Consider the following 121,896-nt stretch of genomic DNA (forward strand, 5'->3'; position numbering starts at 1 on the left):
AGAATTTTTAAATAATGAAAATTTGCTTATCTGTAAATGTCTCTTTTACCTGCACGTCATCAGGATGACTAGCAAAAACACCTGCATGATTGAAAATCCACTGCTTACCAACAGGATGATAAATCTTAAGGTATTTTTCCAGAGTCTTCAATAGCTCTTCTGGAAATTCAAATTTAAAAAAATAGTAACTAATTTTCAATTAATTTGCATAATTATTAAAGAACTACAATCAATTATTTCCATATATGCGCGCCATTAATTGATTATAAAATAAATCTTATCTTGTTTACTGTTATGACTTTTAATACAAGTATTACAGTACAATTATTTGAATTTTTGCGTTATAATTTTTTACTAATGTATACTTAAATAAAGTGAGAATTGAAAATAAAAATATATAATAATCAAAAATAATAAATATCATTACATAAAAAATAAAAGTAAATCTAATTGAATATTATAACTTCTAAAAATACCTAATGTATATATTATTACACTTGATAATTTTATGATTATCGTTATATGTACATGTTATCGACAAAATTTTCTGCAATCAAACCGTCTATATTGTTGATATCTTTGTATCTTACTAAGAAACATTTTTTACACAATACTTATATGCTATTCATTAATCTGTAAATGTACATAATTTTACTTGCCAACTGGACAGGTGCACCAAAAAAGAGCATTGCCGATTATTAAAAGCGGCGGTGGTCCTGGTATTTGATCAATAAGTTTCCAAAATCTTCCATGATGAATAAGATAATGGCACAACAATATGAGAAAGATGCATAATAGCAATAAAGTGATAACCATTTTTATTGAATAAATTACAATTTTGAAAATTTTTCTTTTATTTCTTCTTTGGGTTTTTTAATTGGTTCTGAATGTCAATACGAGTTACGTAATATCTAAAAAAGGTAAGTAATTTAGTACTTTCTTAATATAAAAAAGAACATTTACTAAATTACATAAAAAGTATATTTAAAATTAGATATAGTTACATATTTATAAAAATTTCTAACAAGGGAAGTGCACAAAATATTAATCAGGAATGGATATTATTGTTAAAATATATATAACTATAAATATATATATAACTATATATATATAACTATAAATATTTTTTAACAGTCTCAATGTAGCGATTTTGACACTGTCACTGATATTAAATTTCTGTTGGATGTCAATACAAGACAGTCTCTTATATATAGTATAACAGAGTCGTGCACGGAGCGCACACGGATACGGTTTTCGCTTGTGTGTGCGTCTCTTCTGGTGACCTAGGTGCTAGTAGCGGACTCGAACTGGCATCACTGATGCGTAGCAATTGATACATTAAATAAAAAAAGTTATTGTGAATACATATTGAATATGACGTTATTAGTGTACATAGTGAACAATGCACATTGTGCATATAATTTTTAATGCTGTACATATAATAAGCATATAATTTAATTAATTTTTTCCTTATATACTGACATATTTAATGTATGATAATGTATGCAGATTATTTATATTTTATTAAGTATCTAGTAAGTCTAATAGTTTCACTCTTCCACCTCGTTCCTTCTGCGTGGATGAGTTTACTCTCTACATATAATTATCATAATCCTAACTTTTTTAATGTACCGAACAACATTTTGGTTAAAATAGATTGAACACTTCTTCCACATTATATTATCTATGTCAGTGCTCGGAATTAGTCTGAACATTTCAGCCGATTTCCGTGGTATACGCCTCCTTTCCTCTCCTTACCGCGCGCGCCGCAACCGCTAGGGCCAGCGCCGCCGAGCGTTAGGAGCGGCACTATCCGATTATGAGTGGGTTCTTCTCCCTATTTATTAAAATTTAAAAAAATTTATTAAAATTTATTAAAAATAAATTTTTTATTTTTAAATTTATTAAGTGGAAATCTATTGAAATATTTCCACTTAATAAATTTAAAAATAAAAAATTTATTTTTAATAAATTTTAATAAATTTTTTAAAATTTTAATAAATAGAGAGAAGAACCCACTCATAATCAGATAGTGCCGCTCCTAATGCTCGGCGGCGCTGGCCCTAGCGGTTGCGGCGCGCGCGGTAAGAAGAGAAAAGGAGGCGTATACCACGGAAATCGGCTAAAATGTTCAGACTAATTCCGAGCACTGATCTATGTAATCACTGCGTGCGATTCTTTTGTTTAGTATTGTACACTGAAGAAGTTTGATGTCAGGCAGAAACGTTTGTAAATTTAAATAATTTTAAATGAATATACTGTAACCTTCGCACGAATAACCTGCATTGTGGCTCTATACGTTTCTATTGAATTTTATTTGATTTTGTCAATCACTAGAGCCTTGTACATTAATTATTTTATATTTTATATTATACATTTATTTGTTATGAATAATATATACATTTTAAAGATTTGTTTAACATAATATTTTTATACATACAATATGTATTTCATTTATAACAGTGCTGTCAGCTATTTGCAACTTTCGGCCGGATTTCTCGATGCACGCCTACTGCTCCCCCTCCTACTGCTCGCGCGTTGACAACGCGCCGCCGGACACTCGTAACTAAGGAGCGCGACGCTTTGTCTCAGGACCGTGCATAATATAAAAATTGTAGGATCATAAGACACAATCTAATTGTCTAACAATACTGCAAAAGTTATTGACATTTTTTCTTGGTATTTTAATAATTGCATAAATTATTTTATTATTATATATATATATATATATATATATATATATATATATAATAATTATTACTTTACTATATTATTACATATAATTACTACGTACGTGTATTACACAATTAAAAATTACTGTAATTTATTTAAAGTTTTTAATGTGCTTTTTTAATTATATTGATTTATTTAAAATCATTATATGTATATAAAATAATAATTATAATAGAATTAAACAAAATAGATTTCCACATCACCCATGAGGTACTATTAATGATGCGTTTTTTTTAAAGTGGTTTCTCCAGTAGGCCTATTCCACTAACAGTTAGTACGAAAAATAACAACGCATATCACTCCTGCTCTCGCAACGTGTTATTTTTTGTTGCCATGCGATCCTCGTTGTTGTCACGTTTAGAGTGTACAGCCCACGATCGGGAGGGTCTCAACTGCCTACATTCCCATTTGCCAACAGCTTCGTTTGCCCACAACATTTTGCCGACAGCTTCAATTGCCGACATTCCCGATTGCCTACAGAGCGATTGCCTACAAGCATTATTGCGCACATTTAAAAATTAAAAATACAAACGTACGTTTGCACACAAGACATTATTGCACACATACACATTGCACACATGATATTATTGCGCACATACACATTGCACACATGACATTATTGCGCACATACACATTGCACACATAATATTATTGCGCACATACACATTGCACACATAATATTATTGCGCACATTTAAAAATTAAAAATGATTCCGTGTTTCCAGGTATTCGATTGATATGTATATTGTCCGAATTTTCCATAATGATGAAAATAATTGTACAGTAATAGAAGAACAAAGCATAATATCAATAAAGTGATGATTATAGTTGTTTGTTAGGTAAATAAACTCTTCTTAAATTTTCTTTTATTTCTTTTATTGATTCTTGAATATCAGTACGCACAAGAAATAAGTATACCTATAATATCCATATTATGCCGTAAGTTGTCATTTTAATAATTTATCAATGTAGAAAGCCTTATGAAAACTGCATAAAAAGTTATTTAAAAGCTAGTTATATTTATTTATTCATAAACATCTCTACATAAAATAATATTACCATATATTTATGATATATTAAAAAAAATATTGACTAACTTTTTTATTTCTAAGATTAGTTTTGGTATAAATAAATACTGTTAGATACGATAGAAATACTGTTAAAAAATGATATTTATTTCAATAAGATAAAATATACCTTTCAAACAATTAAATATTTCTTCCGAAAGTCACAATAAACTCTGTTAGAAGATACACTTTCGAAATACACTACAAGATACAGTTCAAGATACACTCACCTATTTATGGCTCTAAATAAGACGCTTGTCGTCAAATGCAGTCTGGTGTCTTTTCCTGGATCTGAATAGATCCAGGCATCATTCGAGGAAGATCAAAAAATATATTCTAAACACGTTTGTAGAAATTTCCACTTAAAATATTATATCTTTATTTATAAAACAAAATCTTGTAAATCTTTGAACGCTACATGAAAATTTTTTGACGCTCGAACATAAATGATTTCGAATTATTATACAGCAGTTTTATATAGCACATTCACTGTTATCATATTTCTGCAATGATGGCATGAACAACAACTTACAATTAGTAGGAAAAAAAGCACTTATGCGTTTAGATAACATGTGTACTTTAGAATGTATCTGTTATGTAAAATGTTTTTATCATATAATGGAAATTTTATTTACGTATATTAAGCAATACAAGCGCACGCTACGCACGTGTCATTTTTTATTGTTATAATAATTTACATTTTTATTTTTTTCAAAACACTTCTGCTTTTTGTATAATAACAAAGGTTACAAGCTCTTAAACAGTGTCAGCTGTACAAATTATCAAACGCAAACGCAATCGTTTCGATAACAATCGCTCGATGACATGCCCAACGCGAATCAACGGAGCAACGTGGAAAAGAGGCCTCAAAAGTAAATAACAAAATTTAAAAACTATCAAAATATAACATTTATTTCATCTCTTTACAATATACAAAAAAGTTATTTTTACATTATAGCTACGCTCTTCTCGTTATTGCTCTAACGTGCGACACCAAATGCTGAAGCACGCTAATTTTTTATATTTGGGTTCAAACAGACACATATATCATTCAGCGTCGATTGACAATACATTTATTATTGATTTGAATTTATAATCAGTACGTCTTATCAAATTAAGAAGTGTTTTCAAGTTATAACTATGAAAAAGCAAGTAATATATTGTACCAAATAAAATATAAAATATTTATTTTATCCATAACAATAAATGTTTAAAATACATATGACAACTATGTTAATATTCTTTTTATGATATAATAAATTATTTGTTTACCTTTTTAAAATTTTAATTAGCTTCAAATGGCTGCATTTGTTCGATTGGAATAAATTTTACACGAATTGGATGTATAACTCGATTTATTAAATCTAACCGGAATTGAAAATCTTTTAAACAATCAATGGATTCCAAATACAAGCTGTGCACCAAAGTAGCTATTACAGCCTTTATCTCCAACATGGCAAATCGCTGACCTATAAACAAGCATTTCTAAAAATATTAGAAATAATTTATACATATACATATAGGTGTACACCCAATGAGGTGACTCTTCGACGACGTATATCAACGTATATAAGCATCGTTCGCAGCAAAAAAATTAAACGGACAATAGAATGTATAAATTTGTCAAAGGAAAAACATAAATTATGTACTGGCGAAAATAACCAACCAATGTATGATCCTTAGGGATTTTTTTATAGTATTTGATGTGATAAGTAAGCGATAAACTTGTAATTTGCTTGCACTTTTTAAGTGACATACATGTCTTAAGTTAGATATACAGGGTGTCCCAAAAATTTTGACACAGCGGCCGTATGCCGGTAGAGCAGACCAAACTGAACCGAAAAGTCCTCTACCATTTTACAATTTTCACAAGGGTTAAAGAGATATTAATTATTAAAGATTACCGAATGCGAACGCACGGCTGAGATACGACCGCCTACAGACTACGGTCGCTAGGCGCGCGGCGTGCGGTAAGCGGCGAGCGACAAGCGGCGAGCGGGGAGCGACGAGCGTGTCGCTTGTGCGTTGCTTTGCTCTACCGGCATACGGCCGCTGTGTCAAAATTTTTGGGACACCCTGTATATCATACATTCTCTTTCAAAAAATTCTGTACAGTGTTATAAACTATGATGCAATTTTATTAAGACCCAATATTTTTTAGTCAATCCTTAATTGATCCTTAAGTATAATTATATTAAAAATTTTTTAAATACCATATTGTTAAAATATGACAGGTTAAATGCGACAGGTTTTGATATAATGATTGCTCGACAACTATTCCCATGCTGGGACGAGATAGCACTTAATTCCACATTTAAAATTTCTACCATGCATCATAAAAACTACACAGCTTTATTAAATATGCCTATACAAACAACAGAAAATGACAAACGTGACATGATGTGGACACAATTTGAGAAATCACCTACAATGTTCATTTAACATATAAAAGTTGTAATAACTACATTCGTTAACATTTCTACTTCGGTTGCAAATGTTACATTTTGGGATAGAAGAAATGTAACAAACCGTTTGAAATTAGCGAAATGTATTGCCCAACAAGTTCTATACTTTTTGAAACGTGAAAATACTATAGACAAATTACCAAAAATAGACTATGTTGTATTCTGGGATACTCAACATAATAACAGTGTAACATGGGGACTGATTTTACAAAGGTAATATTCAGAACTAAAATGAATTAATAAAAAATGTAAAATTATTGCATAATTTAATTTTAAAACTGAAAGATATACATATTTTTATGTCACAATGTATAAATTAAAAAATAGCTGAAATCTATATAGAATTTTACTTGCGTCACATTAAGAAGACATCATTATCTTCAGTTTAGATCAAAATTTGAAATAATCATTCTTTATGTCAAATCGGATTATAATTTAGCTTTAGTTTTAAAAGTATGCAAAATAATTGTGCGTTTTAAGTTACACAAATAAGGCAACTGTTACAAAATTATTTTATTACATAAATTATTTCTTCAAAACTCATCAAAATTCTTGTCTTCCAAATTTTAATACTTTTTTTCTATGCCTGAAATTATTTATCAAAAATGTGCAAAATTTCTTTTTTTAGCCTTTTAAAATTTAGTGTGTATATGATTGTGTAAGTAAACAGTTAATATCACATCGTTTCATAGACAAAATAAATTTTATTCTTAAATAAAAATACATAATAAACCGAAAATGTCAAAAGTCACATTATTTCTATTTGTTATAAAACTAAAAAAACCTTAAATATATATACATTTTTTTACAAAAAACAGTTATAAAAAAATTTGTTTGTGGTGTAATAATTTGTTATATCTACAATGTAAAGACTTAATCAATTGTTTAATTACAGCAAACATTGTCCATGCTCTTTTCATATTTGAAACCATTTTTCAGAAAAGCTGATATTATTCATGACGGAAACTCAGATTCCGTTGGGCATAAACTAAAAGTGGCACGCCTTATAACAAATCAAATAGTATCTCTTTGGTATAATGATGTGTTGTTGTGGTCAAAAAGAGGTTTTATTACATTTCTTGCAACGTACATTTTGCATCAGGTTGTTTTAAATTTTTATTATTGATATATTATATTTGGTGAACATTTAGATTTGCACAATCAGATCCAATCGTCTTAACCTTGACATATGTTACCAAGACCAATGGTTTTACGTAACAAGAAAAAAGTAGTAAAAGCTCGTAGCTTTAGTAGTAGCTCATATTTAGTAGAAAGTTACTAACAAAAGAAGTTTTCTGAAATAGCACCTAATTTTATGATACCATTGATGTTTGATGGAACTAACTCTTATTGTTATCAGATTTATTTATTTAAACTTCGTAAATAGAATGGAAAAGGTGCTCTGCCTTTCTCCTTGCCTACATCCTCATCCCGAGAAAATCTTTTCCCATACTTAACTTCTATACCTTTCAGAGAATAGTAGGATACAGAGCTCCTTCCCTTTTGATATCCTCGAACTAGTTTGTAATAATTATTCCTGCATTGTAAAACAAATGATGACGATCTATAATGTATGTGTATATATGAAATATGTCTTTCTTGACACTGTTACATTCTAATAGAAAGATTTTACACACGGCGATAAGTATAAACAAGTCTGATCGTACAGTTTGTTAGGACAGCGGTCGTATTATTCCGTCGGCGGGTCAACTGTTCGCAGGTTCTTTTGTAGGTCAAAGAATTAAATCCTTTTTACCAGGGAGGGAACCTTTTTACAAAATCTAAGAGAGGAGAGGAATGAACAAAAAAGGTTTTATATAGAAGTAAAATAAAAGAAAATAAATAAGTTTAATCAAATAGATTTACTGATATCATTAATGGTGAGGTTGATATAAATATAATTAAAAAAATTTGTCTTGTTATAATGCGTTTAGAATATTGTGACAGATAATTAAACTAATGTAGTAGTGTTGTGTAAGTGTCATTTTTCAGAAGATAAGATAAAATTTAGAATTTCGAAGAGGGGGATAAGGAGAAAAAAAGTAAACGAAAGAGAAGAAAGAGAGAAATACAAAGAACAAACTGACTTACTCGTTAGCAGGAAAGCTGAAATAAGATAAGGCCCGTGTAAGTTGTTGCTCTTAGGAAGATCCTGGCTGAAGGTCGCAGAACTCGTAGCAATTGAAGATGACGCAGTAAAGAAACGTTTGTTTAAGTCCTAATCGGACAGAAGAAACAGTTCGCGACTTTATGTCCAAAATTTATTTTTAAAAATCTTTGAAACTTTCACGGGCCACACGATGAAACAACGACTTTTCACGGCCTTTTCAACGACTTTTAAAGACTTTTTTTACGAAAAACAAACGCGGCATCGTTTCCGACACAGGTTTTTATATCCTTTTTTGGACGTGGATCTTTCTGGAAAATTCTAAAATTTTATAGCAAGGATTAAATAGCATTTAGAGTTTAAGATGAAATTTCCACCCGGGGGAGGATGGTGCCACCTTCAACAAAATAGAGGGATTAGTGAGGATGTTATTTTGTGGTAGAAGTGCTATAAAGAGCTTTAACGAATAAGGATGTAACGCTACTAGGGGTCCTTGCACGGTGGGGGTATGTTTTAAGATTACATAATTTGGTTGGTTCTAATTATTTCGGTGGAATGCCTCTCAGCATTTTAAGATCTAAGTGGACGTAATTTTTGGGGTCTAAGCTAGTGGGTGATCTTTAGGAACGGTTTATATAATTTTAAATTGTTGGATTGGAAGGTTAAAGTTCGATGGGATCAGGATTTTTTATCTTCTAGGTATCTCTTTCGCCGCTTAGTTGACATTGTCTATGACTATCGCGTGCCCTAATGCATTTAATGTTTCCAGACTGATTGAACAGGTCCGCTATGTCAAGCTTTTATAGCTTCTAAAACGCTCGCGATTTAGACTACGGGCCGCATACATCTTATCTATTTGTCAAGATTCCTTTTCGTTGGAATCCAAGAGTGTAAGTTATAGCTGTCACTGTATGACAGGTTATCTTATGTTTCACGATTTGGAGGCGCCAGTGAGCCTGACCTTCAAAACACAATTGCATTTTTACAACGTAGCTGGTTGCTGTGAGTCTTGGTCGGTCAACACAGTTTAGATTATCAGGGCCACTTGTTATTTTTATTCGAGATTCCGTGAGAAAAGTTGGGTCCACAAAACCTCGCTGAACAACTTTATTTGTTAAATAATTTTCAGAATTTTCATTCCTGCGTGTTTACCAAGTCTGATATTTATTATATTAGCTGACGTAAAAAGAAAAGAATTGTGGAGTCTGATCAGGATGTAATAACACTGAAAACACAATTTTTCGTAGTAGTATTTGCATTTTATACAAATAATTGACTAAATTTTTATCACTGTACATCAAATAAGGAAATTCATGTAGCAACATATGACGTTATAAATATGTAACAGAAATTGTGTACTTTACATTATTTTTATAACACAAGTAAGAGGAAAACATTTGCTACATAACGACAGTAAGATAACCTTTCTTCAAAACTCCTGGGCAGGAAAAATTAAAGAAATATTTATTTAAAGTGTTAGTTTTAATTATTAATAACTTTCTATATTGTTCAAAAATTTTAATTATGGAGTAACGACTAAACCACATACATTTAATTTTTTACGTTTAAATAGATATATCTGCTAAGAGTTTGTACTATTTAATACACATGTTGTTAGAAAACTACGTTATATTCATTAAATTTCTTTCATTAATAACTATTTAGTAATCAACATGTGTTATTATAAAAAAATGTATTTTCAATAATGAGACGTGCTTTAAATTGTAATTTGTTGACTAAATATTTATTTCATTATTTTAAACATTTCAGATTTTTTGGAATTGTGACACAATTAATTTATTTATCGTCGAAACACAACGGGAATCCTTTCTCTTCGATACTCCTTCTGATGCAAATAAAAAGAATTCACTTAGTTATCTTGTAAATCATGTAAAATGTAAGTTGGTAAAATAAAATCCTACAAATGGTTAAAATAAATATAATTAAATAATACTGTTGAATAATACGTACATTTTTATATTTTATAGAGGAATACAGAAAAACTGAAGAGTGTACACACAAATTAAAATACAATATACTGATATATAAATTTTATTATAAAAGATATATATTTTAATATTTAAAAAATATATATTTGAAAGTACTTAACCAGCATTTTATAATTTTAATTGTTTCAGCATCCAATATATGGCGCATGTTATATCATTTGGTAACTGCTGATGTGTTTTGGACTGGTATCCGCACATATCTAAATAGCAAACAGTAAGTAATATCATTTTATCTATTTTGCTAGATAATAATTACATAAACTCAATATTGAAAAAAGATGATTTATTTAAAATTCTACAATTCAAATGGATAAATATATACTGCTTCAAACTTATCAAGTTATCTTAAATCTATAAAACTGTAAGCAACATAACGTTGATTTTTCTAAGAAAATTACCGAAATATTATTTAATTTTTAGAAATGATCTCTTACAATTAGTTAGAAACTCAAAATAAGAATTCAAATACTAGACACTGATCTTTATTAAATGGTATTGTATTTTTTATATTATTATTATTAACTTTTAAGAAATTAACATTTTCTAAAGTACACAAAAAGTGAGCTGGAAAATATTGGGTACTGAAACCGATGTACCTATTAAAAATTATAGAATATGTTAGAAATATAAAAATGTACTGCAATAACTTGTTAAATAATATAAAAAATATTTTAATATTGCTAATAATATAGTAATGCCATTTTTTTTTTTTTGATGTAGCATTATAAAAAACATGTATAAAAAACTTGGTTTTTTATAAATCAACCTCTTGTTTTTAAAGTAGAATTTATGTATGCCAACTTATTTTATGAATAAATCGTCCACTTGAGAATGCCGGTTTTTGGTACATCTTAATAAAATCCTCCATATCGTACCGTAAAGAAAACAATAAAATTGAAAGCAAAAGTAAAATACGTTGAGAAAGCTGCTAGCATGTAGAATAACTTGATATTACGAAAAAAGATAATTATTGTTGTTTAGATTACTTAAATCTCCAAAATAGTCATAGAAACAAAGATTTCAAGCTCAAAGAATTTGATATAAGCTGATTTAGTATATGAATAAATAGGGAATGTACAAACTATGGGTTTTAAATGAGTTAACTAATTGAACTAACAGATCACGTTTATATTATATATATCAGTTTTACTAAAACGCAACATTTCAATACTGAGAAATATGTCACTTTAGAAGGCCTATGTCAATTTCAATGCCTCTCTTTCTACGCCCCAACTCTCTTTAACTATCAACTAAAATTAAAACGCTATTCTTATTTATGTAAACTAAATTTGACTTTTAAAGTTTGATTGAAATAACTTTATCTGTCTTTTGAAAACTAATATTCAAAATATACTTAGATAGAGAAAATTTTATTTTTCATATTACAGCCAAAGTTTATTGATATAATTGTAAGTTATAATTATAAGTTCAAAATTAGTTATACAATATATAACTGTCAAGGAAAGGTTTTAACTGTCTACATTCTCATTTGCCAACAGCTGCGTTTGCCTACAAGCATTATTGCGCACATGCAAAAATTAAAAATACAGATGCACTTTTGCACACATGACATTATTGCGCACATACACATTGCACACATGGTATTATTACACATATAAAATAAGGAAATCAATGGACACACAGTACTCAAAGGTTTCTAATTAGACGATTCCATGTGGGTTTGCAACTTTTCGCGCGAAGCGAGGTCCAACTCACATCACCCTGTGCTTCAGATGCGAGACGAGGTTTATATCATAAAGTCATCTGTGCAATCTGCATGTGCGCAATAATGTCATGTGTGCAATGTGTATATGCTCAATAATGTCTTGTATGTCAACGTACGTTTGTAAAATTTTCAATTTTTGTATGTGCTTAATATTGCTTGAAGGCAATCGCTCTGTAGGCAAATGGGAATGTAGGCAATTGAAGCCCTCTCTTATCTTTCATGTACAATTATACTTGTATTACTAATTACTGATTATACAAATATACAATAATATAATTGTGCAAATATATAAATTAATATTTTAATGCACCAAATAATAATTTTGTCATTAGCAAACAAAAAATCTTTGTTAAAAATTTGCATGGTGTATACTCTTATAGAAATTTTTTATTTTACAGATATAACCAAACAAATGATTTATGGAGCATTATGCAAAATGTTTTACATATGTATCCAGATAACTCAAGCGTAATCATAAAAAAACTTATATCTAATTGGAAAATAGAAAAATATTATTATCCTGTACTGTACGTGACACGAAATTTCACTAATATGACGGTATGCTCACATCTCAGTTCTGATTTTATTGACAAGGACACAAAACATCTTTCAACATTCGTGACATATACGACAAAATCAATCATGAACTTTCAAAATATTTATCACAATAATTTCTTTTGGTTATCACCGCAAAAATCGGTAACATTATCAGAAAATCTTAAAGAAAATGATTGGATTATAGTCAATTTACAACAAACAGGTAAATATAAAACATAACGTGTATTATATTTTATCTTAATATCTTTTTTGCTTTTCTAATCTGATACACCCTATTGCTCGTGACACATACACTCGCACACTTGTACGTGTCCCTCTGCTCGCAAGCACAAATTCTCACACTATTCGCATATTCTCACGCTCCTACACCTTTTTTTATACAAATTGTTCAAAGTATTATATTAAAAAATAAATAATTTAAGGAAATGTTCCACAAAAACAATATTAGAAATTATTTCTTGATAAATTCTATCAAGAAACTTAAATGATACAAATTTTCCTTTTTATATTAGGATATTATCGTCTTAATTATGATACTGAAAATTGGCTTAAACTTGCGCAATACATGAATTCTACGAAATATATCGACATACATGTTCTCAATCGAGCCCAAATCATAGATGATGCGTTTCACTTCTTCATACATAAACAACTTGATTACAATACGTTTTGGAAAATCTTTGCATTTTTATCGCGAGAAACGAATTATACAGTATGGTATCCTATGCTTAAAGCTTTTGAATATATAACTCTTATTGTTGCAATTAAAGATGCTAATGACGTAAAGGTAGGTAATAGGAAATACCTACAAGATCGATTGCATAATATTATGTGTACAGGATGATTCAATACAATCTGATGTCTTTGAAATGTCATATTCTTGAGCGATTTTTAAAATGATTTTTTGTTTAGCAAAATTTTGTTCGAAGGTTAGTTTTTGAGATATAATTGAAAGTAATTCGTTACTCGTTCACACGTAAGTCCGGTATAGCGGGCAGGCAGAGACAGTGCAACGCATCATAAGAGTAACGTAACTTTTCACAATCACGGTGTGTGTAAGTAACGAAATATTTCCAATTATAACTCAGAAACTAAGTTTTGGACAAAATTTCGCAAGAAAAAAAATCGTTTTAGAAATCGCCTAAGGATATGATATTTCAAAAACATCAGAGTAGTATAGCTATGCCGGTTCTAACCCATGGGGCAATGAGGGGGGTGCGGGTGAAGAGGGGAAGAGGGGTATCAGATAACAGTGGAGGGGGTAATGACGTCATCGTTTTGGAGGAGAGAGGGTAATTTAGGAGTGGTGGGGGGTATCAGATAACAATAATTCCTGGAAGTGGGGGATTTCCGGGATTCCCGGAAGAGATAAGATAAGGATTGTTAATACAAACATGAGTCGTCGAGAGATAAGGATTCCTGGAAGAGATAGGGATTGTTTATTGGAAAGAGAACTGTTTAGATCCTTTGGTTTTTCTCTGCGCATCAAAGTGGAGCGCCATGTTGTCGGAATCGCAATGTTTATAGTATGCAGGTTCGTGCAGGTTTACGGATTGCATCATCGCTGTATTTTAGAACAAAAGCCCATAGCAACAGGCAGCCACGTCAGCATTTTCGGCGCCATGTTGTCAGATTTCAATTTTGTATACAACAAGCGGGTATATAAAGCGAGTGAAAAAGAATAGGAACCATCAGTCGTTCGAAATCATTGAGAAAATTACTAGTTCGCTGTGACGTTTACTAGCAACGATGTTTTGCACCATGTCAACCGTGAAGTAAGTTGTTTCTTTAGCTACATCTTTAAACTTAATTGTTATACTTTTAAACTCACAATTTATTTTTTTTCATAGAAAACAAAAAAGTAATATGTCAAAGATGGAAAAAGAATCATCTAGGATCTTGGTTAGAAGATACTCGTTGACAAAAACCAGTTACAAATATCTCGACATCGGAATCAACGTCTCAACGTCGAGCCGTGTGGAAATCGCTCTCGGTGACAACCATGGTAAGGAGCTACGTCTATCATACGACGTATGGAAAGAACTCATGAATCAACGGGACATCATCACCAGCTTCTTTAAGAACGATGTGGACGAGGCACCGTCTCAAGACCGTTGGACACTGCACGTTAAGTTTTGGAAAAATGAACAACCTAAAAGTAATGCGCCTGGCAACATCAGCGTTATGTTTAATCATGTCAAACCGAACCGTGTGTAACATGTTTGCACTTGAATATTGCGTAGACTGTATCAATCATTCGTTGAACAACATCACCGGTACGGTTGATGTCAAGTTCGCACACTTTTCAGAAATCGCGAGGAATGCGAAGGACCCCGATCACGTGGCGATTCGCAAAAGCGATTTATTCGATAAGAATAACATAATTGATTGTGAACTGGTGACTCAGGTCTTTGCGGAGTTGTAACAATACATATTAATAAATATTATTTCAACTGTAATTAAAATTTTTTATTATTTTTCCGTGCCATCTTATCCGCTATACCGACTTATCCTACAACGCGCGCATCAAAGTAGAGCGCCTGTTTAAATTGCGTCATCATGTTTGGAGGAGAGGGGGTAAATTCGGAGTGGTGGGGATATCATATTACAATAATTCCCGGAAGAGATAAGAATTGTTAATACAAACATGAGCCATTGTTATGCTTATAGTTAGTGTCGTGTGCAACAAACGGGTATATAAAGCGAGTGAGAAAAATATGAATCTTCAAAATCATTCGCAATGGAGAAGGAGCGCGATCTTACCGTGCGAGCAGCGAATATCAAAACGACGGGAGAGTTCCTTCCATGGGACTACGAGTGCGACGAGTACCTCGATTCTCTCAAGGAACAATGTCGCAAGAGACAACGCACCGGAGTAGTCAACTCTCTGGTGGCGCAAATTGCGCGTCTGGAGGGTGTGAGGGACACCCTGCACGAGCGTTTTGTGCCCGTCGGTGCCGGATACGGTGGATACGAGAAGAAAGGCTACACGTGGAAGGAGATCGAGACGGCGTTTAGGAACCGTGTGCTGACGGGTGTGGTTGTCAATCAAAACTACATCGATCCTCGTGAATTTTTGAAAAACGTGAGAAATATGGTTATCGAGCGGATCCAGGTCGTCATGGCGGAACACAACAGCGTCAAGATTAACACCGCGTTCAACGGGGAATTCGTCGCGGGCGACAAGACTGCCGTGAAGACCATCGCCACCAAAAATTGCGAGTTGTTTCCCACATCCGATCTCAACGAGTGGTACACGCGGCACGTGGAGGATGATATTCTGGCGGCTTTGGAGGAGTTTCAGGAACGCGATAGCGGATGGGCGTTGTCGCGTATCCTGAATCTCACCGTCAATGTGAACAAGTTCAATCCTCTGCACGCGGGATGCCACATCGAGTTACCGCGGAAAATTATGCTAAAAAGGGCTGTGGTCAACGTGCAATCGACGGACAATGCGTGTTTCGCGTGGGCAGTCGTCGCCGCTCTATATCCAGCGGAAAAGTACCCGGAAAGAGTATCGCAGTACCCACATTACTCGACGGTGCTGAATCTGTGCGACATCGAGTTCCCCGTGACGCTGTCACAAATATCAAAGTTCGAGAAACTAAACGCCATCTCCGTCAACGTCTTTACCACCCAAGACTCAAAAATCGTCCCTCTGCGGCTCGCCGACGACAAAAAGGAGAAGCACGTCAACCTGCTATACGTGCGTAAAAACAACGATGCACACTTTGCGTGCATAAAGAACCTGCCGCGGTTGGTGAGCTCACAACTGAGCATGCACACACATAAAATGTACGTTTGCGATCGGTAAGTAAAAAGATGCGTATAAAATAAATCAATATTTTTATTCATAGTTTTAATCAAATAAATTATTACAGGTGTCTACACTACTTTTATACACGGGAGAAGTTGTCAGTCCACAGCGTCGACTGCGGGAAAATGAACGACTGCGCCGTCGTTCTCCCCAGCGAGGACGACAAGTGGCTGACGTTCCGAAATTACAATCGGAAGGAGCGGGTTCCGTTTGTAGTGTACGCCGATCTCGAATGTACGCTCGAGAAAAAGGAGGATCAGGACGGTACTACTTACGCCTACCAACATCACAGAGCCTTTAGCGTAGGATATTATGTAAGTTGCGCTTACGATAATTCGCTCTCTAGTTATAAGTCATATCGCGGTGAGGATCGCTTTCACGCGGTGCGTCAAATCGTGCAGTTCGTTGACGAACCACGCTGTGCAATCGCTGTGCAGGATTGCACAGCGTGGTTCGTCAACGAACTGCACGATTTGACGCACCGCGTGAAAGCGATCCTCACCGCGATATGACTTATAACTAGAGAGCGAATTATCGTAAGCGCAACTTACATAATATCCTACGCTAAAGGCTCTGTGATGTTGGTAGGCGTAAGTAGTACCGTCCTGATCCTCCTTTTTCTCGAGCGTACATTCGAGATCGGCGTACACTACAAACGGAACCCGCTCCTTCCGATTGTAATTTCGGAACGTCAGCCACTTGTCGTCCTCGCTGGGGAGAACGACGGCGCAGTCGTTCATTTTCCCGCAGTCGACGCTGTGGACTGACAACTTCTCCCGTGTATAAAAGTAGTGTAGACACCTGTAATAATTTATTTGATTAAAACTATGAATAAAAATATTGATTTATTTTATACGCATCTTTTTACTTACCGATCGCAAACGTACATTTTATGTGTGTGCATGCTCAGTTGTGAGCTCACCAACCGCGGCAGGTTCTTTATGCACGCAAAGTGTGCATCGTTGTTTTTACGCACGTATAGCAGGTTGACGTGCTTCTCCTTTTTGTCGTCGGCGAGCCGCAGAGGGACGATTTTTGAGTCTTGGGTGGTAAAGACGTTGACGGAGATGGCGTTTAGTTTCTCGAACTTTGATATTTGTGACAGCGTCACGGGGAACTCGATGTCGCACAGATTCAGCACCGTCGAGTAATGTGGGTACTGCGATACTCTTTCCGGGTACTTTTCCGCTGGATATAGAGCGGCGACGACTGCCCACGCGAAACACGCATTGTCCGTCGATTGCACGTTGACCACAGCCCTTTTTAGCATAATTTTCCGCGGTAACTCGATGTGGCATCCCGCGTGCAGAGGATTGAACTTGTTCACATTGACGGTGAGATTCAGGATACGCGACAACGCCCATCCGCTATCGCGTTCCTGAAACTCCTCCAAAGCCGCCAGAATATCATCCTCCACGTGCCGCGTGTACCACTCGTTGAGATCGGATGTGGGAAACAACTCGCAATTTTTGGTGGCGATGGTCTTCACGGCAGTCTTGTCGCCCGCGACGAATTCCCCGTTGAACGCGGTGTTAATCTTGACGCTGTTGTGTTCCGCCATGACGACCTGGATCCGCTCGATAACCATATTTCTCACGTTTTTCAAAAATTCACGAGGATCGATGTAGTTTTGATTGACAACCACACCCGTCAGCACACGGTTCCTAAACGCCGTCTCGATCTCCTTCCACGTGTAGCCTTTCTTCTCGTATCCACCGTATCCGGCACCGACGGGCACAAAACGCTCGTGCAGGGTGTCCCTCACACCCTCCAGACGCGCAATTTGCGCCACCAGAGAGTTGACTACTCCGGTGCGTTGTCTCTTGCGACATTGTTCCTTGAGAGAATCGAGGTACTCGTCGCACTCGTAGTCCCATGGAAGGAACTCTCCCGTCGTTTTGATATTCGCTGCTCGTACGGTAAGATCGCGCTCCTTCTCCATTGCGAATGATTTTGAAGATTCATATTTTTCTCACTCGCTTTATATACCCGTTTGTTGCACACGACACTAACTATAAGCATAACAATGGCTCATGTTTGTATTAACAATTCTTATCTCTTCCGGGAATTATTGTAATATGATATCCCCACCACTCCGAATTTACCCCCTCTCCTCCAAACATGATGACGCAATTTAAACAGGCGCTCTACTTTGATGCGCGCGTTGTAGGATAAGTCGGTATAGCGGATAAGATGGCACGGAAAAATAATAAAAAATTTTAATTACAGTTGAAATAATATTTATTAATATGTATTGTTACAACTCCGCAAAGACCTGAGTCACCAGTTCACAATCAATTATGTTATTCTTATCGAATAAATCGCTTTTGCGAATCGCCACGTGATCGGGGTCCTTCGCATTCCTCGCGATTTCTGAAAAGTGTGCGAACTTGACATCAACCGTACCGGTGATGTTGTTCAACGAATGATTGATACAGTCTACGCAATATTCAAGTGCAAACATGTTACACACGGTTCGGTTTGACATGATTAAACATAACGCTGATGTTGCCAGGCGCATTACTTTTAGGTTGTTCATTTTTCCAAAACTTAACGTGCAGTGTCCAACGGTCTGAGACGGTGCTTCGTCCACATCGTTCTTAAAGAAGCTGGTGATGATGTCCCGTTGATTCATGAGTTCTTTCCATACGTCGTATGATAGACGTAGCTCCTTACCATGGTTGTCACCGAGAGCGATTTCCACACGGCTCGACGTTGAGACGTTGATTCCGATGTCGAGATATTTGTAACTGGTTTTTGTCAACGAGTATCTTCTAACCAAGATCCTAGATGATTCTTTTTCCATCTTTGACATATTACTTTTTTGTTTTCTATGAAAAAAAATAAATTGTGAGTTTAAAAGTATAACAATTAAGTTTAAAGATGTAGCTAAAGAAACAACTTACTTCACGGTTGACATGGTGCAAAACATCGTTGCTAGTAAACGTCACAGCGAACTAGTAATTTTCTCAATGATTTCGAACGACTGATGGTTCCTATTCTTTTTCACTCGCTTTATATACCCGCTTGTTGTATACAAAATTGAAATCTGACAACATGGCGCCGAAAATGCTGACGTGGCTGCCTGTTGCTATGGGCTTTTGTTCTAAAATACAGCGATGATGCAATCCGTAAACCTGCACGAACCTGCATACTATAAACATTGCGATTCCGACAACATGGCGCTCCACTTTGATGCGCAGAGAAAAACCAAAGGATCTAAACAGTTCTCTTTCCAATAAACAATCCCTATCTCTTCCAGGAATCCTTATCTCTCGACGACTCATGTTTGTATTAACAATCCTTATCTTATCTCTTCCGGGAATCCCGGAAATCCCCCACTTCCAGGAATTATTGTTATCTGATACCCCCCACCACTCCTAAATTACCCTCTCTCCTCCAAAACGATGACGTCATTACCCCCTCCACTGTTATCTGATACCCCTCTTCCCCTCTTCACCCGCACCCCCCTCATTGCCCCATGGGTTAGAACCGGCATAGCTATACTACTCATCAGATTGTTTTGAATTACCTTGTATATAAAGAAAGTTATTATAAATTTATACATACATATCTTTTATAAATAACAATAGAATAAAATTTATATTATCTACCAATTTTTAGGAAATGATGGAAGAAATATTAAGTGGAGTTCTGTATGAAATAGGATACGTTGCACAACAATTTGAAAGCGACCTTACCGAATGTTTAAGACAGGAAGCCGTAAAATGGGCATGTATTATTGGTAACAAAAAATGCAGAGATGTAGCCAATATGCAAATGATAAGAGATCTATATTCTGAAAGTGACACGTAAGATGTTTTACAACCACAATATTTATATAAACAATTTCTATTGCATTACGTACACTTATATTATGTAGATCGAATACTGTATTAGATAAATTATTTTATCATAAAATAAGCCAAATTTTTGAAAGAAATACTTTTTTTCTGGTAACGCAGTTTTGTAACGCAATCAGAATGGAAAGGGTGGATGTATTGTAATGGTTTGGTGTCAGCAAACAGCACCATTTGGTACGCTGTATGGAAGAAATGGACAGCAACACCTAATGATATAACGATTTTAGAATATTTAACTTGCAGTGAAAATTCTGAAATTATTTCTAATTATTTGCTTCTGAATTTGATTGATAGTTTGTTATTACAACACAGCAATACACGTGCTTACATAATTCTTTTTACCGTTGCGAGGCATGCAAGCAACGATGTAGTTTGCAATTTTATATTGCAAAATCTAAAAAAAAATACATTTATGTTGACCTCCAACACGTAATAATAATTTTTTTACAAATATATCTTTATATTTATATAAATTTTTGTTACATTTAGAAATTTTATACACCAGCGTCTTTTTCATTCTTATTGCCTTTTTAAATGATAATATTAATTACTTTACTTTTTTCGCAGGAAAAGCGACAAAATTGCAATATTAATTGTTATGATTACGCACCAACAAGCTGTAAAGCTATTGGCTGAGGTATATTTTTCTAACTTAAATAACATTCATTTCTTAATTAATTAATTTTCAGCTTATTTTTATTTGATTTCTCATATACATGACATTACTTCTAACACAGCAATTAATGCTTTCATAAACTGTAGTGCGAGAAAGTTTTAAGTTTATTGATTTTGTCAAAATAATTTGTCTTAGATACATATGTACACGTTAATTGAGTTGAGAAAAGAGCGACTGGGTGATGCTGTTTACAAAATTAAAAAACGAAGATTGGAGTGCGCAAGAAAAGTCACGAAGTATGGACTCATCGGTCTATCTGGGTTTAAATAATATTTGTTAGTTTAATTATTCTTTTTTTGCACAGCAAATTTTTGTTGGAGCAGATGTTTGTTTTCTTCAATTTGCAATAAAAAACAACAAAAAATTATAAAAAATTATTTAACAACTTTATATGCCTTATAGTCTATATTGAAAAAAGATTCGGCTCTGAAGTACAAAATGTGTTTGGAACAGTTTTAATTTAAATTTAACTTGCAAAAAATAATTTTTTGTTTTCAATCCTTTCGTTTCTAGCCTAACCACCCAGACAACACGCATGTCTTAGAAATTTCTGAAAAACGTTCTCTTTTTTCAGACGTCTTTTTAAATGTCTTGAAGACACGCGTGTTAACAGGATACGAATTTAGAAGTACAAAATAAAATATTATTATTTACATTTTTAACATTTCTAACATTTACATACTTTGACACTTTTGTTTGTCAGCAACTAAAAACTATACAATTTTGGTTTTATATGCATATTTTACTGATTATGTATCTTAATTTCCGCGCTCTTCTATCAACTAGTAAAACGTTTTCCTGTTGAGTGACCTCTTAGCAACTGTTTGTGTGACATAACATATATATTATGTCAGTTACGAATATGCTTCTTAGTATTCAGAGACTTCTTGGAGCTAACAGAGAATCGCAATTTAATTTATATATCTTTAGCATTCGGATTTGTACGTAAAGCGATGTTAACTGTATTATTATTACAAAATTGTAAGTTTTTACGTACCATTGCATTTTAATTGACGATTTTAATATATCTAAGTAAGTGGATAGAAACGAAATATTTCTTATTCAAAATATAGAAAAATTTATAAGGCATGATAAATACAACTTTATTTTCTCAAATATTTTTCTCAATAAGTAACTGTATTACAAATTTTTTTTAACTTTTACATTTTTTACTGTGTATATCATGAATCACTTCATGTTTAATAATTGAATACCATTTCTGCAAAATGAAAATTAATTGTGTGTGTATGTGTGCGTGTGCAGCTTGCTTGCGTGTCAGTAGATCCCCGAGTAACATGAGTTTGTATAACACCATAGAAAAGTTGTGGGAGTGCTCTTGCAACAAAGTAAAACAGGCTCGTCTAACATGGTAAATAAGTTTACATTTTTACATTCGAATCACCATGTATAAAAATTACATCTTTATTATTCTCTTTACATTTTTTTTATAATAAACCCTTACATCTTTTATAAATATGTGTTTCCATATGCGTACATAATCCATATATCGCAAGAAAAGTAACATAAGACAAAGAAATAAAATTGTGGGAGGAAAGAAGGAATTGCGTTAATAATAACACTTCCTAATAATAATATGAATTAGTTTTTTTCGCAAATTATAAATTATTTTAAGCAAGTTTGATTTTATGGAATATAATTTCAGATGTTTATGCTTTTGCAAACAATAATTTAAAAATTAATTAGTTATAGCAGTGTTAAACACAGTGAACTCAGGCGAAAAGTACTTGAATTCAACTTCCATCATTTTTCCTGATTGAAGGCCGAAATACTTAGAATACAATCTGCACATAAAAAGTCAGCACAACAGTAATAAAAAATTTCGATTTGTGTGACTTTTTTTGCGGATGTGCGATATGTACCTATAACATATGTGACTTGCGATGTGTCTTACATGAATTCATATAACGCAGAACATGTTATACGAGGACCTACTGTATTTGAGAATAGGTATTATTACTAATTAGAAACATAATAATATAATATTTTAATATTTTTCGGATTAATAACACTTTCAGTAATAATTTTGTCTTTGTTCTATTTGTGTATTTTAACAGGCATTTTTAAATATTGAATTTATTTTTTATAACACTCTATGAAATTATTCATATACAATATTACTATTTTTCTAAACACTATCAGACATATTTAATTATGTTTACTTTTTTCACTTTATGTTTCTTTCACTTTATCTTACACTGAAAGAAAAGAACAATAGCAGAAACCATAATCAGTGATGTTTTTTGGCGTCAAATATTTTTCTTAATGTTCTTTGATAACTATATAATTGGCTATATGTTTGGCAATACTATACGTATAAAATTATTATTGTTAACATTATAGTAACAATTTCTATAAATTTGAGTATCGTGACTATAATTATAGTATTTTGCAATTATAATCCAGAACATCATACATTATTCCTTCAGTGTGTCACGGTTTTTTTCTATATCTTTTCAGTGTAAATTACCGTGTAATTGTTATTATATGCCTTTTTTTGTTATATAAAAATTAAGAACTATGTGTTACAAATGTATATGTTTTATTGCCAACAAACATTTTTTTCAGAAATTTGTTTTATATAAAGAGAAATAAATATGATATTCCGAAAGCTTTTAGCAAACGGCGAAATAATGTTAATCGCTACAATAGCCCTTTGCACTGCTATTGATCTCAAAAATGACACTGCTGTTCATTACCATTTATCGGATTTAACACCGGATATAACACCACTGCATTATAAGGCCAAAATAGAATTTAGCTACAAAAGAAATAACATTATTGGTGAATGTAATATAACTATATATATTAATCGTCAAACGGAAAACATATCTATGCATCCAGTGACCTTTGCTATATTTAAAATTGCTTTGTATAAAGACCTTCTTAGTGAAAAAATTTATATTCCAAATTATTCATTTATTCATAAACAAAGCATGCTTACGATTGATTTTACCAATATGCCAGAATTACCTAAATTTTTATCACCTGGAAGATACACTTTAATAATTGCATATATGCGTCACATAAATAATTACAAGAAATACATCTCTCTATTTTCATACACTAATGAAACTCCGGATAATATGTGAGTAAAAAAATATTTAAAACAAAATTATACTATGAAGACTATTATAATATTAAGACTAATAATACTATTAAGACTTTTTGTTAATATACTTTTCAAAAATTATTTATTAAGTACATTTATAAACCAAATGACATTCCGAGAATTACATAACGCGTATTACATAAAATAGACATAATAACTCAAACGAATTCAACTCTGCATTTTAAATTTGTTGATATTAAGATGTAGAAATATGTCAAATTGGTACATTTGCAACATTCTGTACAGCGTTATAAAGTATGATTCAATTTTTATGAAATCCAACACTTCTAGTCTATCCTTCATAGTTTATCCTTGGTCGATCCTTGAGTATAATTATATTGAAAATTTTATATTGACCATATTGTTCAAATATGATAGGTTAAATGCGACAGGTGTTGATGTAATGACTGCTCGACAACTATTCCCATGCTGGGACGAGATAGCACTTAATTCCACGTTTGAAATTTCTATCATGCATCATAAAAATTACACAGCTTTTTCAAATATGCCTATACAAACAACAGAAAACGACAAACATGAATATGACATGATGTGGACGCATTTCGAGAAATCATCTTCAATGTTCATTCAACACATAAAAATTGTGATAACCACATTCGTTAACATTTCTACTTCAGTTGCAAATGTTACATTGTGGGGTAGAAGAAATGTAACAAACCGTTTAAAATTTGCAAAATGTATTGTACAACAAGTCTTACAATTTTTGAAATATGAAAATACTGTAGACAAATTACCAAAAATAGACTATGTTGCATTCTGGGATACTCAACATAATAACAGTGTAACATGGGGACTGATTTTACAAAGGTAATTTTCAGAACTAAAATGAATTAATACAAAATGTAAAATTATTGCATAATTTAATTTTAAAACTAAAAGATATACATATTTTTATGTCACATTGTATAAATTAGGTAATAGCTGAAATCTATAGAATTTTACTTGCGTCACATTAAAAAAATATCACTATCTTCAGTTTAGATCAAAATTTGAAATAATCATTCTTTATGTCAAATCGGATTATAATTTAGCTTTAGTTTTAAAAGTATGCAAAATAATTGTGCGTTTTAGGTTACACAAATAAGGCAACTGTTACAAAATTATTTTATTACATGAATTATTTCTTCGAAACTCATCAAAATTCTTGTCTTCCAAATTTTAATACTTTTTTTCTATTCGTGAAATTATTTATCAAAAATGCGCAAAATTTCTTTTTCTTGCTTTTCGAAATAAAGTCTGTATATGATTGTGTAAGTAAACAGTTAATATTACATTGTTTTATAGACAAAATAAATTTCATTGTTAAATAAAAATACATAATAAACTGAAAATGTCAAAAGTCACATTATTTGTTATGAAGCTCAAAAAACCTTAAATACATTTTTTTACAAAAAACAGTTATAAAAAAATTTGTTTGTGGTGTAATAATTTGTTATATCTACAATATAAAGACTTAATCAATTGTTTAATTACAGCCAACATTGTTCCTGCACTTTGTATATTTGAAACCATTTTTCAGAGAAGCTGATATTATTCATGACGGAAGCTCAGATTCCGTTGGGCATAAATTAAAAGTGACACGCCTTATAACAAATCAAATAGTATCCTTTTGGTATAATGATGTGTTGCTATGGTCGAAAACAGATTTTGTTACATTGTTTGCAACGTACATCTTATATCAGGTACATCTTATATCACGTTGTTTTAAATTCTTATTATTGATATACTACATGGTAAACATTAAGATTTACATAAACAATTACAGTCGTCTTGACTTTAACATACGTTACCAACGTCAATTATTCTGACAATGAGTAACAAGAAAAAAGATTTCGTCACTCATTATTTATTAAAAAGTTATTGAAAAGAAGTTTACTGAATAGAACGTAAGTTTTTAGACACCAACTATATTTAATAAAATGAACTCTTATTGTTAGTAGATATATTTATTTAAATATAGTAAATTGAACGCGTGGCAGAAAAGGAGCTTTGCCTCTCTCTTTTTGCATTCTGATGAAAATCTTATCCCCTATCCAACTCCAATATCTTTCGGAGAATAGTTTGGTGTAGAGACTCTTTCCCTCTTATTCTTAAATTTGTTTGTAATAATTATTTCTGCATTGTAAAACAAGTGATAATGATCTTTAATGTGTATGTATATATGTGTGCATTTATGTTATTTTTTGACACCGAGGGCACATAATACCTGGATAATAAATTAGAGGAATATTTATTTAAAGTGCTAATTGTAAATAACTTTATATTGTTTAAAGCTTTTAAACATAGAGTAACGATTAAATACATACATCAATTTACCACGTTTAAATAAATAAATCTGTTAAGAGTTTGTTATATTTGATATACGTAAATGTTAGAAAGTTACGTTGTATTCATTAAACTTTTTTCGTTAATAACTATTTAGTAAACAATATAATTTATGATAAAAAAGAGTTTATTTGCAACGATCAGTCGTGCTGTATTGCTTAAAATTGTAATTTGTTGACTAAATATATATCTCATTATTTAAAATTTTTCAGATTTTTCAAGATTATGACATAATGAATTTATTTATTGTCGAAACACAACGGGAATCCTTTCTCTTTGCTACTTCTTCTAATGAATATGAAAAGAATTCACTTAATTATATTGTAGATTATATAAAACGTAAGTTGGCAAAATATAAGTAAAATCCTACAAATGGTTAAAATAAATATAATTAAATAATACTGTTAAATAATATTCAACTTTTTAAATTTTATAAAAATAAATAAAAAATTGATCTACACACGATTTAAAATACAATGTACTGACATACATAAATTTCATTATAAAAGAAATATATCTTAACCTTACAAAAATATGTATTTCAAAGTACTTAACAAGCACATTATAATTTTAATTCTTTCAGCATCCAATATATGGCGCATGTTGTACCATTTGATAACTCCTGAAATATTTTGGACTGGTATCCGCACATATGTTAATAGCAAACAGTAAGTAATATCTATTTATCTCTTTTGCTTGATAATAATAACATAAATTAAATATTAAAGAAGAATAACGTATTAAAAATTTTACTATAAAAAAGTATAAATATAAATTTCTTTAAACCTATCTTAAGAAGTTATTTCAAATCTAGAATACTGTTGATTTAACAGCAACAACATAACGTTGATTTTCAAAGAAAGACAACAAAACTGATATATCTTGTTTTTTTAAGTTATCTCTTAGCAAAAAATACAAAATAAAAATTTATATACTATATACCGCCCCCTATTAAATGATATTATAATTTTTATTGTCTGTAACCTTTAAGAGCTTATATTAACGTTTTTCGAAACCACATAAAAATTGCACTTGAAAAGGTGGAGTTCCAAAACCGACAAGTCTGAAAATTATAGAGCATATTAGGAATATAAAATTGTATTGCTTTAAGTTGTTTAATATTACAAATCTATTCTACATTTTTTTTTAAGTGCAATACATAAAAAACAAATAATGTTGTTGATACATTAATTACATGTTAATGGCATTTCCTTTTTGCGTGTGATGTATCTATACAAACCAGATGAATATAATTCAAGTTTTTGTTTTTAAAGTGGAATTCATGTAGGTTAATTTATATTAATTTAAGTACATAACAATAAATCATCCACTGTAGAGTATGTCGGTTTTCAGTACATTTTAATCATGTCCTCCAATTCGTACCGTGTAATAAGCAATAAAAACAAAAATTAAAGTAAAATATTTTTGAAAAGCTACTAGCATGTAAAATAACATATTTTCAAAAAAAATAATTATTGTTATTTAGATTTCATAATTCTCCAAAAAAGTTAGAGAAACAGAGATTTTAAACTTAAAGAATTTGAATATTGCTACCCTGGTAGAAAAATCACCATGGTGCTAGGCTGGCGCTAATTTACTTGCCCCACTGCCTGATAAGGAGCTAGTATGGCATGCAGACTAACGCCAGACATAAAATCATCACATTCTTCCAGTTTAATACCCGATTTAATCGACTAGTCAGGCGTTAGCTAGCTCTAGTGTAGTGCTATCTAGCCGTGGTGTGGCGCACGGTAGTTCTGATGTTGTACTATCTAGCCATGATGTGGCGATAGCTAGTTCTCACGCTTCTTATTTTTATAATCGACATCCAGACGTTAAAAATAAAATTTAATATTTTTCATTAAAAATATATATAACAAAATATAAAATATTTAATTTTCGATAATTCTCTCTTAATATTTTTACATACACATGTCCGTATAGAATTTGACGTTGCAATGTTCGGAAAAGATCTAAATGTTCACAGAAAATGATATTCAATAGAAACTCAATGTTTTATATCCAAAATTATATTAACATAAATTTTTTAAGCACTGTTAATCTGGACATTTAAATATGGAAGTTATATGAAAGTATTAATATGTTAAAACATTGAACAAAATTGTTTCAACTATTGTGTGAACTTTTTATTCTATATGGATGATAAAATGAGAAATACAATTAAGGAATAATTTAAGAATAATTTTAAAAAATTAACAACTTGAAAAGACAGTTATTAGGCGTTTAGAGTTTGGTTTTTAATTCGATCCTTTCGGTGTCCCTCCCAGTCTTTTGCATTCGACAAAGTATTGCTGATTGTCTTCAAAATGTGGGATTCTTTAATATATTCTCCCTTTATATTTAATCCGATATATATGTCTGAAATAATTGTAAATAGAAATAATAAATTATGCACATACACGGTATGAGTTCAGTTACTTACTGATAATAATTAAATAATATAGTTATTTTACCTTCAATATACTGATACAGACGAGTTCTTTTGAAAACTTTTTTCCCGTTTATCTCTTTAATTGCCGTGTATTTTAATGCAATCTCTCTTGACATAATTATTTTTAATTTGTTGCTAATGTTTTTCGATAATGTTTGATCTACATCGATGTACTGACGTAAATAAGCACACTGAAAATATAAACATAGAAATTGTTAGACTATGCAAAACACTATCAAAGAACTGTTATTATATTTTACATACACACACACACGCACACATACTACACACATTTTAATTATACTTATACCAGATTTATTATACTTATACCAGAAGCACTTACAAATTCAGAACAAAAATTTTCCATTTTTAATTTTGTGTTAAATTACAAGCAGCCGTTTGATTAATCAGAACACTTTTTATTTTTTTTATATCAAATGCGATATTTTCTACTTTTGAAAGTAGCAAATTTATTTTTGTAAATAAAAATTTATTTTAAAAAATTTCGAAACATATATACATAAAAAAAATATATATATATATATATATATATATATATATATATATATATATATATATGTGTGTGTGTGTGTGTGGAAAATTTCGATTGCGTTTATAATTTCAACTAACTTGTATCATTTATTTCAATCGCAGATTTCAACTGTTGTATAACATCAGCGGAACCCTCGTTTAGCTGGTTTGTTAAAATATTCGGAATAGTTGATATGACGGGTATTTCATTTTCAAACAGTAAGACATTTTCCTCCTGGCACTGTTGATCTGAAAAATATACAAACTTCTAGTAAAAATTAGTCAAGAAATATATAGTATAAGTTTATCTAAAAATACCATACCTAAATTATTTGAAAACAAGTCCAAGTCATAGAATTTTTCATCTGAAAAAAATACACCATAAAATTAAAGAATTCGTAAATAATGTATTCTATAAAGAAACATTTCATCATTATGAAATCATTGAAACGTATTTTATTATTTATAATTATACGATTTCTCATTTGCCATTTACTTCTGTAATTCAAGATAATTAAGAATATCAACATTTAATGTTGTGAACAAATCTAATCTGAATGTAAACGAATATAAATAAGAAATTTTATAAATTACCTTTGTCATGTTTATCTTTACTAGATTCTTCATAAGAATCATTTTTCATTGCAGTGTAATTTTTGTCGTTGGTTTGCTGTGACATACACTCATCTGGAAAATAATTATAAAAATAATAATGTGTAAAATTATAATAAATGATGCAAAGTATTTAATTACGAATGTAAACACAGAAAAATGATGTTTGTTCAAGTGAATTAATTTGAGAATTACTAGCATTTTTTACAAACTTCATTAGATTTCTCATCTGTATATTACAACAATTAAAATAATACGTATAGTAAAGAAAATTAAATATATTATTTAACTAATTATGCAATATAATCAATTTTAAAATATTAAAAATATAATATTGGCTCAAATTATTCAAATAAATTATTAACAACAAGCTACAGAGCCCAAGCTGGATTTTCGTGCTTAATTTATTAATATATTATAACAAATGTTTAGGTCAATCTAGACGTTTCGACCATCTGGTTGTGGTCATCTTCAGTAGTTAGTTATTATAAAATTCGGAACATATTAATAAACAATCGTTACTTATAAAACTAATTCGGATATTACAATCTTCTTATATTCGTTACATTTAAAAATTGTTTAGAAGGACAACACATCTTGAAAGTCATGCCTCTTCTAATAACACCAATCTTAAGATCATCAGGAAGGAAATCATGTTTTACATTAAACATACACGATGTCCTTTTTAAGATTTGAATTGTGGTTGATTGCAATTATTCTAAAACCAGCATGAACCAATGTCTACTTTTATCTTTATATTACTTGTTATTTATTAAAATTACTAAAAATATTCTTACCTCAATGCATAGCAGTACCGTCATGTTGTGTTTTCGTGTAAACTTTCTTATTTTAAAAAAACTAAGAACCAAAACTATTCGGTGTAACGAGTCAGTTTGCTAAAAATGATATTGGAGGTCCGTGTCGTTTGAGTGGACATGGCAAACTAGTTGAATATAATAGAGGATATATTAGAGAACTCGTATGTGAAGGAGATTCGTGGTGGGAGAGTGAGTGATCTTTAAGCAGTAAACAAATTGAGAACTGGCAAATACAAGTTTGGCAGTAACTCAGTATCGTTCTGCTTATTAAGACTCGTTTTTTGCCGTTTTATGTGCAACATCTCGGAAATAAGCCTTTTGCTATAAGACATTTCCTTGTCTAATATTTCTACATTCTCCCAATCCATTTCATGGTTTTTTTCTAATCTATGACAAGAAATGACAGAAGGGGATCCCGTTCTTTTATTTATATCCGACTTGTGTTCTTTAATTCTAGTTTTCAATTTTCTCTTTGTTTGTCCCACATAACTAGCCTCGCAATCATGACACGTTACCTTATATACTACATCACATTGGCTCATGGATTCAATAATGTCTTTCCCTGTTTTTATAAACCTATTAAGTTTATTGTTACACGAAAAGGCTAAATGATGATTGTATTTTTTCATGTTCCGTGTGAATTTATCAAAAGTTTCTTTTATATATGGTATCGTAAAATAACCCGTTCTATCATTGCTATTTTTGTTTTTATTACAACAATTATTGCTAAATTTTTTTAAGTCTTTCGTTAATACTATTAAAAATTAATTCCAATGGATAGCCGTTAATTAAAAGTAGGGAAATCATTTCCTCGATGTTCTTGTGCCAATATTGTGGGTGTGTTAACTTTACAACTCTGTCAAATAAGCCAATGATAACACCTTTTTTGTGTGCCATGGGATGATGCGAATAAAAACTTAAATATCTGCCCGAAAAAGTAGGTTTGTGGAACAAATCAAATTTAATAAAATTGTTTTCCGATATTAGTTTAACGTTTAGGAAATTGATATGATTATTTATTCCTTTTTCCAATGTGAATTGTAATCTGCTATGCATTGAGTTGAATGTCTCCAAAACTTCGTCTAAATGATTTTCTGGAGCCGTAAATAGTATGTCGTCAACATACCTAAAATAAAACGGTAATTTGTAAGGTAGACGTTCGATTGCTGAATTTTCCAAATCTTGTAACATAAATTCTGCTATTATTGGAGAGAGAGGAGAACCCATTGGAGTGCCAAAAATTTGCTTGTAAATTACTTTATTAAAACTAAAATACGTTGAATTTAAAACTAAATTGATACCAATTAAAAATTCTTCTATTGGTATGGAATTGTACCTTCTAATCCATTCCCATCTGTTTTTTATGCTTTCTATTGCCTTTTCAACAGGAATGTTCGTAAAAAGAGAAACAACATCTAAAGAAGCAAGGCAATGATCCGATTCTAAAAAAACACCGTTCAACTTTTCAACTAGATCAAAACTATTTTTTATGTTTCTTTTCGAATTAGGTACATTGTTTGCAAGGATTCCATGTAAAAAGTTAGCTATCTTATATAACGGGCTATTAATCGAAGATACTATTACTCTGAGAGGATATCCTTCTTTATGGATTTTTGGCAAACCGTAGGCTCTAGGTGTGTTTCCGTCCGTTTCCAAAAGACACCTGTATTTTATGTCATCTATGTAACCTCTCTCTCTCCATCTGGCAAGTAGAGACCTCAGTTTATCAGTTAATATTTTAGTTGGGTCTTTTTTAACAATTTGGTAGGTGTTGGTGTCAGAAAGTATATCGACCATTTTTTCCATATATTCTGATTTTTTCATGACTACTGTACTATTGCCTTTATCAGCCCTGGTGAATAATAGATCAGGGTTTTCATTTATAAATTTTTTTGTTTTGTACAACCAATTGAGTAACTTTCTGTCATCAACACTATTGCGGGAGTTTCCCTTACAGAACCCATTTATAATTGATATAGTATCATTTCTAACAGAACATTTGTAATCTTCACTCTTTCTTTCAATGTTTCTTTCAATGTTTTTTATGACTTCAATTGACATCGACATTTTTTCCGTGATAGGCATGTTAAAGCGTTCTCCCAATTGTAACAAAAGCTCGACCTCTTTGGGAATTACAACATCTGATAAATTAACGAACCATTTTTTATGTTTGTCGTCTAAGGTCGACTGAGAGTTGAAATTGTCAGGCATTATTATTATATTCGAATTAATATCAGACCCAAAGTAATTTTTAGTAATTTTAATAAATAACAAGTAATATAAAGATAAAAGTAGACATTGGTTCATGCTGGTTTTAGAATAATTGCAATCAACCACAATTCAAATCTTAAAAAGGACATCGTGTATGTTTAATGTAAAACATGATTTCCTTCCTGATGATCTTAAGATTGGTGTTATTAGAAGAGGCATGACTTTCAAGATGTGTTGTCCTTCTAAACAATTTTTAAATGTAACGAATATAAGAAGATTGTAATATCCGAATTAGTTTTATAAGTAACGATTGTTTATTAATATGTTCCGAATTTTATAATAACTAACTACTGAAGATGACCACAACCAGATGGTCGAAACGTCTAGATTGACCTAAACATTTGTTATAATATATTAATAAATTAAGCACGAAAATCCAGCTTGGGCTCTGTAGCTTGTTGTTAATAATTTATTTAAAATATTATTCTTAAACAAATAGACTGAGCAGGAAGAATTACTATATTCATCAACATCAAATGATTTTTATACCAAAATGAATGTTAAATTATGTTGTATAAAATTATAAAAAATTTTTAATTATGTTGCAGGCGTTGTGGATTGTAATGTATAAAAATATAATAATATATAGTTATGTAGAGCAATTGATGTAAATGTAGTGGCAATAATAAAAAAGTAACATACATAATTGAATTATATGATACATATGCATTCAAATAAAGTTACCTTCGAATAAGGTATCACATATTGCAGATTCGTCCGTGCATTTATTCTTTTTCTCAAGTCTTTTTGATAAATTTTCGCCTAAAAAAATAAGAAAATGTAATTATATGCGGTAAAAATTTAAATAGATACATTAATTATTAAACTTAGACAATCACAAAGTACATTTAGATGAGCTAGATAATTTGAAAGAACCAATTTTTTCTGCATATGATTTTTCGCCAGTCTTTTTTAATATTTTAAAAGCTGAAAATGTTAAAAATAATTAATAATTATAAATTATTATTGAATATAAAAATAGATTATTAATACATCTCATCCTATTAATTATGCTTTAAATACACATTTTACAAATACATTCGTTTGGAAGACGATCCTCGTGAAGAAATTCTTCCACTGTCGTGACAGAATTGAATAGTTCGTTTATCTGTTCTTCATTTTTTAAAAGTTTTTTTTTGCGAATTGAATTTTCTACTTTCTTTGATTTTTCATTTTGATCTTCATTTGAATTACTTGTAAAAGCAAATTCCTTGTCATTTAATAATTGTAATCTAAGCAGAGCATCGGCATACGTTTCTGTAATAAGTTTATTACAATAATAACAATAATAAAAATTTGGTAATATTTTACAGTATTAACTTCTTATATAATTAATAGTAAAATTACATAAATTCATACTTCCATGTGCTTTAATTTCCACGGTGTACTCCGGCCATGATGTTGGTGCAGTGTCTAAATTCTTTACAATGTTATGTAACAGTTCGGAATCTCTCTCAGTGTATGGTGGCGGAAGAAATTTACATTTTATTTTTTTTGTCTTCGCGTTCCAGTCGAGCCAATTTCTTGGCACAATGTCCAGTTGTTTTATGGACCCTTTTCTTCCTCTTGTCACGAATTGGACGATCACGTATGGACGACTTTCGTCGTCACTATCACTAGTGTCAGACATCTATAAATATAAGATAAACAAATTTAAATATACCCAGCAACCTGTAGAAAAATTATGTCACTGGCTATGTTACAATATCACTTACTGTGAAAATTCGATTTTTATCAATAGCGATGTTCAATCTTGTAAATACTTTTCGTTCAGTAGTCCTGCCATCTTGTTCGTGCTCGTGTTTTCTGCAACGTTTTTTGTTTCTCGAGCCTTGGTAGCGTTTCTATGACAACATTGTCGACATTCACACATGAATATTGACACCGTCTATTTTGACATTAGATAGACACTATTTTCTTCAGTTCGAATTCTGCAGACGTTAGCCTGCGGTATACACAAAGCATTTGCTTTGTGTAGTGGCTTAGAGTGCAAAAGTTTGGAAATTGCAAGCTTCTACACGACTATCACTGCCAACCACACTACATTGTTATAAACCTTTCTATTTGAATCCATATTTTCATGTTTTGCACACTGCACTTATCACCGCACCACATCACACTAAGCCAATTGTAAACTTAAATATTCGCTTTTATATTAATGCAAAAGTTCCAAAGCAAAGACTTTTGTATTTTCTTTATTTGGTTTTAAAATCATTAATTTTGTTGAAATTGTATTAATTAAAATTGATTTGTCTGTTGATGCTGGTTTAGGATTTAATTCATAAATATCTACATTTGCAGAATTACACGGATATGTGTACACGAAATCCTTTACTTTCATAATGTCGACGTTTGCTTTAAAAATACCATCTGTGACATATATTTTTTTTATACGACAAATATTTTTATTGTTTAAAATAACAGTATTGTCGGGTGATTTTGTTGTAATGGTTATTTGTTTATATTTTAATTTTTTTATTTCTCCATTAGTCTGTTGTAGAATTTCTATTGAAGGGAGAGACGGTTTTTCATTAAGACATAATTTTTTTTCGTGCATTCTTCGAGCTAATTGAGGAGCAACATTGTGTGGTGAACGTAATGTGTTTTTTATTTTTCCTAAAAAAATTTCAAACGGAAACGCAGTTATGTAATTTAAGTTACATTGCATATTCTGTACGTCGTCTGGTATATGTTGAAGGCTGTGTACGTTCATTACCACAAATTCTGGACCATACAGTTCTTTTGATATTAAAATGAACTTTTGCAACAGATCTCTGGCGTAATCGACATAGTTTAAAGCATTTTTTGAACATAACATTCGACATGCTACATGTAAAAGAAGAAAATGCTTGTACATATTTTTATCAAGAATATCTTTAAATAGAATTGGCCCGCCGAATAATAAAATAAATCTATAATTAGTTACTTTATAATTTAAATGGCATACAGGTCTAATTTTTCGGTCAAACTCGATTGGCTGCTGGTGTTTTATAATTTCCATTTTCTTGCATAATTCGCTTCTCTGCTCTTGACTTAATTTAACATTTAAATCATTAGACATCAACGCATCCAATATTTTTTTCATGACTCCTAAAAAACAAAGATGCATTGAGTCGAGAATAAATTGATCTATCATATTCAATGATGGCTGTATTAATACAAGCGGAGAAACAATTGTGTGATGTTCGATATCGTTGAAATTTCTGAAAGTTTCGTCAGTTCGTTTTTCACAATTATCTTTGGTTATGTATATGTCATTGTATTATTAATTTTTATTCCTTCAATTGTACACCGTTCACAGCCATATTTAGCATTGTGTCCTTTTATACCTTTCAAGAATGATCGAGCCGGTGTATCACATACAAAACATTTGATTTTTACTTCATATTGTTTACCGTTAATATCTATGCCACTATGCTTAAGATCGTTAATTTCTAAAATAAATTGACATAAAAATTCTTCTACATCCTTCGGTTTATGATTTCCTGAGTATAATGCTGTGACAAATGGAGAATAAACGTCAGGTTCAAAGTAAACTTTTACGAGTATAGGTCATACAACTTTTGCACTAGATTTAAATAGTTTTATGCCATCGATATTAATAATTAAATTTAAAGTATTGCTGTTATGTATATCGTTATTTACACAAGACTGTAGGCCTTGTTTAATACCAAAGTAAGTAAATTGTCCCTCAGTGCCGTCAGAATCTGTCATTGTAATTATTTTGTATGTTGCAGTATTTGTCTGCAAAAAGGTTTTTGCGGATTTTGGCAATGAAGGCATTAACCTAGTCCGAAAAATATTTAACAACTTATCTAAAGTTGATTGCGGAACTTGACATTCTAAAGCCCATGCTCTTAATTTTTTTTCTTTGTCTGCATCAGTGGGTTCAGTTTCTACGTGAGTCTCAGGATCATTAACATCATTATCTTCGTTTTCTTCATATATCTCATCGTTGTTACACTCACTAGAATCATCACTATTAGTGTCTTGATTATTAATTTTATTTTCAGAAACTGAAATAGATTCTTGGGTGTCAAATACAGGTTCTTTTCTTAAATCATTGGAATTGCCACAATGCTCTTTTATTTTTGATTCCACGCCGCTCCTCAATTTTTTGTTTTGCCTATTAATACTAATTTGTTTAATGTGTCTTTTCAATTTTAAAGTATTTCTATATTTGGAAGCTCTGTATCTCGCAGAGAATAATTTCAAATTTTTATCCATTTTAAAACGTCTAGATTATTTAGATATATTTGCAGACTGCAGTACATAAATCTCTCGATTCCTAGCCTAACTAATTCCGAATGTCATATTTTATGCCAGAAATGTCATATTTCATGTCAGAAATGATCTTTTCCCAGCCTTGAATAGCACTGACTAGAAGTAGTCTGGAAAAAACTAGCGCCAGACTACTTCTAATTAGACATTATTAACATAGTATATTTCTAGCACCTCGTTAGAAATAGCTTGACGCTGATTCGCGCCACTTCAAAACTAAATTTATTATATTAAATAGGGATACAACATGACAGTCAAGATAGGAGCTAGCTAGACATCAGGATCTAGCGTGGCACTTTCTACCAGGGTAATTACTAATATATAAATAAAAAGTAATATTTAAATATATAAATTAATATTTTAATATACTATTTAATAATTTTGTGTTTAACAGACAAAAAATTTTTGCTAAAAATTCACATAATATATAATTTTATAAAAATTTTCCATTTTATAGATATAATCAAACAGATGATTTAAGGAATATAACACAAATTATTTTACATGCATATCCAGATAATACAAATGTATTTATTATAAAAGAATTTATATCTCTTTGGATGGTGGAAAACTATTATTATCCTATGTTGTACGTGACACGAAACTATTCGACTAACAAGACAGTATTCGAATATCGCTATTTTACTGACAAGGACACAAAACATCTTCAAACATTTGTGACATATACATCAAAATCAAAGCTGAACTTTGAAGAGATTTTTGTCAATAAATCCTTTTGGATATTACCGCAAAGATCGATAGTAATAACGGAAGAATTTGATGAAAATGATTGGATTATAGTCAATTTACAACAAATAGGTATGTATAAAACATTAATGTTATTATGTTTTATTTCGGTATCTTTTTTGCTTTTTAATGTTACGCACCTTAATGTTCGTCACATATGTACTCGCATACTCGCAAGTGCGTGTGTCACTCATGCTTACAAGCAAACATTCTCACACATTAATCGCTCCTACACTTTTTTCAAACAAGTTTAAAATATTTTATTAAATAATAAATAATCTGAGAAATTGTTTCACAAAAAACAATAAAAATTATTTAATAATTATTTTTTGATAAATTTTTTCAAGAGATTTTAATCATAAAAACTTTCTTTTTTATTATAGGATATTATCGTGTTAATTATGATACTGATAATTGGCTTAAACTTGCGCAGTACATGAATTCTACGAAATATATCGACATACATGTTCTCAATCGAGCGCAAATCATAGATGATGCGTTTCACTTGTTCATACGTTATCAACTTAATTATGCTACGTTTTGGGAAATTACCGCATTTTTAGCGCTAGAAACGAATTATGTAGTATGGTATCCGATGTTTAAAGCTTTTGAATATATGACTTTTATAATTTCAATAAAAGATGCTAATGACTTGAAGGTAGGTAGTAGCAAATTCCCATAAGAAAAATTGCATCATAATATTATTATGTATGCAGAATGATTCAATACAATCTGATGTCCTTGAAATGTCGTATTCTTGAGCGATTTTTAAAATAATTTTTTTTTAAGAAAATTTTGTTTGAAGGTGTATTTTGTGATATAATTGAAAATAGTTCGCTACTCGTTTACACGTAAGTCCGGTATAGCGAGCAGGCAAGGATTGTGCAACGCATGGTAAAAGTAACATAATATTTCGCAGTCATAGTGTGTGTGAGTGTGAGTAGCGAAGTTTTTCAATTATAACACAAAAGCTAAATTTCGGGCAAAATTTTGCAAAAAGAAAAATCGTTTTAAAAATCGTTCAAGAATATGATATTTCAAGAACATTAGGTTGTTTTAAATTATTTTGTAAATTTGCATATGTATAAATATACATACATATCTTTTATAAATGACAATAAAATAAAATTTATATTATCTATCAATTTTTAGGAAATGATGGAAGAAATATTAAGTGGAGTTCTGTATGAAATAGGATACGTTGCACAACAATTCGAAAGCGACCTTACCGAATGTTTAAGACAGGAAGCCGTAAAATGGGCATGTATTATTGCTGACAAAGAATGCAGAGAAGTAGCCGAAATGCAAATGACAAGAGATCTATATTCTGAAAGTGGCACGTATGTTTTACAACCACAATACTTATATAAACAATTTCTGTTGCATTACGTATACTTATATTCTATACGTCAAATACTGTACTAGATAAATTATTTTATCACAAAATAAGCTAAATTTTTGTAAAAAATTCATTTTTCTGGTAACGCAGTTTTGTAACGCAATCAGAATGGAAAGCATGGATGTATTGTAATGGTTTGGTGTCAGCCAACAGCACTATTTGGTATGACGTATATGACAAATGGACAGCAACACCTGATGATATAAAATTTTTGGAATATTTAACTTGCAGTGAAAATCCTGAAATCATTTCTAATTATTTGTTTCTAAATTCGATTGATAGTATTTTATTACAACACAACAATACACGTGTTTACATATTTCTTCTTACCGTTGCAAAGCATGCAAGAAACGATATAGTTTGCGATTTTATTTTGCAAAATCTCAATAATAATACACTTATGTTTATCTCCAACACGTAATAATAATTTTTTTATAATTATATCTTTATATTTATAATTTTTATCCACCAGTGTGTTTTTCATTCTTATTGCCTTTTTAAATAACAATATTTATCACTTTACTTTTTTGCAGGCAAACCGACAAAATTGCAACATTAATTGTCATTATTACGCATCAACATGCTGTAGTGCAATTGAATAAGGTATATTTTTCTAACTTAAATAACACTCATTTTTTAGTTACTTAAAAATTTAGCTCATTTTTATTTGATTTTTCATGTACATACATGTCATATCTCAACTGATTATCTTTAACACCACAATTTATGCTCTCATAAACTGTAATACAAAAAAATTTATGTTTATTGATATTGTCTAAATAATTTGTCTTAGGTACTTAAATTCGCAAAAGTTAATTTCAGAGAAGAGCGACTAGTTGATGCTGTTGACGCAAAAATAAAAAGACGAAAATTGGAGTACGCAAGAAAAAGCAATAATTATGGGGTCATCGGTCTATTTCGGCATAAATAATATTTGTTTTATTTTATTATTCCTTCTTACAAGCAAATTTTTGTTGGAGCAGATATTTGTTTTTTTTTATTTGCAATAAAACACAAAAACAAAAAATTATAAAAAATTGTTCGACAATTTTATATGCCTTATAGTCTATATTGAAGAAAGAATCGGCTCCAAAGAGCAAAATGTCCTTTGTTAGAAGATATTTTATTTTTTTTGCACCCTATGTGCGTTTAAAAATAATAGCTAATCAGTTAGCAACTTTCCATGGAACACTCATTTCTTAATTATTTATTATTCAGCTTATTTTTATTTGATTTCTTATATACATGACATTACTTTTAACACAGTAATTAATTTTTAATAAACTATAGTGCAAGAAAGTTTTAAGTTTATTGATTTTGTCGAAATAATTTGTCTTAGATACATATGTACACGTTAATTGAGTTGAGAGAAGAGCGACTAGATAATGTTGTTGAAACAAAAATTAAAAGACGAAGATTGGAGTACGCAAGAAAAGTCAGACACTATGGACTCATCGGTCGATCTGGGTTTAAATAATATTTGTTTAATTCAATTATTCCTTCTTACACTGCAAATTTTTGTTGGAGCAGATATTTGTCTTTTTTGATTTGCAATAAAAAAAAAACAAAGAATTATGGAAGATTATTTGACAACTTTATAAATCTTTTAGTCTACATTGAAAAAAGAATCAGCTTCAAAGTAAAAAATGTGTTTGGGGAAGTGTAATGTAACGTGGAAGAAAATAATTTTTTGTCTTTAATCCTTTCGTTCCTACTGTAACTACCCAGACAACACGCACGTTTTAATGATTTTTGATAGATGTTATTTTTTTGCTGACATCTTTTAAATGTCTTTAAGAAATGCGTGTTATCTGGATACGTATTTAAAATAAAATAATATTAAAATATAAATAATATTTAAATATTAATAATATTTAAATAATATTTAATAATATAATAAAATATTAATAATATTTAAATAATATTAAATAATATTATATCTTTCTTTATCTAATCTTATAAGTGTATTTTGGGATAAATTAAACTTGCCTTTGAAATAAATAAATTTTGATGAATTTTATTGCTTTCTTCACGGTACGATCTGGAGGATTTTATTATGGTGTACAAAAAACCGACATACTCAACTGTGGGCAATTTATTAATATGTAAATTAATGTAAATTGACATACATCAATTCCACTTTAAAAATAAGGATTTGAATTATATCTATCTAGTTTTTCATAAATGTCTTTTATAATGCCACGCGAAAAAAAAATGGCATTACTATATTATTAGCAATATTAAACAACCTTTTATATTATTTAACAATTTATTCCAAAACATTCTTCTATTTTTACCACGTTCTATAATTTTTAATAGATAGATAGATAGATCAGTTTCGGGATACATTTTTTTTTAATTCAATTTTTGTGTGCTTTAGAAAAACGTTAATTTCTTAAAAGTTAGACATATCCAGGTAAAAATTTTGTCTGGAAACAATCAAAGCCCCATATATTTAATGAAAAATATTTCTGGGATTCAGATGGAAAATTTAACTAGGCTTTGTGTAAAGTTTGGGACGCCTAAATCGAACAGGCCCTATCACTGAATCGATATTATATTAAAAAAGAAGACCCAAGATTACGCCCGAAATTTGTTCATAAAAATTATTTGGAATCTAGCTATGATCTATAATTTTTCTAGATATTTGCTTTGTTTGTACCATAATTATTTCTATAAACCAGTTTAATTCAGGCTTGAATTTAAAATTTTTCACTAGAATATTCCCTGGAATCCCAGCTCGACTTCGACTTTACTTTCTCTTCAATTTTCATAACCGCTAATTTCATTATTTTGTACCATGTGTAAATCATCCTTAAACTCAGAATTTCCATGTGCTTCGGTTTCTTTGTATGCACAGTCATTACTGGTTGTATGAAAATTAAGGTAAATTTCTAGAGTGTATTTTGGATCCAGACGGATATTTCGAACCAGATTTTTCCACCCAGGCCCTGTACTTAACCTCGACAACCCGAGGCAGATTTCTATCTGGATAATAATATAAAAAATATAATATTATTTAATAAAGGGCAGTGTCTAGTATATAAATTTTTATTGTGAGTTTTTAACTAATTGTAAGAGATAATTTATAAAAACAAAATGCTATGTCGGTTTCGACGATTTTCTTTGAAAAATCAACATTATGTTTATAGTTTTGTATATAGAATATTAAATTTATGTAATTGTTATTTAGCAAATGATATAAAAAGATATTATTTACTGTTTGTTAGTAACATATATGCGGATACTAGAAAACACATCAACAGTTACCATATAGTGTAACATGCGTCATATATTGGATGCTGAAACAATTAAAATTACAATGTGCTTGTTAAGTACTTTGAAATATATATTTTTTAAAAGTTAAGATATATTTTTTTATAATAAAATGTATGTATGTATGTATGTATGCCAGTGTTGTATTTTCAATTGTGTGCAGTTCAGTTTTTTATTTTCTTTTATAAAATTTAAAAATTTGCATATTATTCAACAGTATTATATAATTATCTTTACTTTAACCATTTGTAGGATGTTACTTATATTTTGCCAACTTACGTTTTATATAATCTACAATATAATTAAGTGAATCCTTTTCATCTTTATTAGAAGAAGTAGTAAAGAGAAAGGATTCCTATTGTGTTTTGACAATAAATAAATTCATTATGTCATAATCTTGAGAAATCTGAAAAATTTTAAATAATGAGATAAATATTTAGTCAACAAATTATAATTTTAAGCAATACAGCACGACTGATCGTTGCAAATAAATTTTTGAATTGTCTTTTTATTTTAATATAAATTATTTATTAAATAGTTATTAACAAAAGAGGTTTAATGAATACAACGTAGATTTCTAACACCGTGTATATTAAATAGAACTAACTGTTAGCAGATTTATCTATTTAAATATGGAAATATTGAATTGATGTATAGATTTTAGTCGTTACTCTACGTTTAAAAGTTTTGAATAATATAACAGGCTATTAATTATTAAAATTGGCACTTCAAATAAATATTCCTAAATATAATAAATGATTTTATAACAATCGATTTCTTTGTGGAACATAAAGAGCATAGTTATTTTGCATACTTTTCTCTGCCCTTCTAGCGACTAATAAAGTGTTTTCCTGTTGGGTGACCTCTTAGCAACTGTTTGTGTGGCATAAGATATATATTATATCAGTTACGAATATGCTTCTTAGTATTCGGAGACTTCTCGAAGCTAACTGAATCGCAGTTTGATTTATATACCTTTAGCATTCACGATTTGTGTGTAAGGCAATGTTAACTGTATTTTTCTTACAAAATTGTAAATTTTTACGTAGGATTGCATTTTAATTGACAATTTTAATATATGTAGGTAAGTGACTGTATATAATATTTCTATTTCAAAATATAGAAAAATGTATAAAGCACGATAAATACAACTTTATTTTCTCAAATCTCTCTTTGAATAAGTAACTGTGTCACTAATTTCTTTTTACTTTTACATTTTTTATCTTGTACAGTATGTGTTTCTTCATGTGCAATGATTAATCATCATTTCTGCGAAGTGATTTTGTGTGTGTGCGCGCGCAACTTGCTTGCGTGTATTTGAGAGAATAGATATTATAACTGATTAGAAACATAATAATTTAATATTTTAATGTTTCTCGGCTTGCTAACACTTTCTGTTACAATTTTGTTTTTTTTTTATTTTTGTATTCTAACAGGCATTTTTAAATATTTAAATATGTTTTTGATAATAGCTATAAGATTACTCATATATAATATTACTGTCTTTCTAAACACTATCAGACATATTTTATCAAGTTTACTTTTCATGTTTTTTTCACTTAATCTTACACTGAAAGAAAAGAATAACAGCAGTAACCATAATCAATAGTGCTTTTGGCGTCAAATATTTTTCTAAATGTTCTATGATAATTATATAATTGGCTATATGTTTGGTAATACTATACGTATAAAATTATTATTGCTAACATTACACTAACAATTTCTATAGAATTATCTATTAAAGTATCGTGACTATAATTATTGTACCATGCAATTATAGTCCAAAATATATCATGCACTTTTCTTTCAGTGTATCATGGTTTCTTCTATATCTTTTCAGTGTAAATTACTGTAATCGTTATTATATGCCTTTCTCTGTTATAAAAATTAAGAACTATGTATTGCAAATGTATCTTTTATTGCCAACAAACATTTCTTTCAGAAATTTCTTTTTATATAAAGAAAAATAAATATAATATTCTAAAACTTTTTAACAAATGACGAAATAATGTTAATTGCTACAATAGCACTTTGCACTGCTATTGAAAATGACACGACAGTTTGTTACCATTTACCGGATTATATAATATCATTTCATTATAATACCAATATAAGATTTAACTACAAAACAGATGACTTTATTGGTTAGTATAATATAACTCTATATGTATATTAATCACACACACACACACACACACACACACACACACACACATTAAACAAAAAATATATCTATGCGTTTAGCGGCTTTTACTATATTTAAAATTGTTTTGTATGACAATTTTTTTAATGAAAAAATTTATGTTCCTAGATATTCATTTATTAATAAACTAAATAATTAATTTATTAATTTATTAATAATTAATTTATTAATAAACTAAACATGTTTATGATTGATGTTACCAAGACATCAAAACTGCAAAATATTACCGCCTGGAAGATACACTTTAATGATAGCATATATACGACACGTAAATTATAACAAAGAATACTTTATTACATTTTTATTCTCCAACCGAAGACTGGACAACATGTAAGTTAAAAATATATTTATTAAGTTCAAAATATATTCATTAAGTACATTAATTAGCCAGATGACATTCCAAAAATTGCGTATCACATGAAATAATCATAATAGTACTGAAGTAAATTCAACACTACATTTTAAAATGTTCGATTTTATGATGTAGAATTATATGTCCAATTGGTACATTCAAAAAATTCTGTGCAGTGTTATAAACTATGTTTCAATTTTTTTAAAACCCAATATTTTTTAGTCGATCCTTGAGCATAATTATATTAAAAATTTTATAAATACCATATTGTTAAAATATGACAGCTTAAATGCGACAGATGTTGATATAATGACTGCTCGACAACTATTCTCATGTTGGGACGAGATAGCACTTAATTCCACCTTTAAACTTTTTATCAAGCATTATAAAAACTGCACAGCTTTCTCAAATATGCATATACAAACAACAGAAAATGACAAACTTGAACATGACATGATGTGGACACATTTTGAGTTAATCAAAAATAATTATTAAATAAAAAATGTAAAACTATCGAGTAATATAATTTTAAAACGGAAAGATATACATATTTTTATATCATATTGTATTAATTAAGATTTAACTGAAATCTATATAATTTTACTTGCGTCACATTAAGAAGATATCATTACTTTTAGTTGAGATTAAAAATTGACATAATCATTCTTTACGTCACATCAGATTTTAGTGTAGTTTGAGTTTTAGAAGCATGAAAAATAACTGTTTGTTTTAAGTTGCACGAATCAAATGACTGCTATATAATCCCTTATTACATTATTGAATAAGAATACCAACTCAAAATTGTCAAAAGTGACTTTATTTTTATTTGTTATGAGATTAAGCTAAAATACCTTAAATACATTTTTTGCAAAAAACAGTTATAAAAAAATTTGTTTGTGGTTTTGTAATAATTTGTCATGTCTATAATATAAAGACAATAAATTGTTTAATTACAGCTAACATTGTCGATAAACTTTACATATTTAAAATCATTTTTCAGAGAAGCTGATATTTTTCATGTCGAACACTCAGATTCCGTTGGGCATAAATTGAAAGTGGCATGCCTTATAACAAATCAAATAGTATCTCTTTGGTATAATGATGAGTTGCTATGGTCGAAAGCAGGTTTTGTTACATTGCTTGCAATGTACATCTTATGTCAGGTATATTTTATATCAGGTTATTTTAAATTCTTATTATTGATACACTACATTTGGAAAACATTTAGATTTGCGTTAACAGTTACAATCGTCTTGACTTTCACATACCAAAGCCAATTGTTCTGACAATGAGTAATAAGAATAAAGTTTTCGTCACTCATTATTTATTAAAAAGTTATTAATAAAAGAAGTTTACTGAATAGGACGTAATTTTATGACACAAACTATACTTGATAAAATAAACTCTTATTCTTAGTAGATTTATTTATTTAAACATGATAAACGCGCGTAAAAAGGAGCTTTGCCCCTCTCTTTCTGCAACTAGATTCCAAGAAAACCTTATCGCCTACCCAATTCTAATATCTTTCGGAGAATAGTTTGATACGAAGTCCTTTTTCCTCTTATATCCCCGAATTTGTTTGTAATAATTATTCCTGCATTATAAAACAAGTGATAGTGATCTTTAATGTGCACGTATATATGTATGCATATATGTTACTTTTTGACACCGAGGGCACATAATTTCTCGTCTTGCATTTGATACAAATATATGATTAGATTTTCATCATTGTATGTCAAATGAAGAAATTCATGTAGCAACATATATATATAATGTTATAAATTTGTAACAGAAACTGCGTACTTTATATTACTCATATAACACAAGTAAAAGGAAAAGATTTGCTACATGATGATAGCATATGACCTTTCCTCAAAACTGCTGGGCAAGAAAAATTAGAGAGATATTTATTTAAAGTGCTAATTTTAATTGTTAATAACTTTTTATATTGTTCAAAGCTTTTAAATATAGATTAGATTAGATTAGATAAACATAGAACGACGACTAATTACATACATCAATTTTCCACGTTAAAATAAATAAATCTGTTAAGAGTTTGTTCTGTTTGATATACATAAATGTTAGAAAATTATGATGTATTTATTAAACTTTTTTCTTTAATTACTACATAATAAACAATATAGTTTATAATGAAAAAGAGTTTATTTGCAACGATCAGTCGTGCTGTATTGCTTAAAATTGTAATTTGTTGACTAAATATTTATCTCATTATTTAAAATTTTTCAGATTTCTCAAGATTATGACATAATGAATTTATTTATCGTCGAAACAGAAACGGAAATTTTTTCTCTTTGCTACTCTTTCAAATAAAAATGAAAAGAATTCACTTAGTTATCTTGTAGATCATTTAAAATGTAAGTTGGCAGAGTATAAGTAAAATCCTACAAATATAATATAATTGTGGTTTATGTAAACCACAATTGATTTTTACAGTTAGATCGAATTAACTTTGGTAGTCTTTTAAAGACTAATATTCAACATATATAGATACATAGATAGAGAAACTTTTATTCTTTATATTATAGTCAAAGTTTATTAATATAATTATAAGTTTATGTTATATAAAATATAACTGAAAATGTAAAAAATAAGATTTTTTGATAAGTAACGATTTTTATCTACAATTTTAAAAACAAGTTTAATTTATTCCAAATATAAGACTAGATAAAGAAAGACTTTTCAAATCCGAAAAGATATATCCAACATATTATCCTTTATGTATAATTACACATATATATTACTAATTACTAATTATACAAATATATAAATTAACACTTTCGCGACCGTTATACTAATATTCGTTTGTGTTCAACGCTTGAAGAGCCGCTCTATTATATTGAACTGATGTAAAATTCGTCATTTCATATTACACGACCTAATACCATGATGCAAAAAACAATTAACGCAAAATTACATGACCGGCTGTTGACTTATACCGAAGCATGAACGTAAAAATACGTGAGCGACCGCGAAAGTGTTAATATTTTAACATACTAAATATAATAATATTAAGTATCACAAACAAAAAATTTTTGCTAAAAATTCGCACAATGTACGTCTTTATAAAAATTTTCCATTTTTTAGATATAATCAAATAACTGACTTATGGAACATAATGCAAACTTTTATACCAAATAACTCAACCACATTTATTGTAAAAAGACTTATATCTGTTTGGATAGCGGAAAAATATTATCCTGTACTGTACGTGATACGAAGTTATTTGAATAATAGGACAATATTCAAATATCTCAATTTCGATTTTATTGACGAGGATACAGAATATCTTTCAGCATTCGTGACGTATACAACAAAATAAAAAATAAATTTTTACGATATTTTTGCAAATAAATTCTTTTGACTATCACCGCAGAAACCAGTAGTGCAAAAGTTTGATGAAAATGATTGGATTATAGTCAATTTACAACAAACAGGTAAATATTAAACTTATTATGTTTTATCTTTGTATCTTTTTTTATTTTTTTAATGTTGCGCATTCTAATGCTTGCGACACACGCACTCGCATATTCGAAACTGTGCGTGTCACTCATGCTCGCAAGCAACATTCTCACACGCTAATCGCACCTACCATTTTTTTAAAACAAATTGTTTAAAATATTTTATTAAAAAATTAATAATTTGAGAAAATGCTTCACAAACAACAATAAAAATGATTTAAAAATTATTTCTTGATAAATTTTTTCAAAAAATTTTAATCATGAAAGCTTTCTTTTTTATTATAGGATATTATCGTGTTAATTATGATACTGACAATTGGCTTAAACTTGCGCCGTACATGAATTCTACGAAATATATCGACATACATGTTCTCAATCGAGCGCAAATCATAGATGATGCGTTTCACTTGTTCATACGTTATCAACTTGATTATGCTACGTTTTGGAAAATTACCGAATTTTTAGCGCTAGAAACGAATTATGTAGTATGGTATCCGATGTTTAAAGCTTTTAAACATATGACTTTTATAGTTTCAATTAAAGATGCTAAAGACGTAATGGTAGATAATATCAAATTTCTATAAGAAAGATTGCATCATAATATTATGTTTACAGGGTAATTCAATACAACCTGATATCCTTGAAATGTCGTATTTTTGAGCAACATTTAAAATAATTTTCTGTTTAGCAAATTTTTGTCCAAAGGTTAGTTTTTGAGATATAATTGAAAATAATTTGTTACTCGTACATATGTGAGTCCGGTGTGATGGGCAGGCAGGGACTGTGCAACGCATCATAAAAGTAACGTAACACTTCACAGTCACAGTGTGTGTGAGTGTGAGTAGCGAAGTATTTTTAATTATAAAGAAAAGCCTAAGTTTCGGACAAAATTTTGCAAAAAGAACAATCGTTTTAGAAATTGCTCAAGGATATGATATTTCAAGAACATCAGGTTGTTTTGATTCATTTTGTATATAAAGAAGGTTAAAGTAAATTTATATATGTATAAATGTACATACATATTTTTTATAAATAACAATAGATTAAAATTTATATTATTTACCAATTTTTAGGAAAAGATGGAAAAAATATTGAGTGGAGTTCTGTATGAAATAAGATACGTTGCACAACTATTCGAAAGCTTTACCGAATGTTTAAAAGAGGAAGCCGTAGAATGGTATGTATTATTGGTAATAAAAAATACAGAGAAGTAATCAATATGCAAATGACAAAAGATCTATATTCTGAAAGTGCCACGTAAAATGTTTTACAATCACAATATTTATAGAAACCATTTCTGTTTTGCTTTACATGTACTTATATTATTTATCATCAAATACTGTACTAGATAAATTATTTTATCATAAAATAAGCTAAATTTTTGTAAGTCGCTCTTCTCCCAAATTAACTTTCGTGAATTCAAGTATCTAAGACAAACTATTTCGACAAAATCAGTAAATCTAAAACTTTTTCGCACAACAGTTTATGAGAGCATTAATTGCTGTGTTAAAGATAATGTCATATACATGAGAAATCAAATAAAAATAAGCTCAATATTAAGTAATTAAAAAATGAATGTTATTTAAGTTAGAAAAATATACTTTAGCCAATTGCTTTACAGCATGTTGGTGCGTAATAATGACAATTAATGTTGCAATTATGTCGGCTTATCCACCCGAGTCTTTTTTATTCTTATTGCCTTTTTAAATAATAATTTTTATCATTTTACTTTTTTGCAAGAAAGTCGACATAATTACAACATTAATTGTCATTATTACGCACCAACATGCTGTAGAGCAATTGGCTAAAGTATATTTTTCTAACTTAAGTAACACTCATTTCTTAATTATATATATATATATAAAGAGAGAAAGAAAGAGAGAGAGATAATTATAAAAAAATAATTATTACGTGTTGGAGGTGAACATTATCATTGTGTTTTATCATTGTTTTTATTAGTGTTTTATCATTGAGATGTTGCAATAAAAAATTGCAAACTGTATCGTTGCTTGCATGCTTTGCAACGGTAAGAAGAAATATGTATGTGTGCACGTGTACGGTTGCATTGTAATAAAAAATCATCAATCGAATTCAGCAGCAAATAATTAGAAATGACTTTAGGATCTTCACTGCAAGTTAAATATTTTGAAAATTTTTTATCATTAGATGTTGCTGTCCATCTGTACCATACAGCGTACCAATGGTGCTGTTTGCTGACACCAAACCATTACAATACATCTATCCTTTCCATTTCGATTGCGTTACTAAACTGTATTACCAGAAAAAAAGAATTTCTTACAAAGATTTAGCTTATTTTATGATAAAATAATTTATCTAAAACTGTATTTGATGTATGTAATATAAGAATACGTAATGCAACAAAAATTGTTTATATAAATATTGTGGTTGTACAACATCTTACATGCCATTTTCAGAATACAGATCTCTTGTCATTTGCATAATGGCTACTTCTCTGCATTCTTTGTTACCAATAATACATGCCCATTTTACGGCTTCCTCTCTTATTCAACATCCAGTAAGATCGCTTTTGTGTGGTTTTGCAACGTATCCTACTTTGTACAGAATTTCACTCAATATTTTTTCTATCTTTTCCGCAAAATTGGTAAGTAATATAAATTTCAATCTATTGTTCTTTATAAAAAATATGTATGTATATTTACACATATATAAATTTATTATATCATTCTTTATATACAAAGTGATTCAAAACAACCTTATGTTCTTGAAATATTATATCCTTGAGCGATTTCTAAAACGATTTTTCCTCTTCCAAAGTTTTGTAAACTGTATTACTGATACGTATACTAGCGATAAATTAAACTTGCTTTTGAAATAAATAAATTTTGATCAATTTTATTGCTTTTTTCACGGTACGACTTGGAGGATTTTATTAAAGTGTACCGAAAACCGATTTACTCAACGTGGGCGATTTATTGATATGCAAATTAATATAAACTAACATATAAATTCCAATTTAAGAACAAGGAATTAAATTATTAATATCTAGATTTTTATAAATGTCTTATCAAAAAAATGGCGTTACTATATTATTAGCAATATTAAACAATTTTTTATAATATTTAACCATTTATCGCAGTACATTTTTCTATTTCTAGCGTGTTCTACAAATGTTGATAGACACGCCTGTCTCGGAATACAATTTTCAATTTGTGTGTGCTTTAGAAGAACGTTAATTTCTTAAACGTTAGAAATAATCATATAAACAATTTAATATTATTTAATAAAGAACAGTGTCTAGTAAATAAATAATTCTTATAAGTTTTTACCTAATTTAAGAGATAATTTCTGAAAGCAAAATGCTATGTCTGTTTCGGCGATTTTTCTTGAAAAATCAACATTGTGTTTATAGTTTTGTAGATTTAAGATAACTCTATAGGTTTGAAACAGTTTACATTTATCCTTTTAAATTTTAGAATGTTAAATACATACGCCATTTTTCTTTAATATTAAATTTATGTAATTATTATCTAGCAAAAGATATAAAAAGATATTACTTACTGTTTGTTAGTAACATATATGCGGATACTAGTTCAAAACATATCAGGAGTTAATAAATGATGTAACATGCGATATATCAGATGCTAAAACAATTAAAATTATAATGTATTTGTTAAGTACTTTGAAATATATATTTTTTAAAAGTTAAGATATATTTTTTTATAATAAAATGTATGTATGTATGTCAGTACATTGTATTTTAAATTGTGTGCAATTCAGTTTTTTATTTTCTTCTATAAAATTTAAAAATTTGCATATTATTTAACAGTATTATTTAATTATCTTTACTTTAACCATTTGTAGGATTTTATTTATATTTTCTTAACTTACGTTTTACAGTGATTTTGGGGGTGGTTTTTCGGGTATGAAGGTGTCTTCCAACGCATGTATTGGATCGGTCTTTTTTGTACTTTGCTTGTGGATCTCGAAACTTCCTCTCTGCAAAAGGAGAAGAGCGACAAATCATTTTTAAAAAATCGCTCCAGGAACGTTCCAAACTTCAACCAGCTCTCCGCGGCCTATGCATTTGTCCGGATATTTCGTATCCAACACACGACGCGAGGGTAAAGGTGTATGAGGCGGTGCTCCGTCGTGTTGGAAAAACATTTGTCGTCTCTGATTTAAAGGCACATTTTCCATTAACTCTAATAAGTCAGTTTGCAAAAAATTGCTGTAAGTGTATCCCGTGAGTTTCATAGGCATTTCAAACGGACCGATCTAAAATTGTCATGTGAGAAATGAACTTCGTGGAATCTTACGCATTTTTGTACAAAATTGTAAAACATATTATCGAAGTGTTTAATATGCCAGCTCATAAATTAATGCTGAACCGATGCTGATGATACGTCTATTAGATGTTTATGAACGTCTATACGCGTCTAATATACTTACGTCTTTTCGACCAATCATTTCTCACTGGGTGGTTATTGCCACAAATATTTTATCTATTCGACAGAATTCCTTTTTAATCGGAATCCATAAGTAAAAATTGGCTGCCAATGTATGACAATTCTCTTATATTTTACAATTTAAAGGCGTCAGATAGCCCATCTCAACTAAAATCGCATTTTCATGACTTTAAATGGTGACAAATAAGTTCTGGTCGGTCAAAAACAGTTTAGATTATCAATATTACTTGTTACTTGTACTCAAAACTCAATGAAAAAAACGAAATTTATAAAATTTTATAGGAAATGCAACTTTATCATTGAAATAAACTTTTTCAGAATTTTGGTCCTCTGCCGTGTTTATCAAGTCCGCTATAAAAATATTTATTCGTATTTTTGTGCACATTACATAACAACTAAACCATTTATAAAAAAATTTTTACATTCTAAAAACGTTTAAGGACTTTTTTATTTGTTACTATCTAACAATAAATTTTATTTTTATTGCAACCATGTACAATAAGTTGCGCCTTTTTTTTAATTTTTGATTAGTAAATCTATTTAAAACATTTTAAGGAAATATAATTTTAAACATTAATTGCATTTATAAAATAACTTTTATTATCGAATTGTAACGGCGAAAAGTAAAGGATGATAATATTTTAATATTTTATTTCAAAATTTGTAAGTTTATATCAAAATACGTGTTAGAGTCATGTATACAAGACTAAAAAGAAACAAGTACAGGGTGTTCCATGGAAAGTTGCTAACTAATTAGCTATTATTTTTAAATGCATATAAGGAGCAAGAAAAATTATACAATATCTTCTAACAAAGGACATTTTACTCTTTGGAGCCGATTATTTTTTCGATATAGACTATAAGGGATATAAAATTGTCAAACAATTTTTTATAATTTTTTGTTTTTGTGTTTTATTGCAAATCGAAAAAGACAAATATCTGCTCCAACAAAAATTTGTTTGTAAGAAGGAATAATAAAATAAAACAAATATTATTGACGCCGAAATAGACCGATGAGCCCATAATTATTGCTTTTTCTTACGTACTCCAGTTTTCGTCTTTTAATTTTTGCGTTAACAGCATCAACTAGTCGCTCTTCTCTGAAATTAACTTTTGCGAATTTAAGTACCTAAGACAAATTATTTAGACAATATCAATAAACATAAATTTTTTTGCATTACAGTTTATGAGAGCATAAATTGTGGTGTTAAAGATAGTCAGTTGAGATATGACATGTATGTACATAAAAAATCAAATAAAAATGAGCTAAATTTTTAAGTAACTAAGAAATGAGTGTTATTTAAGTTAGAAAAATATACCTTATTCAATTGCACTACAGCATGTTGATGCGTAATAATGACAATTAATGTTGCAATTTTGTCGGTTTGTCTGCGAAAAAGTAAAGTGATAAATATTGTTATTTAAAAAGGCAATAAGAATAAAAAACCCACTGGTGGATAAAAATTATAAATATAAAGATATAATTATAAAAAAATTATTATTACGTGTTGGAGATGAACATAAGTGTATTATTATTGAGATTTTGCAAAATAAAATCACAAACTATATCGTTTCTTGCATGCTTTGCAACGGTAAGAAGAAATATGTGAACACGTGTATTGTTGCGTTGTAATAAAATACTATCAATCGAATTTAGAAGCAAATAATTAGAAATGATTTTAGGATCTTCACTGCAAGTTAAATATTCCAAAAAATTTATATCATCAGGTGTTGCTGTCCATTTGTCATATACGTCATACCAAATAGTGCTGTTGGCTGACACCAAACCATTACAATACATCCATGCTTTCCATTCTGATTGCGTTACAAAACTGCGTTACCAGAAAAAATAAATTTTTTACAAAAATTTAGCTTATTTTGTGATAAAATAATTTATCTAGTACAGTATTTGACGTATAGAATATAAGTATACGTAATGCAACAGAAATTGTTTATATAAGTATTGTGGTTGTAAAACATACGTGCCACTTTCAGAATATAGATCTCTTGTCATTTGCATTTCGGCTACTTCTCTGCATTCTTTGTTAGCAATAATACATGCCCATTTTACGGCTTCCTCTCTTAAACATTCGGTAAGGTCGCTTTCGAATAGTTGCGCAACGTATCTTATTTCAAACAAAACTCCACTCAATAATTTTTCCATCTTTTTCTAAAAATTGGTAAATAATATGAATTTCAATCTATTGTTCTCTATAAAAGATATGTATGTATATTTATATATATATACATTTATTTAACTTTCTTTATATGCAAAGTGATTCAAAACAATCTGATGTTCATGAAATATCATATCCTTGAGCGATTTCTAAAACAATAATTTCTCTTGCAAAATTTTGTTTGCAACTTTTTGTTTGCAAGCTTTTGAATTATAATTGAAAATAATTCGCTACTCACACTCACACGCACTGTGACTGCGTTACATTACTCTTATGATGCGTTGCACAGTCCGTGCCTGCACGCTGTACCAAACTTACGTGTGTACAAGTAACAAACTATTTTCAATTATGTCTCAAAAACTAACCTTCCAACAAAATTTTGTTAAATAAAAAATTATTTTAGAAACTGCTCAAGAATATGACATTACAAGGACATCAGATTGTATTGAATCATCCTGTACACATAATATTATGATACAATCTTTCTTATAGAATTTGCTACTACTAACCTTTACGTCATTAGCATCTTTAATTGCAACAATAAGAGTCATATATTCAAAAGCTTTAAACATAGGATACCATACCACATAATCCATTTCTTGTGACAAAAATGCAGAAATTTTCCAAAACGTAACATAATCAAGTTGTTCATGTGTTAAGAAGTAAAACGCATCATCTATGATTTGGGCTCTATTGAGAACATGTATGTCGATATAATTCGTAGAATTCATGTATTGTGCAAGTATAAGCCAATTTTTAGTATCATAATTAACACGATAATATCCTATTATAAAAAGAAAAATTTTCATCATTAAAGTTTCTTGATAAAATTTAACAAAAAATAATATCAAATTCCGCTTTTTGTGAAACAGTTTTTCAAATTATCTATTTTTTAATAAAATACTTTCAACAATTTGTTATAAAAAAAACAGTAAGAGCGAATAGCGTGAGAGTGTACGAATAGTCTGAGAATTTGTGCTTGCGAGTGACACGCACAACTGTGCGAGTGCATGTGTCACGAGCATTAGGGTGCATAAGATTAAAAAAGCAAAAAAATATTACGATAAAACATAATAAGTGTAATGTTTTACCTATTTTTTGTAAATTGACTAGAATCCAATCATCTTTATCCAACTTTTTCCATATTAATTTGATTTCTTGTGGTGCTATCCATAAGGAATTATTGGGATATATGTCTTCAAAGTTCATGATTGATTTTGTCGTATATGTCACGAATGCTGAAAAGAGTTCTGTATCCTCGTCAATAAAATCGAAATTGAGGTATTCAAATATTGTCAAGTTTTTCAAATAACTACGTGTCACGTATAGTACAGGATAATATTTTTCCGCTATCCAATCAGATATAAGTCCTTTTATAAAAGATTTGCTTGAATTATCTGGATACGTATGTAAGACAATTTGCATAATGTTCCATAAATTATTTGTTTGATTATATCTGTAAAATAAAAAATTTCTATAAGAATATACACTATGCGAATTTTAAGCGAAAATTTTTTGTTTGCTGAACACAAAATTATTATTTAGTACATTAAAATATTAATTTATATAGTTGTATAATTATATTATTATATATTTGTATAATTAGTAATTAGTAATATTAATATAATTGTACATAAAAGATATGTAGGATATATGTTTTTGGATTTGGAAAATCTTTCTTTATCTATAATATTTGGGTAAATTAAACTTATTTTTTAAAAGAAATTTGGATCAATTTTACTGCTTTCTCACAATTTGGTGAATTTTATTAAGGGGTACAGAAAACCGACTTATTTAACTGTGGTAATTTATTAATATGTAAATTAACGTAAATTGACATACATAAATTGCACTTTAAAAACAAGGAATTGAATTATATCTATCTAGTTTTTCATAACTATTTTTTATCATGCTACACCAAAAGAAAATCGTATTATTATATTATTAGAAATATTAAACAATTTTTTATATTATTTAACAATGTATTGCGGTACATTTGTATATTTCTAACATGCTGTATAACTTTTAATAGATACATTGATTTCGGGACTTATTTTTTTGAGCTCAATATTTGTGTGCTTTAGAAAAACGTTAATTTCTTAAAAGTTAGAAATAATAACAAAAAAATACAATATTATATAAATTTTTATTTTAAGTTTTTAACTAATTGTAAGAGATTATTTCTAAAAATAAAACGATATGTTCGTTTTGGTGATTTTCCTTGAAAAATCAAACGTTATGTTTACAATTGTTTACAGTTATGTAGCTTTAAGATTACTCGATAGGTTTGAAGCAGTATATATTTATCCTTTTGAATTGTAAAATTTTAAATACATCATTTTTCTTCAATATTCTGTTTATGTAATTATTATCTAGCAGAATATATAAAATAATATTACTTACTGTTTGTTATTAATATATGTGCGGATACCAGTCCAAAACACATAATTATTAAACTGGTATAATATGTGCCATATATTGGATGCTGAAACAATTAAAATTATAAAGTGCTTGTCAAGTACTTTGAAACTTATATTTTTAAAAGTTAAAATATATTTCTTTTATAATAAAATTTATGTGTGTTAGTACATTGTAATTTAAATTGTGTGTAGATCAGTTTTTTATTTTTTTTTTTATAAAATTTAGAAATTTGCATATTATTCAACAGTATTATTTAACTATACTTGTTTTAATCATTTGTAGGATTTTACTTATATTTTGCCAACTCACATTTTAGATGATCTACAAGATAACTAAGTGAATTCTTTTTGTTTTTATTAGAAGGAGTATCAAAAAGAAAAGATTCCCGTTGTGTTTCAACAATAAATAAATTCATTATGTCAAAATCCGAAAAAATCTAAAAAATATAAAATAATAAAATAAATATTTAGTCAACAAATTGCAATTTAAAGCAATACAGCACGACTAATTGTTACAAATAAACTTTTTTTTATTATAACATTTTTTATTAAATAGTTGTTAACGACAGAAATTTAATGAATACAATGTAATTTTCTAACATTCACGTATATAAAACAGAACAAACTTTTAACAGATTTATTTATTTAAACGTGGTAAATTTATGAATGGATTTAGTCGTCACTCTATGTTTAAAAACTTTGAACAATATAAAAAGTTATTAACAATTAAAATTAGAGTTTGAAATAAATATTCTTTTAATTTTTCCAGCCAAGCAGTTTTGAAGAAAGATCATTATACTGTCGTCATGTAGCAAATGTCTTCCTTTCACTTTCATTGAAAAATATAACATAAAGTTAATACGTTAATGTAAAGCACGCAATATCTGTTACAAATTCATAGTGTCATATGTTTGCTACATGAATTGCTTCATTTGACGTACAATGATGAAAATCTAATCATATATTTGTATCAAGTGCAAAACGAGAAATTATGTGCCCTTGGTGCCAAAAAGTAACATATTTGCACACATATACACACATTATATTATAGATCATTATCACTTGTTTTACAATGTAGGAATAATTATTACAAACTAATTCGAGGATATAAGAGAAGAAGGAACTCCGCACAAAACTTTTTCGAAAGATATTGGAGTTGGGTAGGAGATAAGCTTTCTTGAGATAAGGATGCAGATAAAGAAAAACAAAGCACCTTTTCTGCCACGCGTTTTATTTACCATGTTTAAATAAATAAATGCTAAAAATAAAAATTTATTTTACTAAATATAGAAGGTGTCATAAAATTACGATCTATTCAGTAAACTTCTTTTCTTAAAAACTTTTTAATAAATAATGAGTGACGTTTTTCTTGTTACTCAGAACAATTGGCTTTGGTAACGTATGTCAAAGTCAAGACGATTGGATTTGATTGTGCAAATCTAAATGTTCATCAAATATAATATATCAATAATAAAAATTTAAAACAACCTGATGCAAGATGTACGTTGCAAGAAATGTAATGAAACCTCTTTTTGACCACAACAACACATCATTATACCAAAGAGATACTATTTGATTTGATATAAGGCGTGCCACTTTTAATTTATGCCCAATGGGATCTGAGTTTTCGTCATGAATAATATCAGCTTCTCTGAAAAATGGTTTCAAATATGAAAAGTGCATGGACAATGTTTGCTGTAATTAAACAATTGATTAAGTCTTTACATTGTAGATATAACAAATTATTACACCACAAACAAATTTTTTTATAACTGTTTTTTGTAAAAAAAAATGTATTTAAGGTTTTCTGAGTTTTATAACAAATAGAAATAATATGACATTTGACATTTTCGGCTTATTATGTATTTTAATTTAAGAATAAAATTTTATTTGTCTATAAAACAATGTAATATTAACTGTTTACTTACACAATCATATACAAACTTTATTTAAAAAAATTAAAAAAAAAAATTTTGCACATTTTTGATAAATAATTTCACGAATAGAAAAAAAGTATTAAAATTTGGAAGACAAGAATTTTGATGAGTTTCGAAGAAATAATTCATGTAATAAAATAATTTTGTAACAGTTGCCTTATTTGTGTAACCTAAAACGCACAATTATTTTGCATACTTTTAAAACTAAAGCTAAATTTTAATCCGATTTGACATAAAGAATGATTATTTCAAATTTTGATCTAAACTGAAGATAATGATATTTTTTTAATGTGACGCAAGTAAAATTCTATAGATTTCAGCTATTACCTAATTTATACAATGTGACATAAAAATATGTATATTTCTCAGTTTCAAAAATATATTACTCGATAGTTCTACATTATTTACTTAATAATTATTTTTGATTAATTTATTTTAGTTTTAAATATTACCTTTGTAGAATCAGTCCCCATGTCACACTGTTGTTATGTTTAATATCCGAGAATACAACGTAATCTATTTTTGGTAATTTTTCTACAGTATTTTCATATTTCAAAAATTGTAAGACTTGTTGTACAATACATTTTGCAAATTTTAAGCGGTTTGTTACATTTCTTCTACCCCACAATGTAACATTTGCAACTGAAGTAGAAATGTTAACGAATGTGGTTATCACAATTTTTATGTGTTGAATGAACATTGAAGGTGATTTCTCGAAATGCGTCCACATCATGTCATATTCATGTTTGTCGTTTTCTGTTGTTTGTATAGGCATATTTGAAAAAGCTGTGTAATTTTTATGATGCATGATAGAAATTTCAAACGTGGAATTAAGTGCTATCTCGTCCCAGCATGGGAATAGTTGTCGAGCAGTCATTACATCAACACCTGTCGCATTTAACCTATCATATTTGAACAATATGGTCAATATAAAATTTTCAATATAATTATACTCAAGGATCGACCAAGGATAAACTATGAAGGATAGACTAGAAGTGTTGGATTTCATAAAAATTGAATCATACTTTATAACGCTGTACAGAATGTTGCAAATGTACCAATTTGACATATTTCTACATCTTAATATCAACAAATTTAAAATGCATTTTATGTAATACGCGTTATGTAATTCTCGGAATGTCATTTGGTTTATAAATGTACTTAATAAATATTTTTTGAAAGGTATATTAACAAAAAGTCTTAATAGTATAATTAGTCTTAATATTATAATAGTCTTCATAGTATAATTTTGTTTCAAATATTTTTTTACTCACATATTATCCGGAGTTTCATTAGTGTATGAAAATAGAGAGATGTATTTCTTGTAATTATTTATGTGACGCATATATGCTATTATTAAAGTGTATCTTCCAGGTGATAAAAATTTAGGTAATTCTGACATATTGGTAAAATCAATCGTAAGCATGCTTTGTTTATGAATAAATGAATAATTTGGAATATAAATTTTTTCACTAAGAAGGTCTTTATACAAAGCAATTTTAAATATAGCAAAGGTCACTGGATGCATAGATATGTTTTCCGTTTGACGATTAATATATATAGTTATATTACATTCACCAATAATGTTATTTCTTTTGTAGCTAAATTCTATTTTGGCCTTATAATGCAGTGGTGTTATATCCGGTGTTAAATCCGATAAATGGTAATGAACAGCAGTGTCATTTTTGAGATCAATAGCAGTGCAAAGAGCTATTGTAGCGATTAACATTATTTCGCCGTTTGCTAAAAGCTTTCGGAATATCATATTTATTTCTCTTTATATAAAACAAATTTCTGAAAAAAATGTTTGTTGGCAATAAAACATATACATTTGTAACACATAGTTCTTAATTTTTATATAATAAAAAAAGGCATATAATAACAATTACACGGTAATTTACACTGAAAAGATATAGAAAAAAACCGTGACACACTGAAGGAATAATGTATGATGTTCTGGATTATAATTGCAAAATACTATAATTATAGTCACGATACTCAAATTTATAGAAATTGTTACTATAATGTTAACAATAATAATTTTATACGTATAGTATTGCCAAACATATAGCCAATTATATAGTTATCAAAGAACATTTAGAAAAATATTTGACGCCAAAAAACATCATTGATTATGGTTTCTGCTATTGTTCTTTTCTTTCAGTGTAAGATAAAGTGAAAGAAACATAAAGTGAAAAAAGTAAACATGATTAAATATGTCTGATAGTGTTTAGAAAAATAGTAATATTGTATATGAATAATTTCATAGAGTGTTATAAAAAATAAATTCAATATTTAAAAATGCCTGTTAAAATACACAAATAGAACAAAGACAAAATTATTACTGAAAGTGTTATTAATCCGAAAAATATTAAAATATTATATTATTATGTTTCTAATTAGTAATGATACCTATTCTCAAATACAGTAGGTCCTCGTATAACATGTTCTGCGTTATATGAATTTATGTAAGACACATCGCAAGTCACATATGTTATAGGTACATATCGCACATCCGCAAAAAAAGTGACACAAATCGAAATTTTTTATTACTGTTGTGCTGACTTTTTATGTGCAGATTGTATTCTAAGTATTTCGGCCTTCAATCAGGAAAAATGATGGAAGTTGAATTCAAGTACTTTTCGCCTGAGTTCACTGTGTTTAACACTGCTATAACTAATTAATTTTTAAATTATTGTTTGCAAAAGCATAAACATCTGAAATTATATTCCATAAAATCAAACTTGCTTAAAATAATTTATAATTTGCGAAAAAAACTAATTCATAATATTATTATTAGGAAGTGTTATTATTAACGCAATTCCTTCTTTCCTCCCACAATTTTATTTCTTTGTCTTATGTTACTTTTCTTGCGATATATGGATTATGTACGCATATGGAAACACATATTTATAAAAGATGTAAGGGTTTATTATAAAAAAAATGTAAAGAGAATAATAAAGATGTAATTTTTATACATGGTGATTCGAATGTAAAAATGTAAACTTATTTACCATGTTAGACGAGCCTGTTTTACTATGTTGCAAGTGCACTCCCACAACTTTTGTATGGTGTTATACGAACTCATGTTACTCGGGGATCTACTGTACACGCAAGCAAGCTGCACACGCACACATACACACACAATTAATTTTTATTTTGCAGAAATGGTACTTAATTATTAGACATGAAGTGATTCATGATATACACAGTAAAAAATGTAAAAGTTAAAAGAAATTTGTAATACAGTTACTTATTGAGAAAGATATTTGAGAAAATAAAGTTGTATTTATTATGCCTTATAAATTTTTCTATATTTTGAATAAGAAATATTTCGTTTCTATTTACTTACCTAGATATATTAAAATCGTCAATTAAAATGCAATGGTACGTAAAAATTTAAAATTTTGTAATAATAATACAGTTAACATCGCTTTACGCACAAATCCGAATGCTAAAGATATATAAATCAAATTGCGATTCTCTGTTAGCTCCAAGAAGTCTCTGAATACTAAGAAGCATATTCGTAACTGACATCATATATATGTTATGTCACACAAACAGTTGCTAAGAGGTCACTCAACAGGAAAACGTTTTACTAGTTGATAGAAGAGCGCGGAAATTAAAATACGTAATCAGTTAGGTATGCATATAGAAACCAAAATCATAGTTTTTAGTTGCTGACAAACAAAATTGTTAAAGTATAATACTTATAAGTTTATAAAAAATATTAATTCTGTCTGTGAAATTGTATTAAGTTATTATGCAGTTAGACGTTTAAAATTGTAAATCTAATGGTACATGGTACAATGGTACATCTAATGTGACGCAAGTAAAATTTTATAAATTTTAGTTGTTATCTAATTCATACATTGCGACATAAAAATATGTATATTTTTCAGTTTCAAAAATATATTACCTGATAGTTTTACATTATTTATTTAATAATTATTTTTGATTCATTTATTTTAGTTTTGAATATTACCTTTGTAAAATCAGTCCCCATGTCACACTGTTGTTATGTTTAATATCTGAGAATGCAACGTAGTCTATTTTTGGTAACTTATCTACAGTAGTTTTACATTTAAAAAATAGTAAGACTTGTTGTGCTATACATTTAGCCAAATTTTAAACGGTTTGTTACATTTTTTCTACTCCAAAATGTAAAATTTGCAACCGAAATAGAAATGTTAGCGAATGTGGTTATCACAACTTTTATATGTTGAATGAACATTGAAGGTGATTTCTCGAAATGTGTCCACATCATGTCATGTTTATGTTTGTCATTTTTCGTTGTTTGTATAGGCATATTTGAAAAAACTAAACGATATGTGTAATTTTTATGATGCATGATAGCAATTTTAAATGTGGAATTAAGTGCTATCTCGTCCCAGCATGGGAATAGTTGTCGAGCAATCATTATATCAACATCTGCATTTAACTTATATATTTTAACAATATGTGTAGTTATAAAATTTTAAATATAATTATGCACAAGGATCGACTAAGAATCGTCTAAAAAATATTGGGTCTTAATAAAATTGCATCATAATTTATAACACTGTACAGAATTTTTTGAGAGAGAATGTATGATATATATAATTATATCATAAAATCGACAATTTTAAATGTAATGAATTTATTTCAGTACTATTCTGACTATTTTATGTAATACGCAATTCTCGGAATGTCATCTGGTTAATGAATGTACTTATCAAATATATTTTGAAAAAAACATCACAGAATATTCTTTTTATTATAATTTTGTTTCAAAAACTTTTTTAACTTACATGTTGTTCAGTTTTTTATCGGAAAATAAAAATTAAATAAAGTATTCTTTGTTATTATTTAGATGACGCATATATGCTATCATTAAAGTATATCTTCCGAGTGGTAAAAATTTTTGTAGTTTTGGCGTCTTGGTAAAATCAATCACAAACATGTTTAGTTCATTAAATGAATACTTTGGAACGTAAACTTTTTGACTAAGAAGGTTGTCATACAAAACAATCTTCATTATAGCGAAAGTCACTGGATACAGAGTTATATTTTCTATTTGACGATTAATATCAATAGTTATATTACATTTACCAATAATATCGTTTAGTTTGTAGTCAAATCTTAAATTAGCATCGTAATGCAATGGTATTATGTAATCCGGTAAATAATAATGAACTGCAGTGTCATTTTCGGTATTAATAGCAGTGCAAAGTGCTATTGTAGCGATTAACATTATTTCGACATTTGTTAAAAGCTTTTGGAATATCATATTTAATTTTCCTTATAAAATAAAATAAAATTTCTGAAAAAAGTATTTGTTGACAATAAAACATATACATTTGCAACATATAGTTCTTAATTTTTATATTACAGAAAAAAACCCATAATAGCGACTATAAATACTTACACAATATTTTTACAAAAAAAATTTAGAAAAAAACCATGAAACACTGAGAGAAAAGTGTGATATTTTAGACTTTAATAAATTAGACTATGGTACTATAATTTTCAATTACGATACTCAACTTTATAGGAATTATTAGCCTAATATTAGCAATAATAATTTTATACATACAATATTGCCAAACATATGGTCAATTTTACAGTTATTATAGAACTTTTAAAAAAATATTTGACGTCAAAAAACACCATTGATTATGATTACTGCTGTTGTTCTTTTCGTTCAGTGTAAGATTATGTGAAAAAAACATAAAAAAGTAAACATGATTAAATATGTCTGATAGTGTTTATAAAGACAGTAATATTGTATATGAGTAATTTTATAGCTGTTATAAGAAACGTATTAAATATTTAAAAATGCCTGTTAGAATACAAAAGTAAGACAAAGACAAAATATCTGAAAGTGATAGTAAGCCAAGAAACATTAAATAATTAAATTATTATGTTTCTAAATAGTTATGATATCTATTTCTCGAATGCATGCAAGCAAATTGTGCGCGCACACACACAAGGTTAATTGTCACTTCACAGAAATAGTGATTAAATATTAAACATAAAGTGATTCATGATAGTAAAGTAAAAAATGTAAAAGTTAAAAGAAATTTGTGAAATTTGATACAGTTATTTATTCAGAAAGATATTTGGGAAAAATATGTTGTATTTATTATGCTTTAGAAATTTTTCTATATTTTGAATAAGAAATATTTCGTTTCTAGTCACTTACCTAGATATATTACAATCGTCAATTAAAATGCAATGGTACGTAAAAATTTACAATTTTGTAATAATAATACAGTTAATATCGCTTTACGCACAAATTCAAATGCTAAAGATATATAAATCAAATTGCGATTCTCTGTTAGCTTCGAGATGTCTTTGAATACTATAAAGCATATTCGTAACTGATATAATATATATGGTATGTCACACAAACAGTTGCTAAAAGGTCACGCAACAAGAAAACACTTTACTAGTCGATAGAAGAGCGCGGAAATTAAGATACATAATCAGTAAAATATGCATATAAAACCAAAATTATATAGTTTTTAGTCGCTGACAAACAAAATTGTCAAAGTATGTAAATGTTAGAAATGTTAAAAATGTAAATGATAATATTTTATTTTGCACTTCTAAATTCGTATCCTGTTAACAGCGTGTCTTAATGACATTTAAAAAGACGTCTGAAAAAAGAGAACGTTTTTCAGAAATTTCTAAGACATGCGTGTTGTCTGGGTGGTTACGCTAGAAACGAAAAGATTAAAAACAAAAAATTATTTTCTGCAAGTTAAATTTAAATTAAAATTGTTCCAAACACATTTTGTACTTCAGAGCCGAATCTTTTTTCAATATAGACTATATGGCATATAAAGTTGTTAAATAATTTTTTATAATTTCTTGTTGTTTTTTATTGCAAATTGAAGAAGACAAACATCTGCTCCAACAAAAATTTGCTGTGCAAAAAAAGAATAATTAAACTAACAAATATTATTTAAACCCAGATAGACCGATGAGTCCATACTTCGTGACTTTTCTTGCGCACTCCAATCTTCGTTTTTTAATTTTGCTGTAAACAGCATCACCCAGTCGCTCTTCTCTCAACTCAATTAACGTGTACATATGTATCTAAGACAAATTATTTCGACAAAATCAATAAACTTAAAACTTTCTCGCACTACAGTTTATGAAAGCATTAATTGCTGTGTTAAAAGTAATGTCATGTATATGAGAAATCAAATAAAAATAAGCTGAAAATTAATTAATTAAGATATGAATGTTATTTAAGTTAGAAAAATATACCTCAGCCAATAGCTTTACAGCTTGTTGGTGCGTAATCATAACAATTAATATTGCAATTTTGTCGCTTTTCCTGCGAAAAAAGTAAAGTAATTAATATTATCATTTAAAAAGGCAATAAGAATAAAAAAGACGCTGGTGTATAAAATTTGTAAATATAACAAAAATTTATATAAATATAAAGATATATTTGTAAAAAAATTATTATTACGTGTTGGAGGTCAACATAAATGTATTTTTTTTTAGATTTTGCAATATAAAATTGCAAACTACATCGTTGCTTGCATGCCTCGCAACGGTAAAAAGAAATATGTAAGCACGTGTATTGCTGTGTTGTAATAACAAACTATCAATCAAATTCAGAAGCAAATAATTAGAAATAATTTCAGAATTTTCACTGCAAGTTAAATATTCTAAAATCGTTATATCATTAGGTGTTGCTGTCCATTTCTTCCATACAGCGTACCAAATGGTGCTGTTTGCTGACACCAAACCATTACAATACATCCATCCTTTCCATTCTGATTGCGTTACAAAACTGCGTTACCAGAAAAAAAGTATTTTTTTCAAAAATTTGGCTTATTTTATGATAAAATAAATTATCTAATACAGTATTCGATCTACGTAATATAAGTGTACGTAATGCAATAGAAATTGTTTATATAAATATTGTGGTTGTAAAACATCTTACGTGTCACTTTTAGAATATAGATCTCTTATCATTTGCATATTGGCTACATCTCTGCATTTTTTGTTACCAATAATACATGCCCATTTTACGGCTTCCTGTCTTAAACATTCGGTAAGGTCGCTTTCGAATTGTTGTGCAACGTATCCTATTTCATACAGAACTCCACTTAATATTTCTTTCATCATTTCCTAAAAATTGGTAGATAATATAAATTTTATTCTATTGTTATTTATAAAAGATATGTTTGTATAAATTTATTATAACTTTCTTTATATATAAGGTGATTCAAAACAATCTGATGTTTTTGAAATATTATATTCTTAGGCGATTTCTACAACGATTTTTTCTCTTGCGAAATTTTGTCCAAAACTTAGTTTCTGAGTTATAATTGGAAATATTTTGCTACTTACACACACCGTGACTGTGAAAAGTTACGTTACTCTTATGATGCGTTGCACTGTCCCTGCCTGCCCACTATACCGGACTTACGTGTGAACGAGTAACGAATTACTTTCAATTATATCTCAAAAACTAACCTTCGAACAAAATTTTGCTAAACAAAAAATCATTTTAGAAATCGCTCAAGAATATGACATTTCAAAGACATCAGATTGTATTGAATCATCCTGTACACATAATATTATGCAATCGATCTTGTAGGTATTTCCTATTACCTACCTTTACGTCATTAGCATCTTTAATTGCAACAATAAGAGTCATATATTCAAAAGCTTTAAGCATAGGATACCATACTGTATAATTCGTTTCTCGCGATAAAAATGCAGAGATTTTCCAAAACGTATTGTAATCAAGTTGTTTATGTATGAAGAAGTGAAACGCATCATCTATGATTTGGGCTCGATTGAGAACATGTATGTCGATATATTTCGTAGAATTCATGTATTGCGCAAGTTTAAGCCAATTTTCAGTATCATAATTAACACGATAATATCCTAATATAAAAAGGAAAATTTGTATCATTTAAGTTTCTTGATAGAATTTATCAAGAAATAATTTCTAATATTGTTTTTGTGGAACATTTCCTTAAATTATTTATTTTTTAATATAATACTTTGAACAATTTGTATAAAAAAAGGTAGGAGCGTGAGAATATGCAAATAGTGTGAGAATTTGTGCTTGCGAGCAGAGGGACACGTACAAGTGTGCGAGTGTATGTGTCACGAGCAATAGGGTGTATCAGATTAGAATAGCAAAAAAGATATCAAGATAAAATATAATACACGTTATGTTTTGTATTTACCTGTTTGTTGTAAATTGACTATAATCCAATCATTTTCTTTAAGATTTTCCGATAATGTTACCGATTTTTGCGGTGATAGCCAAAAGAAATTATTGTGATAAATATTTTGAAAGTTCATGATTGATTTTGTCGTATATGTCACGAATGTTGAAAGATGTTTTGTGTTCTTGTCAATAAAATCAGAACTGAGATGTGAGCATACCGTCATATTAGTGAAATTTCGTGTCACGTACAGTACAGGATAATAATATTTTTCCATTTTCCAATTAGATATAAGTTTTTTTATGATTACGCTTGAGTTATCTGGATACATATGTAAAACATTTTGCATAATGCTCCATAAATCATTTGTTTGATTATATCTGTAAAATAAAAAATTTCTATAAGAGTACACACCATGCAAATTTTTAACAAAAATTTTTTGTTTGCTAATGACAAAATTATTATTTGGTACAAATTAAAATATTAATTTATATATTTGCACAATTATATTATTGTATATTTGTATAATCAGTAATTAGTAATACTAGTATAATTGTACATGAAAGATAAGAGAGGGCTTCAACTGCCTACATTCCCATTTGCCTACAGAGCGATTGCAGAAGCAATATTAAGCACATACAAAAACTGAAAATTTTACAAACGTACGTTAACATACAAGACATTATTGAGCATATACACATTGCACACATGACATTATTGCGCACATGCAGATTGCACAGATGACTTTATGATATAAACCTCGTCTCGCATCTGAAGCACAGGGTGATGTGAGTTGGACCTCGCTTCGCGCGAAAAGTTGCAAACCCACGTGGAATCGTCTAATTAGAAACCTTTGAGTACCGTGTGTCCATTGATTTCCTTATTTTATGTGTGCAATAATACCATGTGTGCAATGTGTATGCGCGCAATAATGTCATGTGTGCAAAAGTACATCTGTATTTTTAATTTTTGCATGTGCGCAATAATGCTTGTAGGCAAACGCAGCTGTTGGCAAATGAGAATATAGACAGTTAAAACCTTTCCTTGATAGTTATATATTGTATAACTAATTTTGAACTTATAATTATAACTTACAAATATATCAATAAACTTTGGCTGTAATATAAAAAATAAAATTTTCTCTATCTAAGTATATTTTAAATATTAGTTTTCAAAAGACAGATAAAGTTATTTCAATCAAACTTCAAAAATCAATTTTGGTTTACATAAATAAGAGTAGCGTTTTAATTATAAAAGATAGATAAAGTGGGAGTGGTTGGGGAAAAGAGGAGGAAACATTGAAATTGATATAGGCCTTCTAAAGTGACATATTTCTCAGTATTGAAATGTTGCGTTTTAGTAAAACTGATATATATATAATATAAACGTGATCTGTTAGTTCAATTAGTTAACTCATTTAAAACCCATAGTTTGTATATTCCCTATTTATTCATATACTAAATCAGCTTATATCAAATTCTTTGAGCTTGAAATCTTTGTTTCTATGATTATTTTGGAGATTTAAATAATCTAAACAACAATAATTATCTTTTTTGGTAATATCAAGTTATTCTACATGCTAGTAGCTTTCTCAACGTATTTTACTTTTGCTTTCGATTTTATTGCTTTCTTTACGGTACGATATGGAGGATTTTATTAAGATGTACCAAAAACCGGCATTCTCAAGTGGGCGATTTATTCATAAAATAAGTTGGCATACATAAATTCTACTTTAAAAACAAGGGGTTGATTTATAGAAAACCAAGTTTGTTATACATGCTTTTTATAATGCTACACCAAAAAAAAAATGGCATTACTATATTATTAGCAATATTAAAATATTTTTTATATTATTTAACAAGTTATTGCAGTACATTTTTATATTTCTAACATATTCTATTGTGACGATGCGTTTCACACACCGTCCCTACAGCACCCGACCGCCCGAAGATAGGCTCGACGCCTATGACGCCCACGAACGCTCGCGCCCATGCGACGCCCCAGCGTGGGGACCGCTCCCACCGCGCGACCGATACTCGCGGGTGGGAGGCCCGAGCCGGGTATAAAAGCCGGCTCGGCCAGCATAACGGCACCTGTCCTGATCCGAAGTCCTACCGAAGCACTGCCTCAGGAAGCTCCCGAGGCAGTCAACCGCTAGTTCCGTCGACGAAGAGAGGTTGCTCCCTCTTCGAAGTCAGGGTGCTCCCGACGTTCGACTTTCCGCTATTCCCGCCGACGGAGAGAGGTTGCTCCCTCTCCGAAGCCAGGGTGCTCCCGGTGTTCGGCCTTCCGCTACTCCCGCCGACGGAGAGAGGTTGCTCCCTCTCCGAAGCCAGGGTGCTCCCGGTGTTCGGCCTTCCGCCACTTCCGTCGACGAAGAGAGGTTGCTCCCTCTTCGAAGCCAGGGTGCTCCCGGCGTTCGACTTTCCGCTATTCCCGCCGACGGAGAGAGGTTGCTCCCTCTCCGAAGCCAGGGTGCTCCCGGTGTTCAGCCTTCCGCTACTCCCGCCGACGGAGAGAGGTTGCTCCCTCTCCGAAGCCAGGGTGCTCCCGGTGTTCGGCCTTCCGCTACTCCCGTCGACGAAGAGAGGTTGCTCCCTCTTCGAAGCCAGGGTGCTCCCGGCGTTCGACTTTCCGCTATTCCCGCCGACGGAGAGAGGTTGCTCCCTCTTCGAAGCCAGGGTGCTCCCGGCGTTCGACTTTCCGCTATTCCCGCCGACGGAGAGAGGTTGCTCCCTCTCCGAAGCCAGGGTGCTCCCGGTGTTCGGCCTTCCGCTACTCCCGTCGACGAAGAGAGGTTGCTCCCTCTTCGAAGCCAGGGTGCTCCCGGCGTTTGACTTTCCGCTATTCCCGCCGACGGAGAGAGGTTGCTCCCTCTCCGAAGCCAGGGTGCTCCCGGTGTTCGGCCTTCCGCTACTCCCGCCGACGGAGAGAGGTTGCTCCCTCTCCGAAGCCAGGGTGCTCCCGGCGTTCGACTTTCCGCTATTCCCGCCGACGGAGAGAGGTTGCTCCCTCTCCGAAGCCAGGGTGCTCCCGGTGTTCGGCCTTCCGCCACTTCCGTCGACGAAGAGAGGTTGCTCCCTCTTTGAAGCCAGGGTGCTCCCGGCGTTCGACTTTCCGCTATTCCCGCCGACGGAGAGAGGTTGCTCCCTCTCCGAAGCCAGGGTGCTCCCGGTGTTCAGCCTTCCGCTACTCCCGCCGACGGAGAGAGGTTGCTCCCTCTCCGAAGCCAGGGTGCTCCCGGTGTTCGGCCTTCCGCTACTCCCGTCGACGAAGAGAGGTTGCTCCCTCTTCGAAGCCAGGGTGCTCCCGGCGTTCGACTTTCCGCTATTCCCGCCGACGGAGAGAGGTTGCTCCTTCTTCGAAGCCAGGGTGCTCCCGGCGTTCGACTTTCCGCTATTCCCGCCGACGGAGAGAGGTTGCTCCCTCTCCGAAGCCAGGGTGCTCCCGGTGTTCGGCCTTCCGCGACTTCCGCCGCCGAAGAGCGGTTACTTCCTTTACGCGACCGGAATATTACCGGTATTCAAACGCGACGCGATTTAGCGCAGCCACGCAACCCCCCCCCCCCCCGCACGCGAATTGTAAAGGTATCTACCTACCCTCTCGCGACGCGATTTAGCGCAGCAGCGCAAGCATTGTACATAGTAAGTAAGTAAGATGAAATAATAAAGAATTGAGTTAGATCAAATCGAGTTACGTCAGTCTGGACTTTCTCTTCTCTTGAACTCTGACTCCGGCGAGCCGATCCGCGGCGTCGAGAAAGGAGCCCCGTTACACTATAATTTTTAATAGGTACATCGGTTTCGGTACCCATATTTTCCAGTTCAATTTTTGTGTACTTTAGAAAATGTTAATTTCTTAAAAGTTAGAAATAATAATATAAAAAAATATAATACCATTTAATAAAGGTCAGTGTCTAGTATTCGAATTCTTATTTTGAGTTTCTAACTAATTGTAAGAGATCATTTCTAAAAATTAAATAATATTTCGGTGATTTTCTTAGAAAAATCAACGTTATGTTGCTTACAGTTTTATAGATTTAAGATAACTCGATAAGTTTGAAGCAGTATATATTTATCCATTTGAATTGTAGAATTTTAAATACATCATCTTTCTTCAATATTGAGTTTATGTAATTATTATCTAGCGAAATAGATAAAATGATATTACTTACTGTTTGCTATTTAGATATGTGCGGATACCAGTCCAAAACACATCAGCAGTTACCAAATGGTATAACATGCGCCATATATTGGATGCTGAAACAATTAAAATTATAAAATGCTGGTTAAGTACTTTCAAATATATATTTTTTAAATATTAAAATATATATCTTTTATAATAAAATTTATATATCAGTATATTGTATTTTAATTTGTGTGTACACTCTTCAGTTTTTCTGTATTCCTTTATAAAATATAAAAATGTACGTATTATTCAACAGTATTATTTAATTATATTTATTTTAACCATTTGTAGGATTTTATTTTACCAACTTACATTTTACATGATTTACAAGATAACTAAGTGAATTCTTTTTATTTGCATCAGAAGGAGTATCAAAGAGAAAGGATTCCCGTTGTGTTTCGACGATAAATAAATTAATTGTGTCACAATTCCAAAAAATCTGAAATGTTTAAAATAATGAAATAAATATTTAGTCAACAAATTACAATTTAAAGCACGTCTCATAATTAAAAATACATTTTTTTATCATAAAACATGTTGATTACTAAATAGTTATTAATGAAAGAAATTTAATGAATATAACGTAGTTTTCTAACAACATGTGTATTAAATAGTACAAATTCTTAGCAGATATATCTATTTAAACGTAAAAAATTAAATGTATGTGGTTTAGTCGTTACTCCACGTTTAAAATTTTTGAACAATATAGAAAGTTATTAATAATTAAAACTAACACTTTAAATAAATATTTCTCTAATTTTTCCTGCCCAGGAGTTTTGAAGAAAGATTATCATACTGTCGTTATGTAGCAAATGTTTTCCTCTTACTTGTGTTATAAAAATAATGTAAAGTACACAATTTTTGTTACATATTTATAACGTCATATGTTGCTACATGAATTTCCTTATTTGATGTACAGTGATAAAAATTTAGTCAATTATTTGTATCAAATGCAAATACTACTACACCAAATACTACTACACCAAATATAATATATCAATAATAAAAATTTAAAACAACCTGATGCAAGATGTACGTTGCAAGAAATGTAATGAAACCTCTTTTTGACCACAACAACACATCATTATACCAAAGAGATACTATTTGATTTGTTATAAGGCGTGCCACTTTTAGTTTATGCCCAACGGAATCTGAGTTTCCGTCATGAATAATATCAGCTTCTCTGAAAAATGGTTTCAAATATGAAAAGAGCATAAACAATGTTTGCTGTAATTAAACAATTGATTAAGTCTTTACATTGTAGATATAACAAATTATTACACCACAAACAAATTTTTTTATAACTGTTTTTTGTAAAAAAATGTATATATATTTAAGGTTTTTTTAGTTTTATAACAAATAGAAATAATGTGATTTTTGACATTTTCGGTTTATTATGTATTTTTATTTAAGAATGAAATTTATTTTGTCTATGAAACGATGTAATATTAACTGTTTACTTACACAATCATATACACACTAAATTTTAAAAGGCTAGAAAAAGAAATTTTGCACATTTTTGATAAATAATTTCAGGCATAGAAAAAAGTATTAAAATTTAGAAGACAAGAATTTTAATGAGTTTCAAAAAAATAATTCATGTAATAAAATAATTTTGTAACAGTTGCCTTATTTGTGTAACCTAAAACGCACAATTATTTTGCATGCTTTTAAAACTAAAGCTAAATTATAATCCGATTTGACATAAAGAATGATTATTTCAAATTTTGATCTAAACTGAAGACAATGATGTCTTCTTAATGTGACGCAAGTAAAATTCTATAGATTTCAGCTATTTCCTAATTTATACATTGTGACATAAAAATATGTATATATTTCAGTTTTAAAATTAAATTATGCAATAATTTTACATTTTGTATTAATTCATTTTAGTTCTGAATATTACCTTTGTAAAATCAGTCCCCATGTTACACTGTTATTATGTTGAGTATCCCAGAATGCAACATAGTCTATTTTTGGTAATTTGTCTATAGTATTTTCACGTTTCAAAAAGTATAGAACTTGTTGGGCAATACATTTCACTAATTTCAAACGGTTTGTTACATTTCTTCTACTCCAAAATGTAACATTTGCAACCGAAGTAGAAATGTTAACGAATGTAGTTATCACAACTTTTATATGTTGAATGAACATTGTAGGTGATTTCTCAAAATGTGTCCACATCATGTCACGTTTGTCATTTTCTGTTGTTTGTATAGGCATATTTAATAAAGCTGTGTAGTTTTTATGATGCATGATAGAAATTTTAAATGTGGAATTAAGTGCTATCTCGTCCCAGCATGGGAATAGTTGTCGAGCAATCATTATATCAAAACCTTTCACATTTAACCTGTCATATTTTAACAATATGGTATTTAAAAAAATTTTAATATAATTATACTTAAGGATCGTTTAAGGATCAACTAAAAAATATTGGGTCTTAATAAAATTGCATCATAGTTTATAACACTGTACAGAATTTTTTGAGAGAGAATGTATGATATACATATCATAAAATCGACAATTTTGAAAGTATTGAATTTATTTGAGTACTATTCTGACTATTTTATGTAATACGCAATTCTCGGAATGTCATCTGGTTAATGAATGTACTTATCTAATATATTTTGAAAAAAACATCAGAGAATATTCTTTCTACTATAAGTTTGTTTCAAATACTTTTTTAACTTACATGTTGTCCAGTGTTTTATCGGAGAATAAAGATTGAATAAAGTATTCTTTGTTATTATTTAGGTGACGCATATATGCTATCATTAAAGTATATCTTCCGGGTGGTAAAAATTTTTGTAGTTTTGGCGTCTTGGTAAAATCAATTATAAACATGTTTAGTTCATTAAATGAATACTTTGGAATGTGAACTTTTTGACTAAGAAGGTTGTCATACAAAACAATCTTCATTATAGCGAAAGTCACTGGATACAGAGTTATATTTTCTATTTGACGATTAATATCTATAGTTATATTACATTTACCAATAATATCGTTTATTTTGTAGTCAAATCTTAAATTAGCATCGTAATGCAATGGTATTATGTAATCCGATAAATGATAATGAACTGCAGTGTCATTTTCAGTATTGATAGCAGTGCAAAGTGCTATTGTAGCGATTAACATTATTTCGACATTTGTTAAAAGCTTTTGGAATATCATATTTATTTTTCTATACAGAAAAAAAAATTCTGAAAAAAATATTTGTTGATAGTAAAACATACATTTGCAACACATAGTTCTTAATTTTTATAACAGAGAAAGGCATATAATAACGATTACAGTAATTTGCACTGAAAAGATATAGAAGAAACCATGATACACTGAAAGAAAAGTGCTTGATATATTTTGAACTATAATTGCATGGTATAACAATTATAGTCACGATACTTTAATAGATAATTCTATAGAAATTGTTAGTGTAATGTTAGCAATAATAATTTTTTACGTATAGTATTACGAAACATATAGCCAATTATATAGTTATCATAGAACATTTAGAAAAATATTTGACGCCAAAAAACATCATTGATTATGGTTTCTGCTATTGTTCTTTTTTTTCAGTGTAAGATAAAGTGAAAGAAACATAAAGTAAAAAAAGTAAAATTCGTAAAATATGTCTGATAGAGTTTAGAAAGATAGTAATATTGTATATGAGTAATTTCACAGAGTGCTATTATATTAAATATTTAAAAATGCATATTAGAATACAAAAATAAAATAAAGACAAAATTATAACTGAAAATGTTATTAATCCAAAAAACAAAATATTAAATTATTATATTTTTAATTAGTTATGATATCTATTCTCAAATATAGTAGGCGCCCGTATAACTCATTCCGTGTTATATGAATTCGTGTTATACAAGTCACATATGTTATACATACAGCACACCCGCAAGAAGAGTGACACAAGTCGAAATTTTTTGATTACTGTTGTGCTGACTTTTTATGTGCAGATTGTGTTCTAAGTATCGGCCTTCAATCAGAAAAAATGATAGAAGTTGAATTCAAATACTCTTCGCCTAAGTTCATTATGCTTAATACTACTGTAAATAACTAATTTGAAAATTATTGTTTGACCAAGCATGGACATCTGAAATTATTTTCCGTAAAATCAAGCTTGCTTCAAATGATTTATAATTTACGAAAAAAACTAATTCATAATATTATTAATAGGGAGCGTTATTATTAACGCAATTCTCTCTTTCCTCCCACCTGAACAATTTTATTTCTTTATCTTATGTTACTTTTCTTGCGATATATGGATTATATACGCATATGGAAACACATATTTATAAAAGATGTAAGAGTTTATTATAAAAAATGTAAAGAGAATAATAAAGATGTAATTTTTATACATAGAGATTCAAATGTAAAAATGTAAACTTATTTAGCATGTTATATGAGCCTGTTTTACTGTGTAGCAAGAGCACAGCAATTTTTCTATATGTGTGTTATACGATCCCGTGTTACTCGGGAATCTATTGTACACGCAAGCAAGCTGCACACGCACACATACACACACTATTAATTTTCACTTTGCAGAAATAATAATTAATTATTAAACATGACGTGATTCATGTTATACAAAGTAAAAAATGTAAAAGTTAAAAGAAATTTGTGATACAGTTATTTATTCGAAAAGATATTTTTGAAAATAAAGTTGTATTTATCATGCTTTATAAATTTTTCTATATTTTGAATTAGAAATATTTCGTTTCTGGTCACCTATAAACATGTATTAAAATCGTCAATTAAAATGCAATGGTACATAAAAATTAACAATTTTGTAATAATAATACAGTTAATATCGCTTTACTCACAAATCTAAATGCCAAAGATTTATAAATCAAACTGCGATTCTCTGTTAGCTCCGAGAAGTCTCTAAATACTAAGAAGCATATTCGTAACTAATATAATATATATGTCGTGTCACACAAACAGTTGCTAAGAGGTCACCTAACAGAAAAACACTTTACTAGTAGATAGAAGAGCGCGTAAATTAAAATACATAATCGGTTAAATATGCATATAAAAACCAAAATTGTACAGTTTTTAGTTACTGAGAAACAAAATTGTTAAAGTATATTACTTATAAGTTTATAAAAAATATTAATTCTGCGTGTAAAATTGTATTAAGTTATTATGCAGTCAATCATTTAAGATTGTAAATCTAATGGTACACATTTGTGGAATACACAACAGTAAAAAGTTAGAGAATTACTAAACTGAAAATAAGTAATTGAATTTTAATGTAAATTATAATAATGTTTTATATTAATAGTTTTTACATTTTGTAAAAACAATAACATTATTATTTAGAAGAAAAAAATTTTAGATGCATAAAACTAATTTCCTAATTATAAATTTGTAATAATTGCTATCATATCTGTTAAAAATTTATGTTAAATTTTAAAATGACTATTATATTTGTGTTTTTATATAATATTTAAGATATTATCTTGAAATGTTTAATTTTAGAAAGTAATAAACAATTTGAATTCTACCATTTTAAGACTGAAGATGTATCGTAATGTCGTAATTACTTTTCTTTACTAACATAGCGATATTATTTAGAAAACTATATAAAAAAAAATTAATATACACCGCTCAAAAAAATTATGGCATAGAAAAATTTTGGTACGCTTTATTCGCTCTATTTGTACGCGTTCGTACCCATGATTTATTTTTGTGAATCAAGGTAGCATCGACTTTCCACTTCGTTAAAATTCTTTAAGTCTACATCTATATTAATAAATCAAAGGAAGACGCAACGTGTATGCAGTATCAAAAATAGCTCAACAATTTGTTGATATATTTTATCTTTCTTTTTCTTTCTTTGTCAATATTGTATATAATTATAATAAATATCGCACAAGAATTTCCTAATGTATCAAACTGTATGACAAAATATCGAATAAGTATAAAACTAAATGTGTTGATAATTTTTTTGACTCGTCATTTCGAATTTTTTTGCCATATTGCAATACAATTATGACTTAGAATACAAATTGCGATACAGTAGTCATTGCAACTAGGATGCATAGACTAGGAACAGATCTTGCAAAATACAAGATAAAAATGCGCTTTTGCTTTTTCAAAGTGCTGTTACAATAATATGTGTCCCAGACAGCACGTATGTCTTAAACATAGACATCTTTTAGACGTCTTTTAGATGTCTCCAAGACATGCGTGCTGTCTGGGCCTGCATTGTGTTATCTTTCTCATTGTATTCAAATTTCTATGGGTCCGAAAATAAAACTAAAGATTTTACGGACACCAATTTTATAAGACAGATTACGGTTTTGTAATTTAAAATCTAGGAAATCAAGGCTTTCCAAAAGATCTGTAAAGATATCCAAATGCCGTGGATGTGATATTTCGCAAATTCGAAGCTCAATAGAATTATGTGTCTATAAATCTTGAAATCTATACATCCAAAAATAATTGACTAGATGAAAAGTACAGATAAAAGAAATTTAAATTATAATCACTGTTCGAGGATGCACGACTGTTATATACACAAAATGCGTACAGTTCTCCGAAAAGATTTTGAAATATTATTGTATATTTTTTTAACAACTTGACATGTATTCAAACGTTAAAACTATCTAGTTAGATCTTCCACTCGTTATTGTTTCATTATTAACACTTTGTACTCGAGTTATAAAATCTGATCAATTAGTAAGATATTAAATTTTTATGCCCAAATTCTGAATGCACACATCAAATATGAAAACATTCTCTCGGAACATAATTTGCAAAGAAATATACGATTTTTCCTTTAACAATATTTATTTTACGGTATTTATAAATATAAATTATTATTTATACGTATATTATGTATAGTAACAATTTATATAAATATGCAACAATATCTGAAATCGTGTAAAATTATTAAAATTACAATCTCAGCCATTACACTGTCATGTATGCAATGCTCGAGTGCAAAATGTTAAATGTTAGATAGGTTGCACTATGCATATATAAATCGGTAGTCCATAACGATAAATTGTCCGTAGCATTAAAATTACGTTAAAAATTCGGTCGATATAATCTGTATTTATGAACAACGTGACATATTTTGCAACTTTAACAGTTTAAAGATCTTCGAAAGTCCAAAATATTCTTCGACTACTTTCTTAAGTCTTTCCAAGAATCCCAGATTGCAAGTTATAGAAATATGTAAAATGTGTGGATTTAAAAATTTAATCTTCTGAGATTCCAAATACTTTTACATCTCTCCGAAAATTCGCGAATCATGGTATCTGAGAACCGCCGAATCCCATGACTGAAGTAGCTAAGCATCACAATATTATCGCGATAAAATCTAAGAATCCACGCAGTATAAAATAAGAATGAGGGATCGTGCGATCTCCGCGGAGATCGATAATCCGATCCGCGGTATTTAAGTACATATCGCTAGTGGCATTTACAAAAAAAAAAAAAAAATACAACCGAACCGTTTCGGTCCGCGCGTGACATCCGTTATCAGTCGGCTCACGTTATATCACTGTACAAAAGAATCAATTCTATTTCTAGTCTGGCAAAATCTTGAGCAATCTTCGTCGTGAGGACGCGGCAAATCGTCTCCCCGTCGTCTTCAGCGAGATGGGCTGCTCTTTGTTTGGGGGAGATGGATTCAAACGTTCAAATCCTCCCAATCTTCGACCTGCCGAGGAGTGAGTTCGACTGTGATCCCAGTCAGAGTGCGTAGAAGATCGTGCAATCTGGGTGGTAATGGATTCGCCTGTAGGTCGATGAATTCCAAAGCGGGAGCATGCCTGAGTCTTTCGACGTTGACGTCTGTGAAAACAAATACAGATTTACCATTACTATAGATTCAGCTTAAAAAATTACTCTCTATCGTTTGAATACCCTGATGGAAACATTTTTCTAAAAGTATAACGAAATTTTGCTGAAATGTATTTGAAAATTTCTCTCAATTGATCCCATTAATTAATTTCATAAATATTTCAGCAATTTTTCATTAAAAAGTAACAGTTTTCAGTTTAATTCAGTAAATTTCATAATGATAATTATTTAAAAACTCTTTTATTACTTTTTAGCAGTATATTTTAACTTTCCTTATATTTCATAGTATTACATTAAATTTTCATACGGAAAATTATGATTTATTTTGAAATATATTCAGTAATTTTTCAAAAACTTTCATTTTACTTTTCATTGATTTCATAGTACTTTCAGCAAAATATTTCCATCAGGGTAACAGTGGAAATTCGAAAATTTATTGGTTATGTAGTAAATAATTTCGAATTTTTCAAATAAATCTGTCTACTCTTTTTTGTCAAGCAAAGCGTAGTTTATATTCGTCAAAGGCTGGCCGCGATTTTTTCACATCGCGTAAAAGCGTGCTGCTTAAAAACAATGACGCTGTTTATTAGAAAATTACGAAATTATTTATTACACGATGCGATATATGAAAATCTTTTTTGCTTACAATAGTTACAGTATCAGAATCGATTCTAATCAATTTTGCTTGAATAAAAAGAGTGTGGTTTTCAATATACGCGAATAAACGCGTGTACGTAGCCCCTTAATACACATCGATACCTCATATTGTGTGCGATGATGCTATTCGAGAAAAAAATCTATACGATCTATTAGTATTACCATTAGTTGTTTGAGTTGTTGATGAGATTCGGAAAAGATCTGACATAACAGATTGATTGATACTAACCGATGATAAAATTGTTGTTGGCGAGGAGTCGTTTGAGCTGCGGTATCCGCCAAGCGACAGGTGGTAGAGCGATGAAAGTGTTGTGCGAGATATCGAGTCTCTCCAGAGCTTGTAGCTCGGCTAACTCCTCAGGCAATTTGCTCATTTGATTGTGACTCAAATTCAGTTCTGCAAACGTCACACGCGCTGTCAAATAACTTGCGGTTTCGAATAAAAAAGAGAAAAAATTTGCAACGACAAAATTAAAAAATGGAATCACAATGTAGAATCATTCGGTATAGTTTATCATTTTTACCAGTGATTAATGAAAACTTCACGGCAAACTTTGGTGGAATCTTCGTGATCACGTTCCCGGAGAGGTCGCATCTCTTCAGCTCGGTGTGCCGCATCAAATGATAAACCGCGTCCGGGATTTGCATGAGCTGGCACTCCGAAAGGTCTAAAACAAGAAATAGGAAAACATGAACAGTTTCCTGAAAAGTATAAATAGAAAAAGGCACAATCGAATTATCATAATTACTTAAGTTAATATTTTACAAGCAACTTTCTATACTGAAATCTTATTTCAAATTTGGAGTAAATTTATTCCGAAATTAATTTATTTCGATAATATCGCTATCATTAATTCTACAGCGCTATTATTATTTAACATTCAATTAGAGCTGAATTCTCTTATTTTTATTTTCTGAACGTTTTTCTCGGCGGACTAATGATCTTTTTTGGCGAGAGTAAAATCTTTTTCCCCTCGTAATTGTAAAATCAGATTACGCGATAATGCGACTTGTCTGCGCTTTAATATTCATAGCCTCGGTAAAACTATAACAAAATAAAAGGATTTCATCGTTCGAAAAAAATTGGAGAACGCTGGTCTAGGTGCATCATAACGACTGAAAGTGCACTTAACATCGGCGCAGCGCGTTTCACGCTTTCTCCAGCGCGGTTTCCAGCACGGAAGATCGCTGACGTCAACTTGAACGCGGGAATCGAGAACGTGTTACGGAACAAACGTATTTCATGTTATACATTTATCAATTATCATGATCATTATAACGGTGAAGCGCACAGTTCCGGGAGAGGATAATAAATTGTGATTTGCTAACTCGGCAACTAAACGTAGATTTGTTAACTCTTTACAAATCCGAGCAACACTCAGATCAAAGTGGAAAATATGTAAAAAAAAAGCAAGCGACTTTTTATACTTTTTTAATTTCTCTATGTATGGTGAAACTATTACATTAATTAAGTTTAAGAATACGAGCAAAAGTTCTTACTTTGCAGGTTCACAAAAAAAATGTAAAATTAAATCAAAGATTTAAAAATATAAAAATACGCATCATTTAATCAGCACATTTTTCACACTTAGTTCAGTTTAAAGGAGAAATATTTAAAACCCGAAATTCGCAAATCCGGCACGAAAAAAAGCGTGCAATTATACAACCAAATTTCTACAAATTAACCATTGTGCCACTTCGCTCTCATTTTCGTAATTCCCACTGCGTGATCGCTCACCAATGCGAGGCAAGTTATGAAAGCACGTGGAAATTTTGCGCATTCACGATGGATTCATTGTAGATTAATAATTCGCTCGCTGAATTTTAAGTACAAATAAAAAAAAAAGAATCGCGGATGTACGCGCGAACGATCACTTTCACCGAATTCTGCAATTTACCGAGGCTCTCGTTCTCCTGCGCCTCCTCGCAGCGCAGAACCACTCTCGTCACGGCGTTTGCCATGTTGGCCGCTGATACACTGATTCACCGAAGAAGCGACGGTCGCTCGAAACATTTATTTCCGTGCGCGCTTTCCGAAATAAATCCCGCCAGCTGGCCGACCGTGATACTCATTCGCGTTCTCATTCGCGGAAATTGGGAAATTGAGAAAAACGCACTGGGAACTGGAAAAACGCGAACTTTTCTCCGACAGCTAATGATAATTGCGCTAAGTATACTTTGCGCTTACTTCAGAAATCGTTGATTTGCATCGCACTTCGTGAATATTTGACTAATTAAAATTTGTAAATTTTATTTAATACAAATATGAAAATAAGCACAGATTTTTTTTTTTAGGGGAGGCAAATTATTTTGAATCATTTAACTCTAAAATTTATTTCTTTTATTTATAAATTATAATGTGTTATTGTTGTGAAAACAATAACAACAATGTTATTGTTGTAAAAATTTTTCAAACTTTATACGCAATTGTATCAATTTCTTATTCCAAATCTCGAATCTTCGCACGCTCTAACATTTTTAACAAAAAATTTGCATTAATTTTAGAACATTTTTTTTTATTACATTCTTTTAGATATTTTTTTCCAACGTTTTGTTAAATTTCAGACATTTATATTTTTAAATTCGAAATTAATTTCAAAAACAAGTATTAAGCCGTGATCGTATTGTTATGAAACATCTTATATAATTCATATAGAAAATAAGTAAGAATGAAGTGTTCGAGCGGTGAAAAAATTATGTAATTAGTATAAAAATCATTGTGCAATTAATATGAAAATTTCACTGTTGCTCTCGCAAACATGATCGCGACTACGCTAATAGTACGCGTGTGATCATTTTCTTTTTTTATCATAAAACGATAAAAAAGACCTTAAGAAGTTGCCATTTAAGGTCGCGTAGCCCTACAAGGAAACTCCTCGCATCATAGACGCGTTTATGCGCTTCTTGAAAAGTTCATAACTTTTTTTAATTCACATAAAATCTTTTTCGCACTCAACGTACGTCATTAGCCTTACAAGGGACCTTCTCAAGTGTAACACGCAAATTGACACATATTCCGTTAGGAAGCCCCTTGCGCCTGTACTTTAAACCCCAAGTCTCAAGGTCAAACAAGGTCATACAACAGAATTATGACTTTTTCAATTTTTTACGATGTACAGCTATGAAAATGTTCGGCTTTAGAAAACAGCATTAGAACAAAGCCAAAAATCATTTTCAAAAGTAAGGAAACAATGTCAACACTAAAATATACTATAAATTTTATGAAACTTTGTCATAAATTTGCCAATACTTCATATATATTGATATTAAAATTTGAAAAAATAATATCTCCGCTGTATGATTACGTTTGATCGTAAGATTTGAGTTTTTTAAAGTACAGGTTCAAGAAGCTACCTAACGCAATATGTGTCAATTTGCGTGTTACACTTGAGAAAGTTTCCTTCTCCAAAAATATTAGCTCCAAAATTGAAATAAAGCAATGTTTTATATCCGCAACTACCGCAATTATAAAAAAGAATATTTTACAAAACAAACGAATGCAGTATCAAAAATGTAATATTTAATTTAATCGATATTAATTCGCAGTACTGATATCAATCTATTTCAGCGATTAATTGATTTAATATCTTAATTCTAATCTGCTTTGAAAACTGCTCTTTGTATTTAAATTTTAAAATAAAAACAGGATTAATTAATTTCTTTTCAATAATTTTAATTTAAAAACAAAACATCGAAGTGACAAGCTTTGTTTAACTTTAAATTCGTACAAAATTTGCAAAAAAGAAATCACAGTTTGAGGAAATTAGAAATCGGACTCAAACTTGGATTGGAATTAAGATTAAAGTCAAAAACTCGCAGGGGAACAAAAAAACTTGTATTACCAAAGATCGATCGCGAGCATAGTCGTTTGTTGCTTCCTTCACGTTACAATGCATATCTCGCATTTGACATACGACGCTGTGCGATAAAAGGGTTCATAAAGGAAGAGCACAGCCTCCTCGCAGTATTCGGAGCGCGTAGACCGGCACTGCCAAGGCTCCACTTTACTATTCCGAGATCGACCTTTCGTGTGTGCACCGGGTGTCCCGAAGATAACGTGCGGCCAGTGTGAGAGATTGCGACTCTTCTGCGATATTCGCCACGACAAAGACCGGATGCGCGCGCGTTGTGTAACAATGTTTATCCAGTCAATTATCTATGCCGGAGTTGTGCGAAGCGAGCATTTCACTTTATAAGATGATGCTCGAGAAACGCCACCTGTTATTTACCCACTTTTCTTTAACTCGCCGACAGCTTTGGATTACTTCAATTTATATTGAACGAGCTAGATTTTACGGCTTATTTCGTGGAAAATATCGTACATCGACTCTTGATAGAGTTTCAATCGATAGTAAACCAAACCATGTCATCGTTAGATTAAACTTTTCAAGGTACAAGTTGTCTTTATCTTAATTTTATTTATTACAAGCTCCGTCTGCAAAACAGTGCGTCGAGCAATTTGGAAAAATCTATGTAAAAAGGGAGAAAATTTCTTAAATCCTACATCGTAATCCGTGACTTTTACCACAGAATTTTTAAATATTTTTTCTTATATAATGAGAGATAAGCTTCATGTTGCTGTTTGCTTTTATTGAGACTAAATATAGTTAATATGGCAATTACGGGACAGAACGGAAGCGTTTTCTATGTACCATATGATCATTTTTACATGTACGAGTGCGACGCTCGCGTGATTCGTACTTTCTACGGAAGTATACTACGGTATGCTGTAGTTTTTTTGTCAGGCCGCAATAAGAAATCGCGAGTATACTGCGTCTCGCAATCGAGAATCACAGATCAATTTTTAATTGCCGTTGTTTGCTCCCTCTTTTTCTTTTTTTTTTTTTTTTTTTTTAATGCGCATTATGTTACGCGTGTGGCAAAATGCGTATCTCGAATTCGAAAAAGAGAGAGAAAGAGAGAGAAAGAGAGAGAGAGAGAGAGAGAGAGAGAGAGAAAGAGAGAGAAAGAGTTCGTTAGCCGTATGAAACAAACTGAGTCATCGATATCGCGTTAATAAGATAAGATAAAGGTTGATGCGATGAGAATAGACAGAAACGCATTGTTGTGGCTTAGTATCTGCAATCTTCGCTAATGACGCAATTTGACAATTGATTTGTATCATAAATCTGCGATTTTTGTGATATAGAAATTACGTTTCCAGTTTTTGGAATCTATAGAGCTTTTACATATTTTAACGCTATACAAAATTTTTTTGCATAAATATCAGAATTATCAATAGCCAGATTTTTCGTTGCTTTTGATAATATATCTTCTTGATTTTACACTGCCGCAGATCTTATACTTAATATCATGCGAATTTAAATTTAAAAAATTCTTGGACTATATGCTATAAATATCGTCGATTTTTGCCATAATTTTTGGTCCTTTAATAGTTTTCTCGGTTTCAATCCACATTTGAGTCACACACATTCTAATTTCCACAAAGCTGTAACTGATATTTACACGTGTCTTTTACGAATATAAATTTTTATGAATATTTATTTGATGCGAGATTTTTATCCGTGAAAGACCTCGAAAAGAAAAATGTTGCGGTTTACATTAATCTTTGACGCTCTTATATCTTTAATACTTATAATAATTAAAATACAGTTTATGCATGATTGTGGAGTGCGTGTTTCATGGAAGGTGACAAGCCGCAAGTATCAACGAATTAAAAAACAGTAAAAACGGTACTGATCAAGGTCGCAGTACATGCGCACAGTGTTACAGATAAGGCAAGGATAAAAGTCATCTCGAATCAGGAAGTACCGTTGATGTTGGTGTACGCATATATGGCATTTTCTAGCTTGGTTTCCTCGTAGAATAATTATAATTAACCACTCTTTTCGGACGACTTTAATGAAGTATCAATCAAGCAATATTGCAATTAAATTTTTAATATCAAAAATATCTGTGTATTTAAAGATACGTGATGCGTCGTTAAAACTCGTATTAAGAAAATAAAGAGGCGCTTTGAGTTTAGGATGTCCTTTAAAAAACTTTTGAAATATTAAATAAATTTTTAAAATTGTTTTTCAGATATTAAAGAAGAAGTTTCAAAGATTTAAATATTTTTTTTAATGTCTACAAATACTACAAGTTGAAACGTCGTTTAAATGTCCTTCAAGGCTTACCTAGATTGCAGTTATCCTGGGCTTCTTCGCACCGCGAAACCACTCTGATGATTGCTCGGCCAGCTAATTGCACGCAAACCGCCATCGCAACGTTTCTCTCGCCTTGCTCCTGCGAGATCTGCTGCACCTCTTCTTCATTGTACGGCGGCCTCATGACGATCGCTTCTTCCTTACGAAGAGTTCACGATTTGCGCAAGAAGCGTGCGAATACAGATCTGTTGAGTATATCGTGTAAAAATCAGCACCGCTCTCTGCGCACAATTGTCGAGAAACAACTATTCATGCAGTAATTCTATTGCGATCTCTTCCTCGATTTCTACTAATCGCTAGGAATACATTTTACAAGCTTCGATTGAATGACTGTTATCTTTTTGCCGAATTTAACACTCGACGTTAACTCCGTCACTGTCGCAGATCCTACAGAGAAATAATCCACGTACGAAAAATAGAAAAAACGCCAAGATCAAAGTGCAGAGAGTGTGGCGTGCTTGAAGAACTCAATTTAGGATGAAGATGCTCACAGATTTCGATATCTTCCCCCGCAAAAAACTGCTTTCAACTAAGATCAAAGAGCTTCTCGAAGGATCGTCCAACTTCGAAGAGACGCAGATTTTCGATTCCTTCACCAAGCGAGCGTTTCCAGGATCTCGAAGTCCACTTGCACTCTCGAAAAAATCTTTGCGAGCGAACTTCAGCGGGTTGCAAGTCCGGCTGACTTCCTCCGGGCTTCGCAAGGACTTCACGAGTCCTCTGTGCTATCACGGCGCAGCCAAGACTCGCCTCAAGTGACTTACTAACCGGTACTAGTCGGCACCAATGCACGCGATGCTATTTAAGCCCTCGTCAATTCCCCCGCCAACGGGGAAGCGTCCCGATCAGCTGACTCCACTTTATGTGTACTCACTCTCCCTCTCTTTGTTTGAAAACAAACGCAGCCAGATACACCGCGCGACGCGCAAGCTGTCAAATTCAACGTCGGGATTTCCGCGTTAGAACCCGCGTTCGCTCTCTCATCAAGGCCTTCCTATTGTTCACTCAGGGTTTCTTCAGGATCTTTTTCAATCGCAACGTCAGCTCTGACGCGCATCAAACTTTTCGACTGTACAGTTTTCTCGCACGAACGAGTTTCGCAGACGGAATAGGCGTGAATCATTTTATTACTTTTTCCAGAAGCCAATCTTTTGTGTTATCGAAGACATCGCCAAAGATATTTCTTGACGCTATGAAAATTATATTTAATTGAAATATTATTATGAAGTGGAAAAGTATTAAATACCATTCGGATATGAAACATTTCGAATTACGATACATATACAACACGCGCAATTGTCTTCAGAATGTGAAGAAAGACATCCAAAAAAGATTTTGGCTTAGAGCAGTTTGAGAAATTCAGAGAAATGCATACATTTATACATGCAGAACAGACGCATCCGGTTTTTCCATGCGCCTTCACGAAATTCGTTCATTCAAAACTGACGCAGAAATAAAGGTCGATGATACTGGCGTGCAAATCGCATAAATTGCGCTGCATCGGCAAACCCACTGCCCGCTGCGCTATTTCGGATTTCGTTATCCGCGCTGCCTAAAACACACAGCGGATTAATAAAATTCTTATAAAACAGTGTAGTTTTCATAAAAATTAACATAAGCAAGTTTTTGATCACAACTGTTGCCATCGGTGTTAAAACTCTGCAAAACTTCTTAAACCGACTCGCAGACTAACACGCAATAAGTGTTTACTGCTTTCCACGTGCTGTTTGCTAGTTTATTACGCGCGTTTCGAGATAATGTTTGAGAAATCGTGAGATACGCATCAGTGTAACGCCCTAATAGCGAATTATCGCGCGAGTGTCTGGAGTAATTGCCAAACGTAGAACTGCGTCTCACGACACAAAGCGACTCGAAGGCGCAGACGCGTTTAATTTTGGCCAAGATCGCAAAGAAGCGAGAAATCAACCGCTTTTAAATGTCTTTCGCGTAAATTTCCGCGCTTTGTTGTTGCACCATTTCGCGTAAATTCATGCGGACGGCAAAGATTTTTAGAAAACGATAATGCCAAAAGTTTTCAGACGTTCGATCATTGAATGATAATAGTAGGAATTTAAAATGTATTGTAATTAACAGCGCATAATCAATTAAAATGCTCCGTGCAACGCTAAACATTTGTGATCTTATTAACTCTTAATATGTGTTTAATCTCGCAAATGAATAGGTAATAATATTGATCTTTAACTCAAGATACTTTTCAATTATCTCAATTATTTTCGATTATTACTTTCAATTATTATCAAAATATCGTCAAGAGAGAAAAATATCTAAAAATCGAGTCTTTCACTTGTTGATCGATTGCTACTTTTGATTTTTCTCTTATCTAATTCTGATTTAAGTATATTTTTATTTGCCACTGAAATTCTATTTAAGTTTTTTTTAATAAATAAAATAAAAAGAAATGAAGATACGTTTGCGAAAACGGATTTCACGTCTGCAAGCCTACTCGAGCAATTCTTTTTTTTCCGCGTTAGAGGACTTTGCTCTCCATTCATTGTGAAGCTCAATGCTCAACAGGGATAAAATGTTTATACGATTCCGCGGTATGTTTGGCCCGCGGCCAGAGGATACTGCGCGTGCATTTCGCTGACAAAAATAGATAGTCACGGGCCAAAATCCCCCATGACTTCTTCTCTTTCGTCGTTTTCGTCTCCTCGCACGACGTAGGGCGTGCAATAATAAAGATCGGAGGATTCGGGAATACGAAGATCTGCGCGGCAGCCAGTGTCGATGCGACACTCCCGATGATACGCTAAGCTCCGCACCCAAGTTCTTCCGATATCCTGTAATTTCCACATTCCTTTGTCTCTTGATCCTCGAAAATGTAAAATTTTTCTCTATAGACATTTCAAATCAGTTTTGTGCGATATGCATTCAGTACAAGCTGTTCATCTATCGCGTTCAATTTTATTTTTCGTATATATATATATGTGTGTTAAAACGTGACAAATAATCGGCACATGCAAAAAGAAACGGACGCCTCCGCAGTTTCTGCGCTAGCCGACTTCCGTTCCCGTGCTTGCTCTTCGTCGAAGAAGAACGGCGGGAGAGACGCGCCGGAGAAGGACACCTTGGCTCGCACCCTTGCCAACTAGCGAACGTTGGCCTTGCGGAATCGTCGCCGCTGACGTCCGTCCCGTTCTTTGTACACGCGGCCGCGCGTTCTCTCCTTACTGCGTCTTCGGTTTTCGCGTTTACCAAGAATCGTCCACGCGAGCGGTGACGACGTCACAAAATACGTCGGCGAGCACGTACACCTCCTTCATCCCCTACACATTTATCTATTTCAATATTTTTTTGTTTATACGTTTGAATTACAAACTCGCAATTTCACGAATGAAATCTTCTCGAAATCCTTCGGAATCGAATTCATTCGCCCCCATTTTATTCGACATCGCGCGATGAAAATAAGGCCTCTTGGAAAAGTGACGAGCAGAAGTGAGGCTCAGTTAATCGCGAAAGGGTTCGTCCGCAAGAACGCACACGTGACGGCAACGTTGTTTTGCGCTTATGACGCGCAAAACTCAAGCGCGACCTCGATTTTCGCAAACGTCTATTTTTCATCGCGGAATTTCCCCGTTGCGAGCAGCACGACACGTGGCCCATCCGACGCACTTTTATTGCGACTTTTGTGTATCTCCGCAACATCTACCGACGCCAGGCTCTTCCGCGGCACGTGCGAATGAAAAAATAAAGATACAAAAAAAACTCGCGTGAACGAAGTGCAGTCGCACAGTTTGCGACGAGCGGTCGGTGAAGTATTTGCATGTTGAGCGTACGAGACTTGGTGTAATGGTTTTTCGGTCACTGTATTTCACAGTGCTTTATTGCGGCACTTGTTCGCTTGTTTTTTTTTTTTTTTTTTTTTTTGCGATTGTAGAACTTCCAGAGAATACAATACAGTTTTATAAATAAGTTCGAGAAGTATACATTCAGCGCTGATAAGAAGATATACACGCTAGGCCTATTTTCAAATAAATATTGCTAGTATCAAAAACTAATCCACAATTAAGTTGGTAGAATGATGATCTGATCGAAACCCGCATCTTCAGACAACCCGACAGACCGCACATGGAAGGTACATGCTAAGGCGCATTGTAAACGGTGTGAGATATTCGTTTAACAATCTATATTCACTTTATATATAGTAACAACGAGCGACAATACATCAGTTTGCAATATCGCGAGACGCGTAACATCTTAACTTACGGCCACACAAAAATGCTTATTGGATGGATTTCGCTAATACGAAGCTGTTTCGTATGTCTATTAAATGCACTGTGAACGATTAAGGAATCAGTCAGAATTCGTGTGATTTCTTCTGGTCGTCGTCAACATTGCCGGTTTAGGCCAAAGCGGTAAAATTCTTTGATTATAGGTTTAACAGTCAAAAGTCTATACTCACACACACACGTCGCGTATTTAGCGTTACACGCGGCCATCCGACCGCTATCGGAATCAAATCGAATGCATCTTAAGATAAATAGAGGCCAGAAAGTCGGGACAGCCATGTTTAACGCTAAATATAACATTAATATTTTCATGCCCAGCTTTTTCAATACCGTAAACATACCTTTTCACTCTTCTAACGTGCGAACGTATAGTTTAATATCACTCAGTAATAGTTGTTCCAGTGGATATGTTCTGAATTGTTATTTGGCACCATCTGCGATTGTTAAGCGAAACGCCGGGAAATGTCGAGTAGCGGTAATTGTGTTTCTCATTTTCTTCGCGCAATTCCAATCTGTGTGAAAGCAAGTTATTTAATAAATAAATATAATAAATTAAAATGTGATATAATTTAAAATATAAAGATAACACAGAGGTATCAAAATCTATTCAACTTTCTTTTAATCGTCAATTCGGATTTATCAGTTTAAGTTATTCAAAAGAATTTTTTTAAAATATTTATAACTATATAACAAAAAAACAATTGATATAATACATTTAAAATTTACCGAATTTTGAAACTCGTATTGAAAGAATTAAATAAAGACATAAATATAAAACAAAAAAACAATTTATAAAAAAAAAAAAACTAGAATGTGTCGCCAAAAACGCGGGCGTTCTCTTATCACATAGGTTTTGGCATAATTTGCACAATTGTACATCGATCGCTCAGTACAGATTGTTTTACGATCGCGATAGAATCATCGTTTCAATTTATAAATGGTCTCGTTTAAGTTTTATAATAATGTGTTTTTCACATATCACATTTGCGAATGCAATATATATCGCACAAAATTGTCATTACATAAAATGCATTTGTATTTAAGGAATCGCACTGTTTTCACGGAAAGCTTTACTCGTAGCGCATCCTTTCGCAAATTAAAGCATCCTCTTGTGAGTATACACGCAGTTCCTTTTACGTGAATATACATACATTTTGTAATTATATTATTATAATAATGTAGTAATACTAGAACAATACCTCAACAAATTTGGTGTTCCGTCTTGGTGAACAATAATATCCCAGCGTGTGACAACGCTCTTTGAGTATTATTTAGCTACACAATGCAAATTGCAATACGAAAATTCATAAACTTTTGAAAGTAAAGTTGATAAAATCACTATATTTCTATACTATATTAGCTTACGTATGTGAAATTGTGTTACGCTTGTCTCGTAACACGTACAGAATTTCGGTTAATCCTGCAAAGCGCAAAAGCTACGTATAAAACGGATTGTTAACATTAAATTCTATAAATTTAATGAGAAAATAATACGAAGCTTTTCTTTTTGGATCTTGAGTGAAAAACACACTTGTTGAACTTCATTTCTTTGTCGAAGATTGATCATTACAAGATTGAAATTCGAATATATATAAATTAATAATTATATTTGACCTATTTTACCTTATTGACACCCACGTAAATAGTGTTTAAAATTCGATCAATTGACTAATGTAGTATACACTTTGGAACAGTTATGGCGCAATATTTAAAGTCACCTGTTATATTGTAGTGTTAAAATATATATGTGATGTATACAATATTACATTAACGCTAAATTTTGGAAAATGTACCGTTATAATAATGCTATACAATGTGTTTTCCAAAAATATTATACAATAAATAGCAAAAGTGAATAAAAATTGACACACATATAGAATACAATTATAAATGTTTCTGGTGTTCAATGGAATGCAACCATAAATAACGTCCAATACTTGTTCCCTATTTCTGTGCACAATAATATAAATATCTCCGTGCAGTGTTACGTACAACATCATAATAATATTACAATATAATATTAAAAATGGCGTCAATATCATAAGATCAATGTAACATCGTCGACTACTCGCGGCTCGTTACAAAAGAAATGACGAAAGCGATTCATTATTATTCCATTGTCAACATTATTACATTTTCCGTGTTTTTCGCATTTCTCAGGATAGAGTGAGATACTGCGACATCCTTTTAAAGCTGCTGTTTATCGCGTTAAGATTCCTTGTTGGTTGCTGGTCGATCCAATGCCTCTTGTGCATGCTGCAAGCCGGCGCAATAGTGCAGAAGCAACACGCTTAGCGCCTGCACTCGTAGGTCACTTTGCGCGATCAACTTCATGCTATCCGCGTCTCCATTGTGGGATAACTCTAATCTTGAGGTAGTTTCGGCGTCCAGCGCGTTCTTCAATTTGGTCATCTACGAAAGATACACTCGTTTGAGAGATCTAAGATTTCAAGCTTTTGAATCTTTTAATCCCGATTCTTCAATTCAACAGTCCATGAATAAAGATAAACAAATCGAATATTTTATTTTATGCTGTGTAATAAATAATTTCGAAAAACGAATATTTATTCACGTCTTAATTGGGCCGCGTTTTGCCCGATAAAAGACGAATATATTCAAAAAGAAATCCGAAATTAATGATCACACAAGCTAATAAAATTACGAAAAGAACCATTTTCTGCGTACCATAGTGTTGATTTTGTCGACACGCTCCTGCGGCTCTAAATACTTGTACAGGAACTTGCCGGTGTCCCTGGCCCTCGACATGAGACCCTCGTCCAGGTCACCGGCTACAAGTGGAGCTGCAACACTTGGCTCAGCACCCTCCAAGAGGTCAGGACTTATTCCCAGACCTCCGGCCAATGAACTCTAAACGTTTCAACAATTCGATCAAATCGATTAATGCGACGCGGTCTCTGTGTAGGGAATCCTCGCTCGATGTTACGCCGAAAAGTGTGACATGATCAAAGCGGTCGAGCCGATTATGCATGAGTCGCAATAATTTTTTTTGTTTTGTTTTGTTTTCTCTTATATCTATATGGTCCGTGTGTAAGCTTGCCTCCAGTGTTTAAGGTGCAATGCAATCAGTGATGAGCAGCGCTTTATCGATGAAAATCCTCGTGAATGAGAAAACTTGCAGCAGTTTTGGACAATCGATAACGATTTGTCACAAGACATTTTTGAGAGATCATGCGTGATGTTCGACTTCTAAGGAATTAATGGGAATAATTAATGTTTGACCGAAGTGTTGCCTCAAGTTCTATCATTCAGCGTCACTATGCACAGACATCGATCACTCTATCTCTTGCATTCTTGCGTGCGAATTAACGAACACCTTGATGAATGTAAGGCATGACGGATGAAAGAATGGCTGAAGCGAATGAATGGTTTAAGCGGAGGACCGGAAGATATCGAAAATCTCTTCCAAAGAGCATATTTTCTCCTCTCGTTCCGGTTTGAGAAAATGTAGTGGAAAAAAAGCGAAGCGGAGAAAGTCTGTTGCACTCCAATAAAACCGCAACTGAATGAAGAGTTTCATACGCACATTCATATCGATAGCATCAAGAGTATTTCGTTCATTTCCGCATTACAAACAGTTTCTTAGTCGTGTGAAGTTGAAGATAATTTTGAAAAAGCAAAATGCTGACAACGAAATATGCTTCGACATATTTTCTTTATTAAAAAAGTAGCAATGTACATGTAATTATGTTTAACATTGTCTGAATTACAGTATTGCAGCCTTGAATTCTTACAACTTCCATTCGTTAAGATTGCGATGCTTGTTTATTATTAAAATTCTAATTGTGTCGTGAAACACTTTAAAATTATTTTAAGCCGAAGAAATGAATATAGAGAGCATGCGATCCTTCTCCGCTTCGGCCGTACAAATGCGTGTTATTATTCTACCTTGCGGGATGCACAGGGACTTGGGGGAAGACTGCGAGATGCCAGACCAATACCGGAAGCCGGTGGGGCCAAGCAACTGGTACTTCCAGCCTTCTTCAGGCCCAACAGAGTGTTAGCTATACTAGCCTTCACGGCCATCATACTTGCGCCCTGATTAATCGACCAATGGATTTCAAATGGATTAATACTTTTTCAATATTCCGAGCTATCCGTAAAATAATCAAAATCGTGAGATTAATCGCGCTATTTTAACGTTGTTTCATCGATAAAGTATAGAATCCAAACGACACATTTTTGAAATATGTTGAATAAGTAAGATATAAGTCTACCATTATTGAACAGTGCATCATAAGAGTTTGCGTAGTCCAAAAAGTCATAAAAGCATGTATTTGGAATAATAGTTTTCAAATTTCATTGTTGAATATTTCAAACAAGCATGTATATCAGATTGCATACTTTACCGACAACGAAAATATTGGTTTTGTGTAGAAAAAAATGAAATTTCTCTATCTACTCATACGTGTGTAATTCAGCATATATATTCAATCAAAAATGAAGGCAAGGTCAAGGTGCAAGCTTTACAAAGAACCTTCACCTCCCCAAAGTGCATATGATCAATTTGTTTTATTGCCAACAACAAAATGTGAATCACGCTTAACAATTTCTGCTTCTCGTATACAAAATATCAAGATAGATGCGTTCAAAGATACGCACAAATTCTCGAAAATCGTACAATCCCTTAAACCACATAACATGCTGCCAAACACGCTTCTATATTTTATCGATATGTAGTAATGATAACTTTTGGATCTGTCTTTTGGATCAGTGTTCAGAGTGGTATGGTACAAATTATACATTTAACAATATCTTTTTCTTATCTTGCATATTTAAATACCCAATCGTTATAAGATTTTAATTCTTGTGAAGAATAACTTTCTATATAATTATTTATTTGTTCTGTCTGGTTTGACAGAGATTGTGCACATATAATGCATTCTATTTCTTTTTTTACTTGTTTCATAAACCGAAAATATTTCCAGTTTTTGTCAAGACGCCGGATTCTTAGATTCTTCTATGTTGCAAATAAATTTATGTGTGTTTTTTTATGTGTGGTTTAAATGATTGGGCCGTTATATATGTAAGTTTTTCAGTTCAAAATCGAGATTTGGTTTAAAAATTCACAAGCTTTCTATAATTTATTCAAAAAGCAATGCTTTTCAGTTTGTATTTCTAAGATTGTTTATATAATGATTTTATTCCTTGCTATTTTTTTTCGTGGACATTTTCGGTATGTTTTTTTAAATTTTGGAATTCTAAAGACAGATTTATTTTTTGAAATAGATATAAATAGATATAAATAGATATAAATAAATAAAACTTGATTTTTAGTGTAATTAACAACAGTAAAAATAGTAATAAAAAAGTAATAACGAAAAATAATAACAATAAAAAAAGAATGAACGAATAAACTAGCCATTATTAAAATGCAGAATTAAGTTCGTTATTCCTATACTTATAGAAATATTTTAAATAATAAATATCATAAATATTAAAAATGTTTGTATACATCCTTATTACACTGATAACAACCAAAATATTGTAACATTATAACAAAACATTATAACATATTTAAATTATAATATTAAAAAAACCAAAAACTCTGGTTAAAAAATAATAAGAAAATAAAACATTAATCGCTTGAAAAAATATAATTGACAATCAAATCGATGCCACAATGCGTTCGCAAGTATTGTACAATTGTGTAAATATAAAAAAAGTATTGCACTGTCTAAATCAAAATATAAATATATAAAATAATAATTTAATTATTTGATTATCATAAGATATGCAGGATCGGACTAGAAAGTAACATTCCATATCATAAAGAGATCAATATTGAAAAATATTAAAATAAACTCTAAAAAAATACCGCAAAACTAATATTTTTCAAAATCAATAATAATATATATAATTCTTATTTTTATATAATAATTTATATATATATATATATATAATTATATATATATACATATATATACATGCTCTCTTTCATTCACAGATTCTTGAATAAACGTAGAATCCATTTATAATAAAATTTTGGCAAAAACTCTCTGGGTTTAATATATAAAGATATTTAAATATTAAAGATTATCTTTTCCCCTTTTGGTCCAAATCTGCTGTACTGTGTGTAAGCATCGTATGTCGCAACGGAGACCTCAAAACATTGCCAATTACGCTCGCGAATAACAAAACGCCCTAAAATTCTGTCTTGAGTACCTGTACATTATCTTCGCATCCGGTCAGAGAGATCTCCGGGCTAGAGATATCCCCGACGCTCGGCTCGATCTCATCGGCCTCCATCGCCAGGGTTGCTAGGCTCTCTGCGCCGCACGTACCAGATGCTTGGCAGCGCGCCTCACATTTCTTGTGACATACCATGCCGCAGTCTCGACACTGCACCGCATCCTTCAGCCAAATCTGCGCACAAAGCATTCCAGATAATCTCAAAGTAGAATAAACGTAAACGATGAAAATAAAATGAGATAACGCTGATCCTTTATGATGTAATGTCTTGCATTTCACAGATTCCGGGTGTGACAAATTTTAGTTATGCGGATCCGTAATTAAACGGATCTCTGTCTAACACGTGGACAATCGAGTATAAATTCTTGATTGCGTGTGAATCGCTTCACTCGATGGCAATTACCTTTTTCGTACAAAAATCGCAGTGCGTCGCCCTGTGGAAGTGCGTCCTGATAAAATCGTGCATCTTTCTGTCGGCGACTTCTTCGCTCGTGATCAGTTGAGTTTTGGCAGCTTCCGCGTTCTCCTTCTTCCCAGAATCACCAGTCGCGTGATCGCTTGGTCGGCAAGACTCCCACACATATGACAGCAGAATGTCGCCATAACAGAGCGTCGGATCGAATCCCGAGTAGCCGTGTAATCTTACGTAGGACGTCGCCAAAGAAGCTTTAAAACATATTGTAATTACTCTCTGATTAATTCTCCTTTGACAGAGTCGAGATTTGATTCCATAGAAAATACACTGCGTGAAAATTAGCGTGAATTTTATATGAAAGTAAAAGTTTGCAATTATATTGCAATAAGAAGTTCTGTAAGTTTTGTTACACACTTACCACTTTCCGGCGGCAACAAGGCGTGACATTTCAAATAATGTCCTGTCGAAGAGGTGCAGCACTGTGCCAGGATTAATTTCACAGGCGCGTTTATGTAGCCCAGCAATCTCGAGGGCGTCTCACCACCCTTCACGCGGCCCCACACGCCCACGTTCAGATACTGCAGCTCGGAATCGATCCGAAAGCTCTTGGTCTCCTCGAAGGTGATAAGAGAAGCGTACGGCTTCTCCTTCGTGCTATAGTACAAATCGGCGACGTTCATCGCGCTGCTGTCGTCCGAAAGATAAAACTGAACGTTACTGGACGACGCCGACGACGTGGAGATCGTCGAGATCCGTCGAGACGGCGTGGTTTCCGGTGTCTGAGCAGCGTCTTCCGTATGAATGCTGCTCTTCCTCCTTTTAAACAGCTTGCTCGTGTCCGGTCGTACGTCCGCGAGATCGACGTCGGAGTCCCGTAAGTCTGAGAACTTGATTTGCGTCTCGAACTTCATCTTCCCGGCGTCTTCCGCGCTCGGACTGTCCACCCCTGCTCTGCACACGGAATCGATGCTCTTCGATGCTTTCCTCTCGCCAAGAGACGTCCTCTCGCTGTCCGTTTTCTGCCCCCTCTCGCTCGAGTCCGCCTTCGAGTATCGTCTCTCCACCCTGATGATGAAGCGTCGCTGCACGGCGGACTTGACGAACTTCGCCACTTGATTCATGCTCGACACCTTCTTGCCGTCCACCGCCACCAGAATGTCGCCCTTCCTCATCTCGGCGATCGCCGCCGGGCTACCGGACACTATGGTTTCCACTAGCACACACATCTGACCGATCTCCGGCACGACCTCCTGCTTGAACACCACGCCCAGCTGCTGGGAGCCTGTCTTGCTGATGATCAAGTCGAGCACCATGTACGGGACGCCGCCGTACTGCGTCAAGTATATCCACGGAGTGGAATCTACGCTGATCGTGCAATATACTTCCACCTGCGACATACCGTCCTCGCTGTTGAAGGTGATAGGCGCGAGATTTAGTCTGCTGATCTCCAGCAATACAACCTCCAAGTATCCCGGAGTGAGTTGAGTGCTAGCAACCTGGTGAAACAATGTGGCGATGTAAAAATGCACTTTGTAAAACTAAATCAAGATACATTCGCCCGGCAAGCGGAAGACCCGGGTTCAATTCCCGACTCGCGCCCTGATATTTTTTCTCTCTTCCTTTCTCTCCAATAATTCCTATATGTAAGTTAATGTTTCTCGATATATGAGAACAATATACTTATAATTTCGTACACATTAGGTATCTCGATCTGAGATCGGTGTACAATCTAACTGTCTCTTGTAGACTAATTTATTAAAAAATTCTTTATGAAAATAAATTAAAAATTTAGCACTAACATCCTGCGACGGCTCTTGATGCCATTCTATTATATTTCTTAAATCAAGATACTTCAAGATTTTTCGGGGAAAAAGATTGAAATCGGAAGCTAATTTGGCGATTTTCCGACGAATGAATGTAAAGACAACGAATCTTACTTCTGAGAGATCCACGGCTTCATCGTTTAATCTTCGGAAGAATGGCTTGTAACGCATTTTGTAACGAGGTAGAGTGTGCTTTCGTTTCACCGCCTTCCTAATTTGGCTGGTAATGATTGAAATTATCTGCGGCTGTAACTGACGACCTTGGAACTGCGACTGCACTTCCAACTCCAAGATTGGGTCCGAATAAAAGCTCAATGACCAGTGCGTATAAGGTACACGAGTAAATTGTAGCCTAGCTTTACCGCTCACGCGCTTTACTGCAAAAATCAATAACAATACAATAACCCTCGATATCTATTTTCTTTTCCTTTATTCGGTCGCGCAATAACGTACCTTGCAACGCCATATAGGCTGTTTTACCGAGCAGCATTTTAACATCTATAGACAATTGAAAGTTTCCTGAGTAATGTAGATCTAAGGCCAAGTCCAAAGATTCCAGCAAACCAGTGTCGGCGTCGATTTTCGAATCGGCGACTTCCAAGCCCTTTATTGTTGGAAATTGCGTGCCTAAATTCAAGTCTCTCAACTGCAAAAATTATGGAGAATTTATTACAAAAACGCTTTCTCACGCTTCAAAATTCTCAACATTGAATGTTTTCACTGGTGATTCTTACCTTCACGCTGTCTAATAGTTTGGCAGTCGTCGACTGCGTTAACAGCTCCTTAAACTCGTTATTTAACTTTCTATAAAGCCATAGGCGCACTCGTTCGGCGTTTCGCAGCTCGTTAAAGAGGAATTGCAGGGTCAAATTGATCGCTAGGTTCTCATTGCCTTGGGACATTGCCTGGCGGGACATATTGTTGGAATTCGCCTGTTCCTCCTGCATCTGTTCCACCAGCTCCTTAGGTAACTGCGCCTTGCCATGCTGCAGCTGCCTCTGCGGTGAAGCAGCCTGAGGCCCTGACTCTAGGTACCTCTTGAACAAGTAGACTTCCAACGCCAAGGTACATAGTATACCGCAGATGAATGTAATAATAGCTACTAGAGCCAGTTCCAAAGTGTCCATATTAAATTCAACCGCAGTTGAGGATGTGACTTCTGCCTCAACAAGTATTAAGTACAGCACACGTCGAGATGCAAGCTGTATAGACTGTTACGTAAATAACATTGCACTGCGCGTATGTAAGAGACGACTCTCAATGACCATACTAAAGATGAAGTAATTCTCCTTCGGCGAATATCAGCAATAAGATATGTTGGAGCGTTTACTGTCATGTATCACCCCACTATGTGTACGTAACGAGAGAAGAGAGTTCCCAATATGCATATTAGAGCCACAGCTGTCGATACTTCAATCTTTCCTCCATAAATATTAGCAAACTCCAAGATACAGCTGTAAAAAAATTATACAAGTAATATTAAAGTTTGTGTATAAAGTAGAGCAAATTTTTTTTAAACAATTATATAATGCAGAAATGAGAGACAGAGATACGCGTGCAAAAAAATCTCAATTTATTACTATAAAAGCAGGAAAAACTATTTCTTGTCATTCTCAATCATTATATTAGAAAAAAAAAAAACAATGTTTCAAAATTGCATTAATTGCGTGAATAGAAATTGCACGAACTGCGCGAATAAAAATATTTTTATTCTGTCGAGAAATTAATTATGTATTATTATATAACTAAAGCTAATTGAAGGCAGACATAATTTGTTTTTATTAGTGTATAAAAGAAAGTGAAAATACTTGTATAGGAAAGATATTTCTTTCGTTTTGATAAAGCTAATTTCAATTGTTGTATCATATTATTACGCTACTACCTAAGTTTATATTAGGAACTTTCGATACGGCCGATCTCCCTGAGCCCAGCGCATCGCGTTGATCGTGAATCAGCACGGCATCTCCATGGTTCGACAACTATTCGGAACACTTTCACCAGTCTTCACAGATCAGCTGCACGATGTCGGCGTCGGTGGTAGTGTGCGACGCGCGCACACAAAGAACGATCTTCTCACGATGTCATCCGGCAGAATGGCACATTTACAGGCAACAATTGCGAAGTTGTGCCCCGCGAGAAGTCGTCGTCGCGACGACATGGAATGAATACAATTCCTCACGCTCTTCTATCGATTTCTCGGCGGCCATGTTCACGCTTCGTAGGAACAACAGTCAACAGCTGTTCTTGTCATCTTCGTGACAGCGCGTCGACGTGAACTACACTGAAGATTGCTATGAATAAGTTAAGAAATACATTAATTATAGCAGATTTTCAAAGTTAAATTAAATCAAATGTGTGAATAATAAAGTTTTTAATACAAAAATTGTAAAACAAAAAAATTAGAATTAGAATAGATTTAATTTTATTTTATTTTATTAATTTAATTTAATTTTAGTTATTCAAGATTTTAAATATATGAGATAATTAATAAATTGTTGCGATAAATGGTTCTTAAAATAAAAATTTTAAACTGAAAGTAACACAATAAAAAGAATAATAAGTGCAATACTTTAATTTTAAAATTAAAAATTGTACGATTAAAAAGAATCAAAATTATATAATGCAGAAATAAGAGACAGAGATGCGCGTGCAAAAAAAATCTCGATTTATTACTACAAAAGCAGGAAAAACTATCTTGTCATTCTCAATCATTATACTAGAAAAAAAAGCAATGTTTTAAAATTGCATTAATTGCGTGAATCATTAGATTTTTTATTTATTTTCAAGGTTTATTTTAATCGATTAATTTTTAAATTATGCATAAATATCAAAGGTTTGTTCGCGCCACATGCCTCAACGTGCTCCAATATGCTCCAATCTATAGTATTATCTTATAGAGCACGTTGGAGCATACGACGCGACAAACCTCTAGATCAGTGTTGCTAGACGAGACGCTCTTTCGCGCATGAGCGACGCATACATCTTTGATTTCAGCGGTGTATGCTGTAGTACGGTGTAGTGTTGGATGCACAACGAAAAGTTCGATGGGCTACATCAAATAAGATTATATTTGGCAAATACATTGTTTAAATAGTTTAAATATTGTTAAAATCTTTAAACTATTTAATGAAAAAAATTTATTACGCGAAATGGAGTCGAATATTTCAACAATTTTTAAATAGGGGATCTAAAAGTACTCTTTTTTTTTCGACATTAGTACTCTATTGAGACCGATTTTCAAGCGCATGCGCAAAAAAAGCGTCCCGTCTAGCAACACTGCTCTAGATATAAATTGCTCATGGCATTCGCAGAGTGAGAATTTAGAAAGAGAAAGGAAGCTTTGAGGAATGTTGTTTTCTCTCTTGTAGTCTTCACGCGTAAAAAAGTTTTAGTTGTAATCGCGTGGTTACGCTGGTGTAAGCAAATCGATCAATCACAGTGAGCAGTAATGCGAGTGACTCGCTGTGATTGGTCGATTGGCTTAAGGCCTATCCAGACAAACTTGCACAGTTACATAAACATATGCACAAGGAAATTGATTGGTTCATAAGCAAATGCATAAGGAAATGGACCAATCAATTTCCTTATGCATATGTTTATGCGACTATGCAAGTTTGTCTAGATAGGCACTTAAGGCCATCACACACAAAATGACATAACTACATATGCATAGCATAAGACCGTCTCGACCAATGAACATCTAGCATAAAGGCGCCATATTGATTTACATAGCATGCTCATTGGTCGAGACGGTCTTATGCTATGCATATGCAGTTATGTCATTTTGTGTGTGATGGCCTTTAGGGTTATAAAACTTTTTTACATGCATAGCGACGATAGCGACATTTAATTGGGGACTAGAGTTTCTAAATATCGAGCTACCAACGTTGAAACAAGCAAAGAAACAATAATAATAATGATAACAAAATAGTACTAGCGCGAGAACTTCATCGACAACTCGCTGGACTGTCAACGGGGGTTTCGAAATGTGGGAGACGCGTGCCGATTCCGTCGTTTTATTCAAGTGATCTGATCCGGTTGTGGAAGAGTCACAAAAATCATGTGGCCGATGCGGCCGGAGATGACTCGTGACGAGTGCAAAAAATGCTTGCGACGCCTCGGTAAGGTTATGTGGCCTGAATAATTGCTTTGTTAGAGAGCAAGCCTAACTATGCCGCTTCTTGGTTCTCATCTAATTTTTATGTTACATAAATATTCTATTGTAAACGCGAGATTATTTCCACTGCGTTTCTATGCAATGCAATGATAATACAACGTAGAAATTATAGTTTCTGCTTCGTTTGTTTCTCGTGAAACTCGAGAATCACGTTTATCAGATTTCTAGAATGTGTATTTAATGATATACTTTGATATGGAAGACAAATTTTTATTTCTTACTCGATTACTAAATGCAACAGTTCTTTTGCCATGATAGTATTGAATTTGATATTTATATTAGATGCATAAAGCTTAGAGTTGGACAGCTGCGCTTTTAAATATAACACTAATTGGGAATTAAAATATAAGTCAAAACTCTGCATTCTTTTAATCTTTCTAGAATCTCAATGCGACTGCTCTCACCTCATTAACATTAGAAGACGACCTTTGCATTGCATAGATAAAGCGTGAAATTAAGTAATACATTTGTCAGCGAATATAAAGCAGAATATTAAATCAAGTTTCACATATTTTATACATACATAAGAATTTTATAATGTTTACTGAAAAATATATTTTATAAATATATAGAATATGGCTAAAGTAAAATAAAATATATAAATTTATAACATACTATTGTACATATTATTGTAGATAGATACATTATTTTACATACATGATTGTACAATAATATATTTCTATAAGCTACATGTATTTGATAATTGTTTAGCGGCATAATTTAATTTTGAGTACTAAATATATATTATATATTGATTTAATAAAAGTTTAATGATAAATGGACCTAAATCTTATAAAATTAATAACACATTATTAGATTAATTATTTTTTTATATTATATTCTAATAATATGTGTGATCTTTTGTGCTCTGCAGAATCGGATGCTTATGGAAGTATGGTTTCTGTCCTACGTGCTCAAGGCCCTTTTACTAATGATAAACAAAAGTTGTTACAAGAACTTGCTAAAGTATTACACATTTCTAACGAAAGGCACCGGTCTGAAGTACGGAGAGTTGTGAATGATGATATGCTTGCCACAATAGCAGAACAGTATGTATTTGTGAATTTAAAACCGATAAAATAGAAATATTTATACAATGCACATAAAACTATTGTGGAAATTAAACAAAAGTAGTTTATGAAGCTTGTTACATTACAAACTAGTGTAGAAATGCATTACAATATTGCAGAAAGTTGATTTATTTGTTTAAATAATGTGAAATTACTGTGATGCAGACTCAATGGTCCAAATACCGGTACAGATTGGGCCATCGAAAGTCGCCGAACTATTCCTCTCATGCCAAGATTAAAAGCGCGATCTGCTTTCACAACACTGGCAAATAGCTTATCTCTCGCAACTACAATCGCAGACGAGAAGAAACCTAATAGACATGTTATTCCTAGATGGCATGCAAACTCGACAGGTTCATTAAAATAACAATTACAATAGCGTATTTAAGTTATGTAATTTAAATTAATTATATTTTACATATATCTTCATTCACAGCTGCTGAAAGTGAATCACAAAGTGAAGTGCAAACAGAGGAAAATTTATCTGTTCACACAAAATTATGCAGTCTTGAGAATGATCTTGATATTAGCAAAATCTTAGAGGAAGTATGTAAAAATATAATGAATTTACATAATTATTTTTTTAAATGTTTTAATAACCAATTGTATTATATTAATATGTTAAAAATATGTTTTCATATTTAATAATAATATAATTTTATTTGTAGAATTCAAATTTGGCCAAAGACGAAAAGATAGATGATAAAGATAAAGTCAGTAGAGTTTCTGAAACACCTAAGATATCAAGACTTCCTGAAAAGCGCAAACAACTTTCTCCATTGCCAGCAGCACCACCGAATAAAGTTTTAGTGGTATCTAAAACCACACCATTAGACCACAATTTTTGGACAGTTGAAAATGAGCAAGCATCGTCGCAAGTACCATCAGCAATTACGCATCATCAAAATGTTGCAGTAATTTCTTCTACTACTGATGAGATTTCAAGTCAGTATTTCTTTTTCTCACTCGCAATATTGAATTTTTTTGGAAATACAATCAAATAATATGTAAAGATATATAATGTTTTTAAATTATCAGATTTTGCTATTATTTTTTCACCAAAAATTTGATATATTTTAATATTTGTAGTAAGTAGCTTAATATTTACATTGTAAGTTGAATATCTTCTATAGATCTTTTACTTAATGTTTAATTTTTCTATCCTAGCAAATTCAAATTCTAAAGAGAGCATAACAGCGTCAGAATACTTAAGTGGACACACAGCAGTTTCATCAGACAAACCTGTAGCCATTACAACAATTTCTGTGTGCACAAGTAATACTAGCGAGCCTACGACGGTACCAAGTATCATAAAGAATAAAGTTAGTACAAAAATAGTGCCGGCGGTATCGAGCAGTACATTGAACACGCCGCTAAAGGAACAGTCGGAAAATAAAGACGCGCACTCTCAAGATGTCGCAAGTACGTTTGTATTTCGAATCTAGATAAAATTTTATTTAAAAAAATTTTTTTACACCATATTCACAATCTATTTCTATGTTATTTCAAACATTAAAGATTTTTTCTTTGTCTCAGATAATACACAGAAAAGTGCAAGATCTGAAAACACTAACTCGAATCCGTCATGTAATAAACGATCTATGGCGTCAATCATACACGAAGCCATAATGTCAAGTAAGCCTATTGTTGATACAAATGTGGAAGAAGTGTGAAGAGGCCGTATTATTTTTAGTATATCTTAAATATTATGAAATCATAAGAGCAAATAAAATGTTTAGGTACTCCGCATCGACATACAGTGGCCGTGTATCCTGGTACCACGGTATCGAGCGGTCCTGGGCCACCTCAGATTAAGCAACCTTCTGAAACATTAATGTGTAAGAAACTGCCATCTGAACAAATCAAGATTTTTAATCAATCCACTGCCAAAACCGTAAGTTTAAAATTAATTCCGTTTATTTGATCTGTGTTGTTGAAATCCAACAATGCCCAAAAAATAGATTAAGAAAATTACAAAAGTTTCAAAATGCAAACTTTTCAGGGTGCTACGATAAATTCCAAGAAAGTTGTAAATATACCTCATTACCCTAACGCTAAATTAAACACCAAGACTAATGTGATCGTTATCCAGAAGGGTCACACGAAAGGTGTCACGCTATCGCATGCAGGCAAGGTATTCTATTAAATCGATTCTATGAAATGCAAGGATGAATCAAACGGTAATTCAAGTCCAATTCATCGATATATCATTGCATTGACAGTTACCGGCTTTTTTTCAGGAAATACTAGGAAAAGTAATAATAGGAGGAAAGAATTTATGCGTTACGAGTCAGCATAATACAAATTCGATTAGTGTTCAACCGCATCATATCTCCCTGAATAATGGGGATCAAACAAAGACTGCGCTACCGACTGCAAACTCTCCGCAGAATGCAGAATCCGTCAAAACAAATGTAAAAAATAGTTTTTTCTTATTTTTTTTCCTCGTCGGCATTACTTTGGTTTGTCCCCTCGATATTGTACTTACAGTAGCGTTTTGCAGTCTGGAAAAACAGCGGTTGTATCCGTGGTCACGGCTCTGCGACACGATCTGACGGACAAGAACAAAGCTCTGTCGCAGCTCTTCGACCCGCCTGACGGTCTTAACTCGGAATCTAAAACTGTGATACCAAACAATGCGCGCTTGCTAAAGGAGGAATGCAACAACGACGCAAATACGGTCGATCGAAAGTCGGCTCTGAAAACAGATCCCGTTGACACTCTCGCGTTAGAAGAAAAGCAGCACAGGTTAGTTCAGATCATAGTTACAATAGAAATTGTAACGGTCAACACTTAACTTCTCCAAGGACGAATTTATTAAAGCTGTAAAAAAACTAGTTTTATTTAAAATTTATTTATAATTATCTAACAAGCGAGTATTTATTCGTCATTAATTTTTATTGTATCTTTTTTGATGAAGTTTGAAGTAAATAAAACATATAAATGTGTGCCTCAAGAAATCAAATATACGACGAAACTTGAAGATATCTTAATGAGTTACTTTTTCTCTCTCTGCAGAAACAATAAAGACATTAACGAGAGCATGAAATCTCAGGTAGCAAATCTCTTAGATTCCTCTAATTCGCTGGAAAGCAGGGAAATACTCGCCAGGCAAAAGCAACTCACCAATACTATGCAAGGTACATTACATTATAACGTCTTACAATCAGACGTAATTTTAAATAAGAGAATGAAAGAATGTTATTAGAAATAAAAGTAATGAATTTGGGACGCGCCTCATATTTCCAAGCCGTTAAAGAATGCGCTCAACGCTCTGTTTTATGTAGATGACGCTGGAAGCAACATTCGGGTAGAAGATTCCGACGAAAACATGGATGCGTTTGGCGCGACGTTAGACACGACGGATATAAATCTGGAGAACTTCCAATACCTAGTAGACAACGACGACAGTCGGATCCTGGAAGAATCGGCGAGGTCGATGATGACCATAAATCAGGTGACCGAGCACGACGATTCGTAACGTCTAAGAGGGTCTTAACGCCGTGCTCGTTACAATTGTTGCACAACGGCGAGGATAACGATACTTTCAGTTTAGAGGCATAGTCTATAAGTATGTTTCAACGAGATTTACCTGCGTAAGCCTACTTATTCGCTTGTTGGAAGATTTCGATGATGATTTGTGAGAGAACCGTGAACGATCGATTGCAGTCTTTTTAATTATTTACATAACGTAGAATGAGTAAGGCGATCTGATCATTTATGAAAATGAAAAGTTTCGATACGGAAATTCAATCATACTGATTGATATTAGTACTGCATGTAAGTGCCAAATCCATGATCTGCCGTTAATTTATACTTTTGTAAAGAAAAAAAAAAAAAAGGAAAGCAACCATGACACGCGCGTTGTGTATTCATTCATTCTTTTTCATAATCTTGTCAGTTTGTACTGTAAATTGTTCCTTCATCGAATTTTAATTCATTATTACGACTCTTCCATTTGTTAACGGAAACGGAACTGTAAGCTGGATGCTGCATGCAGCGCTAAATACTGATTATTATTCTATTTCTTGTTTTTTTTTCCTTTTTTTTTAATTTTTTTTTTTACCTTGAATGTGTTCTTGTGGCAGCTATATTTAAACGTAGCTCTTTGATTAAAATTTTTTGTATCCCCACTGTATATCCAGCTGCGGCAATCAATTCGCTATTATGACTCTCCTATTTGTTTTAAAGATGAACGAAATATCAGCAACTACGAATTCTATTTTGCATATGTTGCATGGTAAAAAAAAGTGTCAAACTGCACATACGCTCGGAAAATTGTTTTGTACTTCTGTCCGTAAATATGTAAGACTAAACGTTTCTGTGAATGTGATATTATGGTGTTAAGTACTAGAAGTTTGGTTCTGTGAATCTGTCACTTGCTCAGACTACTGCTGCAGCGGCGCCTGTAAATACTGTATAAAAATACCGATGTACTCGGATTATTGAGAGGAGATTGTTACGGGCGGATTGAGATAAGTTTTATATGTATGGACACATACGTGTGTACGTATATATAAAAGTACCCTCTTCCGCCCTGCTGCCATTAATAAAAGCGTGAATGTTAGCTAAAACTCGATCGACGATAGCTTTAGTTATTTTATCAATAGAAGCGTACCATTTTCTATCTTTTTTTAATAAAATTTACTTATATAGGGCGAAATCGACAGTCTCTGCTAAATAGTAGTATAACAGGAAAAAGGCTATATATTTTTCATAAATAAAGCAACACTGCCCTTTGATTCACAATATTGCGATATTCTGTTACTCAGATTTTTTATCGTAGCCGTATTTTAGGCAGATTTTTCGCCAAGTTCGCAAGAATATTTTCGCCTAAGTCGCTGTACGAATTAATAAGCAGCGTAATTGCAATCTTCGCCAATAAAAAAAATGTTAGGATATTAAATTTTCTCAATTGAGCACACGTTCTGAATGTACTGAGTGTTTTATATTTCTCGCATCTGTTTTCGCATATAATTCCAAAAAAGATAGCAAATAATTTTAATAGATTACTCTCTTCAATTACTTACTAGAATCTCAACTTAAAACTTTGTTACCGAGGTACAAAAGCGAATGTTAAAAACTGATAAAAAAGTGTACGCTGACATACGCATTCAGTCAATTTAAGGTACAGATGAAAGCTGATGCGGTAAATCTGAAATACTTTATGTATATAATGCCAATGCAAATTGTGTACAGATATTTATAGCTAATTGTGAAAAAATAAAAATATTCAAACGTAAGTAAATTTATTATTACATCTCTTTAAATATTTAATAATATTGATATACTTTTCTTGTTTACATAATATTGTTTAAAGAAACTAAACAGTTGGATAATAATATTGCGCTATATTATTGCTGTAGATTTTATTGCTTCAGCACAAAATACTTGTTGACTGCGGTTGTATGCACTTCTTAGCAAATTAATTAAATATTGAAAGGTTCATGAAAATTACAAATCTACTTTCAAATATATCGATTTCTTTCAAAAAAGCAAGAATGAAAACATGAATGTTAATTTTCACTGACGTTTACGAAAATAAGTATTAAATTCCAATCATTTAAAGCTATTGTCACCAATTTTGACTTAATAAAACTTATACATATTGGTGGTCCTGCGCGTATTGAAAAAAATTTCTGGGATACTGTATATCAATATGAAAATCTTATTGTTTTTTATTGTATTATAAAATATAATAATACAAAGCTGTTAATACGGACGAGGAGGTGGACCACCACGCATTAAACCAGGAGGCGGGCCTCTCATCCCAGGTGGTCCCATGGGTGGACCACCGCGTCCGATAGGCGGCATTCCGGGTGGCATTCCTGTAATTAGCAATTGTACAAATTTTCGTAATTGATATGTCTAACTAGAAATAATTCCATATATTTTAGTTTAATGAAAAGTTTCATAAATAATCGGCGGACAAAAAGAAACACACATCAGGATTCTTATTTAGAAAATATAGAAAAAAAGTGCATAAAAAGGAAAAACAGCAATTTTTCAAAGATATTTGCGTTAAGAAAGAAGAGTCTTACCCATCATTCCAGTCGGTGGTCCCATCATTCCTGGTGGTGGTCCACCAACCGGCATACGTGGAGGACCACCGGGATGTATTTGAGGCGGTGCCGAGACTTGTCCTCTGCTCCCAGGTGTCATAATTTGTTGCGATGGGCCTCCAACGCCCCTAACGGGACCCTGAAGTCCAGCTGGCACTCCTGCAACATTCGCCGGCATACCTCTACCTGCAGCACGAGCCATGCCTGGTCCTGGCGCTGCACCAGGGATCGGTACTCTAGGCAATCCTTCTTCCGGAGGTGGTGGACCTTCCACCGTCATGGAAACTATGTTTTCGCCACGTAGAAGCACAAATCCTAACACACGCTTTTCCTCCCTTTCTGGCTGCTTAGTATTCTTTGGCTTAATTTTACGGAATTCCTCACAATCACCAAGTATCAAGTTCATATGCTTGTCAAAAGCCTTAAATGTACCTATGAATGTCCTAGAGTCTTGCAAAATAATCCTGACTCTATAGTTGATGTGTTGTAACATCTTATTATTTTTGCCGATGGTCTGAAAGTAAATAATAATAATGTACAATATAAACATTTTTATATTATCAATAATATATCGGTTAAAAAACTGAAAAATTTGTTACATGTAATTTATTTACACTATTTCAGATATTAGGTTAGAAAGGCACTTTGCACAAGTTACTCAAATTTCGACCTAATTGACTACCGGCATAAAAAAATTGCTAAAAATGAAAATACTTTTTGTTTTTGACAGTATTTATCTTAATATTTGCATTTATAATTGTAAACTGTCATAAATGATTTTAGCGGTATCTGCTACAAAACCAAATTTAAGATGTAAGTATAGAAGAATAAGATAAGGTTAAAATAACTGTGAAGTTTATCATTATTTCAACAATAATTATTTTTGCTACTTACCATCTTGGCAGTTTTTTTGAAAAACTTTTCAGAATTCTTTCAGAACTTTTATCGCCTAACCTCTCTTCTTCTGAAAATAGAAGACCCTCAAAAAGCGGTAGAAGAGTAAGTGGCAAAATACATCTAGCGGTAGCGTGTTGCACTTAAGCATCACGCGAAGTATCAACCAACGATAAATACTTTGTAAGTAATACCAGATGTCCTAACTAGACCGGAGGATGATCCTACTTGTGGCTCATTCGAGTGCATAGTTTGACAGACCGACCGAATCGATTTAATTGAATAAAAAAAATTACTTGATATGGTTAATACGATTGGAAGTCAACTTTAATATAATTTTAACCTGTCAAACTATGCACTCAGATAAGCCACAAGTAGGATCATCCTCCGATCTAGTTAGGGCAAGAGAGAAACCTGAGAGGGGCCACGCTGCCGTTTTTCGTAAGACGCTTTTTCTAGATCGTACACTAACGGAGCGTACATCCATTTTACAGCCTGCCTGGAACTACATGACCACATCTATTTTCCGGTAAAAAATCAAAGAGTAATAATAACATCATCAATATTATTATTATTTACATTTGTTATATTTAAGAAAAATAAATAAGCTAGAAATGCAACTAAAACGAACAACGTTCTGCCTATCGTACACACCACCAGATTTAAGACGCAAGCGTCGGAACTTTATTTTTATATTGATTTTTCAGAAAATAATAATTTTTTAAAATGAACGGGTACCATATGGCATACCTTTTTACTAGACTGAAACACTTCACTTTTATTTTTTATTAACAAAATTTAATTTAATTTTTAATCTAAATAAGGCATAACGTTTTATAATCTTTTTTTTTTAATTATGACACGTTGGTATAATATAAGATATATTATTAAACTTGTTTTCAAAAAACTGTTATTATAATAATTAAGAGGATGCTGGAGTTCTGTTTTACCACATGAATGCTGTATTTTTCCTGACTTTTTTCTAACAAATACAGCTTTTTTCTGCCTGCATAGAATTAAAAATTCTTTTGCAGGATTAAAGAGCACACAAAAAGGGAATTCGCGTTGGTCGAAAAAATTCGGAAAAATAAAGTTATTTATAACATTAATTTTTATTGATATACTCTTAGGATAACATGTCTTTTAGAGCTATCAATTTTAGCTTTTTATAAAAGTTTAACGATTTTAATACACCGAATAAGAGCAGCGCGAATTGCGCACTGCATAATAAAATGTTATGGAACCATTAAAATTGGGCTGAAAAGTCTAATGTAAAAAATATTCTTGTCCGACTATTTTTACATACGTGTGCGTCCAATATCGGTATAACAGATGAAAAAATAACAGAAGATTAGTTCCAGGATAATATCAGAGAGGCGCTATACAATAATATGCGAATATATACACGCACCACACATACGCATACATAATACATTCATACTTAGATTATGACTTATGCCGATAATATCACTCTCATTTTTAGTTCCATCGAAATGATGGCGCTTTCGCGTCGGAGTTCGTCAGGCACTCCAGCATCCTCTTAATAACTTGATTTTTACTAAATCGAAAAGATTTTAATGATTATACAATTTGCTTTTTTTTAATCATCTTTTATATAATTTATTCTAATTCTAACGTAATTTATCTTTACAGTATAATTTATAATAGTAGTACTTTAGGATAGATTTATCGTATAAAATATGCATAATGTTATATTATAATTAATTGTAACATATAATCATAATGGTATTGTTTATGTACCTTGATTTTTCTCACTTCAAGTATTTATCGTGGGTACATTACAAGCAATCGGTATAAACGGTGGTATTCATCGTTTTTGGACTCACCGAGCTTATAAAGCGAAGTGGCAGCTCAGAGTTATATTACTTATTTTCTACTGCATAGCTGGCCAGGTAAATGTTTAGATAATTATTTTTTGCATTACGAGGAAGAAGCGTTTTTCTTCACAATGATTCCTTTTTAGAATAATCCTTTTGAGTGGGTGCGAGATCATCGAGTACACCCATAGACTTATATGAATAGACGGAGCATACCGCTAAAAGCATGTCCCTGAGCGAGTAATCGGACTGCGATAGAAATAGGGAGTGTACCAGCGCTCTCTCTCTCTTCGCGCATGCTTATAGTGTTAGCTTTTCCATCAAATACACAGCAACATATTTGCTCTTCATTCAATATGTTATAAAAATGCCTCGAAAATGTGCAGTGTGCAGTTGTGAACAAAATAAAGGAATACTTTTTCATAAGTAAGTATTTATTCTAACCAACGCATATTTATATTTATTCACATTTACTACTCTCATATATCAGCTTTGGCATCCTAACCTTTATTTTACAATTGTATAAAAGTACTTTTAAATATATTTTTAAACAAATTTTATGTAAAACATTGCTATGTAAAATTATAAAATTACAGAAAAAGTAATGAATCCTTTAATGTAAATACAAGAGAGAAATTTTAAATTTGTTACTTACATTTAATGTGATATATTTGTTAATATCACTTGGACATTAATAGAATTTTTATAATTATTTCTTTTCTTCTATTACAGATTACCTACTAAAAAAGAAATTAAAAAAAAATGGATAGATTTTATAAAATTTAAACATGGGACAGCGTGGCGAGAAATTAAAAATATATTTATTTGTGAGTTACATTTTGATGCTGCGTCATATAAACCTTCAATAATATCTAATCCAGACAGGAAATATTTGAAATCAGATGCTGTACCAATATTAGCTATAGGCCGGTATTCATAGTCCGTTCTTATATTCAAAATCGTCTTAAGCACGGACTTATATTCGCTCTCTTTGTCACACATAGATTGTGTCTGACAAAGAGAGCGAATATAAGTTTGTACTTAAAACGATCTTGAATATAAGAACGGACTATGAATACCGCCCATAGATTCTGATACGAATTTTGATATTGATCACTATAATAAAGAAATAAGTACAACAGAGATATATACTACTAAAAATCAATTTTATACAATGAATGAAACTTTACTTAAAAAAAATAATACACATAAAGAAATAAATACACAAACATATACTGATCAAGAACAACTCTGTACAAGTAAAAGTTTATTGGAAATTGAAAATCAAAATATAAAACAAACTGATAATTTTCAAGAAAACCCTTTAAAAAAGGAAAGGTAATATTATTATACTTATTATTAATGATAGTTTTATTTTTTATTCTATTTTTTCTAGTTCTATTTTTTATTCTTTGCTACTTTATAATTAATAGAAATAATAAAATTATTAATAATGAAATAAATTTATAGAAAAAAGCAACACAACATTCCCATTAGACGTCCTCGAATAGGAAAGCCATGTTATCTTGGGGATATTAAATCATGGAATCTAGAAAATCCTGAACGATTAAAACAATATTTGGAATTGACAACAAAACATATTACACAATTAAAACAACGGAATGGTACATTGGAAAAAAATGTCAAAGATATAAGAAAAAAATAACAAATTTAAAAAACCTATTGCTTCATTTGAAAGAACAAAATTTAATATCAAATGATATAGAACGAAAACTCAGTGTATGTATATAAACAAAATTTCTTTATAAAGTAACGAATCTATATATTACACATGTACATTATGTATTAATTTTTGTAAATAAAAATTATAATAAATTACAATATATTATACTTCTAAAAAAATAATATTCTTAACATGAATGTCCTTAATAAATTTTGCACTTTCCGTATGTTTCTTAGGGATCAATGAGTGCTCCAGTCATAAGATTAATTAACAGAGCTTTAACATCGTCAAAACAGAAATATTCAGAAGAACTTCAATCGTTTGCAGTAACTCTGCATTTTTATTCTGCAAAAGCATACGAATATATAAGAACTAATTTTATGAATAGTCTTCCTCACCCAAAAACACTTTCAAGATGGTATAAAAATATCAATTGTGATCCTGGAATCAATGAACAAGCTATTGAATCGATAAAGGTAAAGTGTAAGAAAAGAAGAGAAAATGATAAACCATTATATTTTAGTATGACTATGGATGAAATGTCTATAAAAGAAAAAATTGAATATCATGGTCGAGAATGCTGTGGGTATGTTGACATTGGTATTAATAATGATATTAATATTGAGAATAATAATAACATACCTACAGCACGTTATGCGTTGGTTATAATGTTAGTTAGTATAAATGATGACTGGAAGCTTCCTATAGCATATTATTTAATCAATAGTTTATGCAGCGATGAACGCGTAGCAATTATTAATCAATGTTTAGAACAATTACATGCAATCGATGCAAATATTGTTTCAATAACAGCTGATGGTGCTGCATGTAATTTATCAACATTTAAAAAACTTGGTGCTTCTCTCGATATTGACAATCTTAAACCATTTTTTAGTCATCCGTCAACAAGAAAAAATGTTTATATACTTTTAGACGCTTGTCATATGCTCAAGTTAATTAGAAATTGTTTGGCTTCTAAAGGTACACTTATTGATGGTGACAATAACATTATTAATTGGTTATATATTATTAAACTTGTTCAGCTACAAGAAAAAGAGGGTTTGCATTTAGGCACCAAAATACGAAAACGTCATATAATGTGGCAACAAGAAAAAATAAAAGTTGCACTTGCTACCCAAACATTAAGTCTAAGTGTAGGTAATGCATTAATATTTTGCAGAGAAACGTTAAAATATCCAGAGTTTTTAGAATCCGCTGCAACATCCCGTTTCTGTATCTATATAAATAATATTTTTGACTTATTAAACAGCAGAAATTTATTTTGTAAAACTTCTACAAAACAATGTATCACTCGAGAAAATCTTGATAACATCAAAATACAAGTTAACGATTTTATTACATATTTGTCTTCATTACGCGATCAACAAGGATCAATATTAAACTCATCTCGAAAAACAGGTTTCTTAGGAATGATAATTTGCTTAAAAAGTATGATTGGTATCGCCGAAATGTTATTTGAAGATAATTGTTTCAAATTTTTGATGACATATAAATTGTCACAAGATCACCTCGAAACATTTTTTAGTGCAATCCGTAGTCGAGGAGGTTTTAATAACAACCCTACTGCATGGGAGTTCAAAACAGCTTTGAAACAATTGATGGCAAAAGCAGACATACGCATTTTGCATAATGCAAATTGCCATATATTAGATGACACTAAACTAGTCATGAGTGATAAAGTATTAGAAGGACAATCAGAAGAAATTCTTGATGAAACCAATTTATTTCTTCAGGAACATAACTATTGTATTAATTTTGAAATTAATTTGAGTGAATATGCTTACGAAGTAATTATGTATATTGCAGGCTTTGTATCAAAAAGTATAGCTAAACATTTGCAATGTGAACATTGTAAAAAATATTTAACAGACACAAAGATATTATCTAAATTACAAATTTTAAAATGTAGAGGAGCTCTTACTAATGCTTCACCTGATGTAATAGAAATATGCATCACGACAGAAAAAATTTTAAAAACTAATACAAACGAATTAACAAAAAAAATGCAATTTCTATATTAAGCTTAAAAGTATTAAAAAATATAAAATCCAGTATTTTTAGTTCTAAAGATTATTTAAATCATATTTTAGAGCAAACTTATTTGGAAAATCATCGGCACCAATTAGTAAAACTAATTATAAAAAAATATTTAATAGTAAGATTAAATCATATTGCAAAAACTAAGAATGATGCCGCAAAACGAATAAGGTCAATGTATTCAAGACTGATTATTTTTAAGAATCAATAAATAAATTAATATTATACACACATATTCAAGCAAGCTAATATATATAATTTATATTTTACAATTACGTTTCTTTCAATTTAGTGCAATAATAGTTTCTTTTTATTATTGAAGCAAGTATATTCTATAAATGAATGCGTGCATTGTTTACTTTTTGGTGCAATATTATTTTATTTATTTATTCATAAACAGATTATTTTATAAATGAATGGCGTATTCTCTAACTTTGGTGCAAAAATTTAAGTTAAAGTTTCTTTTATTTTATGTAAGCAGATTATTTTATAAATGAATGCGTGTATTCTTTAACTTTGATGCAAAAGTAGTTTTGTTCTTTTATTATATGTAAGCAGATTATATATTTTATAATCTTTAATTTTGGTGAAAAAAAAATAGTTTTTGTTCTTTTATTATATGTATGTATAAGTAAGTATCAGACTGGATTTTGTGAATAAATTTGTGTATTTTTCAATTTCGATACAATTATATTTTCTCTTTATTACATACAATATAATTTTTTTTACATGTAAGAAAATTATATATTTCAAATAAATGCTTTTGTATTTTAATTTTGTTGCAAAAAATAATTTTTTGTTTTATTATATATAATTATTTTATGTTTAAAAATTTTAATTGTAAGTTAAATAATTATTTAATTTACAATTAAATTATAATTAATATATTAATTATATAATAGATTTTTATTTGTAAATTTATTATTTATTTAATTTGTAATTTTATAATTAATTATAACTAATTACTATTTTTATAACTAATGCAGTTTTATTAAAATAAAATTTTTAATTATAAATTATATTTCTATACATTGAATAAAAATATAAAATGATATAAAAACAAAGAATATTTTTTAGATAAATTTTATGTAAATGTAATTTATTGTTAAACAAAATGCAAATGTATATGTGTGTATATGTATTTGCACATTTGCATTTTGTTTCATAATAAATTATGTTTACTTGAGTTCTTTATTTCCCTACATTTTTCGGAACAGCGCATGCGCGAAGAAGAGAGAGAACGCTGGTACACTCCCTATTTCTATCGCAGTCCGATTACTCGCTCAGGGACACGTTTTTCTTAGGAGGGGATAGGCAATGCTCCGTCTATTCATATAAGTCTATGGTCCTGAACTCTCGATAGACGTCCGATTGTCATCATGTAATGTCGTTGGGAGGCGTTTTTTATCGCTATTTTTATTTCTTCTGAATATTTTTTGAAATTAATATCGACGAGACTCGCTATATTTCTGGTAGCTCCTGTAATAAAAAGCAGATTGATTATACTATCTAAATATGCAATAAAATACGACAAAAAATATGTAATAATTTACCATAAAAGGCTACACTTATATATCGCAGACTCCCTGAAATGCAATTTTTCTCCTTTTCCTCGCTTTCATGTAATGTTTTTCGCAACGAAATCATCAGTGAACGTTGCTTTCATAAATTTATTGAGGGTGTCGCGTAAATTAATTCCTCCCAAACATTGCATATACCCCTGCTATATTGAAGAAATGTTACATAATAAATTAAATTATATATCTACACAGTAGCTGATAAAATTTAAAAAAATGCAAACATTTCAAGAGTTATTCTTCTAGACGACTAAAATAATTAATATGACTCTGCAAACGTTGTTAATATTTTACCAAAAACTGTAATACGTAGGTACATATGTAACAAACGAATATTTATAACATATTATATGCGCATTGAAGTTTTCAATATGATAGATTTTGCTATTATTATTGAAATATACAAATTATTATAAAATACTACATAATACTTCTTTATTTCAAAATCTAGTTGAAAAAATTCCATGAAGGTATACTTATACACTTACTAGTGCAGTTATTTTTTCTTCGTCCGCATTTATCGCCATGTAAGTCTGCCTGCTCGATATCGGTAACCCTATCTCATTTATGGCTGTTCGGAAGTCAGTTTGTAAATTAAATTTTCTTTCAAGTCTGTTGATACTTGCTTTTATGCAGCAAACATCTTCCTGTAAAATTCTGCAAAAATTAATATTAGTATATGGTATTTTTATTTACATTTATTATAAAGATGTTAAACAAATCACTTCATCACTGTAATAATATTCATAGGTATTTACATGTTTATATTAATTAAATTAATATTTATATTTATATGTAAGGATAATTTAATGGTGTTTTCGTTAAATACATATCGTAGAGATTCTCTTATCGCCTTCATATCAGATTTTCTATTTGCATTATCCATAACGTTACTGTTTTCGTCAGATTCATCTATGTATAATTATAATTAAATATATTAGCAGTTCAAGGAATTGAAAAAATTACTGTAAAATGGTAAATAAATTACTGAATAAAATATATCATAATAGCTTATCGCTATACGAAAGTTTATCCTACAATACAATATGTTTATATAAAAAACTCTACTATTTTTAATAAATAATGTGAAAGGCTCAGGTGATTAAGAAAATCAAATAAAAATCAAAAGGAGCGTAAACAGCCACAATGCAAGTTCTTCGTGCGAAGGTTATTGTATTCACATTTGAAACATTATTTACAAACGTTTCTGCCTGAGGCACTGACATCAAACCTTCTTCAGTATATAATATTGACGAAAGAATCGCACGCAGTAATTATAAAAATACAAAGAAGTGGATGATATATTTCGAATTCATTTCGCAGAAATATTATTCGGATCATTAAAATGGATTGTTAAAATTGTGATACAGACATGTTACAAGCAAAACCATCTATCCAGAAGAAACAAGATGGAAGAGTGAATAACTATTGAAACTTATCAGTCAAAATTTAAAATGTCAATCCACTACTGTTAATCTACTATTTTTTTTCAGGCAGAAACGTTTGTAAATAATTTCAAATGTGAATACAGTAACCTTCGCACGAAGAACTTGCATTGTGGCTGTTTACGCTCCTTTTGATTTTTATTTGATTTTGTTAATCACCTAAGTCTTTTCATATTATTTATTAAAAATAGTAGAGTTTCTTATTAAACATATTGTATTTGTAAATGATATAATAGAAGATATTTCAATATATACGTATAACACATTTCTTTAAGAGGATGCTGGAGTTCTGTTTTACCACATGAATGCTGTATTTTTCCTGACTTTTTTCTAACAAATACAGCTTTTTTCTGCCTGCATAGAATTAAAAATTCTTTTGCAGGATTAAAGAGCACACAAAAAGGGAATTCGCGTTGGTCGAAAAAATTCGGAAAAATAAAGTTATTTATAACATTAATTTTTATTGA

The 121,896-nt window shown here is 31.2% G+C and overlaps 12 protein-coding genes and 3 long non-coding RNA genes across 27 annotated transcripts in view; 5 read left to right on the forward strand and 10 right to left on the reverse strand.

The window, feature by feature from the left end:
• The window catches only part of LOC137001466 (cytochrome P450 4C1-like), a 24,151-nt gene extending 22,999 nt beyond the window's left edge, over positions 1-1,152 (reverse strand). Inside the window, exons 1-3 of one of the 3 annotated variants that reach the window (XM_067360369.1) lie at positions 1,005-1,152; positions 660-911; positions 50-159 (exon numbers count right to left, since the gene is read on the reverse strand). In XM_067360369.1, the coding sequence (XP_067216470.1) occupies positions 50-159; positions 660-816 (267 nt within the window). In that variant the 5' untranslated portion in view covers positions 817-911; positions 1,005-1,152. The remainder of the gene's footprint in view (positions 1-49; positions 160-659; positions 912-1,004) is intronic. The other 2 variants (XM_067360368.1, XM_067360367.1) reach the window with 2 other exon arrangements.
• Positions 1,153-14,797: 13,645 nt separating this feature from the next.
• On the forward strand, positions 14,798-16,542 carry LOC137001468 (uncharacterized). The gene has a single exon (XM_067360374.1). The coding sequence runs from the start codon at positions 15,405-15,407 to the stop codon at positions 16,476-16,478; it is 1,074 nt and encodes a 357-aa protein (XP_067216475.1). The 5' UTR covers positions 14,798-15,404; the 3' UTR covers positions 16,479-16,542.
• A 743-nt stretch (positions 16,543-17,285) lies between these two features.
• On the reverse strand, positions 17,286-19,936 carry LOC137001467 (uncharacterized). Its single transcript, XM_067360373.1, has 2 exons — positions 19,388-19,936; positions 17,286-19,312 (listed from the first exon to the last, which is right to left on the reverse strand). Exon 2 carries the CDS (start codon positions 18,421-18,423, stop codon positions 17,350-17,352), a length of 1,074 nt encoding a protein of 357 aa, XP_067216474.1. The 5' UTR covers positions 18,424-19,312; positions 19,388-19,936; the 3' UTR covers positions 17,286-17,349.
• A 1,948-nt stretch (positions 19,937-21,884) lies between these two features.
• Positions 21,885-41,349, forward strand: LOC105674265 (aminopeptidase N-like). 4 transcript variants are annotated; one of them, XM_067360347.1, is made up of 13 exons: positions 21,887-22,052; positions 22,284-22,389; positions 23,607-24,126; positions 24,529-24,978; positions 25,691-25,853; positions 26,709-26,835; positions 27,080-27,164; positions 37,919-38,280; positions 38,592-38,866; positions 39,361-39,548; positions 39,698-40,024; positions 40,141-40,210; positions 40,401-41,349. In XM_067360347.1, exons 3-13 carry the CDS (start codon positions 23,636-23,638, stop codon positions 40,536-40,538), a joined length of 2,676 nt encoding a protein of 891 aa, XP_067216448.1. In that variant the 5' UTR covers positions 21,887-22,052; positions 22,284-22,389; positions 23,607-23,635; the 3' UTR covers positions 40,539-41,349. The 4 variants fall into 4 exon arrangements, with proteins under 4 accessions (XP_067216449.1, XP_067216450.1, XP_067216448.1 ...); XM_067360348.1 differs by lacking the exon at positions 22,284-22,389 and having other exon boundaries at positions 21,885-22,001; XM_067360346.1 differs by lacking the exon at positions 22,284-22,389.
• On the reverse strand, positions 28,629-37,762 carry LOC136996835 (uncharacterized). The gene is made up of 10 exons (XM_067360375.1): positions 34,896-37,762; positions 34,540-34,810; positions 34,219-34,437; positions 34,027-34,107; positions 33,865-33,942; positions 30,074-30,166; positions 29,803-29,844; positions 29,579-29,728; positions 28,971-29,139; positions 28,629-28,875 (listed from the first exon to the last, which is right to left on the reverse strand). The coding sequence occupies exons 2-9, from the start codon at positions 34,808-34,810 to the stop codon at positions 29,084-29,086; spliced, it is 990 nt and encodes a 329-aa protein (XP_067216476.1). The 5' UTR covers positions 34,896-37,762; the 3' UTR covers positions 28,629-28,875; positions 28,971-29,083.
• Positions 30,464-33,846, reverse strand: LOC137001465 (uncharacterized). Its single transcript, XM_067360366.1, has 2 exons — positions 30,889-33,846; positions 30,464-30,809 (listed from the first exon to the last, which is right to left on the reverse strand). The coding sequence occupies exon 1, from the start codon at positions 33,214-33,216 to the stop codon at positions 31,636-31,638; it is 1,581 nt and encodes a 526-aa protein (XP_067216467.1). The 5' UTR covers positions 33,217-33,846; the 3' UTR covers positions 30,464-30,809; positions 30,889-31,635.
• A 2,450-nt stretch (positions 41,350-43,799) lies between the features above and the next one.
• LOC105674264 (uncharacterized) lies at positions 43,800-49,829 on the forward strand. The gene is made up of 7 exons (XR_001101080.2): positions 43,800-43,967; positions 44,826-45,027; positions 45,195-45,416; positions 46,439-46,601; positions 47,686-47,813; positions 48,544-48,893; positions 49,203-49,829. It is a non-coding gene; the product is annotated as an uncharacterized lncRNA (long non-coding RNA).
• Positions 49,830-53,970: 4,141 nt separating this feature from the next.
• Positions 53,971-59,427, reverse strand: LOC105674268 (aminopeptidase N-like). The gene is made up of 8 exons (XM_012370468.2): positions 58,273-59,427; positions 57,946-58,027; positions 56,634-56,998; positions 56,052-56,326; positions 55,348-55,535; positions 54,871-55,197; positions 54,685-54,754; positions 53,971-54,494 (listed from the first exon to the last, which is right to left on the reverse strand). Exons 1-8 carry the CDS (start codon positions 58,376-58,378, stop codon positions 54,357-54,359), a joined length of 1,551 nt encoding a protein of 516 aa, XP_012225891.2. The 5' UTR covers positions 58,379-59,427; the 3' UTR covers positions 53,971-54,356.
• A 1,232-nt stretch (positions 59,428-60,659) lies between these two features.
• Positions 60,660-77,751, reverse strand: LOC105674271 (thyrotropin-releasing hormone-degrading ectoenzyme-like). Of its 3 annotated transcripts, XM_067360342.1 has the most exons (17): positions 75,968-77,751; positions 75,182-75,625; positions 74,296-74,458; positions 73,588-73,714; positions 73,262-73,346; positions 69,106-69,467; positions 68,523-68,797; positions 67,845-68,032; positions 67,365-67,691; positions 67,157-67,226; positions 66,084-66,982; positions 64,690-65,201; positions 63,885-64,414; positions 63,252-63,497; positions 62,914-63,020; positions 61,174-61,693; positions 60,660-60,801 (listed from the first exon to the last, which is right to left on the reverse strand). In XM_067360342.1, exons 1-11 carry the CDS (start codon positions 76,519-76,521, stop codon positions 66,845-66,847), a joined length of 2,733 nt encoding a protein of 910 aa, XP_067216443.1. In that variant the 5' UTR covers positions 76,522-77,751; the 3' UTR covers positions 60,660-60,801; positions 61,174-61,693; positions 62,914-63,020; positions 63,252-63,497; positions 63,885-64,414; positions 64,690-65,201; positions 66,084-66,844. The 3 variants fall into 3 exon arrangements, with proteins under 3 accessions (XP_067216443.1, XP_067216444.1, XP_067216442.1); XM_067360343.1 differs by lacking the exons at positions 60,660-60,801; positions 61,174-61,693; positions 62,914-63,020; positions 63,252-63,497; positions 63,885-64,414 and having other exon boundaries at positions 64,621-65,201; positions 75,968-76,475; positions 77,173-77,751; XM_067360341.1 differs by lacking the exons at positions 60,660-60,801; positions 61,174-61,693; positions 62,914-63,020; positions 63,252-63,497; positions 63,885-64,414 and having other exon boundaries at positions 64,621-65,201.
• Positions 77,752-79,833: 2,082 nt separating this feature from the next.
• Sclp (leucine rich repeat containing protein 20 sclp) lies at positions 79,834-88,789 on the reverse strand. 3 transcript variants are annotated; one of them, XM_067360377.1, is made up of 5 exons: positions 88,337-88,789; positions 87,897-88,111; positions 82,284-82,427; positions 81,989-82,156; positions 79,834-81,093 (listed from the first exon to the last, which is right to left on the reverse strand). In XM_067360377.1, the coding sequence occupies exons 2-5, from the start codon at positions 88,048-88,050 to the stop codon at positions 80,930-80,932; spliced, it is 630 nt and encodes a 209-aa protein (XP_067216478.1). In that variant the 5' UTR covers positions 88,051-88,111; positions 88,337-88,789; the 3' UTR covers positions 79,834-80,929. The 3 variants fall into 3 exon arrangements, with proteins under 3 accessions (XP_067216478.1, XP_012225896.1, XP_012225897.1); XM_012370473.2 differs by having other exon boundaries at positions 88,418-88,784; XM_012370474.2 differs by lacking the exons at positions 87,897-88,111; positions 88,337-88,789 and adding an exon at positions 83,658-83,746.
• Positions 88,790-91,788: 2,999 nt separating this feature from the next.
• Pdzd8 (PDZ domain containing 8) lies at positions 91,789-102,978 on the reverse strand. 2 transcript variants are annotated; one of them, XM_012370467.2, is made up of 10 exons: positions 102,507-102,978; positions 101,359-102,078; positions 101,078-101,270; positions 100,739-101,001; positions 99,220-100,297; positions 98,790-99,052; positions 98,360-98,560; positions 96,083-96,232; positions 94,862-95,044; positions 91,789-94,588 (listed from the first exon to the last, which is right to left on the reverse strand). In XM_012370467.2, the coding sequence occupies exons 2-10, from the start codon at positions 101,749-101,751 to the stop codon at positions 94,385-94,387; spliced, it is 2,928 nt and encodes a 975-aa protein (XP_012225890.2). In that variant the 5' UTR covers positions 101,752-102,078; positions 102,507-102,978; the 3' UTR covers positions 91,789-94,384. The 2 variants fall into 2 exon arrangements, with proteins under 2 accessions (XP_012225890.2, XP_067216441.1); XM_067360340.1 differs by lacking the exon at positions 96,083-96,232.
• A 1,556-nt stretch (positions 102,979-104,534) lies between these two features.
• Positions 104,535-111,119, forward strand: LOC105674270 (BRCA2-interacting transcriptional repressor EMSY). Its single transcript, XM_012370470.2, has 13 exons — positions 104,535-104,745; positions 105,676-105,850; positions 106,037-106,224; positions 106,308-106,417; positions 106,540-106,816; positions 107,039-107,293; positions 107,408-107,506; positions 107,611-107,765; positions 107,874-108,005; positions 108,112-108,285; positions 108,375-108,619; positions 108,890-109,011; positions 109,159-111,119. The coding sequence occupies exons 1-13, from the start codon at positions 104,685-104,687 to the stop codon at positions 109,350-109,352; spliced, it is 2,187 nt and encodes a 728-aa protein (XP_012225893.1). The 5' UTR covers positions 104,535-104,684; the 3' UTR covers positions 109,353-111,119.
• Positions 111,120-111,525: 406 nt separating this feature from the next.
• SmB (small ribonucleoprotein particle protein SmB) lies at positions 111,526-112,989 on the reverse strand. Its single transcript, XM_012370472.2, has 3 exons — positions 112,828-112,989; positions 111,913-112,447; positions 111,526-111,699 (listed from the first exon to the last, which is right to left on the reverse strand). The coding sequence occupies exons 1-3, from the start codon at positions 112,828-112,830 to the stop codon at positions 111,584-111,586; spliced, it is 654 nt and encodes a 217-aa protein (XP_012225895.1). The 5' UTR covers positions 112,831-112,989; the 3' UTR covers positions 111,526-111,583.
• Positions 112,990-113,688: 699 nt separating this feature from the next.
• Positions 113,689-118,900, forward strand: LOC105674275 (uncharacterized). 3 transcript variants are annotated; one of them, XR_010891474.1, is made up of 5 exons: positions 113,689-115,091; positions 115,398-116,003; positions 116,136-116,405; positions 116,586-116,825; positions 117,896-118,900. It is a non-coding gene; the product is annotated as an uncharacterized lncRNA (long non-coding RNA). The 3 variants fall into 3 exon arrangements; XR_010891473.1 differs by having other exon boundaries at positions 113,692-114,740; positions 114,812-115,091; positions 116,586-118,900; XR_010891472.1 differs by having other exon boundaries at positions 113,705-115,091; positions 116,586-118,900.
• A 227-nt stretch (positions 118,901-119,127) lies between these two features.
• LOC105674276 (uncharacterized) lies at positions 119,128-121,153 on the reverse strand. The gene is made up of 3 exons (XR_001101082.2): positions 120,473-121,153; positions 119,961-120,130; positions 119,128-119,886 (listed from the first exon to the last, which is right to left on the reverse strand). It is a non-coding gene; the product is annotated as an uncharacterized lncRNA (long non-coding RNA).
• Between the last annotated feature and the right edge of the window lie 743 nt (positions 121,154-121,896).

Source organism: Linepithema humile, chromosome 8, assembly GCF_040581485.1.
Source record: "Linepithema humile isolate Giens D197 chromosome 8, Lhum_UNIL_v1.0, whole genome shotgun sequence".
NCBI lineage: Eukaryota > Metazoa > Arthropoda > Insecta > Hymenoptera > Formicidae > Linepithema > Linepithema humile.

What these genes read in the sequence shown, in the direction of transcription:
- SmB (XM_012370472.2), bottom strand. An exon ending in ACCACCGACTGGAATGATGG is followed by an intron (nt 111,700 to 111,912) that starts GTAAGACTCTTC and finishes TGCTAATTACAG; the next exon opens with GAATGCCACCCGGAATGCCG.
- LOC105674271 (XM_067360342.1), bottom strand. Translation starts at nt 76,521, where the DNA reads ATGTGTTGCAAATGTATGTTTTACTATCAACAAATATTTTTTTCAGAA. An exon ending in CTATATTCTAAAAGTGACAC is followed by an intron (nt 67,692 to 67,844) that starts GTAAGATGTTTT and finishes CTGGTAACGCAG; the next exon opens with TTTTGTAACGCAATCAGAAT. An exon ending in TTTATGTTGACCTCCAACAC is followed by an intron (nt 67,227 to 67,364) that starts GTAATAATAATT and finishes CTTTTTTCGCAG; the next exon opens with GAAAAGCGACAAAATTGCAA.
- LOC137001467 (XM_067360373.1), bottom strand. Translation starts at nt 18,423, where the DNA reads ATGGAGAAGGAGCGCGATCTTACCGTACGAGCAGCGAATATCAAAACG.
- LOC105674265 (XM_067360348.1), top strand. Translation starts at nt 23,636, where the DNA reads ATGATATTCCGAAAGCTTTTAGCAAACGGCGAAATAATGTTAATCGCT. An exon ending in AATGAAACTCCGGATAATAT is followed by an intron (nt 24,127 to 24,528) that starts GTGAGTAAAAAA and finishes CAAATATGATAG; the next exon opens with GTTAAATGCGACAGGTGTTG. An exon ending in CTATATTCTGAAAGTGGCAC is followed by an intron (nt 39,549 to 39,697) that starts GTATGTTTTACA and finishes CTGGTAACGCAG; the next exon opens with TTTTGTAACGCAATCAGAAT.
- LOC105674268 (XM_012370468.2), bottom strand. Translation starts at nt 58,378, where the DNA reads ATGAATTTATTTATTGTTGAAACACAACGGGAATCTTTTCTTTTTGAT. An exon ending in AGTCAATTTACAAAAAATAG is followed by an intron (nt 56,327 to 56,633) that starts GTAAAACATTAC and finishes TTTTTATAATAG; the next exon opens with GATATTATCGTGTTAATTAT. An exon ending in CTGTAGTGCAATTGAATAAG is followed by an intron (nt 54,495 to 54,684) that starts GTATATTTTTCT and finishes AATTTGTCTTAG; the next exon opens with GTACTTAAATTCGCAAAAGT.
- LOC105674270 (XM_012370470.2), top strand. Translation starts at nt 104,685, where the DNA reads ATGTGGCCGATGCGGCCGGAGATGACTCGTGACGAGTGCAAAAAATGC. An exon ending in TTAGCAAAATCTTAGAGGAA is followed by an intron (nt 106,418 to 106,539) that starts GTATGTAAAAAT and finishes TTTTATTTGTAG; the next exon opens with AATTCAAATTTGGCCAAAGA. An exon ending in GCACTCTCAAGATGTCGCAA is followed by an intron (nt 107,294 to 107,407) that starts GTACGTTTGTAT and finishes TCTTTGTCTCAG; the next exon opens with ATAATACACAGAAAAGTGCA.
- LOC137001468 (XM_067360374.1), top strand. Translation starts at nt 15,405, where the DNA reads ATGGAGAAGGAGCGCGATCTTACCGTGCGAGCAGCGAATATCAAAACG.
- LOC137001465 (XM_067360366.1), bottom strand. Translation starts at nt 33,216, where the DNA reads ATGAACCAATGTCTACTTTTATCTTTATATTACTTGTTATTTATTAAA.
- LOC136996835 (XM_067360375.1), bottom strand. Translation starts at nt 34,810, where the DNA reads ATGTCTGACACTAGTGATAGTGACGACGAAAGTCGTCCATACGTGATC. An exon ending in ATTATCTAGCTCATCTAAAT is followed by an intron (nt 33,943 to 34,026) that starts GTACTTTGTGAT and finishes TTATTTTTTTAG; the next exon opens with GCGAAAATTTATCAAAAAGA. An exon ending in TAAAGATAAACATGACAAAG is followed by an intron (nt 29,845 to 30,073) that starts GTAATTTATAAA and finishes TATTTTTTTCAG; the next exon opens with ATGAAAAATTCTATGACTTG.
- Sclp (XM_067360377.1), bottom strand. Translation starts at nt 88,050, where the DNA reads ATGAGGCCGCCGTACAATGAAGAAGAGGTGCAGCAGATCTCGCAGGAG. An exon ending in CCAGGATAACTGCAATCTAG is followed by an intron (nt 82,428 to 87,896) that starts GTAAGCCTTGAA and finishes TTCTTGTTTTAG; the next exon opens with ACCTTTCGGAGTGCCAGCTC. An exon ending in GAAGTTTTCATTAATCACTG is followed by an intron (nt 82,157 to 82,283) that starts GTAAAAATGATA and finishes TGACGTTTGCAG; the next exon opens with AACTGAATTTGAGTCACAAT.
- Pdzd8 (XM_012370467.2), bottom strand. Translation starts at nt 101,751, where the DNA reads ATGGACACTTTGGAACTGGCTCTAGTAGCTATTATTACATTCATCTGC. An exon ending in AACTATTAGACAGCGTGAAG is followed by an intron (nt 101,271 to 101,358) that starts GTAAGAATCACC and finishes TAATTTTTGCAG; the next exon opens with TTGAGAGACTTGAATTTAGG. An exon ending in GTCCCTGTGCATCCCGCAAG is followed by an intron (nt 95,045 to 96,082) that starts GTAGAATAATAA and finishes TGAAACGTTTAG; the next exon opens with AGTTCATTGGCCGGAGGTCT.